Raw genomic sequence first — 121,896 nt, 5'->3', positions numbered from 1 at the left:
GGTTGCCTCCACAGTGCAGGCTCAACTCCAAGCCTGAAGTTCAATATCAACCCCCCCACCCCCACCCCCCCTGACTCCACAATGAAAGCAGGAAGGGCAGGAAGAGGGCGAATGAGCCACCCACGGGTTCATTCACCACAGAAAAAACCCTCATGTGATTTTTTTTTTTTGCATGTGAGAAACTTTAAATCTGCTGTTTTAAAAAGAACTTTTACTTAACTACAGGTGTCGACAGGCTCGAATTTCTCAGTTTAAATGAAAACAAGCAATAGCTACCATGACACACAGCATGTGGGTTATTAGCTGTGGTTTTCTGAGGCTTCAGGGACGGACCGTGATCATGTGGAATATTTACTCTGCAGATGTTTAAGGGCGAGCTTGCACAATCAATTTCCCTTCAATTCCCCAGCCATCTCGTCCCCCAAACCTGAAACCCACGCCCCCCCCATTTTATTTTTTTTTTCTGTTATACATGTGCATGCCTGTGAGAAACCATGGTGAGCTGGGTGTTTTCTTTTCTCTTATTACACACATCAATGTGTGTAATGTCCACTTAAATAACAGAGGAAGACAGAGAGCCAGAACACAGGAAGAAAAAAAAAAGGAGAAGTGGGAAAAACATGTTTTGGCCCTTTTCCCTGCTTTTTGTCTTTAAGTATCAGCTTGGGTTTTTTCCCCACCCCTTGTGAATCTGAGGAGTGTTTGGTGATTAGTATGCGGAAAGGAAGCCGATTTGCATAATTAAGTGCTACAGAGAAAAAGCAACAAAGTTTGTTAGTTTTACAACTATGAGTTTAATCGTTTACAAAGAGTTATTCCTGCTCAGAATACTTTAAAAGTTAAAAGATCATCGTTCAACACGTATCTTCCTTTTTTCATTTTAATTCTTTTTAGACACACATGTATTTTTTTTTTAAAGGCAGAGACAGATACCATTAAAGAGGTTAATAATCACAGAAGTGGTAACAGTTAGTAACCTACACTTGGCACTGAAGAGTAGATTAATGTTGTACTACACTGTTAATTGTCACACTCATAGTATACAAAAAGGCACAGAAGGCAAGCAAAGGAGGCTCAAGTTAATACAGAGAACATCAGAGACTCCAGTTTATCAGGACATTGTGACATGATTACTTATGACACATGAAGGATAGTGATAGTTATCAAATTATTCTCCATAATAAGGCATAATGTTCTCATCTGAAAAGGTCATTTAATGTTATTTTCACGTACAAAATAGGATATAAAAATACATTATAAACTTGTTACAGATGTTACGAATGCATGTTTTCTCTTATATCAAGGCATCACTTGGCTTGTGTGTGTGTGCGTGTGTGTTTTTGTGTTTGTAAAACCGTACCACACCCTCGAAAAAAAACAAAAAAAAAACACATGCAGAGACATAAGGACGACTTCATCTCCAGCAGCACAATCACCCGAAAGAAACAATAAAACAAAGACATAAAATGTAACACTGTTCTACGGAGGTGTCCGAACCTCGCATAAACGTTTCAGACGTAGCTTCGATACTGCGCTGCACTTCCAATTCAAATGAGCCACCTTTTATTATTTTTATTTATTCTCTTGGCACCGTAATTTGAATTGAGAAGAGCCATGGATGTAAAGTCGTAAAAATGTAGATGATATAATACCAAGCTGGGCACAAAGCCATGATGCCATAGTAAAAGATTTAGGTGTAACATTGTTCCATCGCTCTCAATAAATAAAGGCACTGTTGTTCAAGCTCGCTGAATACTGTAGTGTGGAGAAAAAAAAAGGCATCGTTGTGTAAGTCCTCGAGAATTTGACAAAAGGAGTGCAACCTTCCCTCCCCTTTATGTGTGTATTCATACTGCACAGGCTTGGCATTCGTCCTGTATGTGTCGTCTCAGTATAAAGACACGTTACCTATTAGGAAACACTCAGAGATACTTTGGCATTTTGGATTCCAGTTTGTTCTTTTTCCCCATCGAGCACCTGTCGCTTTATAATGAAAGAAGTTTTTTTTAAAAAGCTCCACGTTGGCATTTTATGTGTTTTATTTTATGTAAGAGGAAATAAGAGACATTTTTGACGGTACGTGCTGTGCAGTATCTGACCTGTCAAATGCATATCTGGAACCGTCTTTTTAAAAGGAAAGCATGACAAGCATTTGTAAATGAATTATAAATGTTATAATATAAGGTAAGAGAGGTGCCCGCTGAGGAAAAAAATGTATCAAAATATCAACATATCTCCGTCAGTTTAGTATTTATGGAGGGTTTCTGTGCTGGATAAGTACCACCATTATCAGTTTAGTTACCATGTTATTATTATTGCATCAAATGGACTGAAGGCATGGCAGCTCAGAGAGACAGTGTGGCACAGCCGGCCGGGGGTTATTTAGGAGCCCTTCACCAGTTTGTGGCCCATCCTCAGTAAAGTCTACTGCTTAAGGTTGTAATTTCGACTGGCTTTGGGCTATCGGAAGAAGGCACGTTTGGTAAAGTTTGGGTTAGGACTCGGTGATGGGCGGGGTCCTGAGGTTTATTCCCATGATCGCTGTCGTCTGGTTGGTTGGTTAAACAGAAGCAGCTGGGTTGCTCCCAATGTTCTGGTCTCTGGTTGGCTGAGCTTGGGGGAGTGGCAGGGCCGCGGGCCAATGAGCGCGCCAGCGGGCAGAGATGGGTGGGTCATCAGTGGACGGAAAGGTCAGAAGGTCAAGGGGTCATGGGTTAGTTGCCGTGGCAGCTAGAGTTAGACGGACAGAGACGGACAGACGTGGAAAGGAAACAAAAAGGGCACATAAAAGGGGGGACATAAAAAGAAAAAAAGATAGAAGAGAGATTAGTGTCAGCTAGTGGCGTCGGGATGACAACAAGGCAGATCTACTGCAGTCACACAGCAGGAGGCGCATTACACAAGAGCTGCACAACACCTTCATGAGCTCCGCATAACCATTCGCACAAACTTACATCAACCTCTGGGTGTTGACATAAGGAATGGCTGGTTAGCAATGCTCACATGTGCTCATGAATGCGTTAGCAGGGCTGAGGTTTAGGAGGCGCCCCTCCTGTCATGAGACTGCTGCTATAGTGATACTACTCATGCTAGCTGGGCTACGTCTAGCACAGACAGACAGTGAAACCATGGACAGAGAGGGAGACGGCATGGTTTCATGTGGGTGAGAGAGTGACCTTTATGTCCAAGGAAAAAAGTGCTCAGGCCTCAGAAAAACTTTCATTTACTCACAAGTGGAGCTCATGTTTAGCAGCAGGCATAAGATATTGGTGATTAACTGATTATTGATTATGGTTTGATCCATTTGCTATGAAGTATTAGAAGAGCACCTAAAAACTACAGTAAGCAAAGAGGCACCGTAAGAGACAGCGATGAGAGGTTAAGAGATGGTGATTTTAGAGGGACTTAAGAAACAGTTTCACAATAGACAAGTCTATCTGCAAGAATTTAGAGGCTTTGGTTTTCTTTAGAGATGTTGTTTTTTTCAATAGTCATCTTTATTGCCTTTTAGTGTTTTTTTGTCCATTGTGTACAACAAGAGCGCCACCGCTCACACACACATATATTGTAGCTAGCTAAGTCCATTTCTATTGCATAAAACAGTCACGAGGCCCGTGAATCGAGAAGGTCACCTCATCTTAAATACACAGAGCAAAACACTGCCTTCATTGCCACCTTCGCGGTGACTAAAACAGTAGTAGCTACACACTTTGAATAAAGTTTTACATGGAGACACTTCATCTATAAAAAGCATACCATAAAAACAAAAATAAAAATTTACAAACTAAAAAAAACCAAAAACAAACTACAAGTATTTCCAAGCGATCTTGTTCCATAAGCTTTATATAAGCACTTAAATCCTTACTTAAAATCCCTATATACAAATTTATTTTGCAGCTAAATACATGGTAACAGCACCACTCTGGCTAGGAAATAAATGAAAGATGTAAACAGCCCCAATGATAAAGTCCAGTGGGCGACCGATAAGACCACAAACAACAGTATTTCGTACAAAAGAGCTTGTAACACAGACTTCAGTAGTTATCACACGCTGTGTTTTAGTAGTAAAAACTAAAGATCGCCATGAATTGAAAGATCTTTAGAAGAAAGACAATCCGTTTAAGTTTCATGTAGTAAGTGGGCGTAACACAGGATTTCATCAGTAATAAAAAAATATCTGTGGAATCTAGTGGAATGAAGTTGGGTATAAATATGTTTCCCACAGTATTTGCAGGGTCAAAAGTAGTACTGAAGAGATAAACAACAACAACAAAAAAAAAATAAAAGTTTCTGAGAGAGGACTCCGAATCCAGAGTCACAAGGACCGAGTCACATGAATGGAACGATCCATTCTAATTGAGAGGTTCCCGGCCTGAGAGCCATCCAGTTTAAGTTAACAGGCGAGCACAGATAACCGCTGCAGCTGTCACCCCTAACATGGTTCCTCCCAATCCGCTCACTTATTTCACTTTCACTGCAACAAATACTGTTTCACATTGTGACCTTTTCGCCTGATACAGTTACTTCTTATTTAGGCATGCCATATTACAGACACATGTAAACTGAAATTGGTCCATTGGTCTGCATGCACACACGCTAACACTCACACATACAGATACACACACACATAAAGTGGCTGGTGAGCTAACTAACCTCTGTCTGTGGTCACTACCCTTTGGTAAGGATGGATTCTCTTGTCGTGGCGTCGTACCTTAGTGGTCATGGCACCTGCTAACAGCCATTGGCATCGCCAAAACAGAACACAGAAGGTTACTCATCAGAAAGACATCAGACAGTCCACCCATGGCACCAACATCAGTGAAACCAGGAATTTACAAAGTGTTCAAGGCTGAGGGTGAAAATAAGTCAAACACATCTCGCTTCTAAGAGAGAGAATCTTTTGTTGTTTTGTGGTCTTCTGTTCTCTAAAGAAAATATTAAACCAAACCACTAATTTCTCATTAAGCTTCACTAGTAGATTCAACATCAGCTGTAAGCAAAGTCACTCTATATAGCTCTGTGATCAAAATAAGCTTTAACATAGGTTAAATCACAAACAGCAGCTCTAAAATATCTATGGGTTCACTAAAATAGGTTAAAAAATTACAAGCGGAAGCTGAACTATTAAAAAAAGTTAAATAGCTGTCACACCACAACACTAGTGTGCTAATACAAAGAGGAAATTAACAGGAATGGACACTTGACTACATAATGACTGTTGAGGAATCTGTCATCCTAAAGTATAAGCAAACTTTGCATGTTTGCTCTGTGGGATAAGTGTGTAGGAGGATGGGAGGGAGAGGAGGAGGAAAGGGGAGGGGGGGTCTCTGCAAGCCAGTCCGTGTGTGTGCTAGGAAGGGTTGCTATCGCTTAGCCTTTGGTTGGGAAAGCCATACCTGCAAAAACACAGGGAGAAGGGACTGTTAGCCCAGCAATGAGCTTCTGCATGCATCTAAATATGCTGTGGATGTATTACAAGAGCTGGATATGGTAGCCAATTTGTCCCTGTGGCAAACTGGGCCCTTTAATTAAGTTAAACTGAAAACTTTGTTGCTAAAATGCAGTGAATAAATAATTTATTCCTGCTTTTTATCTTTTAAAAGTGTTTAGAAACACAGTTATCATGATTTATCGTAGTTAACTGCCTTGAAATGCATCAAGATTGGTACAATTGCTGTATTAACAAATTTCCCACGTGTGGGACTAATAAAGGTTATCTTATTGTAACTGTATGGTGATAGTGTCCAGTGGCGATTATAGAATCTTTTTAGCCCTTGGACAAAATTTCACAACAGGGCCCCTCCAACTAAATAATCTGATACAACACCAACAGCAGTCCTGTAAAACAAACAGGTAACACATTAATCTAATCTTTATTTTTGTAACAGCACCAAGCTGACTGATTATGACTTTTTAATACTGTAACTATTAGCTTCTACGTTCATCTAGCCTGCAGGCTACATTAACAAGTAAATTGTAAACAGACTTCCCAACTCACATTCAACTGTCACGTCATGGCCAGCAGATCTGGACACACCAGGCTGCTCTGCTAGCTACGATAACAAATGGCAAACATCAAAGTAAACAATACAAATTATTTGATGCTTGAGGAAGTTATGTTATTTAAGTGTCTGTTAACCAGCGTTAAAGCTAGACTAGCAATTAGCATTATATCCTGAGGGATACTTCTTCACTTTCGTTGAGTCGTTAGTAGGGTTGTTTAAACAGATTCATGCGTGCCACAGTAGAAGGGGAGTGAGTGGAGTCAGGAGAGGCCCTGTTAGGGAGGTCAGGTCTCTCCTACTGTCATCACAAAGGTTGCACATTTCCATTGCTGTAGTTTAAAGTTCGTCAGCCCTGGGGCCGGGAGCCCCAAGCAGCACCTCTGACAGCACTGCAAGGTGAGCTACTCTGTGATAATCTTATCTTTAAATTAAATGTAGTAAAATAATAATGTGCACTTTTATATGACTCTGCTAACCACAAACCTATAGATTTAGGTTTGGTGTTGCCGGATGCTAGTGCAGAACTTTGCTGTGGCCCTGTTCAGTATTTCAGTGTGAAATTTTGGGGGTAAATGGGAAGGGCAAGGAGCAGAAACCCTTATGGAAGGATTTTCTTTTCTAATGTTTGGTAAGAAACTTTTATTGGAGTCCAGTATCCAGTTCTCATAATACATCCATTGACTACGCATGACAGTGCAGGACTTTCCATTTTTATATACCTAATACTCCAGTTGAGTCAATCGGGTATTCCAATATGGAGGGCGTGAGTGTGTAGGGATACTCATAGGGCGTGTAGATGATTCCAGATTCAGGCCCTTGCTGCACCAGCGCCGGATGTGGATTGGCTCCCGGCACGAGAGTGGAGCTCTGGATCTGACGGATCAGAGGCATGAGTGTAGGTGTGGTGACAGGGGCGGGGTTGCGCAGGGTGGGGGGCAGGACCGGCGTCGGGCCTGTGATGATCCGAGGCGCCTGAGGGGTCGCTAGAGGAAAGGCAGCGGTGGCTGTAAGGCACACAAACATACAATAATGAAAAGTCTGAGCACACACCCACATGCAAGCGCACACAAAGTGCACATACAATAGACAGGGAAGAAGAAGGGAGAACAAACAGTCTATTTAACAGGAGAAACAGAGGCATTGTTCATATATACAGTGGACTCCTGTACCGAGACCCTTCCTTTGTCACCCACCAACCCTCCTCCACATGTATCTATGATGTCATCCTTACGCGTCTTGACATTGGCGTCTCTGTAGGTCCCATTGAGAATGGCCAGCTCCATCAGCTGCATTTTCTTCAGGTTGTCCTCCCCCTCAGCCTACACCAGCACATGCAAGCAGAGCAGCACAATCAGCTTCCTTAGCCATGATTGTCACTGACCAATTCACAAGCAAATGAATGAACTTTTGTCACATTCCCTTCAAGAAGTCAGCAAATCTTACAGTATGCTGAAACTAATTAGCAAAATGAATTTAAATGTTTTCTAAAGGGAAAAACGTCGGGGATCTTAAACACTGCCTGTGATGAAGCCGAGCAGACCTTGAACATAGCCGCCCCACCACACAAGATGTATTCAGTGTCAGCGACGCTAGCTTCTTAGCTCCAGTTACAGCGTGGTGAAAAGCTTGACTGATTTACATTTCGAGAGGAAGGTCAGCTGGGTTAAACTAACACATATCATTGATGTTATCCTGCACACAGACACACACACACACACAACCATAGATTAACAGGTGTTTTAGCTCCTGACTGCCTTCAGACACCGAGGGCTGGCGTGAACCGTGCTGTGACTGAACGGGAAGTGACGGCTGATTGCTGCAATAGACCCCCCCCCTCCCGCTGGGCTTTTCAATCTGTTTCTATTGTTGCAAATAATGCAGAGATGAAAAAGGAAGGGGCTTTGTGATTTCAAAATATGTGCCTTTGTGGTTATGTGTCAAACACGGGATAATTTAGAGTATGAGTGTGTGTGTCCCTGTGTCTATATGCCCGTGTGTGCGCAATGTTCCAGTGTGATCACTGTGTACGTTTATGTGAGTCTGTAGGGGGGCAGTAGGTGGGCTGGGGAATGTGAGAAATGTTGAGGAGTGCAATCAAAATGTTCTCTTGTGTGGACAAAAAGAAAAAAGAAAAAACATGGAGAAAAAGGAATACTGTAGCCAGTAGTTGGGAATGAAGTGAGTTGTGAACGAGTGAAAGGAGTGATGGAGTGGGGAGAACGAGTGAACAGACTCTCCATTCATTCCCTCAGCCTTTCAAACAACCCGGGGTTTCCATGGAAACCCCTTTATGCGTGTTCCCTAATTACCCTAACCCTTTACACATACTCTCTCATACACACAGAGACACACACACAAAACACACACAAAAAAGGGGCACAAACACACACATATACACACACACTTTTGGGCTGACAATCCCCCTTCCCCCTTCCATGCATACCAACACAGCAAACTCTGATCCAGTCACACACAGTTTTTCCCTCGGTTCTGTACGTAAAACGCTATACTGATACTCACAGCGGGCACGAGAAGTTTCTTGACCTCGTTGATGGCCCGCTGGAGTTTGATCTTGGCGCGGTTGTGTGTGTCCTCCACTGTGATCAGGACGTGGAGGTCCTCGCTGAGGTGCTCCCAGTTGGGCTTCCCTCGGTTCATCTCCTCCTGAAACACACAAACAGTTTAAGAAAAAAAAAAAAAAAAAGCTCTTTTTTTGAATGCACCACACACAACCTTGGTCCTTTTGCTACGGAGAGAGAACAGGATTTTCACTTTTCTTTTCTTTGGCTCTGGTTCTGGTTCGCCCTCAAACTACACACAAGGCTCAAGGTTGTCTAATGCAACTCGGGAGGCGTATCAAACTCGTGGAACAACGTGCTGTTCTTCAGTGGTTACACAAGATTGGTGTTGCATTGAACTGAACTGAAGGTTTTGAACGCTCGAGTTTTTTTGTAACATCTCTCTAAATCTCTTTTCTCTTTAACACCTCCTTTCTTCCCTTCTCCCTGCTCTGTCACTTCTTTAAAACTGATAGTGAAATGACTATTAAATCAACGCTTATGAAGTCGTTATCAAGTAAAACACCAACGACTGACACTGCTGCTGATTGCATTTGTCGGTTTCCTGGAAAACCTGTTTACACACATGTTTTGGATGCATCTGTGTTCCAAATAGCTCCATTATCTGCTTTTGTGTGTTTCAGATAATTCATAGTTTTCATGTGACATCACATCATTATACAAGGGCCCACCTGGAGGGCAACACAAAGCTTTCTTACACTGCCTGAGTTATTTTTTTTACCAGCTTTGTTTTGCCTAAATGCCCGATAGCCGGTTTTTCGGATGCACTAATGAGCTACTCGGTTTTTTCGCAACTGATAGGGAAGAGCAGAGTGCAGCTATGCAAAGCCATTGATTCAGCCATGTTCACAGCAACTCTGTCAATGGTGGGTCATTAAAACCGACATCAGACATAGGTTTTGATTAAAAAACGTCATGTAACAATGACTCTCAATCTAACAACAACCAAGGAATCCATGTTAGATGGCATGCTTCCCTTAACTAGTCCTTACTATTGCTTTGACAAGGAACAAGTCCTTTTCCTGTCTCATCTCCCAAATGTCATAAATTTTGGCTCAGATTGAATAAACTGTATGTAAAACTGCTGTTCTTCCAAGAGAAGGTATAACCCACAACACATATGTAAAACACTGCAAATGCTGAGCTCTGGCACAGACTTCACAGCTTTTAGTGAAATGCTGTGACAGATGCAGTATATGGATTGCAGGTACCCAAAACTTGCAGTTTGTTTACACATCTTTTATTTTTTGGGAAGATCATCTAAATATTTATGGCTTACAACAGATGGAAAAACCAACAGGCTTGTGTTGGAGTTTAATGGAGTGTGTCCAGTATGTTGGAACAGGCGCCAGTCATGTAACTGAAAACTGTGAATTGCAATTTTCTATCATATAATTCAAGCAATTTGAAGAAAGTCTGTTTGGGAATAAGCTTGTTATCGTCAGCCTCACATGGACACCTGGGTTGGCAAAATCTGTTGGGTGATTCGGTTGGTCAGTCTGCAAATTTGGTGTAAACAGGGGTAACAAATTCGTTTTAGATCATGGGATACAGACAGCCCAACTAGTAAAAACATTACATTAAAACTTTATTTATTAAAAGAAAATACCAGAACCAGTTTTCTCTTTCTTTAGTGATGTAAATAAGTACATTCTAGAGATTTCCTCCTAAAAGCTGAACGCTGACCCCATTCTTTGAAAAATCTGCCAGACAAAGCAAGACATAGATCTTGGTAAATAATTTTCACATTTAATAAGTGATCCATTTAGAAAATGGATGATGAGTAGCATGAGATGTCATAAGACAAGGTGCGATTTCAGTTCAACTCCACATGTAAGTCTATACTCACTCTGTGTGGATTAGAAATTAAGATATTACAGTGGAGAGCCACAAACTCTTCACTTGCAACAATACTAGTGTACTTTTTAAGATTTACACAACTTATCTGCAGATACACATACTTTTTACTTTCACACAGCAGGTTCCTTCTCCTGTGTAGTAAGTCTCTTTGCTGAACTTCCAACTATTTTTCAGACTTTGCAAATCCACCTATTGGACCAAATTAGATCCTTTGATGGACTGCTTCTGGCCCCCGAGCTGCATGTTTGATACCCTTGGTCTAGACTAAAATATCTAAGCAAAGGTTTCAGATTTTTCTTAGGCATTCATGGTTCACCAGAGATCTTTTCCACTCATGTCTGACAGGAACATTCTTGGTTTTCAACTAAATAAAACAACATGTGAATGGGACTGCTGTGGAAATTCACGTCCGCCCCCAGCATCAACCGCTACAGCTTTGCCTACAACTTTTCCTCCAGCAACTCTGTCAGTACAAATTTCCCTTTTTCAAATGCTTTGGTTTGCCATTGTTGTTGTTGATGTTAGCTTTAGCTTCAAGCACAGCGGTGCATAGAGGAGCTGCACATTGTTTGCAGCAACTTGAATAAACAAGCAGACACGACACTCACAGTGTAGTGCAAGGGGAGGGAAACAAGCGATCTGGGTCGAGCCTAGAATAACAAAATCCGCCGAGTAACAAACCAAACAACAAAAGTTTGACAAAATGGCAAATTCGTGGTATGTGAGGAAACATTTCTTGACTATGCACAGTTTAGTTGCCAGGCTTGCTACTTTCCTTTCAGTCTTCATGCCAAGATTAGTGAACCCTCTACAGTTTCAAATTTGTTATACAGAAATGAAAGTGATAGCAATCTCATCATCTAACTCCGAGGAAAGAATTAGCAAGCTTTTCCTTCAGAGCTTATCCTCTGAGTGAAGCTTCACACAACTTCTAACGCGACTGCAGAATCGTAATTTTGTTTTTCAGAATTGACTGCCAGATATTACAAATTATAAATAGACTATTTTCCCAGTGAAAATAACTGTGAGGTGCAGCTACAGTTAAAACAGAAATTCCGAGTGCCGCTATCTCAGTGTGGCATTCCGGCAGATTGTGTCCTCTGTGGCTGTTTTGTCAAGTGAGATGTATCATTTTTGAAGAGCACTAAAAGTCAACATCTTTCTCCCTTCTCCCCCAGTTGCCTCCCACTGTGTCTCTGTTTTCCTTCCCTCTCTGTCTCTGTGTGTTTCTGTATGTGTGAGTCTCTGACTGAGGGGCGTGCAGGGTAGGGAATGTTCTGGAGAGAGAGAGAGAGAGAGAGAGAGTGAGGGGAGGGGGGTGGAATGCTGGACTTGCTCCACCTGCCGTTTGGAAAGCTTGAGCCGACTCCGTCCAACAGCAGACACCAGGGGAGAGGAAGGGAGGACAGATGGACCGAACACCAGGACAGGAAAGAAAAACGGAGCAGCAAAACAGTTTGAGAGAAGGAATAGACAGACAGACAGACAGACAGACAGACAGACAGACAGATAGATAGATAGTAGAGTTTGAAGTGGGCGCGGTTATACTCAGACACAAAAATGACCTTTTTGCTCCCACTTAATCTGTCTCTCAGTTTCTGAGCCAACTCATCTCAACTCACTGCCTTTTCCAATTAGCTAGAAAATTATATATAACCTACATTTTATTTATCTATCCGCCCTTCTTTCTGTCTTTCAGCTCTTTGACCCATCATGGGATGCATGGTCTGCTTCTGCGTGCACATCGGCTTGTTAGGATGACAATTATCATGGTCTCGGAGAAACATTAAACTGTGTTTCTGGTTAGCTGTGGCAGAGTGGTCAAAAAGTCATGCATAACTATGCGTCAGTTTAATCATTTCACCCAGTAAGGCCCCGGGATTTGCAAAACTGTTACATCTAATTGCTCTCTGTCAGGGTTTTTCCTGTATAGGGGAAATTTGGGTATTTTTAATTTGGAGTTTTACATGCAAATAAAATATGAAGTGAAGGAAAAAAGACTCATTGTTTCTCCTGTGCATGAACCACATGTGCGTATATTGTTGTCTCCCCCCCACACCGACCTCAGAAGTCCCACTCTGGGCCTGGAAAAACCCGGCTCTCTTCGTCCACTTCAGCCTCGCTCTCTATATCTATCACACGTCCCCGATGTCCTGAACATAGAAGCTAATCGTGCATGCTGCTGAACATGGATAAAATTAAGCTACTAGTTAAAGGTTAGACACTAAGATCGTCTAAACCACAAAATAACATTTTTTTAAAAATTACACTTACTAATATAAACATTTTTCATTTAGAATTTTATAGATGCTTGATGATTCGCTCAGCTTATATATCATATAGATTTCTACAATTTTAAGCCATGTTTCAGTGTGTGATGGGTTAAAACATTGTTTCTCCAAATCACAGGTACTGTTAACAAGTTAAAAAGCAAGTCTTAGCAGTTTTTAAATCTCTGGAGGAGCGTAAAGGCTTTTCAGAGTCATCTCATTGTTGAGCTGTAAAGCATCTAAAACTAAGATCTATAGGAAACACACCAAAAATGAAGCTTTGACAGTAATGTCTTGCCTCAGCCAGAGTTTCTCCAAGTCGGCTTTCAAGCTAAAAGGAATGTAAACCTGCCATGAAACACTATTACACTTTGATTTGATTTCTTCCAGAGTTACATGAAGAGAATACTATCACTGCCACAGCTAACAGCTTAGATTGGCTGCAGACTGAAAAGAGAGGAAAACAGCCAGCTTTGCAATGGCCCGAGGCAACAAAATCCACCTACCTGGGCCCCACTTGTTAAAATGTTATATCATTTTCTTTAATATGTAAAAAAAAAAAACAGTGAACAATGGATCTGAGGTGGAAAGATTGGAGGTGGACTTCATACAAAGCATTCTAAACCAGTTCCCTTCATCAATAGTCTTTCAAATTCATATTTCCCAAAATATATTTGCTCACTCCCACCTCCATGCTGTCACATTCTAGTAGAGTAGCTTTGCCTGATTCACCATGCAAAATAATCCTTCTTATACTAGCTATTTATGTAGACCCTTCAGGTCATCTTCTGCATTAAACAGCTCATTTAACTCTTCTCCCTTTAAGGCTATGCTCCTTTTAGCTAGCCTTCTTCTCATTGGCTGCCCCTCAGAAACAGAAGGTTTGATCAGCAGGTGGTTGGAGCTTCAAAGGTCGCAACCAGAGTTAGAATTTCACAGATCAAAGAAGAGAAACCAACCAAGCAGTTGCATTTTTGGTGCAATGGTATAACCTATTAAAATTAACCCAATCATTGAACCTGTGGCCTGCATAGAGACGACTGAAAATCGAGAAAAGTACAGCAGACTCACTTTTAAAAAAGATAACGTGAAGATGTACGAAAACAGTCCTAAATGTGATTATAAAACACATGTATCTTCAGCGTTACTTGGTGCGTTTACCTTCTTCTTGTCTCTCATGGAGCCCTTTCCTCGCACCATAATCTTGCAGCCGGTTTCCGCCTCCAGTTGCTTGGCCGTCAGTCCACGTGGGCCCAAGATCCTCCCAACAAAGTTGAACTGCGCAAAAGAGCGAAACACACAGATATAAACAGAGCCGAAGGAAGAAATGATTTGCTGCGCACTGCAAGCCAAAACTGTGTTTTTACTATGTGCCAGTATTTGTACGAGCGAGTGTGCCTTTGAGGTTTGTGCATCTGCGATGTGTTTGTGTTACTAAGAGAGACAAAAATAGCTCATTATATGGGTGCTGGCTGGTGCTCGTGGCATGACAGGATAGCGACGTTCTCTTAACCTTATCTGTCACTAAGACTGAGTGATTAACTGGACAGCTGCCCCCCTGTGTGTGTTTGTGTGTGTGCGTGTCTTTTTTTTTCTGCCACTATTCCCTATTGCTCTGTCTTTATCCGCTTGTCTGATAACAACTGTCCAGCTTCTTCCACCTTTTCTTCCCTCCAGTTTAACCAGAAGTTAACTTGAGTAATGGCTGCAACATATTTCAACCTCTAAGGTCACCCTCGACTTTCACCTACACTCACACAAATCCAGGTTTGTGTGCACACTCCTCTCTAAATTTAACCCTGATCTCAACCATTTTCCAATGTAGTCCTGCATGTGTCCTGTTAGTCTCTTGTCATGTGAGCGAGGACAGCCTGTCATTGTATTTGGTGATTGGCGAGCTGATGCGTGGAGAAAATCATGTGAGCCGTTCAATCTGGATCAGCATAACTCATATTGAAGTGCTTAGCTGTACTTGGCGTGAGCAGGGATGTGCTGGATGGTAAAGTCTCTTCGCTGCAATGCACTTGTCTTTATATTTGGTGGAAAATCTTAATCCACTGTTTTGAGCTCCTGTAAATATTTATGGTGTAAACCTAAAGGTGAAAACAGCGTCACAGTGGGGAGATTTACATCACAATATTGGCTTTTGGAGTAAATAAACCGAGATATTCCTGCAAATTATTCATTTATATGCCATTGGAACCACTAGCTATGGTTCGTTATTGATCTATTTTAAGTTCAGATTACATCACTGGGTGTAGACAAAGATGATCTCAGAATGAAATCAGCTTTTAGATGAAATCTAAATCAAAATGTCCCTGTGATCAGGAGCCACGCTGATTTTCTGGCAGCCCTTCTGCAACTAAGAAGAGATAAAGTGACAACAGTCAAAAGTAAACAGAAAGGTCAAAGGTCACTGATTTGCCCACTCACGTCTGGGTACTCTTTGACAGGCACGTAGAGCTTCTCCTGCAGCTGAGCCACGGGACCGACAGCTTCAGGAAGCTCCTCCATGTCCCGCCCGTTGAACATGCCGCCATTCAGCGTGTCGTTGTACATGTCTTTGCGTACCCTGCCAATTTCTTGGGGTGGGGGGGAGAGAGAAAGGAGGAGTTAAGTTGTGTAAAGTGAACTGAAGACAACTATGAAAGTCCGTCCATGGAGGAGGGGGACAACAAGTTTCACATTTCTTTCTTCTCTTCTGTCCGTTTCTTAGGACGATGACTCACCGTCGCCAGAATTAAAGGAAGCTCTGAGAGACAAACAGGCAGGGAGACGGTCACAAGCATTCTGCACCACAATGTAAAATCTGAATGCTTTGCAATAAGGTGTCCTCCATTTCTGACAGCCTCCTGCCTATTTCTTTCTGTGTGACACACACATACACACACACACACACAACTATAGATCAGATCGCTGTGTAAATAATGCGAGTGAAAAACAGAAGTTACTGGGGGTCTTAGTGACCTACCAGCCAATGAGGCTCCTGTGCAGGGCAGTCGTTCAACAGCAAATATGGAAAAGGTATCAAAGTTCTTATAAAGCAATATGAGTAAGTATTAGTATTAATACTAGTATTAGCAAGCATTTTAATCTGTAATCGCTTTTTTCACTTATCAGCATTTTTTTGTGTACGAATATCTTGTTTTGTCCAAATATTAGCCCAGAGAGACACTTGGATATGTTACAATCAATGAATTTGGCTTTAAAATTAACTTTAAAAATAGATCCCGAATGATTTTCTGAAACGTTTCAGCTCGACGAAACACCAGAAGAGACTATAAAACATATTAGCATACGCAGTCACTGAAAAACCAGAACAGCTGACTTTAGTGTAAAAATTTATTTCTTAAAAGGTCAAATCTGTGGCTCGGGTTTGCTACAGAAGCACCATTATAAATCAGACTATGTTTGTCTGCCTGTGTGTTTGTTTAGGGCTGTCTTGATGACCAATGCTAGCCTCTGATGCCTTTGTAATGACACACTAGCACAATAATAACTGGTACTGGAGCAGACAAACACATATGTGACACATACACACAGACCCCTGGTTTGAACTCACACACTGACAAACACACTTACACACACACACACACACACGGCAGAATAACTGCCTTGAGGCGCAAATATCATCTGACCTAAGCACGCTGACAGGCACGTCTCCCTGCTCTGAGAGTGATAAGTCTGACCGTAATAACTACAGTAGGACGCTATAATTACAGCCACTGCCGCAGTGACACCGATGATCCCCTAATGACCAATTCTAACCTATTGGACACCAGAAGTGACTATTAAAGCAAGCACACAAACAAATCTGTGCAGACAAACACGGCTTTTGTCACACTTGAGTTAAAAGTAGCTCGAGGAAAATGAGAAGTGAAAGAAGAACAAGAAAGTCCAAGGAGAAAAAGACAAAGCAGGGAGCTGCAGCAGGCCTTATCTTAACACTTCAGCCTGTCATAGGACTTTATATATAGACTGGGCAAGAGTGCAGCCTTGGAGGAATCATGTAGCCTGACAATGCCTTGCATAAACTTTTTTTTTCTGATATAGAGGCCTTACGTCTGAGCAGCTTGCCCACATAACTCAAGCAGAAGACACAGGCAGCCTCAAAAATGGGAATGGCACAATGTCTTTCATGCTAACCATGGGTGTCACATTATCGCCAATGAGGGATGAATACGCTCAGCTGTCAGTCCTTAACACGAACACAACCAGAGATGTTAACTCGACCTCTTTACCGAGCTGTAGAGGTCGTCTGATATGAGAACAACCTTGCTGCGTCATGAGACTTGTCACAGAGCGCAAAGTCGGGACCTCTGTGATCCTGATGTGCAGCAACAGCAGCAAAAACAGGCCTTGGTAGCAACTAGAGACATTTGAGAGAATAAAGAGCTGTGTCTCTTTGCGATTCCTCTCTTTTATCTTGCATATCAACAAGTACAACTACTCAGGTGCACTGATCATCTGTGCAGAAAGCATGACTTCAGGGTGTGTAAGCAGCCAGATACAGATATCAAATATTTTGCACAGTGACAGAGTCTCGTTCCTGCTCAGGGATGGGCTCAAGCATTCACACAAGCCTGCGCATTAGGTCACTGGGAAAGACTAACAACTGTCTGTTTGTTCCCATCACCAACTGCCCCTCTGTGAATGTGTGTGTGTGTGAGAGAGAGAGAGAAAGAGAGAGAGAGAGAGAAAGGGAGAGAGAGAGCTTTGCTTCTCTCAACAAATTAAAATGTGACTTGATGCAACAAACACATCCCATACATCCACAATTTGAAGCCAAGAATATGGGTTTACACTCACAGCTCGGCAAATGTTTTGATATCCAAACAGTCTTATTCGACTGTGAGCAGGATAATTTACCACTGTGTGTGTGGGTAACACTGCTGTTACGTTTCTGAGGAGCCACTGAGGAATTCCTTCAGTTAATGACTAATTCAATAAAGTCAGTCGATAACGGTCACTTTTTATGAACACTGACCACTAAACTGGACGAGAGAGAGAGAGAAGAAGATGGCCTCATCTCCCCCTGTAGTGTGACAAGTGGCTACAGAGTTCAAAGCTTCAAACACATGCGGGGGTTACCTTCATCCAGCAGCCGCTCCAGATGCGTGAAGATGCCGCTGAAGTTGGGCAGGGAACTCATCACCTTCCGGTCGTTCATCAGCTGCATTAGATAGTCCGGGTTGGACTTGGGTCTCTCCTTCACCTCTGTCTCCCCAACCATGGCTTTTGATTAAGCAATAAAGTGACCTAGCGAGCAGGGAAAACTTGATGAAGGGTTTATTTTCTTTTTTTCTTATTTATTATTTTTTGGGGGGGAGAAACACACGCCCCGAAAAGCGATGCGAGGATCCCAGAGGACTCCGCCGAGCGCGACCCGCTGACCGCTTCTCCACCTACTCAGAAAATTCAACACTCAACTCCGGTAAAATCGACTGTCCCTCGGTTAATGTCTCGTATGCGAGCCCTGTCTTCTTCCACACGGTTCCCCCCTCTGCCCGACTCTCCAGAGTTTGAAAAAGTTCCTGTACGGGGAGAGAGTTCAGCTCGGTTTGACACTTTGCCCGACTCCGCGCACTTCTCCGGCGGTTACAAGTTTACCATCAACTAGTCTGATCCACCGCGGCTCCTCTGCTTATGTCCGCCGGTGTGTGGGTATTCTGCAGCGGGGATCGGCTCACTATCATATGATTACAGTACGGCAGCGAGACGAGTGGGCTATCGGGAGCGTGCTGCGCGAAGCCGATATCTGTGGATGGGCGGAGGAGGAGGAGGAGGCTCGTGCCCGTCCCCTCGGCAGCAGCAGCAGCCTGAGAAGCAGCACCCCTCTTTCTCCCTCACACACACACACACACACACACACACACACACACACACACACACACACACACACACACACACACACACACACCGAATAACAATAAAACAGCTCAGCGTAGGTATGCACACCTGTTCTACAACAGTTACTGTCCATCACTCGAATCATGAAGGGTGTGCGCCCCCAGGATCTGAATTTTTTGAGGTTTATGCACTTTATTATTTTTTTTTTAACTTAAAGTCCTGCAGAGAGGACGATTGTACTTTTTCTTACCTTACTGGATTCGTTTTCGTTTGATTTCAGTAGATCTGTTCATTAAAGTTTAGGTTTTATTATAAATATGTTCGATTTTGGTTTAGTTTTCACGGGTTTTCAGTACTACTTTTCCTTTTCCTTCGTTATGTAATGGGTAGCACGGCTTATATTTTGTCAGGGGTAGCAGATGTGACGTTCAGAACTGAACGGTACACCAGTAAAAACACAGACCGGGGGTATACTCTCCCAGTATACCTCCCAGTCTCGCTAAACACAGGCACCAACACCTCCTCAAACTGGTTATGCTGACAAACATTTTCAGGAAAAGGCATTTATGGAAAATATTATATTTTTGATGGTACACAACAATAATCAATCACAATAACTAATGACAAAATAAAAATAAATAAAAAGTAAAACTGCCAAATAATAGCCAGTAAAAATACTAGTAGACGTTGTGCATGATTTAATGTAATACTTAAAATCAAAACTTCAAAGATAGGTATTCTGAAAAATGACCTTTGTGCTGACAAATGATCAGACATGACATTACTGTATTGTTAACAGTGACTGAAGCAACTGAAAACAGCAGTATTCATCCTATACAGCAGGGTATCTGACTCCCAGCCTCTAAGATAAGCTTAAGGGGACATGAGATGATTAATGGGATACGAACTGCAAGCTTTTATCAACACTTTTATTCCTACATTTGATCCTTTAATCAGAGATGTTTAAAGGGAAACAGCTCCTAAATGTCTGAAACATTGCTTTCATAAGAAGTTGCAAGCCATACATGTTGGAAATCACTGGTTTAACTCTGAGCTGTGTATTCTATACATGTATATAAAAATAACCTTGAAGTGGGCTGTAGCTGTCAAATAAAAAAAGTGTTTCATATGCAGGTGTTAAATCAGTATAAATCAGTAATATAAGCACCTCACAGCTGTGCACAAGTACAGTACTTGAATAAATGAACGAAGACCTTTCCAACACTGCTGATTGCATTTATTAATGACTGATATGTTGATTGCTTTTAATGTCAGGAAATGGTCACTTGACCCAGCCACCTACAGAGAGAAAAGCAGCAAAAACGTCCTATTTGAAAGGAGATTTTGGCCAATAGATTCAAAATTGACAGCTGATTTTCTCTTTTCAGATTACAGTTTTACACAGATTATATTTATCAGTTAAGAATACGCAGCCCTAAGATCTAAATTTAACATTGTGGTGCCTCTTAATTAGTATATGTATATATTCTAATTGCTTTTTGTTGGTAGTACTGTACTCATCCTCCAGTGGAAAACTCTCCTCTCCTGTTCACACCCTTCGCTTTGAAGACTTTTGTCACTGAAATAATAAGATGGTGTGAGTGCTGCATTTGTCCTTTGTGGGTGGTTACGGCTGCTGCTGCTGCTCCAGCAGGAGAAATGTTACTCCTGAAGAAACAGATAGGTGCGAGGGTCTAAACTTAACTTGCTGTAAATCACAAGCATGTTCGCGTCCACTCACACACACACACACACACACACACACACACACACACACACACACACACACACACACACACACACAAACACATAGTGGCGACACAATCTGTGTGCCCATGCATGCCTCAGCTTAAGTCTTTTGTCAGGCAGTGCTGGCCTCCCACCTGGTTTCTCTCCTCTCTCCAGTGTTATACACACTGTGTGTTTTTTCCTGGTAAGACCAAACTTATGATTGAGGCTGTGTGTGTGCGTGTTTGTGTGTGTCCGAGCAGCAGGAATTGTAACGGTGCAGCAGTGCTGGTAATGGCTGGTCAGCTGGTATGGCGAGTATTCAGGGCGGGGGCAGTGCATTGTCCTCTCATAGCTCTAACAATGCCCCTCTGAGCAGGCCACACATCTACCAGTCACGGGCCTCTCGCTCACTCTCTCTCTCTCTCTGACTCTCTCTCTGTGCTTCTCTTTCTGTCTGCCATATTTATTCAGGCCCATAGTGAAGTGTAAAGTGAGATGTGATAGCAGCCAGCGTCCCTGACCTTTGACTGAAGCGTCAAGGTCAACGGGCTAATATTAGAGCTCGTGTCACTCATTGCCTCTCTGCAACCACATCACACCTTGCATGGTCATTATCGCGTTAAATAATTAATAAACACCTCGAATCTTGCATGTATTCATAAGTGCCACTCCTTTATGAATAATTAATGTTGAGCATTAGTTCTTAATGCACTGATTTTTAAGCAAGTCTCATATATGAGAGACTGGGGGCTTGGTTAGTTTATGAGAATCAATGTATTTTTCAAAGTATTTACAAAGCAAGAACTACTGCATATTTTCTTATGTCTCACTGGGATGGAAGAATTTCAATCACCAATTAGAAATGACCATTTTTTTCTTATTTTATTTGTTTTTTAATAACTGATTCGATCTGTTTAATGTGTCTCAGCTTTTACAGCAATAATAGTTATTGTTTTATATCATTGTATGCATATTATATTTTACATTTTGAAAGAGCAGCTGCCTGGAATGAACTTTTTGAAAATGGTTTCTGATGTTTTACATGCAAAATATTTAATGAGGAAGGAAGCAAATAATAGGTTATTTACTTAACAATTTCAAAAAGTTGGTGTCATTTTTTTAACCGTTTTCTCTTTTCTAAGTCTAAATTATTTTTAAAGAAATTGTCATCAGATTAATTAAACGAAACTTAAGCAATATAGTTCCTCTTCTGTCCACAACGAGAAAGCCACGCCTGCTGCATTATCACTGATGGAAAGACACCCTCTTGTGGGCTTCTAATGTAAATGAAATCATTCAGTTAAAGCTCTACAAAGCACCCAGTTTGCCACCGGAAAATATGAAATTTGGAATCCAAATAAAATAAATCGAAAGAGGCAGATTATAAAAGTTAGCTGTAATTATGAGAACAGTTGTGGCAGCATGATTGTTCTGTTACAGATTACATTGTCACAGAACAGTCACACTGTCACTGCTGGACTTAATTAATTAATTAGATCAACATGACGGTCAGCATGATTTGGTCACAGTTGGTTACTTGCAGTCACCAACAGAGAGCAGCAGAATACAGACGACGTATAGGATGCTCTTAGCAGATTAAAAGTTTAGAAGCTGCCTCTGTGGGAGGGAGTACTCACTGTCTGAAGACAATACTCAACCTTGTTTGCATGGTCACATATTTTATATTTCTGCAGGTGTATTATCATTAAAAGGAGAAGATGCTTTTTTTAATGCAGTATGCATACAAATATGAGTGTGCCATTAGAAACATGAACACAGGGGTGGAAACGAAGTATCTACATCTAGTCAGCACAGTTCTTTACTTCCAATATCTCCAATTTTGGCCAATATGTTTTATTTCTTGTCCATTTAATAATTTAGCCACCCAATTACTTTTCACTTGGCATTTTAACAGACAAAACATATCTATTTCTAATAAAGTATGTATTTTTTAATAGATTAAATCATCCAAGAAATTAAAGAGCATAAAAATATCTCCACTACTAAAAACTGACAATGACAAGAATGATCCAATTATTCAGTAATACAACACCTATATGGACTCATGTTCAATTCAATTCATATAGGGCCAAATCACAACAATCACAATCACCACAACCGTCACTTCAAACCTCTTTATAATGTTGGGTGAAGACCTACAATAAAGCTGTGTAATTATGACTTTTGAATGTAGTATTTTCACTTGCACCTGAGTACTTTCTCTGTGTTGCAATGCTATTTTTGGTTAGGTACTCAGCTAAATACTTGACACTAGCTCTAGTGGAAATTAAGAACTTGCACTCAGATACTGAACTGAAATACTATTTTTTGACTACTTAGCTCCATTTTATACATCCCCAACATTAAAATGCTAGTGATTACCTGATGGATAATAAATGCTTTTACGTGATACTTCAAGAAGTTACTTTAATTTCACATATTTAAAAAAGAAGAAGAAAGAAATTCAATAAAGTGGCGCTTTCTTTTTCTTTCATACCACCCTGATCTTCACTTTCCCTTGTTTGCCTCTATCTCTGTCTTTCGTGTCTCGAATCCTGCAGCAGGACATCATCTGCTCACCTGGTCGAGGGGTTCATGCTAATCTAAAGCCGATTAAGCTTCTTATCTACTCAGCGCTGGTTATGTGCTTTGGTCCAACAAAAATACAGCACAGAGTTGGCCTCTTTACCGTTCCTGCTGACTCTTCACAGCACTCCCTCACATCTGCTCTAACAACACCACACTGGCTTTAATATCATGGCTTGTAATTCCTCATGGCTAAAGTTTTGAGAACATGTGGCTTTCAATTCAGATGCACACGTTATTAGCGGATTTAGCTTCAACAGGATGGATAAAGAGTACCTTACAGGTTATTATTTACCAATATATCAACCAAAGAGATCAAAGGATTTTCCGACTTGCGCCCTCTGAAGTCAAACCTCATTTTAGAGTAGGTTTAAGTCACAAAAAGTGCATAAAACCAAAGAAAAGAACAACTGAGAGTAACATTTGTTGCATATTTCTTAAGAATGCATCCCGTGCATAGCTCCTCCTCAAGCACACACAAATACTGTACACACATGTCCTTACATTGGACATGTGAAAAGTCATCCCATGGCCATGTGAAAGCAGTAATACCTTAATAGCCCTTATCCTATTGGCTTAATAAGGAACCCAGTGGCACTCACAGCATGCCTCATGACTCAAGGTCGAGACAACACAACGCCATCATTGCACTGCTGTATGTCGTCTCTAAATTCCTTTATTCGCGTATACAGTCAGCATAATCTCTCCTCTACACAGTCACACAAAGCCAAGAAAATTATTTGGAAAAAAAGAAAACCAACTTTACATTGATTCAAATAAAAGATTCAACTTAATTACATTCTTTTAAAAAAGTAATTTTTCATCTTTTCTACATCATATACAAAGGTATATACTGTACATACACATATGTCAATATACAGATACTGAATGCACTAGGGAAATATCAAAGAGGATCTGAGATTACAGTACAGGGGTCAGGAACCAAGATTTAGCTGCCAATTTCAGGCCACAGGTTTGGAGTCACCCCATGTTTCTGAACCTCCTGATTCCCATGCTCAGTCTTGATCCATGTGTTGCACTGTTCATGCATGACTGATTCATTTAATTGGAAATTATACTCCATCTCAGCTGCTTATCCAGTGAACTGGAGTATAAATGGAAGCAAGTCAGAGGGGTTAATTTGTCTGCTTTGACTATAAAGTAGCCTAGACGGGTTAGCAAAAATAAAACATTGCAAAACCTGAGTTAAATATCTTCAATCTGCACCATTGGGTTCCATGAGAGGGGGGGATTGCATAGCAACCACCATCCCCGCCAAACTATGTGACAGCAAAATAAAGGAGAAAATAACATGCTTTCAATACATATAACATTTACTTGATTTATAACTTTGCACTTTTTTTGGGAGAAAAAAATGCACAAAGTGTCAGAAAGCAGAACTGTAAACCTAATTAAAAACATGCTGGTGCAAAAACAAACAAAAAAACCAAAAACCATGCTGGTGCTTGTTTTACTGGGGAAAACCAAAACTAAAAACCCATCCAGCTGCTATTTATCAAAGTATGAATATGTAATATGATCTTTTCACGTCCATTTCTAATGAGTTCATAACCAAATATATGAGTAGGCCTACAAAATAAATGCTGGTAGAAAAATCTCACATGTCTTTGATTTTCTCCTCAGGTGGGAGTGGGGTCAGTTTGTTCAGGTGGCGCTAGCTCAGCTCACTGTTTCAACCGCTGCCTCACCCTCCTCCACCTTGCTGCCTTTGCCCATGGACTTCATTTTGTCCATGATGTCAGTGAACGTCTCCTTCACTGTCTTCTCCAGGAGCCAGCCCTCGCTCTCGCTCTCTGGATCCTCCGGATTAGCAAGGTTAGACAGGGAGCTGTGGACATACTGCATGCCCACAGTCACACCAGCCTGCAAGGAACAGGAACACAGATCTGATAAACTTAATGTGAAATGTAGCCATGCCACATGAAAGAAAACGTTTAAGAAGGGAATTTATTACACGCTTGTGCTACAATAATTTGATTGAAATTCCAGTTTAATCAGATAGATGGAAAAATGATATCATATAAAGGAAGACATTGCATTGAAGTTAAACAAATGTTGTTTGCGGTTTAGAACATAATATTATCGAGACAATTAGCTAATTATCAGAGGATATCTAGACAAAAATCTGTATTCTCATCATTACTGCTCAGCTACAAAATAGTGGGCCTGTTCTATTCATCTCTAGTTCCATATTTTATTCTTGGACTATACTTAAGTAACATTGCTTGTTTCAGCTAAAAATAATTTTTATTTATCTTCTACTGGGTCTTGGTGCTGCATGATGCATGATTTTCTCTGATTGGCTGCCCTGCCCAAACAGAAGATTGGAGTAATAGGCGGTGTTCACAGACTGCGCTGTTTGTGTGGGACGCCCACATTTGAATATCCCCTCTTTAAGACATCACACAAATCCAAAAGTATAAAAATGGAGCATTCAGTGCAGACGTGGGATGACCTCATTCTTATAATTCCGCTATGTAGTTGTCTTTAATTTGACAAACCAGGTATAATAGGTCCACTGTAATGCATCGGTTGTACGTAGTGAATTTTAGCACTCATGGATTCTAAAAATGTGCTGCAGCATAACAATTCTGATTACTTAAGCAGAAATGTAATCAATAATGCTCTTTCAGATAATTTAATAAATTCTTTAATTAAATTTTAAAACAAAAATGGAAAATATCTGATGTTTTCCAGTGTAATAATTTTAAATTCAGAACTTCAGGTTCACTAATAATTAAAAAAAATGTCTTCACCTATTATTTTGAATATCTTCTAAATGCTTAGAAATGTTTGCATGGTTTTTATAAGTAGGACATGAAAAGATGATACAACTTTACATCTTTCAATAAATGTATCTGAGTCAGAAAGTGTGTAATATACTGTAAATATGTTGTGTTAAGGCAAATTTTCAAGCAAGGAAAATGAAATTAGGAGCTTTTCTAAATTCTTGAAGTAATCTACAGCCTATGGGGCTAACATCTCATTAGGACAGTTAAGATCCAGTTACTGTAAATGGAGACATCAGATCAGGAGATCAGACTCCTGGAAATAAGTATTTCCTTGTCACCTCTTCAGATTAACCCATATGTGTCGGCACAGAGATGCTTGCATAACTCCTCTTTTAAATCTAGGATTCCTCCGAGCGTGCATCTGATTAGCTGAAGCTGTGTTTTTACAACAAACAATTGTCTGCTGGATTTCTGGAGCAAAGATGTTATCTGTATGGCTCTATATACTGTCTCCTCAAGGTGATACAGGAACCCAAACAATTTATATCATCACTGTGGTCACTGGCTTCAAGGATTCACCTGTACATGTCTATTTGTTCTGCGTAATCATAAGCAGATAATTTGGCTTTACAAACAACAACAGATGTTGGCAGTGGAGGCCGAGGAGAAAGTTAAAGAGAGAAAAGAGGACACACATGGCTTTTACAGGATTTAGGTAGAAAGTAGCAGGTGAGAAACCGCAGGTGAGCTAAATCGTGCCAAAGGTGGCACAGGGTAACTCGATAGTAGGGCAGGAGAAAAGATATTTAGATAAAGAGGATAGTGGTGTTTGGGAAGGAGATGCAGTAAGTGGATATTACTGATAGCGTGGGCAGACTGTGGAAAGAAGGGAAGAAGCAGGGATGGAGGAAATTGATGGAAGAAATGCCAACTAGGTCAAGGCTTTGCATGTTTATTCACCTGACTTCCTACTAGCTGGACATTAAAGACTTTCTCTCAATTTCAGTCATTTAACTGAAAATTGTCTGAACAAAAAATGCAGAACAATTTAAAAATGATTAAAATCTAGCCAGATACAGGTACAATATTTGTGACTTAAGAAGACTATTGTTACTTCTGCTGAGAGGGGAATGTGTGCAGGAATGTTATAAATTAATGTCTATTGTTTAGGCCCACTATGCAACTGGAGCAAATGTGATGAGGTAACTCGAGAATTTCAGTAAAAATAAACTGAGAACTGATTTTCCTTGAAGAAAAACTCAACATATTTAGTTCCAATTGTTCTTCCAAAGTGACTCTTGCAAATTGAAATGTATTGCTAGGCCTGTTAGAGACTGTCTAATCTACTGCATGGAAGCGAATTGGACTGAAGTCATAGGTTAAGGACAGAAGGGGAGGTTAACCAGTTGCCAAACCAACCAATTTGTCTTTGTTGATATAAAAAAAATGGAAGTACTGCTAGAAAACACTTAGACACATAAATATCTCTGATTTGTCAGATTGAATAGGGTGAATTATCTGTATTATTTTTCAGAACATAACAATTTTCCAGACTATTTCTCATTTCAAATGAGGCTTTTCCCTGTTCAGAATTCTTGGGATGTTAACATAGCCTATTGGGAATATGGGAAAACATTGTCTGGTGCCCATTTTCCTATCAATTGTTTCTATTGTAGGCTCCACCAACAGATTTCAAGGCTGGAGTAGTGCTCCAAAGAACTCTGTATTTCTGATTAAAATGACTAACACACCTGCCTAGTTTCGATTTAGCTATCAGCAAGGTTGATGCTATTTCTAGATATTGATATGCTAAGACCGGCTGTTTGTATCTTCAAACCAGTGGACAATGCAAGGCTGCATGTAATTGAGAACATGCAGTAGAAATATATACTTTTCTGTAATAGGTGTGACAACAACAATAGTTTGTGCATTAAGGTCACTGCTGCAATTGGGGGGATTTAAAAAAACACCCACTGCAATTGAAACACTCAGCAGCTCTCAAGCAGTGCCTTCTATTGTTTATTTTCTTTCCATGTGAATAGATTAATGAGGACATACTGTTTGCAAAACCAACATTAGACAGAGAAAATGTTGCAATAGAAGACTTAATTAGACATTTATGCACGATCTCCATTCCTCCATGCAGTGGATAGTGCATGGGATTGTTCTAACTTCTAAATGAAGTTGAAAAGAGCTACATTTTCCGACTAAGAAGTGAACATTGTTTCAGTTAATATTTTTAAGTAAGTCTGTGGCACTGACCTCCAGCATAGTGACCAGTATCACCAGGGCTCCGATGGTGCTCATCATGCCACCATAGTAGGACAGCAGGGCATCGCGGCATCCCCGCTTCCACACGTTGAGATCCTCTGTGTAGTGGTCATAACTGTAGTGGGCAGAGTTATTGGTCATCTGTGCCTGAATGCAGGGTCTGGGGGAGCTGGGGTTACAGCAGCTGAAGGGCACTCCATCCATCAGATACTGGCCATCAACATTACTGCCAATGCGGCTAGGAAGAAGAGGAACAGTATCGTGTTACAAAGGGTTGAAGGTGAAGATGATGTTAAAGGCCAGGAATGGGCTGTTACTTGAGTTAGCACGCCTGTGTTAGACTTCCCTTCGTTCAGATTTAACTGGAATCCATACATTACTGCAGGTCATAAGGGGTTGTAACATACTTTGCAGTACAATCTTACCTTGACAATAAACAACATTAAATCAGCTATCCAACCTCCATAAAGCTAGCCTGAATTGGCATTCAGTCGTCAGCTAAAATTTTCCATCATACACTGCTGTTTCAAAATATCTCAAGGAGTACACATTAAGGTCTGAACAACAGCAAGAAGCAAGAAGGCAGGCACTCAAACACTGAAATTAGAATCACTGCTCAGTCTGAGTAGCTGATCTTGACTATGATTGAGAGTAGTAGGTCAATAGAAAGACAAGTGTAATTGGATCACAAAGAACTGGGGGGTGTCAGATATGTATCGGTTATTTCGAGAAATGTCACCACCTACTTGAGCTCTCCGAATTATGACCCAGACAACTTGTTGGTCAAAAGCACAGAGACTTTATGATGTAGAATAATTCTGGAGTTATTGTTACTAAGAAAGTTGGCAGTGAATGTGATATCTTGCATGTATAAGTACAACAAAAACCTGTAATGGCACCACAACAACGCTGACCCCAAATGCTGCCCAATTAGAAAACGCTAAAGCATAGCTGTTTCCTGTTTTCATGATAACGCTGTTGTCCTTAGTTTATGCTAATGTGAGCATCTCTGGCTACACTTTTTTTGACTGGCAGTGCTGTTACTGGAGTGCTGCCATGTCCTCTGCTGATTGGACAAGACACTGGTTCATGAAGGACAAGACACTGTAATCCTGGAGATTAAACACTAATTATGTCCCGGCACACAAAATTGTTTACAAAAAGTTAAGTGGTGCTGGTTGGCCGAGACATAAACAAGCTAGTGCAAAGCTTTCTCATAGGACTTGACTGTATCTTTTTCTGCAACCATTCACTAAAGTCCAGATCTTCACATAAAAATACCCCCAGATCTCTTCTCTGACCCCAAGAACACATCTCTGCTATGAACTATAGCAGTCACCATTTCTGCTATGGTAATCCTCAGTGGATGAAAGTAAGTATTACGCCTGATCTGATCTACCTTCATTTCAAATCCACTTATACTGAACTCTAACTTTGCACAGATCACCCCACCTCAGCAGCTTGGTGCACTTAGGTTCAACGGCAATCCAAAAACATTCATTTTACTTCCACATTATACGTTAAATATCTCTGCAACTTTTAAAGCTAACAATAAAGGATTTAACTTTTTTTTTAAATCTCTGTCACTTACTCTCTGACTTCCTTTGAGCTGAAGTCCAGGTAGCGGTTGCTGACCCACTGAATCTCAAACCAATCTCTGTAGTTGTCATTTCCACAGCAACGAAACTCAATCTGCATCAAGTCCAGGGTCCTCTTCATGTAGCAGCGTCCCGGTGTGTCGGTGTCCTTGTAGTACCTCATGCCGTTCCTCAACCCTTCAGCCAGGGTGAACTGCATAGGAATTCTCATCAAGAAACACAGCAGGGCCGTGACAAGCAGCAGGGCGTTGAATCCCACACAGAATACCAAGTAGGTCTTCAACATGGGCTTCCACTTTGCAAACTTTTCGGGGTCCAGTGAGTCATAGCACACTTTGCCTCCAAAGACATTGATGCTGCAGGCTATTAGACCCATGAGAATAAGCAGATTGGGCAAAAAGTGGCTTTCATTGTTGTCCATAAGTTCAGAGCGTTTTCGCAGCTCGATCTTGAAGAACAGACCCATGCTGAGGACCAACACGCCGGCCAACACAGCAAACCAGTACATGAACCAGACTGTCTGAGCCAGCTTTACTCGCTTTTTCAGATCAAACTTAACTGGCAACAAAGCCATTCTTCAATCTGTGATGTGTCCTTGCTTGTAAAAAACACTGCAGGAGTTCCAAGATTTCCCCTTCGGTTTAGATAAAGTTCTTGAATATGCCAACCTGCAGTTCCCTGTTTGTTTGTAATCAGTATGTCCTCTGGCTGGTCCGAAAGAACAGAAGAGTCAGCTCAGACTGTAATCCATCCTATGGCAAAAGAACCGCTATAAAGAACTCAGGAGAACAGCACTGGATCCTTATTTTAAAGGTTCTTCTGTACCATTGTGTCCTAAACTTCAGTGTTCAAAAGGGTTTATTTCTTCAAACCTTTACAGGAGAAACTAATGTTGAGTTCTCTCAAAGAGGTTGAGGATGGCCGGGGATCCTCATGATTAAACTCAAAGTTGCAGTACGTCATGCTAAGCCCCTGTAAGCAGCCTGATCCAATTTACAGAAGATGAGCCTGATCGTAAGCTGCTGCCAGGGGCCATAATTGGTTTGAGTGTTCATGTGGTCATGGTTGCCTTGATCAAACACATCAGGAGCAGCACAAGTTTCAGCAGATGGTTGACAAAGGTAATGGACATGACAGTAGGGCTAATGATAAAGCCTAATCATTCATAGGTATGGGGTCCACAAGCTCAACACAAACCAGATGTCTTCACAACGGATCAAAAACACTGAGTTAATAAAGCCCCAGTAACACATTTACAGAGACAAATTTCAGGCTCACATATTGGAGTTTCCACTATGACTGTACTTTGGAAGTAATTGCTTAATAAATCAAGACCAAACTGTGACAAACTGGACAAATTAAAATTTTGCTTAAACATTATTAAACATGAAAATTCAGTGTTTGTAGCTAACTTTGTCTGGCAAGCTGATAAAAAATATTCTATTGCTTTCATTGATGTTCTTGTTGTCATTTGCTATCTTGGCAGTTAGAACCAACACATTGTCTGGCACATACACGAGCCAGATACTTATGCTGATCAAAGCCAGGCCTTTCCCTGAACGGTCTATTCTTCTTTCTCCTTGTGGCTGGATGTGAGAGCTGCAGTGTTGCTAAATGTTTACCAAATGCAATTAGAACACTGAACGCCCAATCTCCTTATGCTCTTTTCACAATGTCTTTCATCAAACCTTTGTGCGTGTTTAGCGCTGTCTCACTAACAATATTTATGTGTTATAATCATAAATTTGCAGTTGTCATAGACATGAATGTCATCCTAACACCAGGTATTCAATGATTTATTTAAACTGTTGGCCAAATGAATATTTCACAGCACTACTGGTTTATTCAGTAGTGTCTTATACTGCCTACAACCTGAGTGAACGACTATATTTTTAGGAAGCAGCTGCCAAAAGCTCTTTCTTCTCTACCTCATGCAGTAACCCTTGATAATGTGACACGTTTAGCAGAAAATACTCTTTATTGCGCTTTATTTCAAATCTGCACTGTCCACTACATTTTATATTATCAGATATTTGCTGTGATTGTTTTAACTACATTTATTAAGCCATTTTATTTTATTTGCTTTATTAAATTTTAGGAGCCATTTAACTCTATATTGCTGATTTATTCTATTATCTTCCGTTTTTCCATAGCATTCTATTTTGTTTCTTTCTTATTTTTTGGATTTTTAAATGGCTTAGACTGCATTTTAATTAAAATGAACACACTGAGGTCTTTTCTTTTCTTACTAACTTAAGAACATTTTACATTAACTGTAAACACTACTCCCACTTTTTCACATATTTCAATGCAAAAATTATTCAATATAAAAATGGTCAAATTAATTATACCTGAACTTTATGGTCATCAGAAAACACATTTTGAGAGCACATGAAAGCTCGAGTTCCTTCAGTGTTGGTCAAGTCTTACTGAAACTTTATCAGTAACTTAGCAAGAAGGGTATTTTCAACAAGGTGCTCTACTTTGTTCTTGGGTCAGTGACTAACCCATGTCCACAAACTTGTTTTTTAACTGCATATTACCTGTTCTTCAGTGCAGTATTTTTTTTCCTCTGCATGGGAGCTTATGACATAAACAGCTACACAAGGGAATACCTATTGAGTTCTTTGAAATATGGCTGGTGAGGTTTTCAAAGACATCCAAAGTTGGATCAGACTTAACCAGTCTGATTTCCTGCATTGCCCAAGTAGTGAAAACATCCCTCATGATATGGATGATGAAATTCCACAGCTAAACGCAGACCATAGATAGTGACTGAGTATGTTTTGGCCCCTTTATACTCCCAGATCTTACTCTTCCTCCCCTTATGTACCATTTTTTATTTTGCAAAATTTCCTGAGTTAAAAAAAGAGGTACACATGCAGTATGGATTTCTGAATACTTGTTCTGTTTATACACCTCTTTATAAATGTGGTGAATAGACTCAAAACTTCATATAAGCTGTAAAAATCTGATAGCTATTGAATTGGAATAATCACACGAAACTGAAAATCTTCATGTTTTGGTCTGTTAGGTAAAACAAGTGATTCTGAAAAAGCTCAGCCTGTCCCAATACCAAACTACTTGAAATCTGCCTTTGACCTTAGACTCCTCAGAATTAGACTTATTTTGGGAAAAAAAAAAAAAAAAAAAAAGAACAGAAACACTGTAACAGCCCAAATTAAGTGAATTTTTATTTAAATATATTAATGAAGATTATATCCATGAAATAAAATGGACATTAAATGTGCATTCTGGCCGCAAGCAGTTCATGTAAAATTTCTACTGTCATTTGTTTTAGTGCATTAGGTCATTAAAAGTCCCATTCTAGGAGTCCCAGTTGGCTTTTCTGTCTGCTTCTGGAATAACAGTCCAGTTTGGGGAAGGTGTCCCAGCAGCAAGCCAGTTGAAGTCATCCACCTGAGTCCAGTTGTTTCGGGCCCGGTCCAGCCCAGACACAGTGAAGTCCTCTTCCAGGGTGGGATAGGACCATGTGAACGGGGCAAAGCTCACTCCGTGACAGTCCTCTATGATGGCTCGGCTGGTGACGTGCAGATACACTTGTATGTCGGTTGTGTTGTGGGTCCGCAGCTGCTGACAGGGGAAGGCCAGCACGCTGTTTCTGCAATTATCTACAAAAACTGAACTGGACACCGGCCCGCACAGGATCTCACAGCCGTCGATGTGTTTCAGGTGCAGCGTGCTGGGGGAGCCGAACAGACGGACTTTGCAGTTGGTCAGGTGAGTGAGAAGCACATCTCGTTTTTGGATCTCTTCAGCCGTCTTGGTCAGAAACTCACTGGTCATGTTGGAGAAGCCGCACTGCTCGGCGGGTGCTGCTCCATCCACCTGGGTCCTACCTGTCTCTGCAGGTGTGCCTTCATCACGGGGAGGGGGATGAGCATCTTGTGCAGAGGCTTTATCTGCTGCCTTGGTGCGAGTTCGAAAGGCAAACTTCTTCCTGGGCAAAGCCTCCTCTTTGGTCTCAGACAGCGAGGTTTGGAGTTTCTGGAGAGCAGCCTGGGCTTGCCTGAGCTCGTACTGCGTTAGAAACTGCATACTGTCATTTAGAAACTTTTGCAGCTGGAGCGTTTTAGTCGTCGCCTCTTCTAGTTTCTCAGTCACCACAGCGCGCTCAGCTCCGGAACAGCTGGACAGTAGCTCCTCTATACACGCCCGCTCCCTGTTGAAGGCGCTGGAGAAATACTCGCTCTTCTCCTCGGCGACAGAATGGCTCTCTTTAGCCTCCTTCCTCCGCTCGGCATCCTCGATCCTCGCCTGGTGCCGCTTCTGAAGTCGCTCTTGTATCCTGGCCGCCCCACTTTCGCCAGAAAACCCATTTTCCTCGTTACCTTCAATCACCGCAGCCATATTGTCGCACTGCTAGTTGTATCGGAAGTGATGACGCTGTTCTTCGTGACTTTCGCAAAGTCAACATAAACACTGTGGCACACCGCCACCTGCTGCATCGGAGTTTTTAAGCTAATTTTAAAAACTGAGCAAGATATATATATATATAATTTTTTTTAAAGATGAAATAAAACCTGCAATTTAACCACAAAATTATATAATTTCTTCTAAATATGGTCTCTTTATAAGCTTCGACAGACTTGTTTGCCTTTTGAACAAAATGAAACAAAATATCTGAAGCCAGTAACTGGCTAATTATAGCAAGTGAGCTAATTTTAGCCTCTGTGTAATAGAATATAGTATGTATATTAGTATGTATGTGTATTAATAAAACGCATTTAATGATACTGCTCGACCAAAATGTTTTTTTCATCATTTTAAAGTAAAACAAAATAAAGAACAGTAATTACTTGAACATTTGCATTATTTATTTAATTTCTTTTTATATTTATATATTTCCATTCATTTTATATTTATATATTTCAATGAAATATTTATATATTTCAAACAACCTTTTAAATTTTTTTTTCATATCACTTTCATTTTATCTACCCTGCTCCCTACAGTTTACCCATATTTATAGTGTGGTTTTTGTGAAACACATTACAGATATATACACCAAATAAATTTAAATAGCATGCCATTTACTCATCTATCGTTTACTGTAAGGTCCCATCCCCCTGGTTGTGCAGATTGAATGAATCAAAAGTAAAAGTAAATAGAGCTATAAAAATGTTAGATAAAGATATGAAAGTAAATATCAAAGTATTAATATGAACTGCACACAATATCTTAAAGACCATTTACAATAAGTGTTTATGTATAGAAATATGAGGTATTTACACTGAACTTCTTTTTTAAATAATATTTTCTTTAACGTTTTTATAATAAAGAAATCATATACAACACTAGAAGGTGGAAGAAATATTATTTTTACTCGAAAGTGTGTGTAAAATGCGATTGAGTTACATATAAAAAACAATAAGTGTAATAAATGTAAACGCTTTGCTTTCTTATAAAGTCTGACTGCTTTCTGAATACGAAATAGGCTTCTCAGCAGGTAACTAGGCATACCTGAGCAACATCCAGGTGTGGCACACACAAAGGCCCGCCCTCTACCGTTGGCAGTGATTAAGTGTAATAACGTTTATCCGCTATTTATAAAGACAGAGCCACATGTAATTATAATTCACATAAGCATTAAAAATCGTTTATTAATTATTTGCGGTTGTTTTTAAGGTTTCGTATTCAAATGCATGGAGCCATATGCAGTCGTTGAGGACCGCTGATTTCGCTGTGTGCACTACCCCAACAACAACCCGTGCGGTGATGGCGAGGAAACCCCGTTGACAAGGCACTGCTTTTTCATGACGGTGAGTTTCCCTTTGAGTGTATTATAATTTTGTGATAAAAATTTCAAGGAAAAAACACACACAACCTCCTTCCTCCCTTCCTTCAGGGAGGGAAGAGAGTTTGAGCGGAGAGAAAAATCTATCCGAGACAGAGCAGGGACAGTGAGAAAAATATATGAGTGGGAGAGGGAGAAGGAGGAGGAGGAGAAGGAGGGGGGGAGCAAATTAAAAGTTGCCAAATGGAGATATTGGGTTTCAAGAAGGAGTGAGACAGGAGTAAAAGGGTTTGCCTCTTTTTGAGTCGTCTTTATGTTATGCTAATCGGGATAAATATTTATGGCTCGACGCGGTTTTAGCCTTTTTCGACGGATTCTGGCTTTCAAAATAGGCGTCGTCATCGACGCCGCGGCTAGCTAACCAGCGCAGGCCGATATTTAAAGTTAAAAATGTGGTGGAGCCGCTGAGTTAAAGACCCGAGCAGGACACGGACTGGGGACAAAAGTCCCGGGTTGAAACGCGTCGATTCGGCTATATCGAGGCAAAAATGTGACGTTTTTCATGCTGGCAGACGAGCCACATAGAGGACAAATGAAAGCCTTCCCCAACAGAGAAAGAAAGAGCACGTCAGCGACGACGGGCGTTTTGTGCTGCTTGAATGCGATTATCACTCTCTGTCGATTCAGTCTATTTTTGGAAATAAAACTTGCAAGCTGTACATTAGCCGTGTTTTTGTGCGGCTTTAACTGCGGGGACTAGCCGTGGATTTGCGTCGAAGCGCACGTGCTGTGCTGGATTTCGGTGGTTGTGAATTTGAGCTCGAAATTAGGCAAAAATGCAACAAGAAATACGGATTTGTTTGATCAAAACTGGCATTAAAGAGGCAAATCTGGCGATATCGAGCTAGATCACATTATTTTTTTTAAGGTTATTATTCTGGCCAGCATAAACAGCTTGGTCATTTCATTTTTAATGTAGCTAACATTACAATTTGAGGTGACTGTTTGTAAACGTTAACTTTTACACGTTGGATTTAATTGGATAATATAGATTTTTCCAGCCCGTATTTGATGCCTTTTTTGTGAAGTGTTTCTGGCTTAGTTTCCGTTGTTTTTGTCTCGGAACCTCGACATGGTTTTCTGTAACATTTCAAGTTTCGAAGGATAAATGACACTCGTTTGCTCGACGAGAAAATGTCGTGTTATTTGCTGTGGACACACAAAAAAACCACCGTGATTTTCCAGCGATTTAAATCGCTCAAGCGGTCGTTGTTTTTGTTCTAAACTCCAAACACGGTCCGTTTTAACGGCCTAATTTGTGCAGCAGCCCTGTCCTGTCTTTGTTCTCGCTCAACCAAAGATGGAGGCTCAACGTGGCTCTGCTGTAAAGACAGCCTATGGCATGGTAACAGCCATTTTGTAGAGTTGCAGTTGCCTTTCTTGGGAAAACAAAGCCTACATTTCCCCAGTCACCTGCAAACACACACAGCAAAATAAAGTTGAATGTGATACAACCATTTTATTCACATGCTCTATTAGTGATTACATGAGTTTTTATTATTATGTGATACAGTAAATAAAGCAGCCACAACCATTTACTTACAGATATTGAATCATTTAAGTGCCATTAAAAAGGAAAAAAAAAACCTAAATCCCCAATTATTAAGTGGCACCAAGCTGACTGACACAACATAAAGCCAATACCTCTTTCAATGGAGAGATGAAACCCAGAACATCAACCAGAACTATAATGTATAAATGTTGCAGGGTGGGGTTATTTACACTCAAATACTCTTTTTCACTCTGCACACTGAAAAGACAACCAATGTGGGACAGCAGAGAAGCTTTATGGGTGGGAGTTTGTCATAGCTAAGCATTTGTAGGAGGGGATGAAGGCCATTCTGTCCTTATGTACTGAATAGCAAATATGTACCCCCCCCCCCCCCTCCCAACTTCCTGTCCACACCCCTGTTTCACACTTGAACCATTCTTTTATGTAGCACCTGCCTGCACTGTCTCACGCCCCTTATCTGACATACATGTCCAGTTATGTAGTTCTACTAAATGAAGTTTCTCACTCTGCAGCCCAGCCTTTTGCAGGAAAGAAAGGGTGTTAAATGACTGAGCCCATGCTTCCTGCTGGAAACCTGTGAGTGAAATGTCTAAAAACATGTCAGCCATTTGGAGCACAAGCACTTCTACTTTAGAGTAAAACAAAAACAAGTTTTACTCCACTGTTCAGTGATTAGACCTTAGCGTGTCACATGTCCTCATCTGATGTCCTTCCATACTCTTTCAGGTGTCATGGATGATGATGACGATCGCCGTCTTCTGGATATTTTAGGGTAAACGTTATAAGATTATAAAATCTGCACTAAGATTCCAGTTCTTCTTGCCACACCCCGGGCCATACAGTTTTATACTTATGAATATATAGCTGCCTTTAAAATCAGTGCCACAACTATCTGCAAGATCTGTTTTTTTGGTTTTAAATCTTTCATTGAATAAGGGAAGTGAATATTTTAATGGTCATAAGCACAAGACACATGTAGTAAAGCAAATGCCAGGGAACTTTAAAACCACAGATAGTGACACAAATAAAAAGAAACTGCTAAAGATGTTGCTTCTTTATCCTTTTTCAGAGATGTAGATGCGTTGAATGACTATCTCCATGGCAGCAACAGCAAGTCTGTGAGTGACACTTGGAGAATTCAAAGTTTGTCTGAATGACTTCCTTAGAAATGTTCCTTAAACACCAGATTTACCCAAGTCCATTCACTCGCTTGTCCTTTGTTCCTGCAGATTGAGGAGGATGATGTAACAAACGCAGCTTTTGGGTCTGATGGATCCCTCTTTGGTAATGACACCGTGAGTATACCTATGATTACCTTGATCCAAGCCAAACCATAAGGACATTTTGTTACAGATCATCATTAGGAGTGGATGATTAAATGATAACGATAACTACCGGGGATAACTTTTCCTCAACAGAAATATGAGTAATGATTAATAAAAAGTCAATCGAACTCATTCCGTCCATGTTTTTGACAGACACGACAAAAGGACAATGACAATAGCTCTACACTGAACCAATCATGTGGTTGGAGCAGAGATAAAGCCATGTCAATTTAGGTCGTCACACACATACACAGCACTACAGAGCACTACGTTAGAAGTGTGAGTGAGATAAAAGAAAAAAATGTTCAAAACGTCAGCTACAGCGTTACCAAACAACAGCCCCCAGTGCACAGTGTCCAAGACTCTGTTAAAGTGAATTCGATATTGTGGAGATATTCTTACCGTTTAAAGTCCGACAAAGACACAGAGTAGCATGTTTCGACAAAGGCAGGTAACATCATGAATTGCTTTTAGATCTGAAGCAGTGCTATCCCAGCACAATGCACAGTTTATCTGCAATTACCTGAAAAATACAGTGCACACACAGTACGAGACTTTGCAGTTCTAGACACTTGTGTGCGTTATGACAGAAAATGAAGAGGGACAGTGATATAACAGTGACAGTTAAAAATGTCAAATTTAGGCTGGTGATTAAAGGAGCTGATCCTCATTACCAGTTTCCGGGCTGTGAACAAACAACACCTTTACCCAGCTGCACAGGAGTGCAGAGAGACAGCTGAACAAGCGGTGTCATACTTCACTGCCACATCGAATTTGTGGTCAAATCGCGCATCTGACCCATATAAAAGCTTCACTGTCCACTTCATTGGAGTGTACTGCACTGATTTTGCCTTTTAAAATGTCTTTATTTGTTGCCTTGGAGCATAAGCAGACCACAGCTGAGTGGATATGTCTGGTTTGTTTATGCTCTGTTAAATTGATAGTTTCTTGAATTTGTACTGAGGGTATGTATAGAATTTTTTTTTTTTTGGGGGGGGGGGGGGGGGGGGGGGGGTCTATTTATTTGTGGTGTTGATTCCCAACAATTTAAAACAGTATGAATATATACAAAATAATGAATACCATTTGGTTTATTGAGATTTTATTTTGTATTAATATCTGTTATTTGAACTAACCAAAGAATTTTCAGTTTGTGTTCTTCTGTAACACTAACAGATACTTTTTTATTAGCTTTGAAATACAGTATTATATTAGTATTTTATATTCTATAATAGATAATCATGTTCAATTTTTGACAGAAAGCTAATAATATTTTAAATAAAATTAGCCTGATATCTTAACTTGGGCATAAAAAGAAGCCTTTGACCTTGAAATCAGATATGCAGTTCACATGCAAATAGTTCTCCATTTTCTTTTCTCAATACTTCCTTCAGACTGGCTCCAACACTGGCCTCAAAGATGGCTCTTCTGCAATGGGTGAATTTGGCGAGGATTCGACCGGGGCAGGCCTCCAACTCTCTAGCAGTCTCTCATTTATTGAGGATGAACTGGGGCCTGAAACCTCCCCTGGAGGGGTGGATCTCGGGGGAGAGGACCAGCCCTTTGACATCCTTCAGAAATCTCTCTTGGAAGCTGATATCACTGAGCAAACACTGGCCCAGGAAGCCTTACTGGACTCGCAGCCTGCTCCCACTCTAGTGCAAGCTCCTGTTCCCTTCTCCTCCCCGCTGGTCTCGGGGAACTATGGAGGCGGGGTAGGTGTGGTGACGACTGCAACTGCTACGTTCTCTGCAGGCCAGTTTTTGCAAGGCATGCCGTCACTGCCTAACGGTTCTGCTCAGCCAATCCAGGTGTTGGGTTCTTTTGGTGCAGGTGGCGGAGTGATGACTCTGAGTAGCTTAGAAAGATCACCACAGATCGTGCTAAGACCAGGTGTTTCTGTAGCTCCAGCAGGGACAACAACAGGGGGGCAGGTGTTTGCTCCCACCCAAGGCCAAGTTGGCTTACCTTTCAAAAACATCCCGCTTCAAAATATCATCATACAGAGAGGCCCAGGAGGGACCCAGACTGTTGTCAGACCAATCCAGCCTAAACCCCTCCAACCGGGGTCTCAGACTGTCTACAGCCTTCAGCCCACTCCCACCACCGTGGCTAATGTAGTGAACACTAATACTGCTGCTCCTGCAGGACAGTACACACCTAATGGCTCCATTGTAGTACAACCACCCCTGGAGCAGCAACAAGCGTCTACACTGACAAATATATCAGCCGGACAGTTCTTGCTACCCAGTTCCTTGGCTCTCACTCCATCTAGCACCATCCACAACGGGCCCATCAACCCCAACTCAAATCCCCTAATTACCAGTCAAAACACAGTGCAGATTGTTGCAGCGCAGAACTTCAATGCACCAACAGCTGGTCCACTAATTTTGAATCAGGGAGTAGTAAGCGGGAATCAGGTTGGAGGAGGTGTAACTCAGATGTGGACGGGAGTTTCTTGTGCGAGCTCCACCTCCGGGCAGACACCATGCGGTCCTGGACGTCTGACTCTGGTTGGCCCGGCTACAACAGGGATCTGCAATCAGAGCCAAGCGTCGGCTACTCCCGTGCAGCGCCTTCTAGTGACTCCATCCCAGAACTGTACTTCTCTGTCCCCTTTACCTGGTAATGTGACACAGCAACAAGACTACAGACAGGTATACAGATGGCAGCCTTTTTATTAATTTGCTCTCTCCTTATTTGTTCAATCTCTGACATAACTTTTATTTGAAATGTTTCAGAATTCTTCATCACCTGCCCTCAAACAAGCACATGCCAGCAACATCCACGGTAAAAGAGGTGCCAATGGCTTCAGTGTATAATACGTTTCAATATAAGCTGCAGAATTTCAGATTGATAAAGTTGCTTTGTTTGTGTGATCCCTTGTAGCAATCAAACCCATGACACAGGATTCAACGCTAAACTCTGAGGTATGTTAGCTGTTTGTTTTACATGCTTGTGTGTCTTTTTTAGGTGGAACAATCTAATGTAATGACATCTTTGGTTTGTACACTTCCCCATCATAGGTCAGTGCACAGAAGAGGCCTCTGCTTCCTACTCTTACAAAAGGAGAAATGTGAGTTTTTTTGACATGCCATCTGTCCTGTGTAGTTGTGCTTTTGTCTTTCAGTCATTTAACAAACTTGTGTCTTTCTCTGTTATTTTTAAAGGATTTTACAGCAGGTGAGGAAGGATCATGTTGCAGTTCAGACCCCAGATCGACGTCGATTCACTTCAGTTGACGACGCACTCCTGAGACTTATCCCGTACCACGTGTTCCAGGGGGCTCCACCCAGCCCGGACGAGTTCTCCCAGGGTACAGTCATGACAATACTAGATTCACCCCAAGTCTTTTACGGAATTAAAGTTGTTGTTTTTTTTTAATATAAGTAGTGTGTTGTGTTTTCAATTTCCAGTGGATGAGGAATTTGAAGCAGCTGCAACTCAGGTGCTGATGAGGACACAGGGGATGGTAAACAAATACAGGCGACTACTGATGGTGGAAGCTGAGGTAGGTTCACGCGCTAGTTAATGACTAGATATGTGGGGTGTTAGGAAATGCACAGGACTAAAAGCATAACCTCACTCTTCTGTGCAGCGTTTCAGTCCGTCCTCAGAAATGGTGATGATCGACAGGACTTTCAACCAAGAGGAGCGCAGCACCTTGATACAAGACAAACGCATGGTACTAGTGGACCCAGGTAAAACAGAATAGGAGTGAATCCCATTGTGAACTAATATTCCCTTTTCAGTTAACTTTGATTTAACACTTTGCTCTATCTGGTTTGTAGACAGTTTCGTGGAGGAGTTCTGTTGTGGGACGAAATCCAAACTTTTCCAAGCCCCTTCCCCGCCTCAGCCTATATCCAGCTATAAATGGAATGAGTCAGAACAAGGCTCTATGGAGCCACCATACAGGACAGACTCCCAGCCTGGTTATGGAGACCCAGGAGGGAGTGAGCCTGTAGGACCTGGCTCAACAGAGAGACTTCATCCAACACACTTCGAAAACAAGAACGTGCTGGAAATGAAGAGATCCCAGCAACTCTACGGACCCAGCGGCATCGGCAACAACAGCCTGATTGCTGCCAATAGTTGCCCCCATAATAAACCCTCACCTTTCCCAGCATTGTCAGGAGGCCCGACAAACTACCAGGTGTCTCACCACCCTGTGCAGCCTCCATATACCCCTCAGCTCACCTCACCCCCTCACCCTGACACAGATTCTGCTCTTGAGGCGGCAGTCAACAGCATCCTGGAATGTTAAGATGTATAAACCATATTACACCCAATGTATGGTTTCTACTTCTTTTTTGTATGTGCATTTCTTTTTCTTTTTTTTATGTCCCCTGTGTGAAGAGAGGCTAACTCTTCTTTCAGGTCTGTGTTCTTAGTGATACACATCCATGTAGCATGTACGTAGTTTGCCTTGGGTTATTTTAGGGGGATTTTATGTTGAAGTCAGTCAGTCTGTAAAGGTGTTACGTGAACACATGCACTTACAGTTACCTATAAAGATCCGGGAATGTGTGCAATGCAATGTACTAACAGATGCAAAATGTTCTTTTGTTTATTTTACAGTGGTAGGGTTTGCGACTGAATGCAAGAGTGTCCCTCTCTTCACACACTAGTTAATACTTTTTGCCAGTTTATTGTTTATTCCCCACCCCACTACCTATGCCGAACAAGAGAGATGATGAGGAGGAGGGACTCTGTGCCTAATTGTAGGTTTTTATATGGAAGTGTTTACATGAAGAAGCTCTAAATATCAGAAAATCCATTTATTTCTATTCTTTCTACATCTAAGCACGCAAACAGTTGCTTTTGTACAAGTAGTTCATGGTTGAGAGGTGTAGATCTCACATCTAAGCTCAGTAGAGATACCTTCAAACAGGCAAGTTGCACTAAACATACTGTGGCCTATTTCAGGAACTATATAAACACAAGGCTTTAGTCAATATGCGGTGTATGCTGGGCTGAACCGGATGGACACGTCAAAGAGAACCAAAATCTTTTTGCCTGCTTTTGTGTTTTTGGCTGCCTGTAACAAGGACAACCTCTTAATCACACTAGAAGCCAGTTAAACTAGTCCCATTGACACATATGGTAGTGTTACAGTGCTTTTTTTGTGCTTAAGTCACCTTTTTCATTTTCTTTTGTACCTTAAAGGTATGCAAGTCCCGACACAGACACAGGACATATCTGTAGATCTCTGCCACCTTCATCATTTCACAGTAAGTTTGTGTCTGTGGAGCTATGTCCTCAGATTGAGGAAGAGATGTTAAATTTGCTGAACTTTTGTTTTTAAATGACATTGAAAGAAACAGGACTGTTTTTGTTTGTTGTTATGTGTTCCCCAGCGTTGAGAACGTGACAATACTGTCAGCAGTTTAAATGACCCAGGAGGGTCATTGATTGTATGTATGTTTGTTTGCCTTTTGCATATAATTATATATGAATCATATCTTTCTCTATATGCTTTACTACCCTGACACGTCAATGTGTGTGTGTGTGTGTGTGTGTGTGTTAATTGGCAACCATACACACTGATTTCCTGTAGTTTGGTAGTGTGATTGCCATACTTTTGACTTTATTGCCAAGCGTTTTCTTAGTTCCCTGGGATAGTTTTCTCACACTTCGGCTCTTTTCCTTCTCAGCAGCACAACCAAAATTATTAGGAGAGACTGTGGTCTCATCCAGAATCCCCCTCATTTGTCTCACCAGCTCTGTGGCTAATTATTTAAAAAAGAAAACTGTAGTGTTTCCTCTGAACTCAGAATGATTACGTTTTTGTTTTATTAAACCAAGACTTAAAAGTCCTAAATAATGTCCCTCTATTTCTGTTTTTGCAACAACACAAAAGCCCTGATTAAATGCATTAAATGCTCTCAGGGTTGATTCTGGACAGCACCACCTTTCTCCTATGAGCATGTATGTGAAATATGCTTGCTAATAGACTACACAAACAGACTGAAGGCCTTTCATATGGGATGATAGAAGACCCTTTTTTTTAATTTAAGTGCCAGTGGCCATGGCAGCCTGCCTGCATGTCTGCCTCAGCTCTTGCAGACCTCTTCTTTCCGAGAAAAACTGGGCTGTTTGCTTTGAAAGCAAATCTCAAATGACAAGTGAGGGTCAAGTGAGATTTTGCATTTGCTCCTCCAAGCGACTGCTGCAAGATTTTGTGCCTCTATAGCACTTATATCTACAAGGATGTTCACTTTAGGCTTTCAAAGTAGGGACATACCCAGTGTTTGTAAACCATTGTGTTATCAGAATGCATATCATGGTCTTGAGAGCCTGGTAGGAACAAACTGTGCTTTTTCTCCCCTATTATCATCATTTTTTTTCTTTTTTTTTATGCAGAGATGCGTTTTCTGCCTTCATTTTCATTGTTTATTGTCCCATTTGATTTGTATAGTTTGTTGTTTTGTATAAAAAAAAGTTACACAAAATATTTATAATTTTTGTACGAAGAAAAAGAGAATGTAAAGAAAAAAACTTAAGAAAATTATTTTTTATTGTGTTGACTAAGAAGCAGTGTCAGTAAAGTCATTACAAAAGAAAATGCTGTTGTTTCTTTATTTGTATTTGTTCAATACAGCAGTTAGGAGATTTAACAATAAATTCATTTTGTGTACAACAAGGAACTGGTCCAGTCCGGCTGAAAACCTCCTTCGATTTCCCTCCATTGCTATTCTGTGAGGGTTCACACACTGGCACTGATGGACTAAGCATGCATAATCACATCATGTGACAGAGGAAGCAGTGGCAAAGGAAAACCAGATTTGTTACCCTCTGCTGCACAGATATGATCTTTTCACTGATGTCATGACATTTAGATTTCATGTTTCTCTGCATCACGGCTGCCAAAGTAATATTTTATCAAGTTAGAAATCTGTTGGTTCTCTTTAATCCTTTTATGGACTCCAGCACCGATGCCTCTACACAAAAACGCTGAGAAAACTGCACAGCAGACATTAGACCAGCCCCCTTTGGTTCAAGTAACATAACCCAACAGTGACAGCTAGTGGATGTCTGGAACACACAGTGGTCACTGATGAGGAAAAATGTTTTGACCCTTAAAAAAGCTGTTTTTTGGTTTTTTTTTAAAGCAAATACTTTTTTTTTTTTTTAACATTTTCTCCATGAAATAAATAAGACAGGAATAATAAAAGAAACATACAAAAACACAAGCATTTTAAAATAATACAATGCAGCATGACAAGCTTTCATTTTAGAGACCTTATACAGATAAGAATGAAACTACTCTTATCATAGTCACCTAGAGATAGAAAGTTACATGTTTCAGTTTTGTATTCATTTGTAATTCATTTAATTAGGAAAATTCATAATCATGCAGTCTGTCTTCATAACATATGCTTTTAGACTTTATACAAAAGATGGACAACCAGAGAGATTGAAAGAAACACACGACGCCCAATTCTAAATATAAATATCTGGGAGAATTCAGCAAAAGCAAACAAGGTAGTAGGACAAACGGGAACAACAAAGGCTTATTTTGGGGAAAAGTCATCAGGATTAAGCCAGTTTTACCAGATCTGACTGGTGACACCACACATGCAGTTTTATGTCCCAGTGACCACTAAAATGAAACTGCCCAAACAAGAACCCAACGGCAAGACTTGCTTCTAGAATTCAAAAAATAAGCATGTTGCATTCAATCAAGCTTGAAACTACCTATTGAGACCCTAAACTCACTGGAGAATTGACATAGACTTCTATACACCTGTACTTGTTTTCCAACCAGAAGAGTTGTACACTTGTGGTCACTACAGAGAATTCAGTTTAAGGCACTTTTGCACTTGCTTCACTATTTATCATTTATATACTATATAGTGCTCCCACAATGTATGCTGGTGACAGAATACACAAAATTGGCTGAAGGGAAGGGCTTACATGCCGACAAGTAACGGTACCAATTTCTCAGTTATAAATGCTGTGCAAATTCATCATATGGAGTCCTGAAGTTCTGAATCTTTTCTCTGTCAATGCTGCTGCTCCAAGTATCTTTCCTTGACCCTTAGTGATACTTCCTCCAGCGATCAAGCTCTAGGAAAAAGGAAAAAAAAGAAAGCCAGCTTATCTCCAAATCCATCAGTTAAATGGAGCACACACTTAGTAAAACACACTTACTTATGTGGCGGTAACTCCAGATGTAGCTGAGCACGCAGTATCCTGCTAACAACATGCCCAGTCCACCTACACCTCCTTTCCTCACATCAATATACCGCCTGTAATACCATTGCCAGCCTGAATCACGCACAGAAGAGTTGAGAAAAGACAAGCACAGAAATCTTAATACTTACTTTTTTTGTGAGTTATGTGAAGAATAGCAGATATTAAGCAGCTGCTAACAGCTGTTGGCTATAATGCTTTTGTTCTGAGGTAACAAAATCTGACTACAAGCATCTACAACGTTCAATAAAACCTCATTTCTGAGAGATAACACTGTTACAGGAAGTTAGAAGTGACAGACAAACAAATGGGAGGGCGGCTTTTGTGCTGTGAGTAGCACAAATACTGTGTCTCTGTGTGTGTGAGAGAGAGAGATACTGACCTCTTTGCAACATTTCCACAGCATCTTTTGGATGGCTTGGGGCTTTGCAGGCAAGCCATTTAGGTAATTCCCTCAGTCTCACCTGTCCAAGACTCCGGTGTGTCAGAGCTCCTGTAATCCATGACACCGACAGAGAATCAGGGAGCTGAAACACTACAATCGAGCTGAATATTATTCCAAAGTCTTTATTATTGGTACTGGCCCAGTAAAACTGACAATATATGGCAATAATTTTTCTTAATTTATGAACTACTTTATCAATAAAATCTGTGAAAAACGCCTAACACAGTGCGGTGAGCCACAAAGTGACTTGTTCAAATGTCTGAATATAATTCATTAATTATATTATTTTGTAAGACAGACAGGGAAAGAATCCGGACCATCAGCTCTGTATACATTTTGGCTGGAAAACAATTATTTCCAAATACTTACCTTCGTTTGGACTTTCAGCAGTGCATTGCTTCCTGACCTCGGGCTTGTCCACTGTCTCCACCTTCACTGGTAGACTTTGTGATACAAGAGGGGAAAGAAGGCTGGAAAACTGACCCACTGGTGCCGATTTTGTGAGGAGGCCTGTCATGTGATGGCTCACCTTCAGCCCCTCATTCAGGTTGACTGGAGGAGGCATAGCTTGCCACAGCTGAGATGACGCACACAGGAAGGGAGCTGTAGGAGGGGTCGATTCTGGCACATCTCGCAGAGGGACTAAAGCCAGTTGTTTAGTCTTTGAGGGTATTTTCTTATCTGATTTTAGGCCTGCATGTTGTGGGCTAGTACTCAGCAGCTCATCAGACTGAGTCGCAACATACTTTTGATTATCTTCTAAAAGTGGAACTGGTCCAACACCCGTATCGACTCCGATTTTACTGGACAGGTTGTCATTAGTTTGAATTTGGCTCAGGATGCTCGGCCTGCTGGACTGACGAGGTGGTCTAGCTCGGCCTAATGTGGCTTTAACATCCTGGAGGGTGATCTTTGCCTGGTGGCCATTTCCTAACTTCAAAACAAAATTATTCATGGATGAATCCTCAATCTCCTGCTTGCCATCCTCCCAAAACTTGTGACTTTTCTCTGTGAATTTTGTGCTACTTTCACTCTGTTTGGTTGTGGCAAGCATCTGATTAACATGATTCTTTGTCTTTGGTGTCTTCTTAGGTGCATCTTTGGGTTTAGTGTCTGCAGACAGATGGGCATAGTCTTTGCCTGAGATAGTTTTGGGCTCTGTCTGAGCTGTGTTTCTGGAGCTTACAGTTGGTTCTGTTTCAGACACCTTTAGCGATTCCTTTTTAATTTGGTCACACTTAGCAGCTTCTATCAATGCACGGAGACTCTTCTTTTTTGGTTTAGAAGTGGTGGGGGGCAGAGCTGGAGATGGAGATAACAAAAGGGTGCTTGTCTTTATTTGATCAACCAGCTTTAGTTTCTTCTTCGTAGTTGGTGAAAGTAATGTCATGGATGATGATGTTCGTGGTGATGAAGATGTCGCATTTGATGGTCCTGATGCTGTGTCCCTTTTACGCGTCTGTCCTTGTAGATCTGTTATGACTGATGACGATGACTTCCTTCCCTTTGTTGTTGCTCTGGACAAAACCGAGTCCAGCTGAGAAGACGATGCTGTCTGGTTTGCTGTGACATCTGGTTTGGATGGTGGCGCTTTAGAGGCAGCAGCTGCCTTGCAATGTGGCAAGTGGCTCTTCAACCTTTTGTACGTTTTCCCGCAGAATGGACACACCTCTGTGGGTGGATGACAGAGAACGGGTCAAAATGGGACTTCCAGGGCAAACATAGAACGACCAGTGAAGATGTGTTGGAAGGACATAATGGCTGAATATAAATAAGGTATAGTTTTAGCTTTATATGAACAATTTCATCTTTAAAGAAAGAAAATCATATCAAGCACCAGCTATGTGTGCATAAACATACTGATTATGATCTCATACACAATTTAGAATCACAAATTAACCTAATATGCATGCACGATCGTAGGAGGAAACTGGATCACCCAACCCCCGACCCAACCAGGACGTGCAAACCAAGAACCTTATTTCTGTGTGGCAACAGTGTTAACCACTGCACCAATTGCTTTTGAGGTTGTTGGTTTTTTTTTTAAAATAATTAAATAAAGTCCATTTTGATGTTAAGTAGACCAGAAAATCAGCTGCACAAAACAGAATACCTATCCTTTCTTTTACTGTAAAGAAGAATAAGTTAAGGTCAGCCATTAGGAACAAAAATAACTAAAATTAAAATGTCACTACATTTTTACACTCGCAGAGCAGTCTTGTTGGAAAGATTGGTTCCTTTGGTGGGCCGACACCTCTTCTGGTTCCCAATCTACATGTTTAACACACCTTGCATTCAAAATATGTCACACGTACAGTTGTGGTCTGAAGTTTACATCTACACATCATGGGCATTGATGTCGTGGTAATTTTCGACTTTTAATGATTTCTTTGAACTTAACTTTTTCCAAAGTAGCATGGTTATACAACATACATCTTTAATGACTTTAAAAAACAATACATAAGTGCACAGGTCTGGCTTTACTTTGCATTTTCTCTAATCCACACAGGGTTAAAAGTATACATACAGTACAACTGGTAACTTATCTGCCAGCATAAAATGGATTTTTTTGACAGCACTCATTGAATGAGAAAGTCCAAAGAACTTGGTGAAGATCTCAGAAGGGCAATTTTAGATTTAAACAAGTTGGGAAGATCTCTTGAAGCAATTTCTAAACAGCTGCAGATCCCAAAATCATCAGTTAAGACAATTGTACATAGGTACAAGTTGGATGTGCCACCACTTTGCCATGGTCTGGAAGAAGACCCAAACTGTCCTCCTCAGATAAGAGGTAATTAATCGGGATGTTCAGGAACAACCTGGGAACCAACAAGGCTCAAGCCTGCAATTAACTTGAAACTGCAGCACCAGTGTCACTGTCTACAGTGAAGCAAGTTTTACATAGCTATGGACTGAGAGCGTGCCAACCAAAAAAGAAGCCCCTGCTCCAAAATAAAAACCGTCAAGCTTGACTGAAATTTGCAGCTGCCCACAAGGACAAACCAAATGTGAGAAAGGTTTTATGGTCAAATGAGAGAAAGACTGACCCACAATGTTTGAAGAAGTAAAGATGAAACTTTCTGACCTTAGAAAGCTGTACCAACTATCAAGCATGGCAGTGGTAGCATCAAGGCTGTTTTGCTGTCAGTGGTACTAGTATATTGCACAAAGTCAATGGAATAGTGAAATTAAAAGCCCCAAACTACCATGACATTCAGACCCATAATGAGTGTCAATAAAATACAGCTTTGCATTGAAGACTACCCGATTAATGGGAAATGTACGGTACTTTGCAAGGCTGACCTTGTCACCTGAATAATAGGTTCTCTAGACCAGGGGTGTCGAGCATATCATGGGGCACATACAACCAAATTTCAAGTTAAATAGGCTAGATCAGTGAAGCCTTAACTGTTTTTGTTCAACTTTCAGCACTATGAAAGTTACCCTTGTTTTCCCTGAGATAAGAAAAATCCCTCAGAAAAATCCCTCAGGAAAATAAGCGCAATTTTATTTAACAAAACGTCTCAGCTTTTCCATATTATAAAGAAATGCTGATGTAAAAAATTGTAAGAGCTGCAAGAAATAAAGGACTTTATAATCTTTATTTGAAGTGTCCATATTTTCCAAAGCCATCCAGTGGGCTGAATTGGAGCTTTTTGGACCCACGTCTGGCCAACAGGCCATATATTTGATACCTAGTCTCTAGATCAAGTTTACATCAAGGGACGCATACTGGCCACTTTGAAATTCGCTGGAACTGTGAAAATCCCTTTTCTGTCATTGTAAAGTAGTTTAACTGCACATTTAATTCCTGGGATATCTCAATTTATTAAAAAGAAGTGTAATTTCAACAGTATGCATTAGTTTATATACATGATAAGGACATGTTAACGAAAGAGATTTGTCAGCATGATTCTTCACACCTAAATTGCAAGATATGAATGTGTAAAATTACAGGAAAAGTTCTGGTAGCTCATTGACCAGCTACCAGTAATTATAAAGAGAAAGTTTTTGTTAATTTACAGAAAATGTCCTTTATTTTACTGAAGACACATTTGAAATAAAAACAGAAATTTCTAGTAGTTAGTGAAGAAACTGGACATTTTCTGTCTTTTGTTTGTTACTTTATTACTTTCTTGTAGCACAAATGGCTTGTAGCATCAGCTGCGTAATTTGTGAAAATATAGTTGAAAGTCCAAAATTTATGATCTCCTTCACATTTTACATAGAGGTCCAGTGGGCCGGATTGGACTTTTTGGTGGGTCAGTTCTGGCCCCCGGGTTTTATGTTTGTCACCCCGGCTTCTAGACGACGCTATAAACATATTTTTATAATTCAGCAAATTAATATATTGGTCGTTATTATATCACGTGTTTTTTCCGCTATTCTGAATTACAGTTGTGTGACACTTACCACAGGTCATTTCGCACGCGCCTGTCAAACAGCCAATCGGGTGAAAGCATGACTCAGAGCAGCAAAGTTACAGCGCTAAGGTGAACCGTCAGTAATTATCACATTTACACGCGGGAGTGTCACTTTTAAACAGTTTCGGTTAAGTAAGTTCTCAGAGTCGCGACGGTGAAGTGAAAGACCCCGCTTTTAGGTAGCGAGTTCGAAGCCTGAATGTAAAATCAAAAGTTATCGTAAAATCATCAATATATTGACGCCCTAGTTTAAAATTACACCCCTTGGATGTGGTTTATAACGGTACAGCCCGTTACATTGCTGTGACCGATAAAAGTCTTGTACGAACACGCAGGGATCTACTCGGTGGGTGTGTTGCGTCGACTTTATGATTCACTCCTCCCCACTTCCGCCTTTTGCGTAAGTCCCCAAACATGCCGACGCATTTTTGGATGAAGTCAAAATACCCACTAAACGTTTCACAGGTACGCTTGAGGCGTCGGAAACGATGTATCCACAGAAATGCTTACGTAATTTTCTGGCAGAGTACTGAAAAAAAAGACGTCTTAGCGGTACAGTAAGGTTTATCTACGTAACACGCGCTCCTCGTGTTTTGTTATCATTAGATTTTGGTCTAAGTGGTAAAGAACCCAGGTTTAAATCTGCACCTCAAAGAAATTCACAGTGATTTTCTAAAGACAATAAAATCAAGTTTTTCAGGCATAAAATGGCACCTCACGATTCACAATGAACCAAATTATTCAAAAAAGCAAACATATCAAGAGAGCAAGACATAAGTAGAAAAGTGGATTTTATTGAGAGGGTTAGACTGGCATGAGAGACAACACAAGCAAGAATTTCAAAAACAAGCCGTGATGGAAAACAAATACACTACATCAAAAAGTCATCTTCATTGGAAAAGCTGTGATTTGAAAAAACAAAAAAATCGGGATGGGAAAAAAGTCAGCCATTTCTACAACCATTTACATATAGGAGATAAACCTGGATATTATTTACATGGCAACAGATTACAGTATTTACAAAGCCAGGGCTGGAAGCAAAGTGAAACTCTCACGAGCTGCATTTTTGGAGTAAAACTGGACACGGTCAGTGTGCACAGTCCTGAAAAAGCACAGGGTGATTTTTTGGCAGAGAAGCAGAGATTTTAACAGTGCCTGGAAATGGTGCTCTAACAAAGATTGGCCCAGACCAGAATACGGTCACCAACAAAAGTATTCAAGCTTTTGTCTTTTCGTTTGTCGTTTTTTTTTTTTTTTTGGTCACATATAATTCAAAATGTAGTTTTGAGGGAAATCTAAACAACACAAGGAAAAAATGTTCAAGGGGTTTTCAGAGATGCCTGGAGTCAGTGCCAACACAGATATTCTCACATGATGGGTTATATCTTACCACATTAATATTGGTTATAGTATATTCAAGCAATCTAGAGCAAATCTCTGTACATTTATTAACACACATTCATGATTCAGGCAAACAGGGGAGGACTGTCCCTTTACAAGGCATCTAATCACAGATGAAAACAAAGAAAGGGAGGAGCTAGGGGTTCTGGGTCAATGTCAGTGGTCAAAGCCAGGAGGATACGGTGCTAAACACCACCCGGCTAACGGCAGGGAGGCCTGGCTGAGTCGCACCACTCAGAATTAAAAAATAAAAAATAATAATAATCAGAATATTCAGTTAGCTCATCAACAATTACATCAGCATCGACACCGGTTTTGATTCAACCCTGAGAAAACAGTGGACTGCATGTTCACTAAGTGGCACACCTGCCTAAGAAGGTAATCTTTTTACCCTCTGAACACCCAGAAATAAGGGACAATTTATACGGAAACTGGCATCTTAATTATCTGATTAAAGATTTAATAATAAAGCAACATTTAAATAGTGATTAAGTCTTAAGAAATTATATCAAAGGAAATAAAAGGTTCAGTCTGTTGTGGTTGTGCCCTCGTCAAGCAGTTTTCTGCAAAACAAGGTGCCAGTGCTGGAGCCAGTTCACTCCTCAAATCTTTAACTGTAATTCTACTACGTCTTCACTTCTGATCGCGGGCGTTAAACCTGCTGATCTGAAATGGGAAAAAAAAAAGAAAAGCTGATGACCGCCAAACGTGACACGAATGGTGTAACAAACACGCCTATGAACTAAAATGACTTAGCAACAACTTTCAACAGACGTAACAGTAAATTTGGACTAGATGAATTCAGTGCTCGGCAAATCAACTCTCACACACAGTATTGGTAATTAAACGTTACTTAGATTAATTCCTGTGTTTGTTTGGAAGCCGTGCGTCTCATTTTGGAAAACCTTTTGCTGGCGCCAGCAATGACACCTTGTGAGAAAAAAGCCCCAGTAACTCGTGCTGTGAATGCAGAGCTCAGGACAGAGGAGGTGAAGCAGCAGGTTTCAGATGTCATCCAAGATCCAAACGAGGCTTCTTCTCCATTTATATTACCACGGCGTGCACGGCTTACTCATTCCTCAAACAAATCCTGAACTTACAAGAGGGCCAACTCTTCAAAGAGGAGAGTAAAAACTAATATAAAATGTCTGAAGAAGAATGCTGACGCCTATCTGATTCTTCTGATGCTGCTCTCTCTCCCAAGTCCTCTTCATGAGCGAGGGGGTGGTCTGTCCCTGTTCAGGTCCTCCATTTTCACAGGTTGTCAGAGGTCATTGGAGCATGAGCTGTTTGAGGTTGTCATGCAGGATGGTGTCCTTGACGTCCCGAAACACCAGCCTGATGTTCTCCGTGTTGATGGCAGTGGTGAAGTGGTGGTACAGGGGCTTCTGAGTACAGTCGCGCCTCTTGGCCCGGAAGCACTCCACCATGAACGCCTGGACATCCGGCAGGCTGTGCTCCGGTCCGTTGTACTCGGGAAAGTAGTCCTTGAGGGGAACGTTTTTCACTTTCTCCTCCAGCAGATCCGTCTTGTTGAGGAACAGGATGATCGAAACGTTGTTGAAGACACGGTTGTTGACGATGGTCTCGAAGATGTCGAGCGATTCACGGAGCCGGTTGGTCTGCCTGTCCTCCATCAGCACCTGTAACAGATGACGGAAGAATTAAATACTACTGCCAGTACGGATGGTGTAAATCCTTTAACCTGTACATGTTACATCCTGTCAGGTATTCATAAGCTTCCTTTTAATAGCATTTCCTATTAACCAAAGTCAATTTGGCTTGCGCACCATAAAACCACAGTTTTATGGTGCGCAATAGGTTTAAAACCCCCCCAAAAACTAGGCTATTTGGGTTAGCCTGCTATTACATGGCTCTTACAACAACAGTTGGTATGTTGCACAGGGCAAATCAAACAAGAGCTTGTTTTTTGAGTCAGTTACAGCAAAATTAGGAAAACAGTGAGGGATTTGAATTAAAAACTAGGGGCCAGCATAGCTAAAATGAAGTTGGTTAAGTCCCAGAAAACATATTTATGATGGCAAAACACTTGAGATGGCTCGATCAGAGGCAAATAATTCTTCCATCTGCTTTCAAGCAGATTGATTCCACATTCAACCACTAAGAAAGCAATGCCATTGGGGGACCCATTCTTTTCCTTATTTTCAGCCATTTATATACTGGTATAATGGTGGATACTCATAAAACTCACTCATATTAAATATCGTCAAGGATTCTGGCTTCAGACTGCTGTAAACACTCAGTTTCAGACAGGTTTTTTCCTAATCTTGGGTCTTTTCATGTGAAAAATCTTCTAAATGGTTCTCTCAAAGAAGCCATACCTGCCTGACATTCAAGCCTTTTGTATATGAGGGGCAACCAATCAGAAATTAGTTGGCTCCATTAATGCTTGAGATAATTTCAGTTTGTGTAAAGTTAGCAGCAAAGCAATATCCTTACATCTGCTTTGAGCTTCGAATCAGGTTTCTGCTGGACATTTCAGCCTCTCTTTTGTGCAAATACTTTAATCCATCACAATTTAATGTGTACTTGTAAAATGTTGTCTTGCAAGTCTTCTCACTGTTTTCCCACCGCTCTGAAAAAGTACCAAACCACAACCCCCCCGAACTGAGCCTTGTAAATGTGATGAAGAACAGACCGATTCATGCTGTTGGTGCCCATTTAAACATATCAGTCAAATTTTGGGGATTCACATCAGCCTGTCGCTAGAATACTGAAGACGGAAGGGGAAACATGGTAAATAAATACAGTACGACTAGCAAATAAATGAACCATGGTGCCCTCAAAATATGAAATTCAAAACTGTACACAAAAGTTGTCACTTGCACATCTAAGTGGTGGTCACATCAGAGCTTTAGTTAGAAACTCAAATGATTAATTCGTCTTAAGGAAAGTCTTGCGGCTGCACATGCAGAAGCATCAATGAAACCTTATCAGAAGTTACCACACATTATTGTCAAGAACAAACTGGTTAATGTGCTTCTTATCATCCTATCTGTATTGAGCGTGCTTGCCCGTGAGTGGCAGGAAATGAGATGCCATGGTTTCTTTCTGCATCTGATGCAGCAGCAGTGTTTACTTTAATTTTTTTACCTGGTCATATTCGGAGGAGGAGACGAGGAAGAGGATCGAGGTGACTGAGTCGAAACACTCAAACCAGCGTCTCCGCTCGGATCGCTGCCCTCCCACATCCACCATCTTGAAGGGAACATTCTTGATCTCAAAGTCATACTCATGGATGCCCTTAGTGGGTTTACGAGCCAGCAGGATGTCCTGTTGAGTGGGAAGATAATCCTAGCAGGAGAAGCAGAAAGACAAACTTTTAATTATTGAGACAAAAATACTATTTGTCCTCATTTCCACCTAACCGTTTGATATAAAATCCTTTCAAAACCATGATTTGTTTGCAGACTGAAGAAGAAACACCAGACACATAATAAAGTTCAAACTAGCAGCCAATTCATCTGTAAATAGTAGAAATGAGTTTTATTCTTCAGCTCTAACTTTGGGTCCTGCAAAAGCAAGACTGGAAATGACACATTTATGAGCTCTAAGGAAATCACAGCAGAGTTTAAGACGACACAAAAATGGTTCCGTAAATATTCACAAATATGGGAATTTCCCACAGAAAGCAATCGATGGGAAGGCCGGCATTTTGTAGAAAATGAAAGTAAAGGTTTGACATAACAAGTTTAACATCTGCTTCTGCTGTAACCTCTGTGGCTCTGTGGAGGAGCTGAATCTGAAAGGTGGATATTTCAACTGAAAATCACCAGGAAGCTTGGGTAAAGGCTCTGTATACAAGCCAATCATCTTTGTAATCATTGTTAAACTGGCTTTAGAAGGTTCAGATTGACTGCTTAATAGAGGGGACGGCTCCAGATGCAGGCTAGGTGTGTTCTGTTTAAAAAAAATAACTTGACCATTTTAAACGTGTCTTACCAAATAAAAAAAAAAAAAAAGACTCATACACAGAGTGAACCAGGGTGGAGAAAAACTAGCACAGCTACAATTGACAGAACAAAGAGTTGAAATGAATATTATGTTCATAAACTAAACACAAACACCCACAAATGGATGCTGTTTGTAAAATGGTGATGAAAGAAAACACAGCAACTCCATTATGAAAACAGTCATTATGAGTTTGATTATACATTTAGGGGGGGATTTCATTCATGTTAGCAGCGCCCATTCAAAATGTGCTCATTTGTAATGAGAACACTGTGGTTTGCAACTGTGTGTGCGTGTATTTCTATAATAAACAAAAAAAAGCCCGAGGTCAGCCACAGGAGTGAAGTTAACATACACACACCCACAGAAACACACGAAACAAAGCTTTTTAGCTTCATAGCATTTACAAAAGCTATGAGGATGTGTGTGCATGCAACATTATATTCATTCAAACACATATAAAGTGAACCTGCTAAGCCTCTGTCCATTTTCTGTGATATGTATACTGATGTGATGGAAGCTTGCAGTAAACATGACAATGGCATGGCATTTTTTTCTTCTCCTAGCTCTGGTTGACATCACCAAGATGTGACACCTCCTTAATCTTGTCATCCCAGACACACAGATCTGAGTGAGCACAGTATAAGGATTATTTTTAACTATGAATCATGCAGGTACTAAAAAGGTGGTGCTGGAAATGAGCAGAAAAGGCTGCACTTTATGTATCGAGTTCATGCTAAAGGTGGCTGTATTGAAGAGCACAACCTGAAAGACGCATCTAAAAGAATACAGCAGCCTTTGTGCTTACACCACCTGTAAGCACAACCTTGGTAATAAAAGTGTAATTAAATTTACAAAACAAACATACGCATACAAACCTCAGAAAGACTGTAGATGTTAGCATACGCATGTGTGTTTGTAAATAATAGTACAAGTATAAACACTTAATGTCCTCAATGTAAAATGGATGTGTTTATGATGCACAGAAATCCAAAAAACAATTCAACTTCCAGCATGCTGATGTCAGAAAAAAGGAAGTATTGTTAAAACTCAGTTGGGAGCGGTTAAAATATCTCTCATGTTAATAAAGGAAAAACCCTGATTTACTCTCAATAACGCCCTCAAGTTTTGGACTTTAGACTTAATATTAAGGGTTTATAAACTGTTTGAACTCGCTTACTGTGTTCATCTTGATGTTTTTTTTTAACTAAACTTTTAAACACTTGAAAAAAATTAAGCTTAATTAAATATAAGGAGCTTCTTTCACAAAATGCCAGCATTATCTGCGGCAAACAACCGCCTTAGTCATTTCTAAGCTAACCTTTAATTGTCTGGACATGTTGCAGTATTAACTATAACATGCACAAGTCTGATTATCACAAAGAGTACAAGCAGAAACAACTTACCGGCTCGCCGAGCTTATCCAGATTATCCAAGAAATACTTCACTGACTCACCCTGCGACAGGACAGAGGAGGAATTTCTGTTAATTCTACACAATTAATTAGGTTCTGTCATTTTTACCACAATCAGCAGAAAACATTTTGCAGCAATATGTTTGCAAGTGGAAAAGGCGCCGAGATACTAGTGGGGAGAGTGTTTAGCTGCCACACAGACAGAGGTAACCTGACTTTTTTCTTTCTCCCGTGTCCGCCCCAGAGCAGAGTCTGTTCTGAGGTACTGAGGCAGGATGCGCATTATTTAGTAAGACTGTGACACGTGTTTCTAAGTGTGTCTTTGAAGTATTCAGAAGTGTTGGTTAGTGTGTGTGTGCGTGTTTAGAAGTGTTTTATTTGAGTTTTTTCCCAAGACTTTTTCGACACTGCTTTTGTGCAGGCAGTGCAAGACCAGACACGGGGCTGCCAGGACTGAGATGCATTCCTTTATCTGTGAGCTGGTGCGGGTCCTGCACTCGACATAAACCAAAACACCGTGTGCAAAAAGAAAAACAGATTTAACCCATCGTCTTTCCTGTGACCTGCAGCGCCTCTACTGCAACGCACTACACTTGCACAGGGGATTTTTGTTTTGTTTTTTGCATGTATTTTGCATTAATGACACAATAGGCATTTAAATGTTCCCAGTTGCAGCGACCGGGTTGTATTTCTCTCTTACCACCATGTACCAGCATTACCCACCCCAGCTTCTTCTTCTTGTCACCTTTTGATCTTTAGGGGAAAAAAAAACAGAAGGAAAAAAAAACTAACCTGACCTGAAAAACCTGTGATTGTGTGTGTGTGTATGTGCATGGCTAGGATTACCCAAGGGAGGAGCCCAATGGTGTGGCGCTCTACTAGAGTTAAATGAAGAAAAAGCTACTTTTCTGATTTCACATCCGACTCCGCCCGAGTAAAAGGAGCTCATAACTAAGAAGGGTTTGATTGGTTTTGGAATAATCAAAAATCAAGTCAGATTTTTTTTCACTTTTTTTTTTTTTTTAAAAAGGAGAAGAGAAACAAGAAGCGCAATCACTCTGCGTTCTCCCTGCTGAGGCATGACAACGCCTGCAGAAGCAAAACTGAAACTCAGCAATATGTCATCTGAACCGACACTTACATTAAAGGAAGATGTGACTAAATAATTCTAATACTATGAATCTCAGAATCTCAGATGAAAAGATTAAGACTATTGTAACGAGCAACGCTGACGTCTGCACTGCAGGAAGTGAGAGAAGCCATGTGCATACTCACAGCGCTACATGTGTGTGTGTGTGTGCTTTTTTAAACATGATAATTACAACCAAGCCTGAAGGCACGTGCGATTTGTGATGCAAATGCTTAAATGGGGCACGGTCAACACGAGGGGATTCTGGGTAATCTGCTGGAAATGAAACAAATCTCTTCTTAGAGAAGGAAAAAAATTTTAACGGCTCCCAACAGAATTACTTTTGCCCTCAGGGTTTACAGTGTACTCACCATTAAAATTTAATATTAAGGTTTTGTACACTGTAAGCTTGCAATTGATATTCAGTTTCATTTCAAGACATCTAACAATAACAAGTTAATTTTAATATAAGAGAAAAGGCAAAAAGAACCCAAAACATCCCAACCACTTTTCAAAATGTGTGGTTGGTTTTATAAAAGATGGACATTTGACAAAAACTACACTGTTCTGTACATACATTGATTTTAATACGTATACAGAGACTTTTTTGACCCTAAAATAATGCTTTTTTTCCCCTAATTGAAGTCAAATACTGTTTCACTTTGTACCCTAGAACAATGAATTAATTGTCACATATGAATTAAAAATGTTATTTTTTTATAAACTAACTGTCTTGGCTGTACAGTAATATGTAATTGTGTGTGCGTGTGTGTGTGTGTGTAGCCCTGTGTGTGTTCCATTGACCCTCCACTGATATTACACAACAAATAAAGGCTCAAAGCTATTTCTGATCAATTGTTTAGTCTATAAAATGTCACCTCATTTTCCAGAGTGGGACGAAGTGACAGGTGACCAACTATTTGGTTTGTTCAACAAATCTGCCAAAATTCAAAGAGCTTTAATCTGTAAACATGTGCACATGTGAAATAAGGATGGGACAATATATTTTGTATGGCTTCCATCTGTGGTATCAATATCTTTATCAACACACGTAGGCGATTTCACCCGGATTCCCTCACCACTTTCAGTTGCCGCAGTGCTTATGACCTGTGTTAAGCAAGTTCACACAGACTCACTGCCATATCTATATGTACTTACATAGCTAGTCATCCCCACACGGTCCATTATAAGCTACATAAAGCTCTGAAGTGAACTGATAATGATGATACACATATCCTAATGCCACAGTGGAGAATATAAATGTATGACTCCTGCTTTTTCGTGGGCGTTTTTACTTGTTTCGTTTTCACAGATATTGTGATGTATCGCAGATGATCGCCTCGCAGTACACTTAGGCTACAGTGATTCTGTGATACCAACACCTAGCGTCCAGTAACTGAACAGCTAGTTAGGCTTTTAGCGATCCTGCCGCTCTTCAGTTACAGGCTGTTTCCATAGCAGGCTGCTTACATTGTTCCGTTTACTACTGTCACCGAATGAGTCACATTTGTGTGTTTATATGAATGATCAGTCCAAGTGACAGCTCACTTCCATTATTAAATGCACAGCTCCAGCTTCAAAAGTCTAAAAGGTGCGATGTTTTCCGTGATAATTAACGCTTTTGAAGATTTCGGGGGTGGGCGGGCGGAATAAAGGAACTTGCCAACTTGCAAAATGAATACATGAATAAAATACTTACACTCTTACACAGATAGGTTATGCACGTTAGTGTGTGTGTGTGACCTTGTGTAACTCGAGGTGTGCGACACTCTTAGTGTTTGTGTGCAAATAACGCTGAGTGGGAGAGCCAGGGATCTGTTTGTAAGCATAAAGCTGTTTAACTACAGATCAACATTCCTGCTCTGATCACACTTATTCCCCTTGTCTGTCTGGAAAGGTTTGCACCAACAAGCTGAGTGTGTGTGTGCCAGAGCAACAAAACGCCATTGACAAAAGTTTGGTTTTATGCAACCCACAGGCAAATTGTAATTTTCTGCTTTTCATTACTGAAAGCCACTTGGAGAAGCGCAGCCCTTATTCTGTCCTCAGTTGGGGGCCCCTTAACTGCTGAAGTGTTTAAGTTTGTCACATGAAGGCAGGGCAATCAGGGTTATTCCTGTATAGACAACATTTTGGCAAGAGCCACAGGAAAATCACCAGCCTTGTGATAAACACACACTCTTAATTGGGGATTATTTACTTGGATAAAATTGGCATTTTTTTTGGCTTATTAAATAGCCAGAATACACAGATTTCTGTCAAATCAGGTAAAGTAATCAGTGCCTTAACTGTAAAGCCACACTCATGGGAAAAAGAGGCTTATTTTGAGTCAGGAAAATCCCTGACAGCTGGTCATTTTTAAAAAGAAGCCTAAAGTTACGGTAATAAAAGATAAAATAAGAGCATATCAACAGCCCAGAAAGGACATGTGAACGCACTCCAGACCACATCTGCTATTCTGGGGTAAACGTCACAGAGTTAAGACGTGCACACTGACAGCCAAAAGATATACGCAGCTGGGAGAGGTGTAAACAGGAAGCCTATTGAATCACATGTCTGACCACTCGGCACAGAGAGAGCACCAGAGACTAAAGAATTAGATGCAGGGAGAGAGGAAAGGGAGGATGAATTGAAAAGTCAGTTTCACTTTCTGTTTTCACTGCCATTTTCATCAATATGACTTTTTGGAAAAACCCATTCAGAAACACCAGAAAACCCTTCTTGCACCTGGTGATAGAGAGCTGAGATTGAGAACGTTTTATCAGACAAAACTAGGCCACCATTATCTGTCAGTTATGCCATTTCAGCATGTGTGTGTGTGTGTTTCTGTGTGTGCACGCTCTAACCCACCAGCTGAAACTCCCTGCGCCGATCGTAGGCGTTCTGTATGCCCGAGTCTGCCCACAGGGCCTTAATGGCGGGCAGGTACTCCAGGAAAACTGATGTCTCAAGCTGCCCACTGGTCATCCTGGCTGAGCGGGTGTCGAACGCCATCAGGTTGTCGCCGTGCGGCTGGTTGTCTTCATCACCCCACGGGATGTGCAGCTTCTCGCGGGCGTCCACCAGCACACGTATACCTGGAAAAGGAAGTCAGATGGCAACTTAAAAGTGGAAGAGGGTAGTGAGAAGGGCAGGTGAAACAAAAGTAACCCAACACCTGTGTCCTTTAGAGGCCTGCTGTGTCTAAAAAAATAAATAAAATACAAAAACAAAAAAAAATGATGATAGGGCAAGAAAAAGTGGAGTTGATTTTAAGGTAGCACATGATTAACATAACCCTGTTACTAGACAGATTTCAGGGTTTTTCCTGCTTACACAAAATTTCCACCAAAGAGGTCTTAGCGTCCCCTCAAAGGAAAAAAAAAATCACCACCTTGTGCTAACCATCACTCTACCCAATTTTTCTTTAACTGAACTTTCATTCAGTCAAGATTAAAGCACATTTTGCTGATATAATGACCAGAAATAACAAGAAAATTCATAACCGTCGATAAAGCATGACCAATGAAGCTTCAAAAGCCACATAAGCCGGGGAAATCCCTGTATTCACAGCTATTATTTACGTTTATTTCAAACTGACTGTTTATTCATTTAAAAAAAATGTACAGGATGTGCTGGTCACACCAACACCTTACTTTGAAAATGGCCGAAATAACTGTCGGGTTATATACAATTTCGTGACTATTAAAAAGCGACGCTTGAGCCTTGTTGGTATTTACAGACGATTTTGTTTAACGTGGACAACACCAACGTAAAGATTTCTCTTTCATTCAGTCCGTGGACAAAGAGGAACACCTTACAGCACACTACACTGGCGGGTTGCCCTCCATTAGCTTCATCCCGAGCTTAGTTATTGAGCAACAAAACTTGCCTGTAGCTGATTTAAAACCGCGGGTAGTGTTGGTTGAAGATATCACAAAAACTTGATTCGCTGTATTTGATATAGCTATGCTGAAATAACCCCCTAAAAAAGTTAAGCTTTTAGGACAAACGAGGCTCCTATGGGTGTGCCGAGAGCAGATGTAGACTGTTTATGTGTCCTCTCACCCAGCCCAGCGCTGCTAAACAGATGTGGAAACTTTCCAGTGCCTTTTAACCGAGTAAAAAGGGCGATTTTCACGCCCTTTAAGTTTCCAGCCCTCGGTAGTGAGGTTACCTTTGATAACATTGCTGTAAATCGTTGCTCTGAACTCCTCTCGGGCGTGCTGGTCGAAGTCCTGGCCGTGGATGATCCGCATTTGTTTGAGGAAAGTCGACTTGCCGCTCTCGCCAGCGCCGAGGAGAAGGATCTTCACCAGCCGTTTTACATACGTTTTCTCCTTGGAGAGACATCTGTCGATCTCTTTGGACTTTCTCAGCTGTTCCACCTCGCCGCTGTTAAGCAGGCAGACGGGTAGACAAACTTTTAACACGGACCTGGTCGGCAGGAAATCCGCCATGTTCGCACAAACTTCATCGATGCTAATTTGATGCGCGTTCTCGGGCGCAGGCACGGGACCAAGCCCCTTCCCTAAACTCAGGAAGTACCGCTGCTGACTGTTTACCATCAATCTTAAGGCACAGCCTACTGTGCTATTTACGCGGATATGCCTCACATAAACACGTAATATTGTCCGTAGCTACGTTTGAATTGAAACACACAAAAATAACTTTATAAGCAGCATGCTGAAAATTACACGCGAATACATTTTCAAGTTTTAGAGGTCTAACTGCATGATACACTATAAAAAGAATTAATAGGCGTTAACGGCTATAATTAAAGTAAAAAATAAATACATAAAGTTTTCATAATTAACATTAAAATAAATATGAAGGAAAAAAGGAGAGTTGACCGGTGGTGGCATGTCGCCCTCTACTGGTGCAATATAGAAACACGTTGAAAAAAAAGACGCGCTCCGATTGGTTGATTCGTTTCACACTTTTAGGCATGCTGCTTTCAGAGACTGCAGGAAATATTGTTATCTGCACTTGAACGCTCTGCTGCAGATCAATAAAATTTGAAATCTTGACGGAAAAAACCTTGGTTTTGTGAAAGTGGATGTATTTGACCTTCTGTCTATGCGTTTATGGCATTGATGAGATAAAGAGCACTAAATTATTGCCTATATTTAACTAAAACGGCTTCATATTGCAATTACTTAAACCTATTTTAGACAATTATTTGTCACTCTTATTGGAGCTGTCAACTTTTTATTACATGCCTGAAGTGCCATATGGGTAATCTAATCCTAATTCAATTTAAAAATGATAAAATAATAGCACATTAACAGTTTCCGTTTTTCCAAGTAAGAGGCTTATGGGGGAACATTTGAAGGCAACATCACCATCGATCAGTATTGCACTTCCCCTCAAGCATCCCCACACGACACACAGGGCTCTCACAGGCGGTAGCAGTGTTGTATGTGTGTGTGAGAGAGAGAGAGAGAGAGAGAGGTGCAAAGCATCAGACAACATGACCATCCGAAACGTTCTCCGGGATCATGGACAGAGGTACCGACCACGGATGGCTTGTCTCAAAAAGGTGGGCTACACAGCTTACATTAGATGATGTAAACCAGAGCACAGGCTTATAGATTATACCTGCAGCAGACGCATCATTAGTGACTTGTATAAATTCTCTAACGCAATGCTTGGACTGTAGTGGTCTGCAGGAACCTCACAAACCCAGGCTGTTGTTGGCATTTGCACTATAATAATCTATAATATTCTCTGGAAATCCCAATGCTTTCATTGAATAGATTTATTAAGGATGGTCATTCCATTAAGGATTAAAACCCACAGGTACCATTTGGACTACAAAAGCTTTAGGGAAACCCAATAGCAAACATGCATTTCTTTAATAATATGGACTTTAATTATTAAGGGTTATTAGAGATGTTATTCATATACTCATGTTTCAGAATGATGTCAACATACTGTAAATCAGATGTCATGTCAGCTTCCCCCTTACACTCTATATAGCTGTCAGACTGTGTTCTGTTTCAACCTTTTCACTGTGATAAGGTCGTTCTGTTTAATAAGCATTAGGCCTGGATCAGTATCAATACCTCCATCTACACCAACCAGCTGCTGGAAAGAAGTTAATCCAGGCGCTGTGTGAATTGTGTGTGTGTGTGTGTGTGTGTGTGTGTGTGTGTGTGTGTGTGTGTGTGTGTGAGAGAGAGAGAGAGAGGCCAGCCAGAGCAGTCCTTCATTCATCATCTCATATTTAAAATTCAGTTGGATGGTCACCAAAGAGAATGTTTTAGCATTAGAAAAAATAAATAAATAAATGGAAGGAAATAATCAAGACATGAGCTCCCAGATGTAGCACTCACACAGTGTCCCCCTCTCTCCAGGGGAATGCACACAGAATCCATTTCCTGGAGAACTTTGTGTTTTGGTCAATGAAAGCCCACTTTGGTCCAGCTCAGTCTGGGGCTTATAGCCTCTCCAGGTTGACTTCAAAGCACAAAGCCACTTCAAAAAGACCCAGGAGTCAGCTACAAACACACACTCTCTCTCTTTCTCTCTCACATACACACACACACACACGCACACACACACACACACACACACACACACACACACACACACACACACACACACACACATAAAGTGAATTAATGTACTACAGGATTTCTTCCTCTTCCGTACACACCTAAGTTGTGGGGGAGCTCTGGGATCAGATGGTATGATAGCTGAAAAACTGTTTAGAGGGCAGTGAGTCATCGCAAACCTCCCACACAAGCCAAACAAAAGCCATGAGATCAGGGCTTGAAACAATCCCGTCATCTCGCTTCTCACCACTTTCTAATGCAGCATTAAAACTGTAATCCAGTCATTGGACTAAAAAGCTGAACAGTTGTTTGGAGAGACACAGTAACCGAATCATTCGGCATTTGTCTGATAGGAAGTATTAATTACAAGCTTACACATTGAGCCTTAACATCCCAGGGGGGAAATTTGCCCTTTTTTAATCAGTGAGACACAGTTTAATGCAGCTTTCTCTGCCTTTCATTAAGTAGAAAAGAGGTTAATGGTGATGCTGTGCATGCTCGAGATTACACTAATGATCATCATCACCGTCATGTGAATTTCACTGATCAAAATTTAGGATTTACAATCAAATCTGCTGCCCCAAAAACCTACACTATGAGCTCTGATGTGACACCTCCTCACAACCTTTTTTTGTGCAGGCGGAGAAGGTGGTCCTCGAGATGCAGGACCCCGCAACGGGAGTGAAGCTACAGCCTCAGAGACTGGTTATCACCACAATACCACATGCTATTACTGGTAAAGTGGACACAAACACTCTTACATACACTACAATGGCTTGATCGTTGAGTGACTGTACCTGCACAACCTCGCCAGAGGATACCACGGCGTTGGAGCTACAGATTTCATCTCCATGACAACCCCATGGTCTCAGAGACAGAGAGAGGGAAAAAGTAGGAGGTGAAGGAGGAGGATGATGATTGAGCAGGCGAGAGGAAACAAACATGTAGAGACCGAAGCAAGAGGAATGCAGGCAGTAGGTGGTGGAGGAGGAGAAGAGAGGGAACCCAGACTTCTACGTCACCTGCAAGCTTTGAATGCCCGCAGCTGAATGAATGAAAACATACCAAAGGCTTCTTCTCTGCTGCTCTCTCCACTTCCCTCTCTCACTTTCTTTGCTGTTTTGTTTTCTCTCCATCTCTGATTCCTTTGCTTTTCCTGTTTCCTTTTCCTCCCCCTTTCCCCCTTTCTTTCATCTCACAAGCTTTCCTTTCCTTTCCTTTCCTTTCTTAGTTTCTTTCTTCCTCTTGTTTCTTTCCTTTGCCTTTCTGTCATTTTCTCTCTTCTTCACTTGTCATCCTTCTCCTCCTCCCTTTTCTCCTTCCATGTCTCTCTTTGACATTAGCTGTCTGGCATTTACAGGCATGCACTGATGGACATAATCAACATACAGTATATTTAAAGTTGTTTGCTGTTCAAGCTGCCCTTTTGACTAGTGTTGTTTATTTCCATAGATTCCTTGTTACTTCTGACCTTGAGTCCTTTTTCCTCAGGTGAAGACATAGTTGCGTGGTTAGCAGACAGATTCCAAATCGATGCAGAAGGTGAGAGATTAGCTAGCTGATGCCATCCCAGTTCAAAGTGTGTGTTTTGATAAAAAGAAGACAGTTTTAGGATGTTATCATGTTAGCTGACAGTGAAAATTGGTGATACAACCTCATTTATAGCAAATCTGTCTTTTTTATTCAGAGGCGAGGAGTTTTGGCTCCATGCTGGTGGCGTTAGGATACATCTACCCTATACAAGACCACAAGCGTTTAGTGGTCAAACCAGATGCATCCCTGTATCGCTTCCAGGTAAACACACCACATTTTAAAGCTTAGCCAAAATCTCAGCTGCAGCAAAGCCAAATGATCTTCCAAAACAGTATTTCTGGCTATGGGAAGATTTAGTTTTCATTGCTGCACACTGAACAGTGTTTTTGCGTGTTGTTAACATGCAAAAAGGGATGCACATAGTCATGCAGAAACACAAATGTGGCATAGTGTGCAGTCCTGTTCCTGCTATCTAGTGACTCCACAACTCATGCAAAAATGCAATGTAAACTGAAATGCTTGCAAAGGTCATTTAAGCGTGACTGTTGTTTATTTACAAGAAAACAGAAAACGACAGAGCAGTTGCTAATTTATTAGGTGCAAAGCCTAAAAGATTGTGATAAAAACACATCAGTACATCAAATTCATTTGATGTAAAGGTTAGAAAGTTGCTGTGTCTCTTAGCCTGAGCACATAGCAACTTCTAAGAATAATTATGTCGGTATATCATGTAAGTTCAAAATAAAAATGCAGAGCCATGGAAGGTTAAAAAAAAAAAAGGTTGATCGAGCCTTGTGAAGTAAAATCATGCACTTCCTGGAAGTTTATCCATCCAGAAATGTAAAAATGTGAGAAACCTTTATTTTCAAAAATGTGTAAAAATTAAATGGAAAATTACTTCAGTTTAAAACAGTGCTGCATTTTTTCAGTGCAGAATATTGGGGTTTTTTTAAATACTTTTTTTGTTCTTTTAAAAAAAAGACAAAAAAAAAAAAGACAGAAAGGCCCTACACTGAAATAAAAAAAACAAAACATCTTTGTAAAAGCATTCACCATTTTTAAAATAAAGGAATTTTCCATATTACTTTTTATGGATGTTTTTCACTATGCATTGCATTTTTACAATACATAGAAATGCCTGTACATTTTGGTAAAAATTAGAATTTACTGTCAGAAAATTTTGGGGATATTTTTAGTTTTTTGAGAGATTTTTTTTCAGTGTAATATACATTTAACTCTGCATTCAGTCATTATTTTTAATATATTAGCTGATTCATTTTATCAACATTATTGACCATGGTAATTTCCCATTGGTAAATTAGTTCCAGAAAGCGGCATGTGCCAGATTTTCTGTAATGGTTTTAGCATCACTACAGTAACATGCAGTGATTAGATTATAAAAGAGTTTACCATTACAAGACACAAAACCACTAAAGCGAGGTAAAACCAATTTCCGTCCTATTTATTTTATGATGTGAAACCCCAAATTAGTCTGGCTTTAGTTTCCTGAATGACTGCAAATTGAAAACAACCAACAAAAAACACCCTTAAATCTGCAAGAAATGAATCCCACTCACAAAAACGCTTACTGCTAATCATCACCTCTGCCCTCCGTTGTTTGCAGACACCATATTTCTGGCCCACACAGCAGTGGCCTGTTGAGGATACAGATTATGGTGAGTGTATCTGAATGCATCCCGTTACCAAGAATCACTTACCGTTAACATCCGTCTATGTTTTTGTTACTTAAGCAATCTACCTGGCAAAAAGAAACATACGTAAGAAAGGAATCCTGGAGCTGCACGAGCAGGTGAGAATTGGACACGAATCCCACGGCAATTAATTTTCTCTGTTGGCATTTACTGAGGTGTTGTTTTATGTCCTCAGGAGCAGTACAACCGTCTTCACAAGTGGATGAATCATAAATGGGATTTTATAGTGATGCAAGCTAAAGAACAGTATAGGTGGGTGTGCAGGAAGCTCAGTGATATCGGGAAGCATTAAGGGTAACAATGTGTTATGACTCTCTGTGTTTGGGTTTGGTTTTAGAGCTGCGAAGGAGAGAAAGAAACCGGACCGTGTGGTGTTTGACTGTCAGGAGAGAGCCTACTGGGTGGTTCACAGACCTCCGGTGAGAACACACACAAGCATGTTTCCATCACTACAGAAGACGTTTGTGAATTTATATTTGAAGACTTAGACTAGCCGTCACTACACCAAGTCCTTTATGATTTGCGTGAATGGGAATGGCTTTTTGCCACCAAAAGGAGCTGGGACTCACTATGTGATTATATAAACACATTTATGTCCCCACAACATGAGATAATATAAGCATACACGCACAGATATAGTTATCAAGCCTGAACAGTAAACAGCAGATATTGGTACATTGCAGGTAAACAGAGAAGTAAGAAAGTAAATTGCACCACACTGCAATACTTCCCAGGGTATCTCATTATCTCTACCCATGATGTCTCATTACCACTGCATGTCCAGTCAGAGGAAAAGGGCACAACTGATTAATATTTCACACTGCATGGGAGAAAGTGGTACAGTGGTTTGCACCTTGTGCACATCGAGCTTCTTGTGCTGTGATGCTGGATTACAGCTAGAACCGTTACTAAAGACAGTGACAGCTCCCAACCAAAGACCCATGTGTTTCCCATGAGTTAATTGGTTTGCAGTCATTTGATTAGGTGCAAAGCTGTTTGAGGATATTCTCACTTCAGAAACTGCTGATCTACTGGGATTTTCCTGCACAAACATCTCTCATATTGCAGAAATATGTCTTTCTAAAGTTTTGGTTGCATAATATATGCCACCATAAACTATATGGTCACATCATATAAAGTAGGGCCATAATAAAAACACAGTTAAGTGCATAATATTAAACAGTTGTTCTTTTCATTGTTTATGACTTCAACCTTTAGGAAGAATATTGTGTTGATTACTGGTGACCTGTTCAGTAATGTAGCACATTGTAGCCTGTGCTCCGTGACTTGTGTTGTGTCCTTTCAGAGGTGAGGTACACTATATTGCCAAAAGTATTTGCTTGTCTGCATTCACATGCATATGAACTTGAGTGACATCCCATTCTTAAGCCACAGGGTTTATTATGATGTCGGCCCATCCTCTGAAGCTATAACAGTTTCAACTCTTCTGGGAAGGTTTTCTATGAAGTTTATGAGTGTGTCTATGGGAACCTTTGACCATTCTTCCAGAATCCCATTTGTGAGGTCAGACACTGATGTTGGATCAGAAGGCCTAGCTCCCGGTCTCTGCTCCAAAGGTGTTCTATTAGATTAGGACTCTGCAGGCCAGTCAAGTTCTTCCACACCAGAATCGCTCTTTAATGTCTTTATGGATCTTGCTTTGTGCCCTGGTGCACAGTCATGTTGGAACAGGAAGGGACTATTGCCAAACTTGTGAGCATGAAATTGCCCAAAATTGTCTTGGTATGCTGAAGCATTAACAGTTCCTTTCACTGGAACTACTTATCCATTGTATTTCCAGACAGAGAAGCATGATTCATCATTCCAGAGAGCACGTCTAGGTTGGGCATGCTTCACACCACTGCATATGACGCTTTTCTATTGTACTTGGTAATGTAAGGCTTGAATGCAGCTTCTCAGCATTGGAAATCCATTCCATGAAGCTCTCTATATGCTGTTCTTGAGTAAATCTGAAGGCACACGTGAAGTTTGGAGGTCTGTAGTGCTCGACTCTGCAGAAAGTTCATGACCTCTGTACACTATGCACCTCAGTATCTGCTGACCCCACTCTGCCTGCTCATGCCTTGACTTGTTGTACAGGTGGCATCCTATCACAGTACCACGCTGGAATTCACTGAGTTCCTAAGATCTGTGAGTGTTTGCAGAAGCAGTCTACACGCCAGGTGCTTGATTTTATATCTGTGGCCACAGAAGTGATTGGAATACCTGAAATTAAATAATTTGGATGGGTGAGTGAATCCTTTGGCAATATAGTGTATACACAGAAGACTTTGACCTAATGAGGGTCACTGGCATTGGCACTAATTTGTGTCTCATGGCACATGAGTTATCGCTGCAAGGGTGCTCTGTTGTCAATCCTTCAGTTGAGATTTTCATATGCATACTGTAAAATAAAGCAAATAGCGGCTTTTATTATATACTAATCAGCTACCAACGATAAAAGCTGATAGGTCAAGTTCTGCCGGGAATTTTGGGGTACAACTACAACTAACCCATCCGAAGTTCCTAGATCCCAGTTCGATCAAACGTCCTGCTGTCAGACACAAAAGGGGCTCCTGTGTCTGCTGACACAGTATTAGACAGGAAGTTTAAATGCTGTGGCCAATTGATACTTACAAAATCAGAGTATTAACTGCTTTGCATTTGTTGGTTTGTGTATTTTAAAGCTTTTCAGACAAAAAGGATAGATATTTCTTCCGTCTTCCAGCCTTCAAGCATTTCATTCCTTCTAAATACTAAATAAGATATTTACACTCTTAATTTAAGATGCACAATTTAAAAAGGAAGAAACGTTTTACTTTTTCTAAAAAAAATCAGTATTCAATAAAAGCAGAAACAGATGTTTCATGTTTAAAAATAAATATAATGACAACTTGATGTAAATAACTTATGCTGTCCATAAAACTTCATCTTACAGGTTCAGATTGATCGTAATGACTGCTAAATGTGATTTAAAGTCAATGCATTTTAAAGCCCCCCGTGGGAAACAAATAAAGTACTTGAAGATGTATTCATAATGACCAAGAGTGAATTTGGTGATTGGCCTCTTCTTATTTGAGATGGCCATGAGAAGTACGACACATTATCCGCTGATGATTAGCATTATAAAACAGCCATCTGCTTTAATTAATTAGTCCTTTGGTAAACACTGTGTAATTCTCTTTTGTTGATGTGCATGTAGCCAGGGACAGTGAGTGCTATGGACTATGGACTGGAAAGACTAATAGATCCAAATGCACACGAGGTAACAGGTGAGTCTCTGCCTGACCCGCATGAACATAATTCCTTTCAATCAGCTTATATCCCATAAGAAGCTTTAATGCATTAATGCAGGTACAGTAAATGATATGTATGCTGTTTTCTTTTATTAAAATTAAGGCCTTCTCTTTTCCTTTCTTCTTCTCTGCAGGCATTTCCTACGGCTATGTTTTCAAAACCCAGACTTTTAAGCTGGTTGTGAACACATCTGCACACACTCACATCACCTCATGAATGCACTTGCTATAATACTTGCTAACAAAAAAAGTACCTGAATCTCAGCTCAGGTTGTGAAATGATGTTGAAGGTTAGTGTTCACAAGTGCTCATCATGAGTCCAACAATGATAAAGAAGTGATGTATAAAACGGTGCTTTTTTCTGTGCAGAAATACATACACAGTGTCCTAACTGTGAAGTCATAAGGTATATGATTTATTATCTGTACTCATACTTTTAATACATTTTTCCTCAGGCAAAAACACCCGATGACTACGAGAGGATCGTAAGTTTTTTTCTACTCACTCATTGGATGTTTTATTGATCAAGTATAGTGGCAGCTCTGTGTTATTCTGGCTGTCATTTCTCTCCCTGTAGATGATTTTCACCCAGCAGTCCATCATGCGTCCCAGAGTGAAATCATCAGTGTCCATTGGCGCGTAAGACAGTCCCTCATATAACATGCTCGCTACTATCTGTAACCAACCAGTACCCCTTCTATACCCTGGCTGCACCATTAGCTGTATGCCTTAAAGTAACACATGCACATTAGTTTCAGCATAACCCCACTGAGTGATCTGTAAAGGTCAGACAGGTTAAAGCTATTCTTAGAAAAGATTTCAGGGATAGGCAGTTGAGAAAGTGGGACCTTTGTGGAGGGCTGCTTAAGCTTATTGGTGGAGCCCTCCACAACAGTCTCAGTTTCTCCTTAGTAAAAAAAGAAAAATACTGGACCCTGATTAGATGCTAAGTAGCTAGCTCAATGGCTAGCTAGTAGAAAGTTCACTTGAATCTTTTACTGTGACATATTTCCCACGTGTCTTTCCAGCAAATAAAAAGAAAATGAGAATCTTCACAGTAGACAAACATGTATTGTCAAGTGTATTTGCTGTTCTCTGACTGATGAGGGATTAGATAATGTGAGTTATGCCTTCTTTAGGCTTGACTGCACTTGCTGTACTGTTTCTGTGTGGCTGCATCATTAATGGTTAAAGAACTTTTTTTCCTTCAGTGTGGTCGATGGTGACGTGTTTTTCCCTCCACTGCAGGTTGGTGAAATACTGTGCCACTTATAAAGGCCACGACCCTTTTCTGTCCAAGTGTCTTCCCAGCAACCCCTGGCTCACTGATGACGTCACATACTGGGCTTTGAACATGCCCAAGTGCGTAAGATGATTATACTTATAGAAGTCACTGATTTTGGACAATAATTAAGAATATCTTGTTTTTGTTATCTGTGTGGCACAGTGTGGAAATACCCACTAAAATGCGTGTGGAGAGGTGGACGTTCAGCTTTGGAGAGCTCCTTTCAGACCCTCGAGGACGAGATGACTTCAGACTGTTCCTAAAGAAAGAGTTCAGCGGTATGTTAGTCTGGTGCAATTTAAAGTCATTGTTGGTCCTTCAGTTTTCCTTCAGTAGAAGGGGTTAGGAATAATCTGAGTTTATATCTGGTTATTTTCTCTAAACCTACTCAGGTGAGAACTTGGCATTCTGGGAAGGTTGTGAGGATCTGAAGTGGGGCACTGCTGCGACAATGAAAGAGAAAGCAGAGCAGATCTACAAGTAAGAACTACTTGAAGAATATATTATTCTTCTGGTAAATATTGAAGACAGTGGAGAAGAAAGTATTATTTGATTTAAAAAATTGGCAACTATGTTTACTGACAGTGATTTATGACTCTTTAATAGTTATATTTATTAGTTTAATAGTGACACAAATACATGTTGGACGTTCAGTGTTTTTATTTTTTATTTTTAACATTAAATTCACTCAATTATTTTTAATTAATAGAGATTAAAAATTAAAACTTAAAATAAAACTGAGAATGAATACAAATTTTGGTTGCCATCAGCCAGAAATAATACGCCTTAGATTAATTACAGTTTAAATCTAAACTTTGCATGTAGTGAACTTTACCTGCAAGTATAGTGTTACTTTAACTGATGATTAAATGATGAAAACAATGCAGTGGATATTTTTTCTCACATCTTTACTGAAGAAGAAGTTTTTATGTGGCTTTTGAGGTTTTTCCATGTAAGTGTCAAAGCATTTCCTCTTCATTCCTCCCACTTTCACTGATCTCAGGACTTTCCTGGCACGCGGTGCTCCACGATGGATCAACATCGATGGAAAGACGATGGAAATCACAGTGAAAGGTCTGAAACACCCACACAGATACGTCCTGGATGCAGCCCAGACTCACATCTACATGCTCATGAAGAAGGTCAGTAAACATGTCAGCAGGTGTGATCAGTGCAGAGACTGTATAAATTAAAATACCTTTTTGGATTTTGGTTTGAGCTGACTGTGGAGCTGATGGCGCTATGCATGCCCATGCTATAGCAACGTGTGTAATTTGCTCTAAATGGGAGCATGATTTGAAACTAAACATCACAAAGTATCAGATTAGACTTTTATTGAGACCATAAATTCACAAAAAATTGTTAACTGGTGTCATAAATGATTAAGTAGCAGGATAATGTTCTCATTGACTTTTATACAATATGAACTTTGTAACCAGATGAGGTGCCCCCTGCTGGCCACTGTAAAGAAAGGAAGTTTAAGGCACTTCTGCATTGGCTTCACTTTTCAGACCTGGATGTCTATGGTTAAATCACAAGGGAATGGTGAAGTTGTATCTGTACCTGTAAGAGACCAACTCACTGGACCAACTGATAGCATTTTGTATTTTGCAGGACTCATATGGCCGATACCTAAAATCTCCAGTGTTTAAGGAAACAACGAAGAAGGCCGTATGTCCCGAGGAACACAAGTTCAGGTAAGAGGCACTTTTTGCATTGAATTTGTGGAGCTTTTCTCAGACATTGTTGGAACATTTATTTGAAAGTTTTAGTTTGACTAACAGAAAATACGTCTTAGTCACAGCAAAGAGGAATGTTGCAGTCTAAACAACCCTAACAAATATATAACACAAAACTCAAATTTTCTCTTCTCTCCTCCGTACTCTTAAAGACAATCCTGAATTTTCCACTTTCAACTCTTACCTTGTTCCTGTTTCTTTTTTCCCACCCATACATCATCCCAGTGACTCCCAGTTGGAGCAAAATGCAAGAAACAGACGGCCCAGTCTCAGTCCCATCATCATCCGGCAACAGGAGCAGGAGCAAAAGGCCAAGATGGCCGCCAGTGCCCCTGTTGACATCACACAGGTCATGAGCAAACTCAGCAAACAGGGCAAAGAGGCGCCCCCTCGTCGCACCTCAGTCAAAAATGACTAATTTTATTTGTCTAATTGCTATAATAGTTACATATAATACATGTAATACATTATATGTTTAGACAGGATATAATTTTATATAATAAATTAGAAAACATCTATAATATGTTCCTATTAGACCTTTCAGTGAAGAGTCATAGACAAGAGCCCAGCTAATTTATCAGCGTGCTGATATATCTGCTGAAATTAGCTGTTTGCTGATCTATTGGTATCAATATTGGTAATGACTGATAACTAAAACTTCAAATAATTGAAGTTGTTGTGCCTCATAACAACTTTAATCATGTTTGTGTATTGATGCTGCATAGTTTTTTCACCAGAGAGCACTTTCATAGATAGATAGATTTTAGGATATGTGTCAAAATATTAGATTTTCAAATCAACACATATCGGTCTTAAAAATCATATATCGATCAGGCTCTATGTAAACATACTTTATATTTCTGTGTGAGTCACATTTTTGACATCTTTGGAAATGCATGTTTCAAAATCTGAACCAACCTTTTTTTGCAACTCATGTTAATAAATTACTACAAGAAGAAGACAAATAGCCATCTATTGTCATCGCTGACATTTACGTCCATGTAAGCTGTAAGTGTTGTCTGTTTTTTTTGTTTGTCATGACACATTTACTGTACTGTCCATCTTTGTGCATTCACTGTTCTTTAGTATGTTTTGAGTTGTCTTTGTTATCAGTCACAAGGTAATAAAACATTCATAAAACCACCTCATACTTATGTGTTTGGACTTAAGCCGTCATTTATTCACTGTTTTCATTTTTCCATTTAATTAGATTGTCGTGCAATGCATTCCAATTCCTTCCTTCCTTCCTTCCTTCCTTCCTTCCTTCCTTTCTTCCATTCTTCCTTTCTTCCTTCCTCCCTCCCTTCCATTGTTTCTTTCTTTCAAAACCTGCTTTTTTGTGATGCGAAAGTGCAAAGTTAAGACCAACATAAGTTTGCAAATTTACTTAACCATTTGCACTTGTTGTAAACATATGCTTGTTTCTACAGCTTGATCATTGAGATGATATTAAAATGCATATTAGAAAAAAAATTCTGGATTTAGCTAACAAAACAGAAACGTGCCTCCATTCATAATGCCTGTGACGCTTAGGTTGGAGATCCATTTAAAGTAAAATTAAAATGCTGCAGGCAACAAGCAACAGTGAGAGCTAGAATCAAAAATCTCCTGGGCTACTGCCGACCCTGTGATAGCTCGTAAGAATATTCTGGAAAAAATTTTATCAGTATTGCAAAAGCAGATTTATGTGCCTCAGCCATATGGCTGAGGCACATAAACAGCATCATAGGCATATGGGATAACACATTATGAAGATCTCGGGTAATCATCGCAGCACTGTGGGGTTTTGAGACCAACACTGATATCATGGGTTGATGATAAAAGTGATGACTGTTATCGTCATCACTTAAAAAAAAAAGTTGTTATTGTTTTTCCATCTGGAGCAGGACTCACTGTTATGACATCATAGGCACTGAGGCATTTGTCCCAGGGGTATGTCAGCCTGAGGACAAAAAACAACTGGAAAATCAGGATACGCTATCAAAGCCTACCCTACTCAGTTACAGATGTTATGTTTTTTAAAGTGCTGTGCTCTCTGACATGAAAGTGTGGTGCTCTAATGTGAGCTTTAATATCATGAATCAGCAGAGCTGAATGCTGGTCAGACTTTTCTTTACTTTGAGTGGACAGTGAGATTGTCTTGGAGGCTAAATATTAATTTGGTTATAGAAAGTGATATTTCTCCATACCTATGTCTTGCACACTCTATATTGTTATAATGAAGTTGATGTTATGAAACCTTTGCGTGCTATGTCTCTTGTTAGGTCTGTAAACAGAATAGTGATGTATTCAGGGAAGCATCTGCTAAAAAATTTCCAAACACAGACACGTATTTATCTGCCCTCTGACTTGTGTCTCTTGCCCTTTGACCTCACAGCTGTGCCGATTTACCACTCCTGTGCCCCACCTCGCTGTCTATTCTGGCATCACTGACCCCCCCTCCGCCAACGCCTCGCCCTCTCTTCCCTTTTTGGCCCACACCCCAGCCTGTCCGTCCCCCATCAGCGTGGCCTTAGACAGCACCTCTGAGCGGCGAGCAGAAGCCAGTGAGGGGGAAAGTGAAGGGAACCCTGAGGCCCGAGCATCTGCAGGAGGGAACGTGTCCAAGTCTCGCATGGCTCTATCCCTGCGTCGTCTACTCAAGCGAGGCTGCACTCCCTCCTCTATGTTTGCCAGCTTGTCACCTAAATGTAATTCAGCTGCCGGGACAAGCAGCCGCATACAGCCAATCAGCCCAGATGAACCTAGTCAGGCTCCGCCCAGACGGATTGGCAAGTAAGTGACAGTCATGCAGGACTTTTACTTTGAAAGTCATATGTTTTCCATCATTTTAGCTCCAATCCAGGAGTCTTGTTTTACTTTAAATTTAGGTGGAAGTGCTGAAAGAAGAAGTGAAACAGTTGTAGAACAGGCCTGAGGAAGAGGCTGTTATCTGTAACTAGGACACTAGGACTATTTGTTAATTGCAAGAGAGGAAAAAGAAAAATTATTCAATTTTTAATACAATTATTTATTTTTGTTTTTATTGCAAAAATTCATACATATGCAATATTGGAGCTACAGTTCCTACAAAACCAATATGATGAGAACATCTTTGCATAAAAGCTGGAAGTCAAAACTGTCATCTCATATTCAGTTATTTATTTAACCGACACAGCACATGTAAATATTGTTATATTACATACAATGTATGTATTTTAGTCATGGCTGTGTATGCAGACTTTGTATCTAGTTTGGCTACTAAGGTACACAAAGTAAAAGTTTATGTTGCTAATGTGACAAATAATATCAGATCAGCCCCTGATGACTGCTTTATCTCATCTTTTTCTGAAACATTTCTCAGCTTTTTTCAGATCAAAGTGGATATTCCTCCAGAGTGCCGCATCTACCCCATTGAGTCTGAGGATGAGGATGAGGAGAACAGAGCTATCTCTCGGGAAAGAGTGGGAACCAAAGAGATCATCTGCCCTTGGGAGAGCCTCACTCCACAGAATGGGACAGGCTAATACACTGGAATTACACAGGTATAAAATGGTGGGACCAGACCATAATGTATAACATAAATTCGATCAACAAGAGGACAGACCGACAGTACTCTTTCTGGGATACTCTAAAAATGGCTGTCTAGAGTGGACCAAACATTAACTTGCTGCACCTGCCTGCCTGTTGGCTTGAAATGCTCCATTGTCACACATGTTGCAGCATAATCCTAATTTCACTGTCCATGCTCAGAACTTTCAAAACATTTTGTTTTTAACAATATGGCTCAGTACACAGAGTTTATGCAGGCGTGGTTATGTCCATATATAGCAAATAATGGTCTGAAGAGTGTTTTAAAGCCTTCTTTATGCTACCGTCACATCAAGAAAACCAAAACTTGCAACCTTGTTGTCACTGAAATGGTTGCTTCAAAGACCGAGACCACATCTTACAGTCAGGTTTCACCTTCAAACCAAGTTTGGTACATCAAGGCAATGATTAAACAGCAACATGATGAGTCAGACTGTTGTCTATCTGCTATCTGTGACTGAATAAGTTTAATGACAGCAAAAAAGCTGTTTGTGATGATATGGTAATTAACTTTGATAAATTGGCAAAAATTGTAACTGTTGCCCTCTGTTGCAAATTTGTTGCCATCTGCATAAACAGAAACTCACATTAATCAGAAATTCACATTTACTACACACATTCTGACTCCACCCAGAACCTCATAGATTTGAAACCGAAATTCTTCAACAAAAAGTCCCGTAGTTGCAGCAGGACGGTTATTTAACTGCAAAATAACACTGTTGCTTGGCAACCTTCCTTTTTGTATAGGAATATTGTCCTGAGAATGGAATCTTTCAGTTTAACCCTCTCCAGGCAGGTGTTGCCGATTTGCAACAGTTAAAAACTAACAACCTGATTACCCCACATACATATTTTATGAGTTTTTTTTTACTCAGAAGTACCACTGCAGGACTTGGTTGTGCATTAGCAACAAAAACTTAATTTGAGCCTGAGAGGGTTAATATGTTTTGTGATTTGGGTGTTCTCTACAGAGGACATAAATAAATGAGCTGAGCCTCAGGAGGAAATGACCAGAATAGATCTGGCAATGAGTTTGTTCGAGTCCACAGAGAACTTGTACTCATTGACTTAGACGTACTCAGATTGATTGCAGTGTGTTAGAAATCTGTCTGAGAGTGATTGCAATCAGTCCGAGTTGGACCGTGATTGTTTGGAGACAGGTTGCCTCCCATCAGGTGACCTGCACAGCTGTCTTGCAATTCCCAGTATTCTCCCACAGGCTGAAAGTGTTACACTCTGGGTAACCAGGTGCAATCGGTTACTAAATGTGAAGAAAATTCATTGTGCAATCACAGATTTTTTTAGCGGCAAGGAGGTTGTCATCCTATTTTATACTCAAGTATGACTGAGCCATTACACATTCTGGAAAATAATGAAACCTATAAAAAGTAGTAGTATTTGTATTTGTATTTGTTATATATTTGCATAGAAAACACTGTGGATACAAAACACGAGTCCAAGCCAACAGGCAGAAAATGTCTTAACACTCAAAATCTAGATTTTGCTGGAGTATTCCTTTAACTACAGCCTTATATTCACCAACCCTTACTAATGTGAGCACCAGCTGAGCCCTGTATTTAGGATAGAGGTGTAGTTTGGGCAGAGGCTGCTCCACATGGAGAACAGGGTGAGCGCTTTCAAAACATGAGCCGTAGCTTTCATACCCAAGCCTCATTCTGTACCTGCTGATGAACTGTAGCCCAACAGCAGCCTTATCCACCTCCACACACTGGAGATATTTTGCTATGTTTGGTTTGTTGTTGGAAGTTTTTACTAAGCGGGCATCTACACATACTTCCTTAGAGCCAAGTGGACGGGAAAACAAAACAGCACGAATAAAAAGAGATAAACTGAAGTATTTTTGTGATTGCCAAGGACCATAAGTACCACCAGTAGTTCTCAAGAAGTACATGTTTACATCCTAGAGTGTGATAATCCAAAGCAGACATCTGTAGACTCTGCTTCCACACACGCCTGCTAACTGATAATGTACCTATATATCTATTAAAGTCGAGATGTGTTCTTGTGATGCGAAATAGACTTAGATGCCTGAACCCTAGTTTACTTACCTCTTATGCACATGTGAAATGACCAAATAGATGCGTTTCAGGTCAAATGAGAGCACATGAGCAGCTTGTCTACATGCTACTATTTTTGCTGATCCACTCCTGTGAGATGTACGCTCTTCATGCATGAAGGGTTACTTTAAAGGGAGTCGGTCAGTAGTTTTTGTATTTGACTCCACTGCTGTTTTGTACACTTTGTGTAGCTGTTGTGTACTGTACACTACTCTGAGTGAGGTGTTGATATTTTCCCCCTCACAAGTCTCTCCTGTATGAGGGACAACATGGACTTACTGTCTGAATGTATTATCTTTCTCATGTTTACAGATGCAAGAATGTGAAAAAGACCTTAAATTTGTTGTATTTGATATGTACATTCCATGGCTTGTGTCAAGTGCCTCAATAAATGATTGTCTTTGCAAAAAGGTTCACCTGGAATCTGGGTGGACTGGCCTTTGAAACTATTTTTTAATACAGCTTTCAGAATTTTATTTTTTATTGTAGTATGCAAATTAAAAAAAAAAATGAAATCAGGGGGCTAAGATGATAAAATAGCACAAAATTTCGTCACCTCTCAGCATGAAGGTTCTGGATGTGAATCCACCACCTGACTGGGGTATTTCTGTGTGGAGTTTATACATTCTCTTTGTGTCTGTGTGGGTTCACACTGGCATTTTCCCACAGTCCAAAACATGCAGTTAGTGGGGTTGGGTTAATCAGTAACTCTAAATTGCCCATAGGTGTGAATGTGAATGCTCATCTTTCTGGTTGCCCCCCATGACCCTGAAAAGGATGAGTGTAAGAGAATGGATGGATGGATGGACTAACTTCAATAGACGCCTCACTCATGTTTAAAACTTCTAAATCTGCACAAAAAAGCACAAGAAAAAAAGCACCATTCTTAAAACAAGTGGTTCTTAATCTGTATGGTGCAGAGCACTTGTAGGTGGGGCTTGGACAATCATGGGAAAACATCAAGTTAGAGTAAGCTGAAGAAATGTTGTGACAAAAAAATAAACAAGAGTTTCTATTGCAATTATACCAACCCTTATTTTACTTTATATGGTCTTTTCAAAGATGGGGATGAAGTCTGCAACCACTCACACTCAGTTGTCATTTTTGGTGCATCAAGATGCTGATAAAATGGCAATAAGATGGAATCAGTCTTCTAACAGGTTACCGTTGAATGGGGTCAAGTTGGCAATTACATGCAATCAGTTTGCGATAATATGGAGATTTACTGTGATAAATCTGTGAAAATCACAGATCTATTGCCAACATACAAAGAAATTCACATTAACTACTTACATTCACAATCAAGCCAGAGCTTTAGACATCTGAAACAGAAATTGTTTCACATTTAGTGACATAGCTGCGGCAGGACAGCAATTTAATTGCAAAATGACATTGCTTTTATATAAGAATATAACCAGATTACAACCAGTTGAGTAAAAACAGCACAGACTGTCATCTGCTATCTGCATTTATAAACTAGATGGCCATTATTTGCAGTCAGTGTGAGTCAGACTGTGACTGAGAAAACAGGTTGCCTCCCACAATGAAACCTTTGCAATGTAAAATGGTTGCTCAGAGTGTGAGGGTGTTGCATGCTCGATCTTGATAAGTTGGTTGCTGCATCTGCATGCAATTGGTTTCTTACAGCACAAAAATCAATCACTATACCACCGCAAGGTTGTTGTTCTATTTTCATTCTAGTGTGACTGAGCTGTTTCAGTTCACCGATGTGCTTGATTTGCAGCTGGACTTTAGTCAAAATTAAATTGAAGCCACTGACTTTACTTTTACTGTGATTAAAGTTGTTATGGTGCCATTTGTTTCATTTACTATTAAGGGAAATACGTACGAACAAAGGCAGAACTAAAAGTAGCTGCACAGTTTTATAGCTCCTCTGTTTAGATGTTGCCTTAAACATGCTAAAGGGTATTTTCTTGTTCCACTAAACAAATCGTCTGTTCTAGTGGTAATGAAAATAATTCAGAAATCAACAGTTCCTGCAGAGTATGGTGGAAGATTTAAAAATTTCCACCTATTTGTGTTGTCAATATTTTCATGTATGCTTAAAAAAAGTGATTTGTTTTTGTATAACATATTTTTTTGACTCTTTTGATATTAAAGGTTGCCAATCGCTGACCTAAACAAACAGTTTGGACATGCACAGCACTACAGTATGCACTTCCAGATTCAGTACCAATGATACTATAGCTTACCTGCACATAGTCATATCGCAGCTGTTTTACACGTTCACTGTTTCTTTCAAAAGGTACTCTGTAGATTTGTTTCATTTGGATTCTGTTGTGGGCAAGTACACCACCTAATACAGAAATGCTCACATTTTGTATGTTTTGGAAGGTGGTGTCATCCTCAATTATACGCTGCTGAATTTCGCGCAGCCTTATGGAATTATTTGCAATCACCATATTGACTATATGGGTTTCTTGGTCTGCAGTGAACATTCTTCCTCTGCCCCAGCATCTGGTCGTCTAGCAATTCTGTAAAGTAACAATTTCAGTATTTTAACATCTATGGTATTGTTATGTTTCTCATTAGCATATGGCAGTGCTACAAGTCTTAGTGCAAAGTGACTGTACTAACCGATTCTCATTTTGAAATGTCCTTATGATGCTTGCTACAGTGTAGCTGCTCAAGTTAGGCTGAACCCATTGGCCAACTTCCCTCAGGGTCATTCCATGGTTGATTACATCCACTATGTGATCAGCAATTCTATTTCTTACTTTTCTTACCCTTCCTCTTCCCCCTCCTCATCCTCCTCTTGCTCCTCCTTGTCCTCTTCCTCTAAATTCACCTCCTTGTCCTTGTCGTCCTCTTCATCCTACTTCTTTACCTCCACGTCCTCTTCCTCGGCCTCCTCTAATTCTCACTCTTCTCACTCTTCCTGCTCCCTCCATTGTACTCCACACAGACAACTTATCTGTAGCTTATTTATAGTGCTTAGGCTGATTGCAAAGTGACCTAATTGTCTAAAACAGTTTTCACATGTGACAGTGGGCCAGACAGTTGGCAAAGTAGTGTAAATAACAGCCATAAATGTGTATAGTTTTGCTAGGAGTGTGTTGATCATTTGGAAATTGAGTGTAAAGCAGTGAGTTGTGTTTACAGTTCTGCAAAAAGAGTGCTGTGCAGTGGATTGTACCTACAGTTTTGCAAAGTGTGTGTTACAAAATGGCAAACTGAGTGCAAAGCAGTGTTTGTGCTTTTAGTTTTGCAAACTCAGTGAGTGATTTTGCTATAAGTATTAATAGTTTTAAAAATTGTCCTATAAGAATCACAGTTAGGGTTTAAGCATTCAGAAAAAACTGTAATGTAAACTTACAGCCTCAACAAGTGTTCATAACATTGTTTAACCACTGGGAGGCAGTACGGCAATGGCAATAGGAACCATGTTAGGTCTCTGAAAGCTAATTTTATTTTTTTTATTTATTTATTTTTTGTTAGAAAAACACACTATTTCTGAGAGTATTTTTATGCTATATTTAAACTATGTATGTTATGCATCTAAGTGTTATTAAACACAGGGGACTTGGGTGTTAGGCCTTATGCAGAAACACCTCTTCTGCTATGAACTCCCACATAAACCTCCTGTTAGTTTAAAATGTCGGTAAATGTATGGATCATATCGCAGTTACCGAGACATTACTATAAGCTATTTGCTATATAAGCATGTTTGCTTGTGGGAGACACCACCTTCCATCTGTCCCACATCTCCCTGACTGATCTATAGAGACAGAGCATCACTGAGGTTACTGAACTGAACCTGGAGCAGAGCTTTGATCTGTCTGTGTGTTTGGTGTTGGTCGCTCTGAACAGAACCATCTGATTGTTGTCTCACAATACCCACAGTGGGACATTCACAAGCAGTCCATTCATTCATTAGCTCACCAAGAAGGAGGGAATTTATGCAGCATGCTTAACATTCATCTGAGGGGGTGCATATATTAAAATACATTTGTGTGGAAGCATCTTTTAATGATGCCCTTGGAGTTTGGTTTTACACCTGAATGATTTTTTATTTTTTTTTAAAAACACGTATCATACACATCATAATCTTGGCTTGTGTTGTTGTTGTTTTTTAAGAATAGAAATCAGTGTTCTTGTCACACAGTCTCAGCTAGACAACATTTGTACATTTGTTCATTATTTGTTTGCAGCCTTCAACGCTTTGATCTCTCCGTTTCTACTGCTGAATTATTCGGCTGCAATGAAAGAGAGAAAAAAACAAAAACAAAACACTTTTCAACTCAAATATTTCATCCATAATGTAAAAATGCAACATCCTAGTAAGCAGGAAGTAGAAAAAAAAAATCAACATTTAAAGATTAAAGTAATTAAAAGAAGATGTTAATTGTGATATTTACTCCAGTTTGATGTCCGCTGCCTCCTGAGAAAAATATGTGTCTATTTAGATCGCGAACATGCAAATTACTCAAGTCAAGAATAAGTTCTTTTAATAATCTACCCTTTTTATTTGAGTCATCTAAGGCTGTCTTTGTCATTTCAGCTCGAGATGAAAAAATAATCAAAAAAGAGGAAAAAAGCCTGAATAAGAAACACACACACACACACACACACACACACACACACACACACACACACACACACACATGTCTGGTTTGCTATCCTCGTGGGGACATCCCATTGACATAATGCTTTCCCTAGCCCCTTACCCTAACCCTAACCATTAAAAATGAATGCCTAACCCTAACCCTTACCCTAAACCTAACCATAACCTAATTGTAACCCTGACAGTAAAACCGCATTTTGAGTGTGAAAATTGCTTTCAACCCCGAGGGGACCTGGATTTTGGTCCCCACGGTGCAGAAAGTCCCCACCAGGATAGTAAAAGTCAGATTTTGGTCCCCACCAGGATAGTACGAACCCGTACACACACACACACACACACACACACACACACACACACACACAGGCTCAAACAGTCTCCACAGACATAAACATGTGTCGGCTGTTTTGTGACCTCGCTGTGACATGATGAATGACCAAATCAGAAGCGTAATGAAATGCTGCACAATCGCCTGCTGCTTCTCCGTGTATGCACCCCGTGTGTGCACACATGTGTATGTGATGGTGTGCATGCCCAGGACTTTAATCAGAATCACAGGTGACCTGGCTTCTCACCAAGTCTCCTAGGTTTGACAAGAGCAGATAATTACCAGTGACCTCCCACCTAGTAAAATCAACCAAGGGCAGAAAAGTGAAGATAGTGGTGAGAAGAAATGACCTTGAAACTATATGGATTTACTCGCAGCTCCTCACCCGACTCCCTCTGTTGGTCTTTAACCTCCGACACAGATTCTTAATCTGTTCTAATTTTTCATCCCTTCCTCTGTAGGTGTGGCACTTCGATCACTGTCTGAGAAATATTTTGCTGATTCAACTCTGTGAAGACAGATTGCACAAGTTTAGGAATTCTAGCTCTATAAACAAAACCTGATCTCAGACCTCAAGCTGGAGGCTAGCAGATCTGTTATCACATTAGTGACAAGCTGAATCTGGAGATTCACTAGGTAGAGGCAGGCAATGGACGACAGAGCTGGGTAACTGGGTAAAAGGTTGAGCTGGGCTTATTCCTTTAAATAATAGCTCATATTGAGACACAAGCAAAAGGTTATAGGTCACAGTCCTCTCAAATAAAACATGAAGTCGATCCTCAAAAGATTCAAACATGAAGACATGCAGATAAGGCAAACCAAGGGGAAATTTAATTAAACCTGAGAATAAACTTAAGGCACTGAAGGGTTCAAGAAGGAAAATCAACCAATGTCCAAAATGAATCCAAAAACTGACAACAAAAAATTAATTATTGGAAAGATATGCAGGGGAGCATGGTGGACAGCAGATAAATTACCGACTGGAAATAAAAAGGAAAATAATTGTGAAAGAATACTCAGGTAAAATGAAATGCTGTGAGAGAGGGAATGTCAAAAACAGGAAAAATACACAAAAAAGAAATGAAATAAAACACGACCGAAAACAGGAAGAAGTACAAAGAACTGGGATACACAGGAATCACAGGAGACACAGGGTAAAGTTAAACACACAGAAATATGAGAGTCTGCAACTTCCAGGGGCAAAAAAATCAACCAATAAAAACTACAACATATACATTTAAAACCATATACATTTAAAATACCTGTTATATGATTATTTTATCATCTGTATGCAGGAGCCTCCATCACGGATGCTCTCTACTGATGTGACTGGTTAGTTCATGAACATGCCTCTCTGTCAGTGGAGTTTCATTCAGAATAAAACTGTAAAATCTCTGTCAGCTGTGCCTGGGGTAAAATTTCATAAGAATGACAAACCAGCCAAGCGCTGTCTCTATGTCTCTTTTTCTGCCACTCACCAAAACAAAAAACAAAAAAACATGCACAGTCATGCCCATGCACTGTACACATGTGTAAACACACACTAAAGTACACAAACACGCACAGACTTATAGAGAGACAATCTCTGTCTCACGAGAAATGTTATTAATACCTGGCAGCCTTTAAAATGTCAGCCGATCTCAAACAAGACCCAGGTTATTTATGGATCTATCGCTTCTCATGCCTTTCTGGACTCAGGATATTTTTACTTTCAAAGTGTGTCTTTAGAAGTAGGAGAAAGAGGAGGAGGAAAAGAAGGAGGAGGAGGAAGGGGGAGATGAAGATGCAGTCAGACAGAACGGTCAAATGCTAGGAAAGGTGTGCGAGCCAGCAGCCAAAGAGATCAACCAGTCAAACCCTGAGGAGGTGGTATTTTAGACAACACTCGGGGAAAAATGTCCCTTAAGATGATTCTTCCACTTCTGACACATGGCTGCGATCAAAGAGTTGCATTCAGAGATAAAAATACCACAAATGTGGGCTAATCACAAATCTGCATTCAGCCCTGATGGCTGCTCTCTAATATGAGCTGATAGGCTTTATTTACTCCTCCACCTCTTGTGTACTACTCTTGTCTTTGCACTCCCTGTCCTCCTTTCTTGGTATTCACCTCCAGTCAGACACACACACACACACACACACACACACACACACACACACACACACACACACACACACACACACACACACACACACACACACACACACACACTAGCTCAATCTCCAGAGCCGTTTACTCATTGAGTGATGATTGCCTGTTTAAACATCTGTCTTCACCAGTGTACACAGCTACACACACATACAAAACACACACACAGCTGGTTGTTTATGTGTAGCCTTGTCATCCAATGGACTCTATGGATTAAAGATATATACTTGAGATATTCTCTTTCAGTAAATCTAGTGAATCTACAGTACAATTAGACACATAATCGGGTATCTGATTCTTGAATGCACCTGATCTGTTTATTGCTATAATTCTTCCATGTTGTGTTCCTAACTATATCTCTATATATTTTCAAAGTCAGACTGAAATAAAATAATATAAAACAAAAACTGTTATTCAGAGTTGCACTCATCTATCTATCTAGCTATCTATATATATATAATTTCAGCAATAGAACAAGTGAATGCTTAATAAATGCACCGCTTATGACTTGAAATATTCCACAATGCTCCCCGCAGCTCTATGGGAATTTTCTTATTGCTAGTCTGTTTAGTGTTACAGGGGTAGGACTCTCATTGGTAGTGACAGGCTGCAAGTAGAAAGGTTCAGATAATCTCATTATACAATACCTGCCCAACACAAGATGACAGAAAGTCGAAGGCACTGACTAATGGGAGAAAGTTGAAAGTTTTAGGCTGCAAGTTGACAGTGTGCAGCCGTTTTCACATATGTAGCAAAGTCCCAAACTTTTCTATTATTGTTACCACATGTTGGTGCATGTGAGAGAGTAAATTTCCAACTCAGTTGGACTGGATATTAAATGGTTCTTACCCAGCAGACCACCTACCGCAAAAGTCAGTGTAATTTCTGATTTAGCTGTGAGAACAGCGCAAGTAATATCTGGTGAATTCACAGCCACAGTGTGAGCACCATGTGCGCCTCGTGCGTCACTCTGACCTCATGCCTGAAAACAGCTTTGGTCACACTTGCTAACTCTGAGCTATCAGAGAGGGTTTATTTATTAAAATTAATTATTAATTCATTTTCAGAAATTCTTTATTTCACAGATTCAACAAGTACTGGAAATATCCATGACATCAACAAGGTATTTTCTCCCAAAGAACTGCTACTCATTGGAGATTTTGTCTTTTTCATACCACTCTTTGTTAACCCTTGATCAGCAGTTTTTGAAGGACTACCTGAACCAACTTAAAAGCAGTGTTAATTTTGACAGCAAATTGGTTTTAGTCACAGTCTTTTGACTAGAACATTTTAGTTTTAGTAGTTTAGGCATCTATAGACTTTTAGTTTTAGTCTAAAAGAGTCGCTTAGATATCTTAAGATTACAGCAGATTAAATCTCAAGTTGACTCAAATATAAAGCATAAAAGTTTGTCATGTTTTCAACATTTTATTTTCCTTGACATCAGATATGAAATATGTGCCAACCTGATGCATGTCCACATGTCTACACTTCTCGTCCTCCCAAAAGTTTTTATGCAAAACAGGGAGTGAGGGAGCTAGTTGTGCTTTTTTAACCTTACTGCAGATTAGTTCTGATTGGATCACTTCCAAAACGTATCCTGCCTTAATTAGTTCTGATTGGATCTTGCCTCTCCAGAATATTTCTATCTCGTTTCTATTTGTTAACAAAAGTGTCTGCACATTTCATCATAGTTTTTGTCCTTGTGCATTAGGTCATTAACAAAAACTATGATGTAAATTGTTGGTCAGCTAAATTAAAACTGTTTCAAAGCCACTTAAATCACCTTTCTTCTCCATTCTGATGCAGATTTGAAGTTCAGAAGGTCATCTACATGCCTACTGGCATTGCTGCCCATATCACAGATTTGAAATTTGGGCTGAGCAGTTTAACAGGTGTACCTAATGAAGTGACCAGTGGGTGTAAATGCAAATAGTAAAGTGCTTTGGATATAAGTAGAAAAAGGAAGCACATTTACAATTCTATCTAACTTTGAGGAAGAGACTCCCAGTACTCCTAATTAAGAGTTGTTAGTACTTCCATTCCTTCTGAATGTGAGTAACACAATCTATAGCTCCTAAGTGTGTGAAAGAGAGACAAAATAAACTTATAGCAAAGGAAGAAAATAAGCTTAACCTAAACCCCAACTAAAAGGAAACTAGCCTTTGGATCTGAGTAATTTGCAACTACTTGGAAGTGAAGTTTTCCTTTTCTTGTTGCAGTTTCATTTCAAATGTGATACTCATTTCTGAAATGTTTGAGCATGCAATGTCATGTTATGAATAAAAATCACTAATTTGATAAATTCCACTCAGAAGCCTCTCCACACTCCTGAAACTGCTCTCATTAACGTTTCCAGAGATCTTCTGATTGCTGCTTAATCATTCAGTTTAATGCCACTGCTGCCCTTACAATCTACAAAAAAACTGGCTGACCACACAGACCTTAACTTCTAGTGGACACGTTTCTGTTAAAAAGCATTTTGACATGTGAGTTCTTCTCTTGCTCTGCTCGTCCTGTTATGTCTTTGTTCCACAGGTCTCTTTTTGGGTTGCTTTCTTTTAATTTTGCATTTTTCCTTCAGGGCACATAATTTGTAAGCATGATCATTTGTAAACGTAAAATTGCATCTAATTGCTATGCAGACGACACAGCTTTGTGTCTCAGTGGAACACAGAGATGCTCGCAACTTCACTGACACTGTGACCCGGATATTACTTCCTCCAGCAAAGCAAATTAAATTAAAGATTTAGATCACTTCTAACAACATTATCAGTACAAAGTATATGCAGCAGTCTCAATGGCAAAGGCTCTATTTTCATTCTAGTCTCGGAGCTGTGTTTTTTAATCATATTGGTATTTTTGCTTAGTCCACTTTTAGCTAAAACATCTCTGAAGGTTACTTGTGTTTCAGTCTTTAAACAGTTATTCTAACTCCTGCCTTTTATTTTGCGCAAGCCGTTTCATCCTTGTGAAATATTTATCTAAATTTGGGTGGATGACTGAATGTAGTGTAAAGCGCTTTGGGGTCCCTAGGGACTAAGCAAAGCGCTATTCAAATACAGGCCATTTACCATTTAAATTTATATGGATATTATTATCTGGTTTCGAGCTAGGTTTAGAGTCGAGAGTGGCTCAAGTTTAGCTGGTGGAGTATTATTGTAGTTCTTCATTTTTCCTTTATTTTAAAGTATATTTAGGTTTTTTTTTTAATTTACCCACATGTCTGTGGTGTTGTATTACTGTAGGCTTGTTATTATTATAAAACACTTCACTGAGCTTTTTCAAGTTTTTAGAGCATAAGCTCCTACGCTTGAGGTTGTACTCAATTTGTAAAGGTATTTCTGTCTTTAATACAATGTTAAGTCTGAAAAGATTATTGATATGAGAATAGCACACAGCAGAACAGTTAGTAGTGGGTGTCTTGGTGTTGACCTAATCACACCCTGAAGCATGGATGCAATCGTAAGCACAGTAAGAGAGAGATTGAGTGATGATAGCAGATGTCTTCCTCCCAAGACTACTGGAATATACACGGGGATGCTGATGGAGGTGGAGCTGATTAATATTAAGCAGAAAGCTAAGAGAAGTGGGGAGAGCAATGAGCGGTATCAGCAGAATACAGCAAATTTTATGTCGCATTAGTCATTTGTTCAAATACTCGAAAGGACCGGTGCTTAAATTAACCTGACAAAGGCTTGGCCACCTAAATTGTGCCTTTTGAATGCTTATATCTGCCTTATAAAGATGCAGGAAATTAGCTCGGTAGTTACATTAGAGCCCAAATGACATTAGAGGTAAAAAAGAAACTGCTTGATGCCACATCCCATTTGCAGATCTATACTCTGCTACATGTGCTGCCGGCAGTGCTGGCAGTGTCGTCTTATTAGTATATATTCAATCCAGTTCAGTTACATTTAAATAGCACCAAATCACAACAACAGTTGGCTGAAGGTGCTTTATATTGTCAAGTAAAGACCCTTTAATAATACTGAGAAAACCCCAACAATCAGAGGACATCACTATGAGTAAGCATTTGACGACAGTGGTAAGGAAAAACTCCTGTCTAACAGGAAGAAACCTCCGGCAGAACCAGGCTCAGGGAGGGGCCGCCATCTGCCATGACCAGTTAGGGGTGATGGGAGGAAGACAGGACAAAAGGCACACTGGGAGAGAGTCAGTGGTTATTAATAACTAACGATTAAATGCAGAGTGGTGTAAACACAAACGGAAGTGAAAGAGGTAAATCAAGAAGAAATGCTCAGTAAATCACAGGTAGCCCACAGCAGGTTTGGCTTATTACAGCATAACTAAGAGAAGAATCAGAGGTTCAGAGAATTTCTAATATAACAGTGAAGTCTCACTCTGATGTTTTTGATAGAAGACAGTAGCTACAGTTCTACTCTTAGAAGGATTTTTTTTAGGAGTTTTGTTTGTAGTAGAATAGTAGAACACCTCTTTGCAAGTATGAGAGTCGTCACAACAATAGCATACAACTTTGAGCTCCTGACGGCAATGATCTGTTTTCCTACACATAGATGTTTCTGTTTTGGTTTAACTACGCTTATATTAATTTAGTTATTGTATATAAATGGGTGCCACTGAAAAAAGTCCTTCCTCGTTTTAAATCCTTAACCAACCAATCAGCATGCATTAGTCAGATGCTAGTGTTTTATAGTGTTTTATTTATTCCATATAAGAAAAAACTAAAGAACACATTATTGATGCTTTATTTACAAAGTTGCTTTTTTATTTATACAGGTATAAATAATAATTTTAGCTTCATTCTCATGTGAGTGCCCAGTATTAGCTGGAAATATCAGCTAATCGATGTATCATTCAGGCTCTAGCAAAAACCCTAACAAAGCATATGATTTTCGCAGAGAAACACATTTTTTGAAAGTACACTTATTAGCTTTTAGAGTTAAGTGGTGAATGGACTGGAATTATATAATTCCTTTTTATTCTAACTGAGCACCCAATGTGCTTTTAACCAGAATTCATGTTCGCCAAGCCACGCAGCTCTTTATACTATGCCTTTGAGTGCTTTATAACTATGATGCACACACTCGCATAGAAGAATCAGGGATAATCTGGGGTTCACTGTCTTGCCGAAGGACACTTAAACATGTGGGCGTCCAAAACACAGACCTTTTGATTAGTAGATGGCCAGCTCTACTGGCAGAGAATGCTTGACTATTATCTGCTCGACTGTTTCTTAAGCCAGTGCAATACTTTCAGCATTTTGGTGGTGTTTCAGGATCCACTTATCATGAGAAGGTGTACATGATGTTCTGGGTGGATAGTCCACATGTACAGTGGATATGTGCTGCAGATAGTAGAGTGTGTCATTTATGAAAGTAGCTCCACAGCTTGAGTTGAGTGCTTCAAGTGACTCACAGGCTTGGCTCTATTAACTAAATATCTGTTCTGCTTTTTATAGAGCGTCATTGAAAAACAAGTTGCACAACTAACCCCCAAAACTGTTTGGCCTCCAGCACAAAAAGAGTATTTTCAGTAAAGACGCTGATTCACCAAATCTGCAGAGACCTTGGGATTGTTGCCTTTTTTCAGGTCTTTTTTTAAGAGCGCTGTCCAGGGTGCTTCATTGTTTTCTAGTTTTCTTTCAACATGATGACAACTACGGGTAAAGACATTTTTATAATGGTTTATAATGGATTCTCCTGGAAATTGCTGAAAACCAACAGACAGTGAAACTGTTCAATGAGCCTTTAAAATTATATTGCATATGACCTTCTGATATGCCAACCCCTCCATCTATTTTCTTCTGCTTATCCAAGTCAGGCTTGCAGGGGGGACTCTTCTAGTTATCATAGGGAAAGAGATGGGGTACATCCTGGGCAGGTTGCCAGTCTGATGCACATTCACACCTATGGCCAATTTGGAATCACCAACTAACCTAACACCCATGTTTTTGCAGTATGGGGGTAAAAACCAGAGAGAACCTATTCAGATAAGGCGAGAATGTGCAGATTTGACATAGAAAGGCCCCAGCCTGGATTTGAAAACAACAGTCTGACGTCACGGTGTTAACTGCATCACCATGCCACCCTATATCAATCCCATTGGTAAATTTGTTACAAACCACTGTTGTAAAAAAACCCCCTACCTGACAATAAAGTTCTTGCAAGGTTTAAATCAGATTAAAACAGTTTTATTAATTATGATGAAAAAAATATGTAGATGGTCTTTATTGCTTTATTGCTAATAATTTGGCTCATTTGACAACCCTCGGAGTATGTGGCAGGGACTAAACACGATCACAGACTTTAGAGGGAAAACCAGCACACCGCAGACCACGGCCTCTCTGTGTGAGGATCTAAACGTATTCTACGCTAGATTCGACACAGCGAACACCATGAGACCGGACAGTGTGCGCACCGCGGATGACGTCAGTGCGCACACTGTGTCTGAGGAGGATGTGCAGAAGTGCTTCAGGAGGGTGAACGCACGCAAAGCTACTGGTCCGGACGGGATTCCCGGCCGCGTCCTCAAGTCATGAGCGGCTCAGCTGGCTGGAGTGTTTACACACATCTTCAACCTTTCCCTCTCTCTGTCTGTAGTCCCAGCCTGCTTCAAAATGGCCACCATCGTCCCTGTACCCAAATCCTCCACCATCTCCTCATTGAACGACTGGCGACCTGTAGCCCTGACCCCCATCGTGAGCAAATGCTTCGAGAAGCTGGTCAGGGACTTCATCTGCTCTGCACTACCCGACTCACTGGACCCTCTACAGTTCGCATACCGCCACAACAGGTCCACTGATGATGCCATAGCCCTGACACTCCATGCTGCCCTGTCACACCTGGAGAAGAGAGACACGTATGTGAGAATGCTGTTTGTAGATTACAGCTCAGCATTCAACACCATCGTTCCCTCGAAGCTGGACAGGAAACTGCAGGATCTAGGACTGAGCAGCTCCCTCGGCAGCTGGATCCTTAACTTCCTGTCTGACAGACGCCAAGTGGTCAGACTGGGCAGCACCACCTCATCCCCCATCACACTGAACACTGGTGCTCCACAGGGGTGTGTACTGAGCCCTCTCCTGTACTCACTCTACACCTACGACTGCACGGCCACTAGAAACTCCAACATCATTGTGAAGTTTGCGGACGACACTACAGTGGTGGGTCTTATCACCAACGGTGATGAGACGGCCTACAGGGAGGAGGTCAGCGCCCTGACCCACTGGTGTCAAGACAACCATCTCACCCTCAACGTCGCAAAGACAAAGGAGTTGATAGTGGACTTCCGGAGGTGCAGAGGAGTACACACCCCCATCACCATCAACGGCGCCGCTGTGGAGAGAGTGAGCAGCTTCCGCTTCCTTGGTGTACATCTGGCTGAGGATCTTACGTGGTCAGTACACATAAACAAAACAGTGAAGAAGGCGCAGCAGCGCCTCTTCTTTCTCAGGAGACTGAAAAGATTCGGCATGAGCCCCCGCATCCTCAGGACCTTCTATCGCTGTGCCATTGAGAGCATCCTCACTGGATGCATCACCACCTGGTACGGCAACAGCACCGCTCACAACCGCAAAGCTCTCCAGAGAGTAGTGCGGTGTGCTGAACGGATAATTGGAGGTGAGCTTCCCTCCCTCCAAGACATCTACAGGAAGCGGTGCCTGAGGAAAGCGGGGAGGATCATCAAGGACTCCAGTCACCCCAGCCACAAACTGTTCAGACTACTACCATCAGGAAGGAGGTTCTGCAGCATCCGGTCCCGTAGACTGAGAGACAGCTTTTTCCATCAGGCCATCAGACTGCTGAACACTTCATAGACACCTCACCCTCACTACTGGAACTTCAACATTATGCACTCCATACTGTATATAAATACCACTGTTTTGCACATACCAACCTCTGTATATTTTATATATCTTATTTTATTGTTTACTTTATTTCATTTGTAAAACATGTATATACATACTATATACACACTCAAACACACACACGTAGGAAAACATATTTAGTATACACATTCAGTAATGTATATACCTTTACATATTGTACATATATTTATTACTTTTTAGATTAGCCATTTTTATATTTTGCTTGTTTTACATTATTGTATTTTGCACAACTCTGTTGCTTGTGAAGCTCGCACACAAGAATTTCACTCACATGTACTGTACCAGTGTACCTGCACATGTGATGTGACAATAAAAGTGATTTGATTTGATTTGATTTGAGATTAATAATAATAATAATAATAATAATAACAGTACCTAAAGGCAGCTTATTTTCACCACTTATAGCCACAGTTTTTTTTCTTTCTGTCAGTACCCACTGCTCAGAGATTGACGCTTCACTCAGCATCCTCATCACTGTTGATACCACACCAATCCATCTGTCAATCTCCAATTTCAACTCCGCTCACTCATGACCACAAGATACCTAAACTCCTCCACTTGGGTAAAAGCTCATCCCCACTCCAAAGTGGGCACTCCACCCTTTTCTGGCTGAGAGACTTGGAGAGGCTAATTTTTATTCCTATCACTTCATACTCGACTGGAAACCACAGGAGTGATAGGGGGAAGTCGCCTTCTGGTAAAGCCAAAAAGCAGAGGTGATCCTCACGCCACCATAGCGGAGACCCTCTGTCTCTTGGCTACATGTAGAAATTGTGTCCATAAAAATTATGAGGAGAATCTGTGACAAAGGGCATCCCTGGCAGAGTCCAACTCCTACCAGGACCAAGTTCGACTTACTGCTGGTGATGTGAACTAAGCTGTCACCATACAGGGAGTGAACAGCTTCTAACAATGGGCCAAATACCCCATTCTCCCACAGCACGCCCCACAGGACACCCCAAGGGATTTGGTTACAGGCTGCATATAACATAAATCCTCCATGGCAACACACAAAATAATAGAATTAATTATTTGCCTGTCAGCCAGCAAGCTTTTTTCTTTTAGTAAACACAATTTTTTTACTCGCTGAATCAATCTGAGTTAATCTGAGGGCCTGATCAAGCTGCTGTCCAGAGAACATATGTTCCCGACTGGCTGGTTTACACACTGTCCAGCTGCTCACAGAGAGACTATCCTTTAAAACATCTGTCAGATATTGTCTCTTTCCATTTACCAGAGGTATTGCTGTATCTGCTACACACATCCCGCACAGATATAAACACCTCTGTCACCCGTCTCACATCTGAAGCACTCTATTTTAACACTTGTCTGTATTTATAGAGCAGAGTCGAAAGGCTTGTCACCTGACCAAGCTGCCGAGTGAGGAAAAAGAAGAAAACGGCTTTTATTAGAAGTGATGGTAACCTGCAGAAGACGGCACTCTGTAAAACTATGAAACGCCTGTCCCACAGCGTGAGTGAGAGAAGGGAGGGGGGCACAGTGAAATTGTTTCTCCCTCCTCTGCTGAAGTAATATCAAAAGTAAGCCATGAAGAAGGGAAGACGTAAGAGGCAATCAGACTGTTTTCCCTCTATCTCTCCGGCCCTCAGCATTATTCACTACTTTCTCCTCTTGGCACAGCGATACACACTTATGCATGTCAACATGATTCCATTCAACATAACTTAAAGTGTTTTCCTCTAGCAGAACGAAAGGTCTGAGAATTATGATAGATTGATTTTTTTTCTCTTTTCTCTCCTGCTTTTCAGTCTAATTGCAGGCAGATGATTGCCTTTGTAGCATACTCTTTAATCTGTGAATGAGACGCACAGCAAATAATCCTGAAAACCATATTTGTATGGGTGTAGCACTTCCAGGTCCATTGTCCCATTTGGTGCGCCTCTTTTATTTTTACTGGGTTTTGTGTTTATCTATTGATGTGGATCAAAAATTACCAGACATCCATTTATTAATTGAAGTTTCAAAATGTGGTAGCGAAAAACAGAGCAACAAATACAAAAACGACTGAAAGTATAAAAGAGACAAGTGAATGCTAAGAGTTTTGAGGAGAAACTAAAAATACATGCCAGTAATTAGTTGAAGCAATATCCAGCCCGTGCGTTATCATTCCCAAGGTATCAAATATAGCCTTTTTTTGGCATCTCTAAATTACTAACAGAAGGTGTCCTTTGGCATCTGTGCCTGATGCACTCTCAACACATCACATATATGTGATAATAAAGGACTTCCTAACACAACATTTAAGCACACTGGGTAAACTACAGGTACAGGGGACATATTTAAATCCAAAATCCAACCTTTCTAAACCTAACAAGCAAGTCAGAGTGAAAATAAAAATCATGTGACAATGAAAAAAAAATCAGCAATCTTCCATCCATCTCTAAATGTTCAACATTGCCGTAGCAGGTCCGTCACTGCACAGACGCCGAATGACACCTTGCCTGTAATTCCACCTGACAGTGGTTATAAAGGTGAAGACAGAACATAAAAGTGGGATAGGAAAGTAAACTGAGGGAAAATCTGACAGAAAGGCAGCTTTGACAGCCAACTCAAACTGAGCAATAGTAGCAAAACAATTTTTACTCAGGTGTGCACTTGTCAGATTTTGGAGCCTTTTAATGGTTTGCACATTTTCCAACAGCAGCGTGTCTGTATATGCAATGCGTTTGCAATACTAAGCAAATATATTTATGTAGTTGAATTCATAGATATATATTTTAAAGTTATATAAAAACATTTATCTGGGAACAAGTAGAAAAATGATATCCAAATGTTTTTCTTGGCCACTTCTTTTATTCAGTTAATATTGATAACGAGGAGCTGCTCCACACATTTCGGATAGTTATGAAAAGAAAAAAAAAAGCCCCAAACCGATAGCATCGTTCATTAAGGCTGGTTTGAAAGCTAAGAAAACTAGAAAACAAATCCTTACTCTGCAGCTCTGTGAATTTACTTCATGAACATAATGAGATGGGAACACAAAAAGCGAGATACTGGAAGACAAAGCTGGATTCCCTGGTGGGTTCTGATATCAAAAACACTTCACCCACCTACAGTGTGTCCATATGTTACGAGCTAATGCCTGTACAGCTGGTTCATGAGTTGATTATACACAGACACAGACTATGCACTCTTGTGGTCTTCATGCAAATATTACAAAGCAAAGATTTGCTTTCTCTGCTACTTGGAATATTTGCATTCATTTAAATTTGCAGGACTCCAGACAGTTAAAAAAAAAAAACCCTCTTTCAATTATTTTCACCACCTGAGCAGTACGGCTGGTAATTAAACTGAACAAATCTAAAATAGGTGTACAGTCCCTTTACTGGAGTATTTGCTTCAACACTTTATATGCTTGTTTAAAAGCTGCGGGCTTTTATGGTGGTGTGTTGGCTTATTGACATTTTAAAACTGTATTCCCACTGATAAACAACAGGCACAGGCTCTGGGCTCCTGACCAGGAAACAAAACTGTGATGGGATTCATTTTGGACCTGTTGATGGTGGAAGGGAAAGCGGGGGGAAAAGCAAAGGAGGGAGTGAAGTGACTGAGCTATACACTGAGGTGATTAGGGAAAAGACGACAGGATATGTGACAGGATGAAGGTGAATAATACCGAGAAAACGGGAGCAAAAGTGGGCTGGGAGAGGAGGAGGGGTTGGTCTGAAGTGAGCGAGAGGGAGGAGAGGAAGGGAGGCAGGCTAAATCCTCACACCATTATTATCAGGACTCACAGGCAGCCCCTCCTGTGATGGAGTGAGAAGAGATAGAGAGAGAGATACAGAAAAGATGGAGTTATAGAGGAAATGGAAAGCAGGATTACTGGTGTGGCAGCAAAGGCAGATGAGCGGCAGCACAACGCTGAGAGAGAAAAAGAGAGAGAGACAAACTCTGGTGGAAAAAAAAAAATCAGTGCAACAGGATGAGGACCTGCTAGTGCACAGCCGGCCCGACCCCACAGACCTGCCATCTGCCCCGCTGTTCTCTCCGTGTTCCAGACGCTCCCACCATCAGCCAACATCTGGATCACCTCTCATCCATATGGCAAAGAGGGCGAGGGGGGGAGGCAAGCCAACACAAATCTTATCCTTCTTTCCTCACCCTTTCTGATCGCACAGGACCTGAGCAGAGTCATCATCACTGGGGAGGGGGATCCCTTACTGTGGAGTACCATCTCTGAGGGAACTGATAACTGGACTGGAGGAGGGAAAAACTTTTGCTTCAAAGATGCAGATGCGTGCACAGGACCCTACCTTATCTGTCTGTGAGATTTATTAACTTCCCATGGATCTGTCATGTTTCTCACTCCTGAGCAGGGAGAGGGAAAAACAGAACGAGGAGGCGGAGGGGGGGAGGAAGGAAAAGACGGCGGGGAAGCGTCACCGTCTCTTCTGCTGAAGTGTTACCGGCGTCTGTGCCCCTTTCACTGAAGAGGCATTTTATCACTCTCCCCCCTCCTCTTTTGCTTTTCTTCTCATCTGAACAGCGGGAAGCCTGAGGGATATAGACAGAGAGCTAAACACAGTGGGTTTATGCACATATGCACACACTCGCACAAACGCACACACACACACACACAGACTTGCTGCTCATCTAGGGGCTCCCACACCTCTCGTCTTCTTTCACCCTCCTTCTCCTTCACTTTCCTTTCCTGTCCCACTTTGATGTCCTGTCTTCACCTTCATGACCACTTGCGAATGCGTTGACTGTGACACATGCAGAACAGGAGAAGGAGAGAAGTGAGAGGAGAAGTCGAGCAGTTTCAAAGAGAGATTTTTGGAAAATCGGGGATATCACATACACTTACTGTCACGTTGTGAAGTCCTCCAGGGGAGTGTGCAGACATCCAAAGCTGCCAAATACACTCACAGACACAGAAGCACTGATAACCTGCTCGGGCTTGCACTCACGCGGAGACTTGGTCTAAATGCATACTCCTACAGGTGCTGCGAGGAGAGAGAGGCAGGTGCAAAGCAGGTGAAAAGGAAAGCAACAGAAAAAGACACTTGGAGGAAAACATCTGGGAAAAGATGGAGCAGCAGGAGTTCACCCAGAGCAGAAAGCACAGGTAAGTCTGCAAGTCACACATACTCGCTGACACTCATGTCTCTTAATCTGATCCTCTGACAGAAAAATAGAAGTGACAGGGATGTATGTGGGGCAACAGATAGATACAAGATTGGAGGAAAGCTTGGAGCAAGTGAGAGTGTAGACACACTGCATGGATGCAGGAATACTATGATAAGTGAAGAGTTTCCTTGAGAGAAAGCTCCCGTTTGCTGCTGACAGAAACAGAGCAGCCAGTTGTTACTATAAGAAGAAATACTGTAAGAGGACATATTAGCATTTTTCACTCTGGGGTTTGGCGGTTAGCGGCTTTGTAGATGTGCATGTGCGTGTGCATGTGTTTCTGTGTATTTGTATGTGCGTACTTGTGTGTGTGTGTGTGTGTGTGTGCAATTCCTCCCCACCTGTATGCAAGCTTCCTCAAAATGACTCATTTACTTATGGATTATGAATGTTTCACTTGCAGAGTCTTGCTGCTGTGTCACTTATTTGGTAATGCTCATTGATTTGTGTCATAAGCCGTAGGTAGAGACTCATTCTTCTACATTAGTGACAGAGGCTTTCTGCTCCAGTTTGCATTCAGTTTATCGTGGAGCAGCACAATCTAGCATAGTTTGTTTAAAACTACTTAGTCCACAGGCTAGTGGTTCCCCAAACAGGGGTTTGAGGCCCTCCGAAAGCTCACAAATTTAATTTGACGGCCACAAGATGTTTAATCGGACAATAAAATGTTTTTTTCCTGCTCTATTAATATTGATTCACTGGGTCTATAAATACAATGCTGGCATATGGTTTTTGAGCTATATATATATATACACCTGTTCTCAGCATGGCATCTCTGAATTTGGAAGAGTTCTACAGACAAATTTAATAGATCACAAGCTCCTGGAAAGTAAATAAAATGTATGTTAATAATGTATTATCATGATTTTTACTTGACCAGTGGTACTCAGGGGTCTTTGACCAATATGAGGACCACAGTGTGGCAAGAGACATTTTAAACAAGTACAAACAGAAGTAATAATAAAATAAAGTATTTCTGAAATACTATAATTCTTCTGAAAAAGGTTGAGTAAAACACTACATTACAAAGTTTGTGTTGTGAACAGTTACCGCTGTGGTTCCTTTTTGGGGGTTTAGGCCACAAGAGGACCCTAAAAGTTCCATACTACTGTAATATTTCTTGTGATTTTTGACAAATCTTTTTATGTAAATATTTATACAATTTCATGTATGGTTTTGTGAGAGTGACAGTGTCTCTTTTAAGAAGGTGTGGCATGCAGATTGGGTGTCTCTGAGATTTTGATTGCTATACATTTGAGCAGCTGAGGGCTAAACAGATTTAGACGCGCTCTTACCATGTCAGCGTCAGTCATGTCTGCCGATACATCTGGCTTGCAACGATTTCCTTTTAAAGCTGTCAAATCTTTATGTGCGAAATCGGGAACCTACTGAGAAATGAGGCTCCGAAGCTAGCCGTTAAAATCCTTATTATGATAATTTTAAGTGGCAGACATGTGATGTGTTTTATAATAAGCTCAGAAGTTAAGCATGACACACTAATTTATTCATATTGTGAGCTTGGTTTGTATGTGGAAGGCTGATTGGCTGTAGTAACTGTATGCGAACATGAGGATGAGAGAGCTCACATATCAACTTATCTTCTTTAAGTCATTCAGAGGGAGGAATGAAGGGATAAGGGATAAGGGAAAGGATGTTGACAGAGTGGCTGTGCCCAGTGGACAGTTATTGGTCATATACATAGCTGTTACTTCAGGAAATGGTAATGGAAGTGCTTCATTGAGTGGATTCTCAATAATCTGCACATGACTGAGTCCTTCAAGTCTTTTCACTTGGCAGCCATGTTTTTGTTAACACTTCATTTTCCTTTCAGATATACACAAAAGAACGGAGAGTAACAAAACAAACCAATAAAAATCACCACATCACCCCACGAACAGCCTGATTTACTTTGTCTCTGCAGTCTGTTTCTGTGACATCAGTATTTCAGCCTTCACCTTGTCATTATCATGTGAACATGGTCCATTTCTTCCGTTTCTCTCAACACAGTTCCTCATGGAGTGGTATCTTATGAGTCAATTACTCCATAACATATATTTCACTCACTACTTTCAGCCATTTACAGGCTGATAACATTTTAAACAAATATGTGTCTTCTCTTGGCACAGTATTTTCCTCTTACCTAACCACAACACCATATGTGACCATAGAATATCGTAACCCGGAATGTTGATAATAACCAAAAAATTTACATTTACCGCTTCAGCATGGTTGTGTTACTGATGTGTTTGGTTGTGATATAGAATCTTATTAAATTCTCCCAACAGTGTTTTCTCCAACTACGTGATGATGTAGTAGATTGTTGTTTTTGCCATATGTGCAACTATTCAGAAATATTCATACCCAGTTCTTTTTCCCATTTCTATTCAACATGAAGTGCTGCATTCCTTTTCTTTTCCACTAACTCTTGATGTAATGTAGCTATTGCCCAATATTACTTGAATTGTAGACTTCTAATATGGTTGTAATTATGCCATTTTTCTCAAAATTCTTATAAGCGGGACGCTTTACATCCCACTTATAAAAATCTCTTGTACGTATCTTAAAGGGCTCTGGTTGTCTTATTACGTTACACAGTGCTGTTATTCGGTTTGGTATCCATTGTTTGATGCTTTAGTCCAAAGTATTTGGAGTAAAATAATTGTCATAAGGTACCCATCGTAGTTATTTCTCTAACTTATATTTTTCTACTACAATTTTAGTGTAAATGATGTGAATCTTTTATCTTCTCCATTTTCAACTTTTACATTTTTACACCTTGGCTCATAATCCTGAGCACACCAACAGATTACAGGTGGAATTTGTGTGTCATCAAAATATTCCCTAAGTTTTAACAATGCCATACCTCTTATACAGTTTCAAAGCTGCAGAGTTTCAAATTGGCAGCCATCATGGGCTTGATATGCTTTCTGATTTAGGGGGATTGGGGATATGATGTGTGTCATGCTGCAAGCATCATTTTACCTATTTTACACTGGCTAATTCCTATCTGCCTAATCTAGAATCGGAAATACAGGGTTACTTGTTTCAAGTAAGAAAACATAGCTTATCCAAATAAACTGTATGTGATGCAAACATGTAAAATCCACGACAATTCATAATGTCTTTCTGAGAGTGGGCATAGCCACTCTGTACACTACTGAACAGCCACAACACCATGTACCAAATATTTTCTAGATTGTCCTTTGATCGACCATTTGGGGCATGGCCATGGGAACTCTGGGAGTGTGCCGTGGTGTCTGGCACCAGGTTGTTGACAGAACATCCAGTGGGATGTCCTGTCCTGTGGGTTGCAGGACAGCGTCTCTGTGGATCGAGCTTTTTTGATCGGATTGGGATCTGGGGAGTTCAGGAGCTGGGTCAAAGCCTTGGGTCTCTGCTGTATTCCAGAGCACTTGTGTGATTGGGCGGGGGCATTGTCCCACTTAATGAGGCCAGTGGTGAGGTTGCAGAGATACTACCATGGGAGATATGCTTGGTCTACAGCAACACATAGGTGGCACCCACATCAATGTCAGGACCCAAGGTTTTCTAGTATTTCATGTAACAAAAGTATCACGTTTATTAAGTTCACTTGTCAGTGGTGTTGCAATTAGAGCAATCAATATTGCATCTAAAATTCTTTGAATCAGGTATTCACTGGGAATTTCCACTGTCAGAATATCAGTATCAGGAAATGAAATAACTCTGCAGAATAAAGGCTCATTTTGGGATTTCTTGGACCCTAGCTCTGTATAAATGGGCTCTAGAGATTCCTAACGTTTCCTGCAGCTGTCAGAGCACCGTGCATGCTGTATGTTGATGAGAGGATGTTCGTTTACTATATTAATTTTACCCACTAATTCAGGCTCCCTAATTAGTGCCATTTTTCTTCAACAACACCTTTGAAACTAAGGCTTTTATTTATTTTTTTTTATAATTCTCACATACTAATCAATAATACCAAAAATGACTATTGGATTAGATATTCCTTTTTTCTCAGTAATGATACCAATAATGCTGTTTTTACCTCCTCCACTTGCACACAGGGAAGCACACAGCCTCTTCCCTCATTAGCAGCTTAAGTAGTTTTCACAACATGAAACAACACTTTAGGAGGAATTTAGGGGAGGTCAGTAATGCTGTGTTCCAACAACACTGAAGTATCAGTTATCATAAGTGTTAACCACAAGCCAGTGTTCTCCTAGTTATGGTGTTGGTCCCAAGCCCAGATAACTGGGATGTTTGCATCAGTAAGAACATCTGGTATAAAATCTTTGCCAAATTAAACATACAGATACAAATTGCTGTGGAAGGTCCTGTAGAAGTAAGTGAACAGCTGAAAGTATCTTTATCCAATAACCACATTAGCTGTCAAGTTATCATTAGGCAGTGCCTGGTGGCTGTGGCCAAAAACAAATGAGCTAGGCAAAAATGCTATCAGTGCTACCCATTGGTAACGTCAACGTAAAAAAAAATTTTTTTTGCCCCTGTGGTATCAAAAATCGTATTAAGCATTGAATAATTTCCTGGGTATCAGTATTGAGCTCGGATTTCTTGTATTATGAGAACCCTACAAACAAGGCATGCTGATAATTTTCTGATGATGATGATCCTCATCCCATCAACTAGTTCCAATCTGCTTATTCCCCTCGAGAATAGAGGGACGCCGTCATATCCCAGCTGAGAGAGAGAACTGACTTACACATCAGCTTAACATGTAGTCCAGTATTTGATTGATAATGTTAAAAACAAGCATTACTGCAGACTGTGAAATAAGCCCACTTATAGGCTTATGAGAACTCAGATGTGTGTCAGTGTTTTCCCCATTGTTATAGAGAAATTACATAGAAAAATAACATTTTAATTTGTGATGACAGGTTGTGCAGCAATTAATCGGCTAAAAGGCCACATGAGAGTTTTGATTGTTCCACTATTGTAGCATCAGCAGAGAGGTGAAAAGTTCAGTACAAAAAGTAGCTTCCTACTTTAGCTATGATTAATTTGATCAGTTCTCAGAGGGCAGCAGGCTTGAAATATTCTGTACTTATTAGGCAAAAGTATTACAAAAAACAACAACAGTAAAAAACAAACAAAAAAAACAAACAAAAAAAAACAAAAAAACCCAATGATTATTTTATATGAGACATTGTATATTAGGCATGTTGTTAGTTTTTGTTTGTTTGTTTAATAATCAAATTAACCAGAAACCATTCGTTTTATACTTCTCATTGTTCTTGTATTTCGCAGTTGTTTGATTGTTTTTTTTATTAACAGTGAATGGCAAGAGGAATTTGGATTCACGTTGTCGTGTTGATGCTGAAGCAGGCCTACCTAAGTCCCAGTGAGAGAGTTTATCACACATGGAAGAGCTGCACTCCATCTGGAAATTTCCATAATAATAAAAAACCTGTGCATGCACTACCATGCTCATTCGCTCGAACTGTGCATGTGAATATAAACCTTAAAAAAAAGGGCAAAACATCCAAGGATTTTGGGAAAATGTGTGTACACACTTACTGACAATCTGCTGTCTGACATCTTCACATTTTCACATTTATCTTTCACTGACTGTATCTTCTCTAAAACAAGCCATGTGATACATTTAAAAAGACCAATACACAGTCAGTTGTTGTGTGTTAAGTTTAGACACATTGTGGCCTTCTCTTATGTTCACATCCTTTGTGTGTCATAATCATACCCTTGCTGCCAATCTAGAGCAGAGACACCCACTCCCTCAACTTCCTACCCACACGTACTCCCAGAACACTCGCACACAAACACACTGCTAATCTCTTTTTCCAGAGATTACACTGGTAAATGAACACTTGACCTGCTCTCTAGTCATATGATCCACACAGGCTATTTCCATCTTTTGCAGCTATCCTCCGGTTTCCCCTCCACCACATTTAACATTTTGAGGTATATTTACATTAAACCCATTACTGTCTTTGTGTGTGTGAGCTTGAATTGATATCATTTCAAGCAAAATTCAGCAAGCATTGTGTAAACAGTTTATTATTCACTCTGGTAGAAGGAAATGAAAAAGTAAATTATGAAAGTTTATGACAGATTTGCAAGTTAATTTCACATTCACGCATAAAGCACTGAGTTATGGCAAAACTAAGAGTTAAAGAATTCTTAATTTTCACAACAAACAACCTTTATTTGTCACATACACAATTATACAGAGTACAACATGTAGTGAAATTCTTGTGTCCGAGCTGCGGACAGGTTGCAGACATAGCCGCGCTATTCCAGGGCTTTTTTTTGTTTGTTTGTTTGTTTGTTTGTTTGTTTTTTGCATGGGGGGTCTAGCCAGGACCCTTACTAGATACCGGGTGGGAATCGAACTTGTGGCTCCTGCTCCGAAGGTGTGTAGTCTTACTAATACACTATCCAGCTGCACAATTTTACTTCTAATTTTCCCTTTTTATCCTCTAGCTATTGGAGATGCGGTGTAATTTCTTTTAAATGACAAATATGCGCCAGAATATGAACGTCTTTTGATCCACAGGCTTTAATAATGTTACGCAAAAAACAGCTCTTACCCTTGAAGATATAACATTTTCTCTCAGTACAATATTAATCTTACTGTGTAACATCCAAATTGTAAAATGAACATTATGTGTGATAATTAGGAATATTGCCTACATTTTCTGCTTCAGATGTTAACGAAGGTCAGTATGCGTTTGTTTATTTGCCTTTTATTTCACATATTTGAAATATAATCAGCTTTTCTTTGTCTATGGCTTTCAGTTGAAGTATGCTGCTTGGGGGGCTAAAGTGCTAGTTTTTAGTATCCAAATAACACAACAATTTACATTAACATGTAATTATTCACTGGAAACAAAAGCCCCTTTTCTATTACTGCGTAATCGGATTGACTCGCCACCGATCGATTGCTTTTTCATTACAATCCAGTGATACCTAACCTGCGTGGTTGTTGTGAAAGCAATGCGTCCCAGCCCCCCCCCCCCGACGTCATTAATATGCGACACGAACGCTACAAAAAAGGTGAACGTCGAAGCAAGAATATACCTGCTGCTTTTCGTTACACTCAGATGAACACCGCGTTGTTTTTTGTAGCTATTTCGCTTGTTGTCGGGCCTAAAAAATTGCGGTTTCATTTCCGTGAACGAGAAGCTCTCATGACTCGTCGAGTGAGGCTACTGTCCAACCAATCGGTGGCATGCAGTCTGATGACGTCACATTTTAGTACCTGCTCTGATTTCTTGGAACACCTGGCGAGCAGGTACTAAGAAAGTACCTGGTGCCAGGTACTATGACCTAATGGAAACCCCCCCAAACCGTGGCGAGCCGCACTGAGTTGATCCAAATAGTGTATGGGTTTTTTATGATAAAGAAAACAAATATACTCCAATTATAAATATTCACATTTTATTTTAAAAATGAAAGAATTTCAAATTAGTTTTTAATGGCGCCACGGACCTCAACTCTCTGACCAAGAGATAAAAGGCTGCTGCGCCCAGCCAGTAAACACTTTTCTTTGCGGGCCATAGAAACTGAATGTTAACATGATTGGCTGAAAGACTTGAGGGTGGCTTTAGGTCTGATACCTGCTCATGTTTCTCCTTCTGTAGCTTTCTGGGCATCTCCAGAAAACTGGAGAGGTTGGATTTGTTAAATTGTTGACCTAGCTAAACAGGTCAACATATTGTGACAAAATGTCACAATATGCAGATGACATTGGATAATAATTTTGTAATATGTGCTGCACAAATTAAAAACATGCAGCATCGCAGATCTTTTGTAAATACAAGGAAGCTTAGAAAATGCCAGTAAAATGGCCAGTGTGGGACTGCTGACCATTACAATCAATAAAATAAAAGAAAACTGACAAATATAAAGCAAAACTTGAAGAAAAACAGTCTCATTGTCCACCAGTCCCATTTTAAACACAATGGTTTATTTCTGGAATAAATCTAATAAGGATAAATTGCCTTTCAAGGGGTCAAACTGCATATTTATTGCTATGGGCACCTAAAACCCAGGAGCCTACAAACTTATTAAGATGAATAATTGATATGCCAGGAGCATGAAGTGTGTTGGAGAGATGGGACAAATTTAACCCAGTGTTGCTTTGAATCAAAGCTGAGAGGTGCTGTTAATTATCAGGGTGTCTCTGATGGCCGCAGATGAAACCAACACGCTATCTATTCTGTCCTACCTATTAAGTACTGGTTGAGTGTTTGTGTGGAGATCCTTATTTGCTATATGAAAGCCCACCTGGTTTAATCAAAGGCTCAAGGTTATTGATTAAATAGGAAATGATCTTCAAACAGCAAATGCAAAGTTGAGTTGTACTGTGAATGCATGCCAAACATTAGGTTTTAATTAAAGCGACGACCATTTTAGAAGACCAACTACAAAGAAATATAATGTTTTTTACATTTGTTTATTTTTTAAATTTTTACTTTTCAAAAAAGGCTTTTCTTTTAAAAATGACTCTTCAATTGATATACAGTGGGTTGACACTGATTAGGTATACCTTGCTACTACTGGGTTACACGCCCCTTTGCCTTCCAAACATCCTTAATTCTTTGTGATTGCTCTGCACAGTTGTTCCCTGAGCGTGGAAGCGCCAGAGGTTTCTTCCTGTTAAAAGGGAGTTTTTCATTCCCACTGTTGCCAAGAGTTCGCTCAAAGGGCATTGTTTGACCGCTGGAGTTTTCTCTCTATTATTATATGGTCTATACCCTACAATTTATAGATCATTGATGCGACTATTGTTGTGATTTGGTGCTATATAAATACAACTGATTTGAACTGAATTGATTTGTGCATCCATAATGTGACTCTCCTGTTCCATCACATCCCAAAGGAGCTCTTTGGGACTGTTCAAGAAGCCATTTTTAGATGATTTGAAATTTGAGACTAGCTTGTTTTTCTGCTGTAACCAGTCATAGGAAGATGAGTACGCTATGTTCGTAAAGAAATGGACAACAGTCCTTAGGTAGGCTGTGGTGTTTAAACAATGTTCAGTTGTTACTAAGGAGCCCATCCTGTATCGAGAAAATTAAAGTTGAGAAAATCGAAAATGCTGTTAAACCAACAGCCTTTTAGCTTGAACTGTTCACACAAAGCAGGATGAATCATGTTTTTTTGTTTCTAAGTTCTCACCCTGCTGTACCACTTAATGTCCTGGCAGAAATTGAGACTAATCATACCTAGCAATGTTTCTTCAATCTTCTATTGTCCAATTTTGTTGAGCTTGTGCGAACTGTAGCCTAATTTTCCTGTTCTTAGCTGACAGGAGAGATGCTTCAAGGTTCGATATGTTGTGCATTCAGAGATGCTCTTCTGCATACCTTGGTTGTGACGAGTGGTTATTTGATTAACATTTGACATCTTACGAGCTCAAAGCAGTCTGACTCTGACATAGGCAAGGTTTTTTCAGCAAGAGAACCACTGCTCACCTGATATTTTCTCTTTTTTGTACCATTCTCTGTCAACCTTCGAGATGATTGTGTGGGACAATAAAAAAATCTGCACTTTCTATAATGATAAAAACCAGCCAGTCTGTCACCAACAACCATGCATTGTTCAAGGTAATTTAAATGACATTTCTTCCCCATTTTAAATCATGGTTTAGAATGGGAACTTCAACAGGCCACCTTGAGCATTTCTTCATACCTAAATGCACTGAGCTGCTGGCATGTGACTGAGCAGTTGAACAGATGTACCTAACAAAATGGTGAATGAGTATATTTCAACACTTTTGGATTATATTATATGTATTGCTTTTATTACTCTTCCTTGTAATGACAATTTGCATAAATGAAGAATTTGATGTAATTTCAGTTCTGTGGCTTTATTTTATCAGTTTATTTTAAGCTAATATTGGACATAATTAAAAACAAAATTAATCTGCCTGTATCTTAATGGGAGGGGGGCAACAGCCCACGTTTTCGTAATTAAAATCGTATACCAATCCAGGTCAATGGTCAATGTTTCAAACGTCCTTAGTGACGATGTGCTGTTGAAATAAGTGCATTATTTGAAATCACTCAAGAGTTATTATAGCAGTTTCACATCTTGCATTTCTGGGGTTAGTCTGATGACATCACACCACATGGAGAGAGGTTGGCTGAAGTAATGCGGTGCAACGTAATGTAATCCCAGTAATGAGAGCTGAGGACATGTGTGACAGTTTTGGAATCCTGCTTGCAGTGTGTGTGTGTGTGTGTGTGTGTGTGTGTGTGTGTGTGTGTGTGTGTGTGTGTGTGTGTGTGTGTGTGTGTGTGTGTGTGTTTATGTGTGTGCACCAAATCAGAAATGTATAGAGATGGAGAGGTGATTACAGTCATGACACTGGGGATTGGATTTTGGAGGATTACATGCACGCACACTCTGACACACACACACACAGTTTTCCTGACGACACAAGTCTAAATGCAGGGCTAATACTGTCATACAAAGGGGTCAGAGAGGGAGACAGACCAGGAGAGGGAAGTAAGGGATGGATATGTACTGAGGGATCATGAGGCATTATGTCAAAAGCATCACAAAAGTAAAGCAGCTTGTATATTTGACTGCTGCTCTCTTCCCTTTCCTTTTCTCTTCTTCTCCCACCCTCCTTTCCAGGCAGTAGCCTGCCAACATGGCCCTTCCCAGGGGACATCCTCCTCCTTCCCCCTGGCCCCCTCTCTTCCTCCTTCTCCTCTTCCTTCTCCTCCTTATCTCCTCCCCGCTTCCTCTGCAGGCTCGGCCGCTCCTCGTGCACCCGTCCATCAATGTCGCGGTGGTGTTCAGCGGCTCTAGCTACCAGAATGAGGTTAGAGGTCGTCTCAGTGGAGAGAACTTTGTCGACCTTCCCGTAGTGGTCAGCCCTGTAACGGTGCTGGTCAATGACACCAACCCTCGTGACCTGCTGACACGTCTCTGCGATACCATGGCAACGGAAAAGCTGCACGGTGTGGTGTTTGAGGATGATGTGGGCTCGGGTACCGGCGCTCAGGTAAGAATAATTTATGCATTTTTGTGTTTTCTGATCCGACATCCTCTCCAGAGTCATGGTGTTCAGTCACCCAGATCCATTTCCTAAAGCTGCACGAGGCAAGACTTTATGTAAAAAAGCATCTGTCCTGTCCTAAATCACAAAGAGGAACAAATTGAGATGCCAAGCGTGTACTACATGCTTACTTTTACTTGCTGTCTTTGCAGAAATTAAATTATGGTGTCGGTAGGGTTTCAGATCGTAAAGGGAAGAGATGTTGCATTAAATCAAAGCAGTATTTTAAAGGATTTATTAACCTTAAAAAGGCATTGTTCTCAGCTTAAATCAAGTCGTAGGAAAAAGTATAGCTAGCATAGAGTTACCAAAAACATCATCCAAAGATTTGTTTTATCAGTGAAATCTCCTAAAAAGAATTTTGCTGAAAAAAGTAAAATGTTTTATGAGTACATTTAAACATTAGAAGTAAAATGCTTGAAACAGTGGCTTATTATTTGATATGCCTTTTAATGTTAATACCACAGAATTAAAGCTTGCATTTAATTATTAGCACATCTTCTTTTACTAATAAAGAGCAAGGTCTCTCATTTACCATTAAACTATTGACATAACTCCAACAACATCCAGTAAAAACCAGATCAAAGGGCACCTCAAAGAAAACTGTGGCAATAGAGAATCTACTACTCTACTACTATCTATGGAAGCACGCATGGGTAGAAGTGGTACATGTAAGTTTTGGCCGCTACATGCTCTGTTTTGGATTGTTTTGCTGCTATTTTAATGCAACAATTTTCCCTTCATGGATGCCTGGATAGCTGAGCAACTTTGCACTTCACAGTCAAATTCTTCTTCTTTTGCAAACATCCATCCATCCACCCATCCATCCAAGTCAGGTTTGTGATAGGGTTAAAGCCTGTGCCATTAAAATGAACAACAATAGTTAATTTAGAATCACCAACTGTTTTACCACACAAGCCAGAAAACCCATGCAGGTGCAGGGAGAACTATGCAATCACATAAAGAGGCTCCTGAGGGATTTGAACCCAGGACCTTCTTGCCACCATGTTGCCCTTCAAGTTTCAGCTAGTCACCCATCTACAAGAAGTCACCACAGCGGAAAGCTCTGCATGGTTGAGTTGGCAGATTTTGTGACCTCCCCAATTAGTAATTTTAATACAAATTCTGAGTGTAGTACAATAATAATTACATGAAAACAAAACTGGAGCTCTACAAGTTTTGAAACCATTACCTTTTTAAAACATCTGAAAGACTTGTTATTATGTTTTATATTTATTTCATTTATTTTTCATTTTATTTTATTTTTAATTTTATTATGTATTATGTTTTATGTATTATGCCTGTTCAGGTTTGCCTGCCAAAATTGTTGTTTTCAAGTGTTGTTTTGATTTAAACAACAAAAGGTGCTTAGTTGGCCGTTAATCTGGCAATCAATCAGTTTCTTGATTGAATATGAATTTCACATCCTGGTCTTTCGACCACTACTAATTGGTAAAACTATATTAATGAATATGAGTTATTCTGGTGCAACACTTTCATCTTCTTTTATTCAAATATGAAATCTGTTTGTTTTAATCTTTCAGGTGGCAGAAGTAGCACAGATCTTGGACTTCCTCTCCACACAGACAGCTCTGCCAATTGTGGGCATCAGTGGTGGGTCTGCAGTCGTCATACCATATAAGGTACTGTGAAAACAATGAGACTTTTCAATCTTCTCAACGCTGTCCCACCACCAGGATCGAGCCTAAATTGGACGTTCTCACCACATTCGTGAATGCATTTCACTCAGAGGTATTAAAATAATACTAGTCACATATGTATAATGAGGGAAAAACAACTTCTTGGTATAAGATGAACAACAACCTGCAATATAAATCCTGTCAGCAGCAGCACTCGCTCTTCACAGCCTCCTGTCTTAGTCAGAACTCTTTTGCACCGGCATCACTCAGCTTAAAACAACTTAAGTAGGTCAGAGCGGTGAAACCTACTTTGGCAAGCAACTCGCTGCATGCAAATATTTGGATATGAGCAATACAGATGGGTGAATTATCAGCGATGACTAGAGCCTTCGACCCTCATCATCTCGTCTAATCCGTGGCTGGGAAAAGTCTTGAGTTGTGGGAAAGGAAACTTCGTAAGGGGAGACAAGTGCTACGGGTGATCTGTGCTTCAATCAATCATGTCTACACAGTCGAAGACCAGCAGGTTTTTCCCGCTATGATTTAGCATGTATCTCATTGATGAATAGAAATGGAGAGCAGCGAGCTGTGTAGTTAGATTGTAAAGAAGAGATTGATGACACCAGATGGATTCTTAATCTTTACTTTTTCTCCACTTTGTGGTGGGAATGTGGCTTCGTCTCTTCTTCCTTTCACACTCTAAGCTTTCGGCTCATCTCCCCTTCCTTCCTTTAATTGCTTAACTGCTATCTCCAACACCTTGTATTTATAGAAACAACTCTCAAACACATGCAAATGAATACTGTCACATATGAGAAGTACGCGCACGCGCACACACACACACACACAGTCAAATGGGTTCATTCCTACACCTATCAACCAATCGAAACTTGTATAGCCCTGTGGCTATAAATTCCACCCCCAGCAACATTTTGTAAACCACAGTAATTGTTGTTATCATCTTCCTGTTGATGTCACGTCATAGATAGGCATTAAACAGGAGGCGTTGTAACTGCAGGAGAGTGATTGATTTGCTGTATTTTGATGGCAGAGTGAGTGAATAAGAGACAGACAGAAGAGAAAGATGCCTCGATGAAGCTTGGCTGACAGGTGCCCAAAGGCAGTGTTTTACAGTCTCATAGCTGAGTCTCTTTTGTGAGTGAAATAGTCCTCCTTGTGTCCATAATTCTCTCTCTTCCTTTCCCCCCCCTGTTGGTTAGTTCACTTCTAACCCTGTCATTTTCCCCATGCATTTCATATTTTGCTTTGGTCTCTCTACACCTTCACTGCTTTCTTCTTTTCCTCCATCACCTTCACTCCTTGAATCTACTTCTTTTTTTTTTTTTTGCATGCTGGCAGAGTCTATTAAGACTGTGGCTTGAAGTAAGCCAGAGGCCTGTACTCCTTTTTGCTCACTTGGAGCTCTAGGACAGCATTAAACTGTTAATTAGAGCCTTCAGGAGGCTGAAGCACCCTGTAGCGCTTACCATTTATCCCCGAATCCAAACCATTCACTCATCTTTTCCCTCAATTTTTTCTGTCCCTCGGAAAACTTCTCCAAGCCATTTACCTCAGATCTGCTTTTAACACACATCTCACACAGTTCTTCTGCTGCCTCCAGAATATTTTTGTCAAATTTCATCATCGATCACTGGTCTCTGGTTGGTAATTTGCAGAGCCAATCACAAAACCTGTCAACTTGACAGCGAGAAAACACAAACAAGCAGGTGTGACGTTGCCCCTGAGAAGTCCAAAGTGTTGAGTGGTGGTTCTCTGTAGAGCACAAAGAGAAAAGCATTTTCCTGTGGCCTGCATGTCGAAGGCATTATTTTACCCTTATCCTCATACTCCTCTTCAGTCTCTCTCTCTCATATGCTCCTTTGTTGTCAGGAAGAAAAAAAAAAAGCTTGTCAGAGGTGTCTGGTACAATGGGACAGGTGGGTTGGATGGAGAAAGACATGCCCGTGAGTGCATGATTCTGTTAAGGGATAAAAGAGCTCAATAGTGCTTGATTATCAATAGGCCTGATGATGATGAATATCTTTGATAGTGGGTTTAAAAAGAAGCAGCAGCCGCCCGAGCCGCCTATTTATGGTTCCTGTCTCAGTGATCTTTCTATGGTGAACAACAAGGAAGGAGGGAATGAGACAAAGATGAAAAGATTGAAGGCTGGAGAGGAAGTGTGTCTTTTGTCAGACGGCACATACATCAAGCAAAAGCGAAGAAGAGGAAATTAAAGCTTAAGGAAGCGCTGAAAAACAGCATAAAGGCTGTTCAATAGGGCCTGCGAGGGAAGGAGGGAAAAAAATGTAGTGACGTGTCTCTCGGAGGAGTTAGAAATCAGAGATTGAGCGTGTTTTCTGTTTGTGTGTTCTTGGCTGGCTGGTTGTCAGTCACTGCAGTGTGCTGGGCGATCATTAGAGGGTGCTACTTCCAGATGTCGAGTAGTGGGAGCAGTGGAGCAGGAGGCGACAGAGAGGAGAGGAGAGAGAGGAGATGAGGATGGGGGGCAGGAGTACGGTGCCAACCAGGCTGCAGGGGGAACAACAAGAAACTTTAATAACAAAACTTTAATTCAGTTGGAATAAAATTCTAACATCTGATATATGAATATTCTAATTATGATGGCAGTGATTGCGATAATAATTGTATTCAGTCTGAGGAAAAGATGCATCTTCAGAGTTGATGGGTTTTATGTTTTCAGAAACGTCACTTGGCCAAAAGTATGCAGACAACACCAAATATCAGACAATCCAAGTGTTAAACACGTGCTTTGTTAAGGGTGTTTTATCAAAGTATGGTTATGAGGACCCCAAAACATAGGGTTGGGGTTGTCGAGTAATGCATTACACATTAATCTTTTCTTAAAAGTAATGGAGTATGTCATTTAATTACTTACCAGAGAAAGTAATTTGTTAAACTATCTTTTACAGTGTAAAGCATATGAACAAAAGGGCAACAAAGCAAAGATGAAAACTAGCTCAAAGAGAAGTTCAGGGTCTGGCTGCTGGGCCGGGGTCGGCATGCACTCAGCTTTACAATGACTTTGGGCTCTCAGCTAGCTTTGCATTAGCATCCTGTCTGTGCAGATGGCTATAAAGAGCCAATGTGTTAGCAGTATAATGCAGTTGTTTCTGTTCTGGATGCAGTTTGCACTTTAGAATCATGCTCTGATCCTTTTGGGCAATAGAAATAAAAGTAATGTCAGTATCTCCAATCCTCAATAGCTGCAAATGTCTGACTTTTTTCTCTTTCTATCTGCCCAGCATGCTGATAACTGATTAACTGATATGTAATTACTTAATTTAGTTCAGTAACGTTACTATGTTACTAAAAATGTAATGTGATTACAGTATGTGTTACACCTAACACTGCCACTACATAATAGTTGTATGTTAGCTGCAAATGTATATGCAACAGTAATCTAGTTTCTCCAGCTATACTCTTCAAATTTCCAGCATGAAAATTTGTCCATGTTTCTGAAATGACCCTGTGCAACAATGACACGGGATGATTACTGGAATGGTGATATCCACGTAAAAGCATTCTGTATTGATTATTCCACTGCAAACAATGAATCGGCTTCATAAAAGAACTATTAATTGTATAGGTTAATTAATTAGCAGATCAGGAGATTAACTGTTTTGAGGATTTAGATAACATTTTGAAGCCTGGTGCAGAGGTTTGCTCCAATTGGCGTCAGTGTTACTGACGCCAGTAGAGTCTGTTGGGGGCCAAGGCAAAAATTCACAGGGGAGTCCTCCAACCAGAGTTCATCGTCATTTGTGTTATAAATAAATACATAACTAAATAACTAACTAAATAAATAAAATAAATGTAAGGGATTTTTTTGGCTTAACAGAAAATGACAAAAAAGCAGCATATCAGGTAATTTGGAATCTTTAGAGTGCACATAACACAACATGCCTGATTATAATCAATCATTTGGAGGGGGCACCCTATCCTTCTCTTTTGCTGCTGGTGTTATAAATGTAATGATTCTGAGAAAAGATAACAAAGAGACACTGTATAAGATTCTTATACCAGTAACATATTAATACCATTAAATTATATTTTGAGCACAAATTCAACTTTTGAATGTTGTTCTTGGGCACAGCATTCACAGTATAGCTCTACTTTTTGCATCTTTTTGATAGAACTGTAATAGTTCCAGTACAAAGGATACAAACTTATGTGCTGGGGACTGCACTACAGATACAGAAAATACAATAATAGACACACACAACAATGTATATATAGCACTATAATTTACATGGCTAGACCTAGTAACTTAGAGTATATGTCCAAATTTCTTTGCATCTAAATTTCATAAGTTCTGTCAAACCTTAACATTTAGCTCAAATGCAACTTTAATGTTAACTAAAAAAAAGATTTCATAAAATTTTCATTCTCCAAATCACTCAGTTACTGGTGTCCTACAGAAAAAGATGTAAAACATTACTTTACAAATGGCAGAGACCATCTTCAGTTCAGCAACAATGCCTAAGGCCAAGTTGAGTGGTTATATTGTTAACGCTGTACTAGCGTCTATATTCTTTCACACATATTCCCATTTGGATTCAGGTGGGGCTCTATGGTGGCTCTGAATGTCATTCACTGCAAATGAAGAAAACACCAGTAAAGAGAAAAATACTGCAAAAGCACACAAAACACAATGCAAGTTTAATAAAACACAAGTGAAATAGAAACCCCCCCACAAAAGTTTAATAAAACACAACATAAACAGAAGAAAATGATTTAAAAGCTAAAAATGAGTCATGAAACAAAATGAAAGACTAAACTGCTATTAGTAACATTTTTCTATTTACTGTTTTTTTAAGTTGCAATCCGTTTGACCTCTCAGGGCCACTGTAGGGCTCAGAGTGTTAGTGGCAAACTTTGTACGATCTCTCAGCCCTCAGGGGAACCCTGTTGCTCTGGAGCTGCAAGCAGCTGAATGTTTTGCTGGTGGCATGCAGTGCCCCTCACCGGAGCTCAATGTTGGCGTCTGGCTCTCAGCTGATGTTCTAGTACATCACAGAAGTGCTGGATAGGGTTGAGGTCAGGGCTCAATGCCTGTCCACACTGTTGTCTATAATGAAGCGAAGCCTACTAGCTAGGTCAGGCCGCTCGAGCTGCATTATGTCATAGACACGTAACATGCCTGACTCTCCCAATTTGGTGGTGAATTAAAGCTGCAAAATGTCCCATCCCTCTCTCTCCTGCTCCACATCACTACCTGCTATTTCAATCCCTCCACCACCCTGCAGCCACATGCAGGCACCAGGGGAGTATTTACTTATAACTCCCCAATTTCCTTCCCAATTTGCAGTAGGTATGTCACCAGAATCAGCCATTTTTATACTTGATACGTTTCAATACCAAAATTCTAAAATCACAACTGTACTTTTTTTAATCACCTGCAAGTGTTCTGGTCTGTCATCACTGCATTCACAAGAAATACTAGACATAACCATAGCAAAATCCCCAGTGGAAGATTGTAACCACTGTGCCATGATAGTGCCACGCCAACTCAATATAATTAAAATTTCAAGAAAATGGTCTGCCACTAGCATATTAGTAACTGAACTTACTTATTTTACCATGGTATCAAATATTGAAAATTATTGAAAATTGTGTAATTCTACTGGTATTGTCAGTGACAACTAATTCTCTTATCCACTATTTCTGGTATCGTCACATCTCTAACATTACTTTAATTATTATTTAATATTATTAAATCCCCATAATGTAATTTACTTTACCATTAATTCTCCAAGTGTCTTGAAACCTACTGAAAGGATGACACTGAAAAGATGATAGTAGAGAGCATGCAATAACAATATTCACTTTTAGTCACTTACAGTTATTTATTCGCCTTTCAGTCACTTTAATTTTAAAACTGTGTAATTTTAAAACTGTATATACTGTATATTCTATGTATTTATTGTCTCACTCTCATTGCCTGTTCTTTTGTCCTTATCTTCAACGTTATGCTGCTCTGTTGTATGTTAATTGCCCCTTGGGGATAAATAAAGTCTTTCTGATTCTGATTCTGATAACAAGTCAGTTCAAAATCCACTATGGGTGTTAATGGGTTAGAGTCTGGCTAATGTGTAGGCTACATATATGAGTCACGTAATTTTCAGAACCTTTAAATTGATCCAGGAAGCAAACAAAAGACAATTACTTCTTACAAAGAAAAGACTTAAGCACTTGAAGAGATAAAGATAAAAAAACATGAGGCATAGGAACTATTACGTCCACAGTGAAGTGGACATAATAGCAATGACGTGATAGAAAAACTACCTCATCTCAAAAAATGTCTTTCTGAAAAAAACAAAACAAATAGTTTTCACTTGACATAAATATAAAAAGCATCATTGCTTTTGTAAATTGGGTTGAGTTCACTCTTAAAATAATGACAGAGGATAGTAAATTATTTTAATAGCCGCCGTGAAACATTTTGGGAAAGGAAGAATTAATTAACTACAGATGACAGCTCTTATCTGCTCTCGTGAAGCACTATTAAATCTCTCTGTTTTGCGCCATAAATGTTTGATCACTCACAAACAAGCTTTTGTTTGTTACAGTTACAAACATCAAATAATGAGCGACTGCGCTGGCAGGCGATGATACGGTCTGGAATTTAAAAAAAAAAGAAAAAAAGAAAAGCTGACAGCTTTATGTGGATGCCAGTAAACACGGACAAAAGTGCCTTTTAACTGTGAACATGATGGATTTTTGAAGCAAAGAAAGCGTTGAGTTCGAGCATTCGAGCATATAAGATCATCTATTACAATTTGAGGCTGTCAGTGGAAGATTATATTCAAGGGTTACCGTCTGAGGACTGGCTGCAGTCTAAGGTCACACGCTGGTCGTGATTTTGGTTCAAAGTGATGATGTGAGCCAGACAACTGTTACTGGATCACAGTGTACGTTTCTTTTTTAGGGGTTTGTTTCTGCTGCCAGACTGACCCGCTTTCTCTGTCTGTCCTTCTGCACCTCTGTTTCCTCTCTCCACCGCCTCCCTTCTGGCTCTCCCTCGGCCTCATGATCCAGAAACCACAGCACTCTATAAACAGGTCACGAGAAGCGCAGAGCTGCTGCATTCACGCTGGATACAGTTTTCCATTGCTGGGAATAAAATCACATTAATGGCCAAATTTAACGAGTATGACCCAATAATTTCTAAAAGGCAGTCGGTCAAAATAGTAATAAAAGTATTTCAGTAGTTTAATACTTTTCCTGACATCATGAAGAGATAAATGTCACTATATAAAGGACAAGTAAGTCCCCTAAAAACATTTCCATCAACTTCCATCGAATATGTTAACGGTGCTTGATTTCTTCCACCAACCCCAATGCACCAAAAGATAATCTGATTCTGTCTCTGATGCTCAAGTCATCACAACTACTTTTGAAATACTGCCTGAGATAATTTCTTTTGAAGATATAGTCCCTTTCAAGAGAGAAGCTGTCACCAAGACCATGTCTTCAAAAATATATCTGTGATTATCGTGGCTTTAATGTCAGATAACTTGATGAAAAAAAATTGACGAGAGCCTCCTTTCTTTCCTTTTTTTGTTTGTGCATCGGCCTTAGCATATTTATAAAGATACATCAATTTCTACCTTCTTACAATAAATTTTCCGTGTCAAAGAGCCAAAGGTGTAGACTGAAATGATCATGGTTGAAAAACACATTTACGCTTTGTCAAAACTTTACACCCAGACAAGAGGGTGTTAAATGTTGCCACCAACTTCGAGCAAAAGTACCATGGTATGTATCATAAATTCAGGGAGTCAGGTGGGAACTAATTTTTCATGGAATGAAAAATTAAACAAAAAATGCAAAACCTTTGCAGCTTACTGGCGTGATTTGTGCCCGTTTGTCCTTTCATAAGCACGGCTCACTCATTACAAAGTTGTCTTTTTTTGGTGATGAATTTTTTTTTAATCATTCTAGAGGGTATGAAGAGCTACTCAGATTTTCAGAAATAATGTTAATAATATGTCATTGTCTTTGGAGTCAACATGTTAGAAAACACATTTTATCACTACTGCATCATCAAAACGCCAAAAGAGGGAATATCTCATACCCCCAGTGACACTGCAGAGACTTGGAGAATCATTGGATTGTGTGGAGCAGGCTGTTCACTAATTGCAGGGTTAGTGGTTAAATCCCAGGCCTCTCCATGTGCCAATGTAAGTGTCCTTGCCCATGTTGCTCCTGCTAACACGCAA

General features: G+C 40.3%; 9 protein-coding genes across 19 annotated transcripts in view; 4 read left to right on the top strand and 5 right to left on the bottom strand.

The window, feature by feature from the left end:
• Positions 1–465: 465 nt before the first annotated feature.
• qki2 (QKI, KH domain containing, RNA binding 2) lies at positions 466–18,478 on the bottom strand. Of its 5 annotated transcripts, XM_063482720.1 has the most exons (9): positions 17,806–18,478; positions 15,148–15,296; positions 13,876–13,992; positions 8,526–8,669; positions 7,237–7,324; positions 6,725–7,009; positions 5,397–5,420; positions 4,654–4,731; positions 466–2,730 (listed from the first exon to the last, which is right to left on the bottom strand). In XM_063482720.1, exons 1-9 carry the CDS (start codon positions 17,945–17,947, stop codon positions 2,708–2,710), a joined length of 1,050 nt encoding a protein of 349 aa, XP_063338790.1. In that variant the 5' UTR covers positions 17,948–18,478; the 3' UTR covers positions 466–2,707. The 5 variants fall into 5 exon arrangements, with proteins under 5 accessions (XP_063338790.1, XP_065327659.1, XP_063338788.1 ...); XM_063482718.2 differs by lacking the exons at positions 466–2,730; positions 5,397–5,420 and adding an exon at positions 5,999–6,053 and having other exon boundaries at positions 4,719–5,396; positions 17,806–18,475; XM_065471587.1 differs by lacking the exons at positions 466–2,730; positions 5,397–5,420 and having other exon boundaries at positions 2,737–4,731; positions 17,806–18,475.
• Positions 18,479–23,526: 5,048 nt separating this feature from the next.
• prph2a (peripherin 2a (retinal degeneration, slow)) lies at positions 23,527–30,445 on the bottom strand. Its single transcript, XM_063482717.1, has 3 exons — positions 29,497–30,445; positions 27,897–28,143; positions 23,527–24,765 (listed from the first exon to the last, which is right to left on the bottom strand). Exons 1-3 carry the CDS (start codon positions 30,075–30,077, stop codon positions 24,562–24,564), a joined length of 1,032 nt encoding a protein of 343 aa, XP_063338787.1. The 5' UTR covers positions 30,078–30,445; the 3' UTR covers positions 23,527–24,561.
• A 2,257-nt stretch (positions 30,446–32,702) lies between these two features.
• tbcc (tubulin folding cofactor C) lies at positions 32,703–33,934 on the bottom strand. Its single transcript, XM_063481941.1, has one exon. The coding sequence runs from the start codon at positions 33,872–33,874 to the stop codon at positions 32,831–32,833; it is 1,044 nt and encodes a 347-aa protein (XP_063338011.1). The 5' UTR covers positions 33,875–33,934; the 3' UTR covers positions 32,703–32,830.
• Positions 33,935–35,133: 1,199 nt separating this feature from the next.
• On the top strand, positions 35,134–45,323 carry bicral (BICRA like chromatin remodeling complex associated protein). Of its 6 annotated transcripts, XR_010094780.1 has the most exons (15): positions 35,134–35,286; positions 37,347–37,410; positions 37,561–37,606; positions 37,904–37,952; positions 38,064–38,129; positions 39,554–40,816; positions 40,901–40,949; positions 41,049–41,089; positions 41,186–41,235; positions 41,330–41,475; positions 41,576–41,670; positions 41,758–41,860; positions 41,951–42,474; positions 43,329–43,393; positions 43,520–45,323. XR_010094780.1 is itself a non-coding variant. In XM_063482714.1 (14 exons), exons 3-13 carry the CDS (start codon positions 37,566–37,568, stop codon positions 42,424–42,426), a joined length of 2,379 nt encoding a protein of 792 aa, XP_063338784.1. In that variant the 5' UTR covers positions 35,134–35,286; positions 37,347–37,410; positions 37,561–37,565; the 3' UTR covers positions 42,427–42,474; positions 43,329–45,323. The 6 variants fall into 6 exon arrangements, 4 of the variants coding, with proteins under 4 accessions (XP_063338784.1, XP_063338780.1, XP_063338782.1 ...); XR_010094779.1 differs by having other exon boundaries at positions 41,951–43,393; positions 43,520–45,322; XM_063482714.1 differs by having other exon boundaries at positions 43,329–45,323.
• Positions 44,728–51,550, bottom strand: si:dkey-21c1.4 (mitochondrial nucleoid-associated protein 1). Of its 2 annotated transcripts, XM_063482716.1 has the most exons (5): positions 51,217–51,547; positions 47,173–48,474; positions 46,741–46,851; positions 46,317–46,433; positions 44,728–46,232 (listed from the first exon to the last, which is right to left on the bottom strand). In XM_063482716.1, the coding sequence occupies exons 1-5, from the start codon at positions 51,224–51,226 to the stop codon at positions 46,204–46,206; spliced, it is 1,569 nt and encodes a 522-aa protein (XP_063338786.1). In that variant the 5' UTR covers positions 51,227–51,547; the 3' UTR covers positions 44,728–46,203. The 2 variants fall into 2 exon arrangements, with proteins under 2 accessions (XP_063338786.1, XP_063338785.1); XM_063482715.1 differs by having other exon boundaries at positions 44,728–46,433; positions 51,217–51,550.
• Positions 51,551–52,001: 451 nt separating this feature from the next.
• Positions 52,002–63,670, bottom strand: LOC134633720 (guanine nucleotide-binding protein subunit alpha-13). Its single transcript, XM_063482709.1, has 5 exons — positions 63,300–63,670; positions 61,994–62,220; positions 58,007–58,057; positions 55,743–55,943; positions 52,002–54,271 (listed from the first exon to the last, which is right to left on the bottom strand). The coding sequence occupies exons 1-5, from the start codon at positions 63,580–63,582 to the stop codon at positions 53,900–53,902; spliced, it is 1,134 nt and encodes a 377-aa protein (XP_063338779.1). The 5' UTR covers positions 63,583–63,670; the 3' UTR covers positions 52,002–53,899.
• Positions 63,671–64,471: 801 nt separating this feature from the next.
• LOC134633719 (regulator of G-protein signaling 9-like) lies at positions 64,472–76,390 on the top strand. Its single transcript, XM_063482708.1, has 17 exons — positions 64,472–64,664; positions 66,322–66,418; positions 67,174–67,224; positions 67,370–67,476; positions 68,840–68,891; positions 68,967–69,025; positions 69,103–69,179; positions 69,265–69,346; positions 72,130–72,192; positions 72,679–72,708; positions 72,801–72,862; positions 73,472–73,585; positions 73,671–73,786; positions 73,901–73,988; positions 74,512–74,650; positions 75,123–75,205; positions 75,473–76,390. The coding sequence occupies exons 1-17, from the start codon at positions 64,596–64,598 to the stop codon at positions 75,663–75,665; spliced, it is 1,482 nt and encodes a 493-aa protein (XP_063338778.1). The 5' UTR covers positions 64,472–64,595; the 3' UTR covers positions 75,666–76,390.
• A 1,168-nt stretch (positions 76,391–77,558) lies between these two features.
• LOC134633460 (regulator of G-protein signaling 9-like) lies at positions 77,559–81,290 on the top strand (the record flags this gene model as incomplete). Its single annotated transcript, XM_063482299.1, has 2 exons — positions 77,559–78,022; positions 78,591–81,290. Coding segments are annotated over 2 exons (627 nt in total), but the record flags the coding sequence as incomplete, so codon positions are not given.
• Positions 81,291–99,596: 18,306 nt separating this feature from the next.
• LOC134633718 (glutamate receptor ionotropic, NMDA 2C-like) overlaps positions 99,597–121,896 on the top strand; it is a 63,274-nt gene continuing 40,974 nt past the window's right edge. Inside the window, exons 1-4 of the mRNA XM_063482707.1 lie at positions 99,597–100,372; positions 100,792–100,916; positions 111,584–111,956; positions 113,555–113,653. Coding sequence (XP_063338777.1) covers positions 111,600–111,956; positions 113,555–113,653 — 456 coding nt within the window. The 5' untranslated portion in view covers positions 99,597–100,372; positions 100,792–100,916; positions 111,584–111,599. The remainder of the gene's footprint in view (positions 100,373–100,791; positions 100,917–111,583; positions 111,957–113,554; positions 113,654–121,896) is intronic.

This window comes from Pelmatolapia mariae, linkage group LG8 (genome assembly GCF_036321145.2).
Source record: "Pelmatolapia mariae isolate MD_Pm_ZW linkage group LG8, Pm_UMD_F_2, whole genome shotgun sequence".
In the NCBI taxonomy this organism is placed as follows: Eukaryota; Metazoa; Chordata; class Actinopteri; order Cichliformes; family Cichlidae; genus Pelmatolapia; species Pelmatolapia mariae.
The sequence above is the reverse complement of the archived record's forward strand: the minus strand, read 5'-3'. Positions and strand labels throughout refer to the sequence as shown.

Coding starts and splice junctions, on each gene's coding strand:
- qki2 (XM_063482720.1), bottom strand. CDS start 17,947: ATGGTTGGGGAGACAGAGGTGAAGGAGAGACCCAAGTCCAACCCGGAC. Junction 8,670..13,875: donor CCATGAGAGACAAGAAGAAG/GTAAACGCACCA, acceptor TGTGTGTTTCAG/GAGGAGATGAACCGAGGGAA. Junction 4,732..5,396: donor TTCTCCCTGTGTTTTTGCAG/GTATGGCTTTCC, acceptor AATGGCTGTTAG/CAGGTGCCATGACCACTAAG.
- prph2a (XM_063482717.1), bottom strand. CDS start 30,077: ATGGCTTTGTTGCCAGTTAAGTTTGATCTGAAAAAGCGAGTAAAGCTG. Junction 28,144..29,496: donor AGCTCAAAGGAAGTCAGAGA/GTAAGTGACAGA, acceptor TCTTCTTCCTAG/CCGCATTGGCAGTAATGTTG. Junction 24,766..27,896: donor TACTGGTCACTATGCTGGAG/GTCAGTGCCACA, acceptor TGTTCCTTGCAG/GCTGGTGTGACTGTGGGCAT.
- LOC134633719 (XM_063482708.1), top strand. CDS start 64,596: ATGACCATCCGAAACGTTCTCCGGGATCATGGACAGAGGTACCGACCA. Junction 67,225..67,369: donor ATTCCAAATCGATGCAGAAG/GTGAGAGATTAG, acceptor TTTTTTATTCAG/AGGCGAGGAGTTTTGGCTCC. Junction 69,180..69,264: donor CAAGCTAAAGAACAGTATAG/GTGGGTGTGCAG, acceptor GTTTGGTTTTAG/AGCTGCGAAGGAGAGAAAGA.
- tbcc (XM_063481941.1), bottom strand. CDS start 33,874: ATGGCTGCGGTGATTGAAGGTAACGAGGAAAATGGGTTTTCTGGCGAA.
- bicral (XM_063482712.1), top strand. CDS start 37,566: ATGGATGATGATGACGATCGCCGTCTTCTGGATATTTTAGG. Junction 37,607..37,903: donor CGTCTTCTGGATATTTTAGG/GTAAACGTTATA, acceptor ATCCTTTTTCAG/AGATGTAGATGCGTTGAATG. Junction 38,130..39,553: donor CCCTCTTTGGTAATGACACC/GTGAGTATACCT, acceptor TACTTCCTTCAG/ACTGGCTCCAACACTGGCCT.
- si:dkey-21c1.4 (XM_063482715.1), bottom strand. Junction 46,852..47,172: donor TGCTGAAAGTCCAAACGAAG/GTAAGTATTTGG, acceptor CATGGATTACAG/GAGCTCTGACACACCGGAGT. Junction 46,434..46,740: donor TGTGGAAATGTTGCAAAGAG/GTCAGTATCTCT, acceptor TGCGTGATTCAG/GCTGGCAATGGTATTACAGG.
- LOC134633720 (XM_063482709.1), bottom strand. CDS start 63,582: ATGGCGGATTTCCTGCCGACCAGGTCCGTGTTAAAAGTTTGTCTACCC. Junction 62,221..63,299: donor TTACAGCAATGTTATCAAAG/GTAACCTCACTA, acceptor TTCCTTTTCCAG/GTATACGTGTGCTGGTGGAC. Junction 58,058..61,993: donor GGCGCAGGGAGTTTCAGCTG/GTGGGTTAGAGC, acceptor GTCCTGTCGCAG/GGTGAGTCAGTGAAGTATTT.